This window comes from Sinohyriopsis cumingii, chromosome 10 (assembly GCF_028554795.1).
Source record: "Sinohyriopsis cumingii isolate HCF-2022 chromosome 10, ASM2855479v2, whole genome shotgun sequence".
Taxonomy (NCBI): domain Eukaryota; kingdom Metazoa; phylum Mollusca; class Bivalvia; order Unionida; family Unionidae; genus Sinohyriopsis; species Sinohyriopsis cumingii.
Window position 1 is genome coordinate 47,047,671 of NC_142970.1, and position 103,635 is coordinate 47,151,305.

General features: G+C 36.0%; 1 protein-coding gene across 3 annotated transcripts; it reads right to left on the minus strand.

Moving 5' to 3' along the window:
• Positions 1 to 2,810: 2,810 nt before the first annotated feature.
• LOC149789990 (uncharacterized) lies at positions 2,811 to 87,553 on the minus strand. 3 transcript variants are annotated; one of them, XM_089972079.1, is made up of 29 exons: positions 87,449 to 87,553; positions 78,936 to 79,010; positions 77,968 to 78,095; positions 77,250 to 77,376; positions 75,307 to 75,441; positions 72,334 to 72,495; positions 68,221 to 68,379; positions 64,539 to 64,597; positions 58,174 to 58,253; positions 54,618 to 54,732; positions 53,747 to 53,812; positions 51,088 to 51,227; positions 50,635 to 50,726; positions 48,453 to 48,657; positions 48,005 to 48,165; positions 46,788 to 46,939; positions 43,451 to 43,644; positions 38,066 to 38,398; positions 28,710 to 31,361; positions 27,132 to 27,220; positions 21,829 to 22,098; positions 20,154 to 20,385; positions 18,763 to 18,827; positions 13,146 to 13,283; positions 11,904 to 12,032; positions 7,320 to 7,372; positions 6,439 to 6,543; positions 5,229 to 5,428; positions 2,811 to 4,791 (listed from the first exon to the last, which is right to left on the minus strand). In XM_089972079.1, the coding sequence occupies exons 1-29, from the start codon at positions 87,533 to 87,535 to the stop codon at positions 4,145 to 4,147; spliced, it is 7,050 nt and encodes a 2,349-aa protein (XP_089828205.1). In that variant the 5' UTR covers positions 87,536 to 87,553; the 3' UTR covers positions 2,811 to 4,144. The 3 variants fall into 3 exon arrangements, with proteins under 3 accessions (XP_089828205.1, XP_089828204.1, XP_089828203.1); XM_089972078.1 differs by having other exon boundaries at positions 27,132 to 27,217; positions 28,710 to 31,535; XM_089972077.1 differs by having other exon boundaries at positions 28,710 to 31,535.
• Between the last annotated feature and the right edge of the window lie 16,082 nt (positions 87,554 to 103,635).

The following is a 103,635-nucleotide window of genomic DNA, read 5'->3' on the forward strand; positions in this document are numbered from 1 at the left end:
TCTTAAATCCTAAGGCATCTTTGCCTTACTGAGCTCTTAAATCCTAATGCATCTTTGCCTTACTGAGCTCTTAAATCCGAAGGCATCTTTGCCTTATTGAGCTCTTAAATCCTAAGGCCTCTTCCATAACTAAGTGCTGCCCCTTGTCAAACTTTGTTTATGACAGCTACGACCAAAAGTTATTATGCAAAACAGTTTTTCTTCTTTAAGTCACATTGTCATTGACCCTCAACCTCCAAAATCAATAGGCTTCTTTCTTGCCCAAAGTGTATTCCATCCAATAACCTTTGATGAAGCTAAATGTTAAAGAAACATTTTTATATAGCAGAATCCACTTTTCAATTTTCATTCACAGTGACTTTCACTTTTTGACCACCAAAACCAATATAATTATACCTTATTCCAAGTGCATACCATCCACAAAGTTTGCTTAAGGTCTGTCATGTAGAACTGTTACTATAGTATACTGAAACCACGGTTTTCTCTTTCCAATTATGACCTTGATCTTTGACCTTGAAATTGCCAGAAATTTTCATAACCCCAAACTATTTACAAAGATCAGTAATAGCAAATGGCGGAGAACTCCAGTTACTATGGTTAAACAAGATCGGATATACCGTATTTACCATATATGTTGGGACACCGTATTTGTTGGGATACCATAAATTAATTTTAAAAGTAATTTTTTTGTGCACTGTATGTTCTGGGGCACACTGTTTTTATTTTAGTCGTAAGTCAAAAATTACATGTCGGAAAATGCACTCCAACTGAAATTTTATTTAAAAAAATATAAAACTGTGTACTTGTGATAAAACTCTTTAATCCACTGCAGCAGCATCTCATCAACACAACCCTTCTCCTGCACATGTACGATCTATTCTTTTGGATCATGAACATTTTTTTAGCTTTCTCATAACGTGAAAAATTGTTAGAGGCAACACATAACCTGAAGCGGAAACTGCAAGGACAAAAGTTAGATTTTTTCAAATCTGCACTAATCTTACTAATTCTCACACTTCTGACCGCCGTCTTATCATCAGTCCATCCAGGAATGTGATCAAAGTACACTAGAGTTTCATCCATGTTAATGATCATATTATTGGCGAAATGATCTGTTTCTTTTCTGGCCTTCATGAATTCATCATGTGATTTTATTTTCTCCAAATCTGGGTGATGCTGGGTCATCAATTTTCGCACACAAAGCACTATATTGTATCACTTTAAAAACTGTTATTGTTTCACTTTATTTTTAAAATTTTTGTGAATAATGGTGAAAAGGAAATAAAGTTAGCTTCCATATCTCCGCCGTCTTTGTATATTCAAAACTAAAAAATAAATAAATCGGCACACTTAAAAGAATCCATAGACAGCCTCCAAGATCAACTTGCTTTGCAATAAAATAACCTTTGTATTGATAGCCTTTAAAAAAAATCTGGCTTCCGGGTTTAATATCAGCTTGCTTTGTAATAAAAATAACCTTTGTGGGTCTTTGATGTCCTGTCGGTAAGTTCAAAGAAGAAGTTTACTGCTGGCTGCCAGTTGTGTTTATTTACCACCAGGGCTTCTATGTGCTTGGCATCTGTAGCAATAATTAATACAAAGGTGCACTGATGTCTGCGGGTAAATAGTAATGATACTTTTGTAATCCGAAGCTGGCGAAAAGATTGTCACTTACACTGAAGTGAATGTATTTTCAAATAATGAATTTTATTTGCAAGATACTGTCATACACTAGACCTGGATATAATTCAATCTTGTCTATTTTGCACCTAACACCATGCCATGTGTGAATGGCAGTTGTCTTCTATATATCAGTTGATTATTTTCCTCTCGTTTGCAAAATCATTTGCTTCTCTTCTGGCTTGCATGAATTGATCACATGATTTTATTTTCTCCAAATATTCTGGGTGACGCTGGGTCATCAACATCTGTGCACAAAACTCTATGTTGTGTCACTTTAAAATTTGTTCCATTGTTTCAATTTAATTTCAAAATTCTCGTGAATACAGGTGAAAAGGAACCCAAATTTGCTTCCATAACTCAGCCATCTTTGTATATTCAAAAAAAAAAAATCTGCTCACTTCACAGAATCCATAGTCAGCTTCCTATGTTGGCTTGCTTTGCAATATAATAACCTTTGTATTGATATCCTTTACAAAAAAAGTAACCAAAGTTGGCTTCTGAGATCGGCTTGCTTTGTAATAAAAACAACCTTTCATCTTTGATGTCCTGTCGGTAGGTTCAAAGAAGGAGTTAACTGCTTGCTGCCAGTCATGTTTATTATTCACCACCAGGGCTTCTATGTACTTGGCATCTGTGGTTACAATTAATACAAAGGAGCATTGATGTCTGCGGGTAAACAGTAAGGATAATTTTGTAACCCAAGCTGGTGAAAAGATTGTCACTTGCACACAAGTGAATGTATTTTCAAATGAGTTGCGAGATATTGTCATACAGTAGACCTGGATATAATTCAATCTTGATTATTTTGCACCCAACACCGTGTCATGCGTGAAGGCGTGTTCAAGATATCGGTTGACTATTTCCCTCTTGTTTGCAGTTTTGTTGGCTCCAGTTTTCAGTCGGATAACATGTGTTTGAACATGTTATCTGACTGAAAATTGGAGCCAACCACACACAATCGTTTCTCAATGTTCATGTCAATGAACAACGTGGTGTGTTGTTAAAAATAACTGTTAATTGATACACATTACAGTATGGAAGCTTATGCTACTTATACGGATTTCATGGATACATTTTATTCTTTAATGATCATGTTGAAAAAAGAAATAAATGATAACGACACAAGATTAGTTTCTTTCTTTATTATCAATTAAGTGTTTTATTTATCTATTATATTGCAACATTCAGTGGGGGGGGGCAAGCACAAATGCAATGTTTCTTAAGTCGTGGGACATATGATCAAAGTGAGAAAATGTTTCACCATAAGTTCTGGGACAGGAAATTTTTGTTTTATTTTATCGTGTCCCAACATATCTGGTAAATACGGTAGATAGATGTACAAATGGATGGCTGGAAAGATGGACAGGCTTTAAAATAATACACTCCGAAAAATGTCTGTATATTGTTATGTGATTTTTGGACATATATAAATACAGGCTACAAATAAAATCCCAATTATAAATTTGTGTATAAATTTCCCAGCGAACAACAAACTGCACAGCATGGATGCTTTACTCAATTACATTCTAAATCAGCAAGGTTAAAAAAACAACACAACAACGAAATGCGAACACTTAACATATATTTGCGGACTGTAAAGTATGATTTTGTTAAGTACACTTAGGTTTTTTTATTTATCAAGCATCAATCTAGTTACAATACTTCATTCAAAGTACATCAGGATTAAAACTGCCAAACCATTCATAACAGTGTACTCAAAACTGTGTGAACTTGTTTCATTTAACCTCTAGAAATACCTCATTTCTAAACAGTGTACCTTACTTGAACAAAAGTGGGCCATGTTCTGCATATGACCTTTGTCATAAACGCTTATGGAACATTACAGCTTGTAGGGATTCATTAACTTTTTAATTATACAACCAACATGTCCCTTTTGTTTGATCTTTCAACAGGATATTTACCTGAGCCAAGTCCACAGAATTAGGTATACCAGCATGTATGCTGGATTTAAGTGAGATAATTCTGCAATATGATGCAAACAGAACATATGCACTGCCACTCCTACTTTTCAAATAGATTTGCTCCTATGAATATCAATGAAAGATCAAACTGAAGGGTCATATCTCTCAACTTTTAATGAGAATAAGCTGCACTCAGAAACAAGCACCTGAGCCAAACCAAGAATAATGCTTCAATTAGACGGCTGATACGAATAAATAAGAAAGTGTTATAAATTTGATTGAAAGACAACATTTAATATACACACTAAATTTCATTTGTGTTTTGTTCAAAGGCAGTTTTAAAAAAATGAGTTTGAAATTCAAAATGAATCTGAAATTAAAGCTTGATTGACTGTCAAAGAAGACACCTAAGCAGTTCGAATCTGGGTGTGTGATACAGAAATACGGATTGAACAGCTGTTATCAAACACCAGATCAAGCATTTAAGATTAAACAGGTACATAATAAATAAATTGATATCACAACAATAGAAATTAATTTCATTTCTTATGAAGTGACCACAAAGGGTCAAGGGAACTTAAGGGATCAGTGGGGTTACTTTCCCCAAGTGATGATTTACTACCATAGAAACTGGCTTTTGTAACCTTCTTTTTCCCAGGCTCACTGGTTCCGAGTGTAAATGTGCTAGGATTTTGTAGATCTGCAAGCGTCTTTGATATGGTCGTTTGAGAAATGTCGGATACTTGTAAAGGAGCCCAATCCTGTGGCTGTGAACCTGTGCTAGATACTGAAGCATTTGATCCCGTTCTACTGTGACCTTTTGAACTACCAATATCACTAAGCATATCCATTCCGTTCTTGTTGTCCTGGTTACTGATGCTAATGGCACACTTTTCCTGCACATGTTTTGGGCTCTGAACAACATCTGGTAAGTGAGGAAAAGTCTTCTCCAACTCACTGTTATCACTTTTTATATTCACTAAGTCATCTTGGGAAGAACACTTTTCTTCCAAAGTTTTTGAACTTTCCATTTTACTGGTTATTCCTAGATTAGCAACTTTGGCCTGTAGAGCATGTAGGCTCACTGATCCCAAGACAATATCATCTGTAGGTGTCCAAAGACTAGGCTTTTCACCAGGTCCAGGAATCTTGTCACCAAAGGATGCCTTATGTACAAATATGCCCTCTGTTGTAAAGGAAACAAAAGACATGAACATTTTGAGGAACATCATACATTTTGTATGAAAAAAACCAACAGATTTTCAATCTACTCATGCAGGTTCAATTAAAAATGTATACAAATTAAATCATTTACATAACTATAATATTTCCTCCATAAATGTCATTGGAAAGGATCATCCTTTTAACTCTTCATGTTATTAGAAATATTTTACTCAATAAAAAACAATTTCAAATATGCTTAGCAAACAGGCATAGCTTTTTGTCATCATAATAAAACAAATGTCTACATAGGAGCTTAAATTGTTTTGTTACTTCATTTAAGAAGAAAAATATCATTCCCGATTCACCATCTTTTACTTCTGCAACAAGCAACCATGACCCAGAACTATCCTTTACTGCTTGATTGTCATCTTTTACATCAAAGAGAAAAGATCAACTCACGTTTTCCCAACAAATCTTGTGCATAATAAAGAACAGTTTCATAGCAGTATCTAATCTGGTCCCTCTTCAAGATGCAGTTGCGCCGCCGCTGAAGAATTTTTGTTGCCACTTCCTGGAGGTTAAATATGCCATTCCCATGAACGATCTCAAGTATTCCCACGTATATCAGCATGAAGGTCCCAGTTCTTCCACTGCCATTGCTACAAAATGTACAGCACAGCAAAAGATTGCAATATTCCTTGATGAGGATAGTGAGAGAGATGTAAGAAAACTGAGAATTCTTTGCGGGCTAGATTAAACAGAATCAACAAGAAGAACGTAACTTGCGAGATGGTGGCAAATGTGTTTCTTTTTTTATAATCTTAACCAAATACTAATATACTTCTAAATAAAATTGAATACTGTTAAGTAATTACAATCTGCACAGACCCAGAGCTACCATTAGCCACTGCAGTTTGTTATGATTTCTCAGTAGAACAACACAGACCTTGATGTGCCATTGTATTGTGAAGGCATATCAGGGTCTGTATTGTTTGCAGCTGGACTTGTAAGTTAGTATATATGGTAGTTTTAGTCTTTTTGTTTATCTTGTAACTGAAAAATAATTAAGAATCATAAAATATATTGAGAAAAGTATTGAAGGAATATGCTTCACTATAAACCATTTTCTACTAAAATTATTCCATACTGTTTACTGTGAAACTATATAAAATAATCATTTCCTCTCTGGATCAGCATGTCTTGTGTCCCTCAACATGCTACAGACAGAACGCCATAGGCTTTGATGTATAAAATTCATCACCAAAACACTAGTTATGTGGACCAAGATTTCTTTGCTTGCAAAACATGCTATGCCATACCCTCATTGTACAGTATATCCTCTTTATAAAGGAATCATAGTGGTGTAATAATAAGGGAGTCAAATACTGAGGGATGTCCCATCAAGTTGTATCATAACAGTGCATAAAAGACAAACAAGTGAATCCTTTCTTGTCGAGTATGCCTTTAATTTATCAACAACAGTGGCTGTGATATACTAAGGGGCTTCATAGTGAGGGAACACTATATGCGACTTAAAATAACAAAATAATTCAAAACAAAATCTGAATGCTGATGCTGCCAGGGGAGTTGCAACAAGCCTCAAATTTGTCAGGATCAGCTACATTTTGGACAAATGTTAACTGATTACTCAAGACTGGTCTCCCCCTACCTGCAGTGAACTAGGACTGGCTTCATCAAGCTGCGCTGTTGACGGTAGAAAGTGTGAACCTCTGTGATGAACTGTGGTAAGAGGCTGATTTTGCTAGGGGATCCACTGTAAATATAAAACAAGGTTGATATACATTGCAATGACAAAGTTATCCAAGCACTGATTTTTTTGTTTGGATAGCACACTAAATTTATACAAATATTTGAAATAAAAACAAAGACTGTGATGAGAGATAGTTCATACTGTTTGTGAGAATTTTTTTTCTCCAAATATGATGAACTTACTAAATTTATTATAATGAAACCTATTTTTAAAAACAATGTCTTGTGGGAAATTTGTTACAACCTGGATTTTCAAAGTGTGTTGAGGCAAGGAATCACTCGATTTCCTTCTGTAGATAACAAGCATGTTCCAGGAACTGACTTGTAAGGGGAGTTTACTTTTGCAGCAGATGGGGATATAATACATGAGGTAAAGCACATTTGTGAAGGAAGACATTAAATCAAGTTGTTGTGTGGAATGAAAGTGGGTGGGTAGCTATAACTCCACTAAAAAATAATTCAGAACACTGATTATCAAAGTCAGTATAGGGGTTTCACCAATTACAAACTCCACTCCAAATCTGAATGATAACCAACACTAATAAAGGAGTTACTGGATGGAAACTAAAGTGGAATGGATGGAAGGATGGGGGAATGCAAAGACAAAGGATTAAAGGATAGATGGGGGGTACAGATTGAATAGCCCAAAATAATATCTCGTATTTTCTATGAAAAGTACAAGGCAAAAAGTCACTTAAGGAACTATTTTGAAAAACATAGCAATATTATCCCAAGGTTTTATGTAACTGATTGCAAATTTTGTTGTTAAAACAAATTTACCTTACTGGCCAACCATTGAATAGAAGATGAACAATGGTTCTTCCAACTTTGGTCTGCAAAATAAAACATGTAAGGAACTTGGTTAGAATTCTTAGCATACCTTACCTGACTTGTATGAAAATTATAGGAATTAAACTTTCCACCAATCCAGTAACAAAATATAGGTGAGAAATGCACTTACTAAAAATAAATGAAATTAGATATGCAAGCCATAAAAATTATAAAGATGAGGTTGTTATTTAGGATTTTACTGAATTAAGAAACTGAATTTTATAAGTGACTCATTGTGGGCAGGTATCAACCAGCTGATAGTCAAATAATGAAACTTTGTATGATGGAAGCAACACTCCCTCATTATAACACTATCAATGGGAATCAGAGTATCCCACCTTATAGTGAGACTGCCTTATAAAAATACATAATTTTACTACTACTAAATGAAATGGGATCCAAGACCATACTAGCCTTATAACAGAAACTGTTGTAATAAAAGGCTCAATAGTGAGGGAATGCAATACTGTGTTAAAACAAAAGGCTTTATAGTGAGGAAGTGCAATGTGTTAAAACAAAGGGGTTTATAGTGAGGCAATGAAATAATGTGTTAAAGCAAAGGGGCTTATAGTAAGATAATGCTCTAAATTTGTTAAAACATACAGCTTTATAGTGAAGGAATGCTATGTGTTAAAAGAAAGGGCTTTATAGTGAGATGATGCTATTACATGTTTAAATAAAGGGCCTGAGAGAGACAGAGAGAGAGACAGCTGTACTGTGAATTGATTTAATGTCACGGAAAAATTGTCAAGGTTCTACATAAAATTCCGATTTAAATGTTACTTAAGTTTACTGACTGGTGAAGAGGTGTTCCCACAGCAGGATCAATGTTCATTTGAACTTGAGCTGAAACCATGCAATAAAGAAAAATGGGTACCCTACATTAGTAATTTCAATGACTCTGAGTACCATTTGGAAGTGGTCTTTCTGTTAACATATTATATATATATATATATATATATATATATATATATATATATATGCATATATTATTTGTAATGTATGAAAAGTGGCCTCTACACACACACACAACTGACTCACACATTTTACTTTGGTCTGGTATCATAAATTATCTTTTTAAACACAAATTGGGTATGATTTTTAGTCTGCCCCTTATCCTGATCATTTTGGATTTTGGATGCTCTGCTGAATGGTCAGGAGGAAATCCTTTGCTGATGCTAATGGAGTAGGGTCAGGAAACCAGCTCGGGAAAAAGATGAGCAAGTGCCATGGATGGATGGACAGAAGCCAGTTCATTTTATCATAATAATGCTCTTTATTATCAGTGTGATAATATCATATATTAAGACTTGTTTGCCATAGTGTAGCATAACACATGTCAACATCATAGAGTAATGTCATATATTAAGACTTGTTTGCCAAACTGTGGCATAACACCTGGTAACATCATGGAGTAATGTCATATATTAATACTTGTTTGCCACACTGTAGAATAACACCAAGCAGCATCATGTAGTAATGTCATATGGAGTAATCCCATATATTAATACTTGTTTGCCACACTGTGGCATAACACTTGGCAACATCATGGAGTAATGTCATATATTAATAATTGTTTGTCATACTGTAGAATAACACATAGCAAAATCATGGAGTAATGTCATATGGAGTAATGTCATATAATAAGACTTGTTTGCCACACTGTGGCATAACACCTTGCAATATCATGGAATAATGTCATATAATAAGACTTGTTTGGTACACTGTGGCAAAACACCTGGCAAAATCATGGAGTAATGTAATATATTAAGACTTGGCTGCCCACTGTGGCATAACACCTTGCAATATCATGGAATAATGTCATATAATAAGACTTGTTTGGTACACTGTGGCAAAACACCTGGCAAAATCATGGAGTAATGTAATATATTAAGACTTGGCTGCCCACTGTGGCATAACACCTGGCAATATCATGGAATAAAGCAAATGTATTTACAGTATATACAATGAACAGTCTAATATTCATTTGATATAAAAATTATAAAATTCATTGCACAATACAAAATGAAACCAGCACTTACTACAAGCAGCTAATGGTTCATTTCATAATACACATCCATATTATAACAGCTCATGGCTCATTGTACAATAGACCTTCACTACCAGCAGCTCATGGCTCACTGTACAATAGACCTTCACTACCAGCAGCTCATGGCTCACTGTACAATAGACCACTACCAGCAGCTCATGGCTCACTGTACAATAGACCTTCACTACCTGCAGCTCATGGCTCACTGTACAATAGACCTTCACTACCAGTAGCTCATTGCTCATTGTACAATAGACCTTCACTACCAGCAGCTCATTGCTCATTGTACAATAGACCTTCACTACCAGCAGCTCATGGCTCACTGTACAATAGACCTTCACTACCAGCAGCTCATTGCTCATTGTACAATAGACCTTCACTACCAGCAGCTCATGGCTCACTGTGCAATAGACCTTCACTACCAGCAGCTCATGGCTCACTGTAAAATAGACCACTACCAGCAGCTCATGGCTCACTGTACAATAGACCTTTACTACCTGCAGCTCATGGCTCACTATACAATAGACCACTACCAGCAGCTCATGGCTCACTGTACAATAGACCTTCACTACCAGCAGCTCATGGCTCATTGTACAACAGACCTTCACTACCAGCAGCTCATGGCTCATTGTACAATAAACCATCACTACCAGCAGCTCATGGCTCATTGTACAATGGACCTTCACTACCAGCAGCTCATGGCTCACTGTACAATAGACCACTACCAGCAGCTCATGGCTCACTGTACAATAGACCTTCACTACCAGCAGCTCATGGCTCACTGTACAATAGACCACTACCAGCACCTCATGGCTCACTGTACAATAGACCTTCACCACCAGCAGCTCATGGCTCACTGTACAATAGACCACTACCAGCACCTCATGGCTCACTGTACAATAGACCTTCACTACCAGCAGCTCATGGCTCACTATACAATAGACCACTACCAGCAGCTCATGGCTCACTGTACAATAGACCTTCACTACCATCAGCTCATGGCTCACTGTACAATAGACCTTCACTACCAGCAGCTCATGGCTCATTGTACAATAAACCATCACTACCAGCAGCTCATTGTACAATGGACCTTCACTACCAGCAGCTCATGGCTCATTGTACAACAGACCTTCACTTAATATTATTCAACTTGTTTCATAAATTTCATATCAAATGAAAACTTCTGTTTTTTATCTAAGTGAAACATATTTAATGAAAATGTGGGGGGAAGACCATTCACCCACATCAACGGTGTCGATAGTAGAGTTTTATCAAACGTCACAATGCATGTACTCTGCAGCTACTTCCATATGATAATGTGGTACATTCAGGTTTTTCCTGTACTAATATAATTGGTACAGTGTATTCATTATCTCAGCATGTAAACAATAAACAAAATTATTTTAGTTTCTCTTTCATAAAACAGACAGGTGCAGACTGATGTTCCTGATGATAGTACAAAGAATAAGTAATATCAGCATGGGGAAATCAGTTGATTAATTCACTAATATTTAATACCAAGGAACTCATTAACTATTTAGCATAACTGCTATGCAATCATGCACAATCCTCTCTGAATGTGTTTGCAATTTACATTCCCAACTCCAAATTTCTGTTCAATTACATGGTGATCACTTCAAATGATAAGCTAGATCTCACAGACAATTCTCAAACATGTGACAGAGAAATCTAACCATATTCTTCCTATCTCAGTCTGGTTATCTCAGACATGGCGTATCAGTCATGGTATCCTTGTGCTATTGTTGTCTTCTGCTTGGCCTGATGGAGTTCTTTTCCAATCAAGCAAACACCCCCACTTTGGGAAATTTACCAAAATAGTTTTATCATTATTTACAATATAATTTTTTTTATATAACATCCATCTATTAAATGTGATAATAACTCAATACTATCAAATGCTTCATGTTGCTATTTTTTCGCTCATGCATAAAAATGTTGTATTTTGGATGGAACGGTCATGCCACAGCCCTCGTTAACATATTTGTACTAATGCGGCATATGTAAAAAAATGTGCATGTGGCTTTATACTTTCTTTTTGCAATACTTACAATGCAGAATAATTAATACTGATAATTTATACCTGTTTGTGGGTGTGGGTGTATAAGCGAAACAAATAGTTGGATTCTAAAGAAATGATTATTCTGATTTTCATCCAAAAAAATTATAAGACAGAATGACTACAGATAGATGAGAAGAAATAATAGTGCATGAATAATGTACGTGTTGGATGTAATAAACTGTATTGCAAAAATGAAGAGTTCTTTTAACTTTAAAGAAAAATACCGAGCGAGAAAAATAATCTGCATTGGGGATTGCACCAAAACAAGGAAATCCCAGTCACGGTGTTACACTGACTGGGATTTCCTTGTCTCGGTGCATGCCTCAGCATAGATTCTATTCTATTATTCTACGCTAAATATATTTAGTTACTGTGGTTCCAACACTTGGTTCCAATAGTTTACCTCAGTGTGTGTGAGATATATGATCCTCTCTGTCCAGGACTGCTTGTCTTTTACACTCTGCAGAGCAAGAGTGAATGGGCCATACTCAACATTGAATCCTTTTTGTTGTGGCCAGTAAACTGGAAACTTCTGAAAGACAGAAAAGTACATGGTAGCCTGATACTGTTGCACAAAATTGTTTTGAAAGGAAATCAAAGAACAGAAGTTAATATTTGTCGTTTCTAATAAAAGGGTGACTTCCAAATATTTTTGCCAAGTTTGAAACAAACTAGCTTAGTCACTCTAGACAAAAATCAAGAATGGGTTTTCTATGTTGTTGTAATTGAAGTAACACCATTGTTAAGGAGAATATTCTTAAAAGAAGTTTGACAGAGGGTATTAAAAGAACTGGAAGGTTTGGTCCAGCAAATTGTATGTTACAATAGACGATAAAGCATGAATGGGTTCTTTATTCAAACAACTGATTTACACGAACTGGAATATCTGCTGAATAGTGTGATTTTATTTTAGATTATTCTTTACTCTGTGCATTATTTTCATTGCATTAAATAAAGAATAAAAACTGAAATATAATGAACAGCTCATTCAGAGACTACTGAAAGTAGTGCATTGAGAATCAATTATGCAGCAAATAGTACCATGTGGTAAATGATTGAGAAGCAGGTAACAGCACCATGTGGTAAATGACTAAGAATTTTCTTCTTCAATTATCAACAGAATGGTAAATTACCGACAGGTCAGTTTTCAACTGAGCCCTTTCACATTCTTACTTCCCTTTACCACTACTGTCCCCATCTTATGAGATGACATTAGTTTTGTTGAAAGAATGAACAAACAAATGACTGGATGACTAAGCAAATGAATGCATGAAAAATTAATGCTCTTATAAATGCGAAATTAACTTGCAAATGAATAGGGAAAGGAACATAGGTGTAAGCAGGTCATGAGAAATGAAATACGTAGCCCACAACTTTGCAATCAAAATGTAATTATTGCTGGTGAAATAAACAAAAAAAATGACATGCAAAACTCTTTTCCTCTTTGTCTTATAAATTTTATCTGACATACAAAACAGTTTCATTGAATGAAACAAAATCTAATATCCTTTCACTGTTAACTGATGCTGATGAAACTGCTGATGTCACCCCAAATTTTTAAGGCCAGTCTGTAAAGTAGCAATGATAAACCAACATGATTTCTCCAACATGATCTTCAGTAACTAAATCAAGAGTTCAACATTACCTTCCCAGTTTCATTTTCACTGGTAAGCATGACAATAACCTCAATCCCCTGTTCATACACCATGGCCCAAAAATCTTGCATTGTCACAAGTAGCGGGGCCTGGGTAGCGATGAATTTAGGACAGCATGGTGACAAATCCTGAAATTATAACAATGAAGAAATAATATGTAAAGTGAGAGCTGAAGATAAAAATGATATGTATTTCTAAAGGACAAAATTATTTACCACCCTTTCGTAAGTTAAGCACATATATTACCTCTATTTAATGGACATCTGTCTATCAAGGACAAATATTTTGGGCTTCTTATGCACAGGTTTTATGGTAACTGTATTTTAAAACATTTCTGCATGCATAGTAAGGCAAAGCCACTCATCATGACCATCCTGAAATTAGGTGAATCTCTAAAAATGGCTATATGGACTCTTTCCCTATTTGTTTTAGTATATAGTAGACTTCTCCCATGAAATATGACCATTCCTTATCCCATACTACTTTTCTTAAGTTGAATCAGTCTTGATGAACATATGCCCTTTGAAACAGGTGCTCTCTATAATGAGGTGAATTGTATTAGAAATAAGAAAATGTTCATAAGTGTGGTTCTTTTTTATAAGCAGGGACATTACATGGAGGTATGTACTAAGACAGGGTTCATTGTATTTATTATTTATTTATCAGCAACATTAAGGATGCCTGTTATGAAATTGAAGCATTTAATTTTTTGAATTTTTTAGGGATATTTTTACATTGCAAACCATCAAAATAATCAAAAAAGCTTAAAATGTGCAGACTGAATTGCATTTTCTTGTGCTAATCTTAGTTGAAAATCTATCCCCAAGTAAGGGACATTACATAGAAGAGTAGTGGAAAAAGTGCTAATTGTACTCTGTCACTAACTGTATCCTGTCACTAACTGTACCATGTCACCAACTGTTACTCTGTCACTAACTGTACTGTGTCACTAACTGTAAACTGTTACTAAACTGTACCCTGTCACCAACTGTACTGTCACTAACTGTACTGTTACCAACTGTACCCTGTCTTCAACTGTATACTGTCACTAACAAATGTGTCAAATTAGCACAAACTGAATACATATCCTCTTATCAAACACACTAAGAATGTGTATGTTTGTGAGTTTCATCAGGAAGTGATATGCAGACCTGCCAACCCTCACAAGACCATATCAGTAAGGCACACCATTACCAGACCTGCCAACCCTCACAAGACCATATCAGTAAGGCACATCATTACCAGACCTGCCAACCCTCACAAGCCCATCTCAGTAAGGCACATCATTACCAGACCTTCCAACCCTAACAAGACCTTCCCTGTAAGGCAGTTGATTTTTTCCATATGTTTGCTAGTTTTTAGGAAGGTGTAACAAATATAACAGTACATAATAGAGTGCTACTGTCAAGCTGGAAAACTTACATTTAAAAGTCCAGAAGAGTGATTCAAACATGTACCCACAGTAAAGATTGTGTTCAATTCAAAAGGTTGTAAAGTTTATTTTAACCTCCATTAACCCCAGTACAGTATCACAAACTTCAGTTCCAAACAAAACACAGCTCAACGGCTTCTTGATATCTTTTAATTTGACATAACCCATTTTATAAAAAAAGTGGTGGCGACAGCAATAATTATTCCCGCCATGTAACATACTCAAATCAACACATGATGTCCACTAAATGTAATTGTTGCAATTCCTGCTCCCCCCCCACTGAATATGAATATTCTTAATATTCTTATGTATAATTAAAACTTTTAAAGATATTTATTGGCTCTTTTTTTCCTGACCGCTCACTTGTTGGAAACCATTTAAAGAAAAAAAAAACAAAAAAACAATAGCTTGATCCTGTAGATGTTTTGAATCACAAAATATGTGCAGTTTAAAGCATCTGAGGTAATCTGGTACATTTAGTCTGGTTCCCTGTCCAATTCCATTAAATCTATATGAAACCTGGACAGTATCCCAATTTTTACTGCAAGCAAACATATTTCTGTAATTTGTGCTTTTATTCCATAAGTCCATATTTTAAGGGTAATTTCCATAAGACTTATGGCAAAATTGAAAGGGTTGGCCGGTCTACAATTACTGTGATACCATTTGTTTTCCATAATAGACAGTCTGTGTTATGAATATACAATTAGTGTGATATCAATTGTTTTCCATAATAGACAGCCTGTGTGATGAATATACAATTAGTGTGATATCAATTGTTTTCCATAATAGACAGTCTGTGTTATGAATATACAATCAATGTGATACCATTTGTTTTCCATAATAGACAGCCTGTGTGATGAATATACATTTAGTGTGATACCATTTGTTTTCCGTAATAGACAGCCTGTGTTATGAATATACAATCAATGTGATACCATTTGTTTTCCATAACAGACAGCCTGTGTGATGAATATACAATTAGTGTGATACCATTTGTTTTCCGTAATAGACAGCCTGTGTTATGAATATACAATCATTGTGATACCATTTGTTTTCCATAATAGACAGCCTGTGTGATGAATATACAATTAGTGTGATATCAATTGTTTTTCGTAACAGATATCATGTGTGATCAATAAATAGTTACTGTGGTACTGTTTGTATTCCATAACAGACATCCTGTGTAGACAACATGCAGCAAAAGTGTATTTAATATTTGTTCATGGTTCCCCCACTCTTTGAAACAAAATATTCCAAGTCTTTACTTGGTTTACCCCTAGATGAAATTAATTAAAGGTTCACACATGACCTTTACTGAAAGCAATCAACAACAAATTGAATTCAAAACCATTTTTTAAATAACAGACTCTCCCATTACTGATAAGACCATGCTCTAAACCGCAGGATGTATATCCAGAAACAAGTATAATTATTGAAATTAATATAAATTCTCATGTGACTCACTGAAATTATTAAAAAAATTAAAACTTTACTCCACTTAACCAAATATGTTGTTATGATCAAACGTTTTTTGGAATGTGTAAATCTTGCCAAAAATCCTAACAGGATTTATATACCTTTTAAAAAAGATCCGCTTGCACATAGCTACTGTCTTAACACTGTAAGTGTCTAATTTCAGATGATGATACATTGTTGGTGTCTTACAATGTAAGATGTCAATAGTGATATAAACAATGGGATTCCACCCCCACCCCCTAGTACGTATATCAGGATGGATGCTTAACACTGAAGGACTACTCCAACAAGTACTCTCAGTGTAATCCAACAACGGATTGTGTATTTAATGCATTGTCAAGGACAACCAGGGTGTCCCATTCTGCACTGAAAATTGTCTCAGTAGATATAAATTTATTTTGCAAGGTCTTTGAGCAAAATGCACCACAAAGGTGAACCATGGCTGCGAGTAGTATCAAAGGTTGCTACTGGTGATGTTTATTGACAATAATGCTGTAATATCCAGTGCAAACTACCAAATATGATTACCAGAAATATATTTTCATTAACTTTACTTAACTTAAACAAAAGGAGAAATGGGGACAATACCAAAAGGGGAACTGTGGAAAATAAAACTCAATTACTTTTTTCAAAAACTTATTGAGACCACATTTCACAGACAATTCACAGAAAACTCTCACATTTTGGCACAATGTGACATTATAATGGTCTTCACACCTTCAATATAAGTAAAGCTGACTATGTATAACTAGACCATTTGACCAGTCCAATCACCTGAGTGCATGTATTAACTATATAAATATATTTAAGGCAAGCACCCAAATGATATATACAGCAATTGTACCTCAATTGACTGAAGAGTTCTGCAACCTCCAAAAATTCCAGTAAGAGCTCAAAAAATTTAACCCATGATCAGTACACTTCTGTCTGCCTATGATCATCATTTGAAAAATTAATGGACTCTTCCCTATTGGAAACAAACCTGTTCTTTCTCCAGACCCTTTCCCCAATTTTCCAGTCGCTTGGGAATCCTTGATTTTTTTAATGACTTAATAAAAGACAAACATTACAACTAAGCTACTTTACGTACAATCTCTCCCAAAGTTTAAAACACTCTGATTCAAGAAAGTGAAGTCATAATGTAATGATCATGTCATTTTGAGCTACATGAAAGCAAGCCACTCCCTTTTAGGCATGAAAACAAGCCACTCCCTTTTTGACATGAACACATGCCACTCCCTTTTAGGCATGAAAACAAGCCACTCCCTTTTTGACATGAAAACAAGCCACTCCCTTTTAGGCATGAAAACAAGCCACTCCCTTTTTGGCATGAAAACAAGCCACTCCCTTTTTGGCTGAGCCTGCATTTAATTCAACTTGAAAGTAAAAACTTTCAACACTGCTTGATATAAAAAACAAATGTTTGGATGGTCTTATGCCAAAGTGTTTGCCTTCTTAAGCTCCATCAAGGTGGGCTCAATGAATCTTACAACCAATGAATGCAGCCAATTGAGGCCATATGTATTAGGAATCATTGCCTATTTGAATACATCCATTCTACCTCCTTTCAATAGATTTGACATTTAATTTTTTATCTCACTGCCCCATCCTGTCACAGCCTGATTACATAAAATGTATTGCGAGCAGAATACCCTTTTCAGTTCAAACAGGCTGGCATATAATACATCATGTTAAATTACTAAAAGAAACTGAGCAAAACTGCATGAATGGCACAGATGAATTATGCATCTTAGAATGGAAAGACATCAAGCCTAGAACAGATTAGCTTGTGCCTCAGCTTGAGAATTTGTTTCAACCAATCACAAATAGCATTGTTTTTGATTGGCTGATTGATTAAATTCAATAACTTAAACTAAAGTTTAGGAGTCTTATGACCACCATGTTAAATGACTCGCATCTTTTTAAGGGGATTCAGAATGGAAACAATACTTCATTCATACATAAATAAGCTAATTATCCATCTATTGGAACATTTATTTTTATAAAGGCATATTGTCTAAGCATGACAATGTACCAAGACAAGAGGACCAAGTTAGCCTAAGAGTGTTCACCTTTCTGACATGCATTTCAAAATATGCTGAGCAGGTTTAGAGATGAAAAGGTTCCATTTTCTTAAATTAGCCATAACAACCATATATGATGGAAGATCAGCATCATCCACATAAAAGTTCCAAAGTTTTCATGTCTGGATGCCTTGCATCAATTCAGTTAAATTCTATCATGCAGTTTTGTTGTTGATTTTTTTTTATATTAAAAAGAAGTAATTTTAAGGTATTTTTTTACACAGGTAATGATATTGAGAGCATATTCAATGATAAATCAAAAACATTTATACAAATCTGAAAGCATTTCAGGACTGGATATTTTGGTCTAATTTGGCTAAATTTAATTTTAATTTTCTGAGGATTAGTTTACATTTTAAAGTTGTTCGATATTAAGCGATGTGGTCATATCTAAATGCAGACTTGCATTATTATTAGACACTTTAAAGGTGTTGATGCCAGAATGCTCCCTACAATTGGTCCTGTGATCCATGCGAAGCTGAAAATAACAAATGTTGACAGATGGATGATGGATAACACACCTAATAGATAAAGGGCCATAAGTTCAGATTGCTACTGGTCATGTGAGCTAATAAATCCAAACCTACAACTTTTTTTCTCTCATTAACTTACATTAATCCAGCTTGCATTGACGTAGTCATCCTTCTGTGTGGTCAAAACGACTCGTGTATCATCATCTGAAATTAGCCAACAAAAAGAGACATTACATGTTGACCTTGTGTCAAGTGCAAATTCAAGAAAAATGCATATTAATTATACAGGTATATTAAAATACTGCTATATTTCTACAATATAATCTTATAATGTGCAATTAATTTATATCCCCATGAATCAAAGATGCTTTGAAATACTGACAAAAATACAACAGACATCCTATCTAAGGGAGATAAATATGACATACATCTTTTCAGTATCTAAACTAGCATGTGTAACACATCTTTGAGATCCAGAGTAAAAAATTAAGAAGTTGTGGTAGCTGAGCGTTTAGCATGCAGGATTTATATTATCTGACAAAGAATGCAGTTTTTATTGTGTTCAGATAGGTTAAAGTGTATAGATACTTAGGCAGAAGCAAATGCTTGGCTTGTTAGCCTTCTGAAACCAGAATGTCCAGTTTTCTCTTCAACAAATGTATCATCCAAAATCATTTCCCTCTGATGAGTTACAATAGTAACATCAGGCTTGGCTAACATGGGTATGTGAGAAAGCCTGCCAGTAGCTTCTCGTGGGTCACTGGTTCTTCCCAGGGTTTTCCAGGGTTCTTCCTCCACCAGTTATACTGACCGCCATGTATAGCCTATCTTGTGCTGAAAAATGGTGGTAAACCCTACAACAACAACAACAACAACAACACCAATAGTAACAAAAACTTTCAGAGACCGGAGGTGACTAGATCCCCCAGCTGATGGAAGGGTATGTCTCCACATCCTTTCAGGCATCACTTTCTAACCATCAGTTCATCACAGCCTGCACCACCATAAAAACAGCTCAAGAAACGTATTCATAGAAAATAACTTTAGAAAACTGACCTAAATTTAACTTAATGTGTCAGATGGACTGCAGTCTATATGCCCATATCACTGTCATGATGGACTGCAGTCTATATGCCCATATCACTGTCATGATGGACTGCAGTCTATATGCCCATATCACTGTCATGATGGACTGCAGTCTATATGCCCATATCACTGTCATGATGGACTGCAGTCTATATGCCCCTATCACTGTCATGATGGACTGCAGTCTATATGCCCATGTGACTGTCATGATGGACTACAGTCTATATGCCCATATCACTGTCATGATGGACTGCAGTCCATATGTCCATATCACTGTCATGATGGACTACAGTCTATATGCCCATATCACTGTCATGATGGACTGCAGTCCATATGCCCCTATCACTGTCATGATGGACTGCAGTCCATATGCCCATATCACTGTCATGATGGACTGCAGTCCATATGCCCATATCACTGTCATGATGGAGCATAAAAACTTACATGGCATGATATCCTGGTCCCTGTTTTTCATTGGATAGCATCTTGCAATTGCCATTGGCTGTTTCCGGTTAGCTCTTTCTTGTGCATCCATCAGCTCTTTCCATACAGCATCAAGAGGGGTTGACCCTAAACAGGTAGGTTTCTCCATGTTCTCAATAAATTTGGCAAGTTTTTCCACTTCATCAACAAATCTGTTTAACTTGTCTTTCTGCTTATAGGGATCAATGGGTACCTGTTAGATATAAAATGCATTACTGAAAAAAAAATTATATCAATCCTTCTCAAAATATCACCCATGTGTCTTTCATTTCAGATCTAGACTTCAATGATTAACTGGCCAAATTAAGTCCAGACTAAAGTTCTTTTGGCAAAATACCAGTCTGTTTGATTTACCTACTCCAATATATATAACTATATTAATTAAGGAAAATAAATTCCCCATGACCAGTGCATAAAACTCACCAAAACATTCCTACAAGCCCACAAGACCAATACCCTGAAAATGCTATTGGTCCTTTTTATTAACCAAATGATACAACATTTCATGATACAAGAGAAAATTTGTCAATGAGTCAATGGTAAATACAGGTAAACATGAATATCAGCCCATAGCAAGGTTATCTACATAATGAGAAATGGAAAAGTAATGAATACAAAATAATATACCGATATATCAGATTTAGCAATTTCATAAACTTTTGCCACTGTTAATTCACCAGGACAATGCTGCTGTCTAACTAATCCAGATCCATACTTACCTCATTTAGAGGCTCGGCATCATTGTCTGATGCTGCCATTGATGACCAGTCTGAATCATAGCCCAAATGGGAATGAGGGCCTTCATCCATTGACTTGCCATTAAAGAACGGATCAGAACTTAGACTCAGCCTTCAAAGATGAAGCTATTGGATCCAAAGTACAGCTACCAATTAAATTAGGTCTGTGGAAGAAATGAGTTCCAGTAGTGGATTGCTGGTACTGGATCAAAATGCATCCACACCATCAAACAACTGCTGAACATACAACTGTATTCTGTCTTTCTCTGATTCTTCTGAACGAAGCCTGCCTTACCCATGGTGCTACTGGGTAGCAAAGACAGGATTACATCTATCAAACTTGTGAGCATTAAAATGCCTCCACATGCTGACATTGGGAACTGGATGTAGCATATCTCATCAGACATTACATAAACAGAGTTTTTAAATGGAGTCTCAACTGTCAATTGTACAACCACTATACACAACTTTTTTTCAATTCTCATCTCATCCAGCAGAATGGATTGCTATGCTCTTGCTTCACAAATGATTTTGTTATTGTTTTTAAAAAGTTTTCACATTGTTTCTATTATCTCTTTCAATATGATTTTTTAAAAAAAACCGATAAATTGACTCAATATACTTAAAAGCCCAACTGGTCTGATGGACTGTTTACTTATTTTTTGTACCAGTCCATCATGAAATTAGCTGCCATCGGACCAATGGGTCATGGCAATCTTGCACACTGCCACTAACACATGGCTCCAAATACAGAAAGGTGCAAACAGGCATTGTCACACAGTAAGGTGTATGACATTACAGTAAAGAGTTAAAACATTTCTATAATTTAAAATTTTTATATTTTACCTGCAAAATTTTGGGTTACAATATTATTATAATTCCATATTTTCATATCTTACCTGCGGAAGACTCAAATTTTTTCTTGCTTCTTCTTTTTGTTGCTCAATCTCCTGGGCAGTGAGTACTTTTGGTGCCAAAACATCTTCCATCTTAGTGCTGGATTTTTCCGAGGGACTGGAGGATAGGATCTCATCTAGTGAGGAGGCATTTGAATGTTGTTGCTCAAGCTTGGAAAGCTGTCGAGACGTGATGGCATGTTGAGGACTCATTGTGCTACTCGATGGTGTAATGCTTGGCTTTGATACTTGATCTGACTCTCTTGATGTGGTCTGTTGATAAGATATTATTCATAATAACTGCACTAAAATCTACCTCAATGGACACCTCCACATACAGGACAGCAGTAGTCTTATATTTATGATAATTTTAATTTCTGTATATCAAGAGCACCTGTCCATAAGGGACACAATTTTGTGGTCTGTGTTTTATCCCTGATAGGATTTACTGGATGTATTAAGGAATAATCACTTGTAAAATGTTAGAGCATTAACTTTTTTAAAAACCGATATTTTTACATAGCTAAGGTTTGAAGCAATCCTCCACACCCAGAATCTACTAGTTGGTGTGCACTACTTTTGGCTGAATGTCCCCAAGTAAGGGTCATTAAAAAGTGTTGAAAAAGCACATGTCATCAACTGACCTAAAATTAATTAATTGACAGTATTTAATAAATTTTCAAAACAAAGGATCAAAGACCTCTTGTATCAAATACATAAATAAAATGGACTGTCAGTGAGTGAATATTTTGGTACAATACAATTAATGAACTCATGTTGGTTTTCTGTATTGGAAAGCCTATGCAGCCCATGTACGACCCGTCATAAACGACCAAAGATTTCCAAAAGACTTGTATACTTTTTGTTGAATTTATTATTTTCTTTCAAAACACTTTCACTGTAATTACTAAAACTGGATGAATTTAACTTTTCATTATTTAATAAAAGACAGACATCACAACTGCATCAAATTAAAAATGCACCGTTTAAACATAGATGTCCCTTGACCTATATAATCTACCTGATACTGACAATATTCATGGTGAGATGTTGATCCCTACCAGCTGTAGAGTATGTAATTGGTATATCCAATAAAGTTATCTATCTTTCCTATAAATACTAGACATCTCTGGATCAGATTTAATAATTTCTATCATCTGATATTTAACACAATGTACATAGTGGTTGTTGTTGTTGTTGTCGGGTTTAATGCTAGGCTATACATGGCGGCCAGTATTAATGGTGGAGGAAGAACCCGGGAAAACCCCGGAACGAACCACCAACACACGAGAAGTTACTGGCAAGCTTTCTCACATACCCACATTGGCTGAATCCTAGGCTAAAACCAGCACAGACAGAGGTGAAATGGCAGTGATCTGTAATGGAGAGCGCTTTAGACCACTCGGCCACTCAGGGCCCTGTACACAGTGGTCAGATAAATTAAAATGCTTAGACACCAAGGAATCTTTATGGATATGGATATCAGGTGTTCTTTTATTCTCACTTGGAACAACTATCATTTTACATGCTGGCTGCTATGGCTGGACAGGCAACAGTTGACATGGAATAAGCATTCATTTTATTATACACATGCACTGTAATGAGCCACAACCTGCTGAATGTGACCAGTAACCATGATTATTTGGCAAAATATATGTTCCAACATTGCTGTTAATAACACTGCGTTACAAAAGATGGCACTAGAAAGCAAAATCCAAGCTGCGCTGTTTAATCACATGCACCATATGAGATACGGACTCTCAAGCATGACTGTGAGAGACTTCAGACTGCAGTCAAGAAAAACAAGTCAAGCAAGGATGCAACATTCCAATTATTTTTGTGTTTTTGTGAGTTTAACACCATTTTTTAGCACAAGATATGCTATACATGAACAACCTGGGACCCCCCAACAAAGAACCATCAAACTGCAGGAAGCTAATGGTATACTTTTTTTGCATATACACATTGGCCAAGCCAAGACCTGAACCCGTGAAGACAGGGGTGAGATGTCAGTGATCTTAAAAGGTTAGGACCTTAGAAAATTCACCTACCTGGGGCCCCTACAACTCATACCTGGGGCCCCTATAACACCTACCTGGGGCCCCTACAACATTTTTTAATAACTGTTGAGAAAGAATTTCCAGTCTATATTTACAAAGAAAGGTGCTGATATTTCTAGGTCAGCAATGATGTCAGTTTGAAAACAGGTGTCATCAATGAAAACACTTAGGCCTTTTGTACCTGCTTTTCCAAAGCACTGTATCTGTGATGCGACCTGACTGTGGCCATATTGAGGGTCAATTTCCATCATTTCATTTAGGACCAATTAGACACAAAAAGAAACTCTTCTGATAAAAATATGACATTCTATCTGGACATCAGATTAGCACCATTTTAACTTGGGACCGACCAGACTAAGAAGTCTTCTGGTGAAAATCCCCATGCTGACACGTCTTTCTATTTTGAAGGAGTAACAATAACAAGATTTTACAATATGGCTGCCATGGTGGCCATACTGAAGACTAGATGTATACCATTTCGGACAAGCATTAACAATCTTGATAAGACAAGCCATCTATGAGAAGTAGCCAGAATAAGATTTTCCTGATGGCCACTGTTGTGGCTACATTGGAGGTCAAATCAGCACCATTTTCATTTATTTACAATGAGCTTGACGTCATAAGATCTCCTTCAGTGAAAACCCCATCGTGACATGACCATTCATTCAGGAGGAGTGTAATGATAAGATTTTCAAAATGGTCACTGTGGTGCAAATATTGGATGTCTGAACGGGGACACTTCTGTTTAGGACCAACTAAACATCATATTAAGTCTTTTAGCTTTAAAAAGACCCCATGCTGATATGACCATTCATTCAGGATGAGTACTGATACTAAGATTCTCAAGATGGAAGCAGCGGCAGTCATACTGGACATGTGAGAGCCACATCATAAAAATTAAAATCTGGTTTAAAAAAAACTTATTAATAGAATTTTTGCTCAGGAGGAGTAGTGACAAGATTTTTGAAATGGATGATATGACAAACCCTATTGGACATCACAATGATGCTATTTTGTATTTAGGACTAAACATCACATGAAGTCTTTCAGTGAAGACCCCATGTTCATATTACAACCTATTAAAGAGAAGCAATCACAGGATTTTCAAGATGGCTACTGTGGCATTAGATCAGCACCATTTTCATTTAAAACCAACTAAATATATTAGAAAGTCTTCTGGTGAAACCCAAATGTCAATATGACTTTCCATTCAGATGGAGTAGTAATAGCAGGATTTTCAAGATGATCACCAAAGCAGTCATTCTGGTCTTCCAGTTAGCACCATCTTCATTCAGAACCAACCAGCATTGTTTTAGTGAAAGCCCCATGCTGATACAACCAGCATTGTTTTAGTGAAAGCCCCATGCTGAAACAACCAACATTTGTTTTAGTGAAAACCCCATGCTGATACAACCAGCCATTCTGAAGAAACAGCAGTAACAAGATTTTATAGATGGCTGCTGTGGTGGGATATTTTAGGCATTAGATCAGAGCCATTTTCATTTAGGATCAACTGGACATCCTAACAGGTCTTCCACTGAAAACCCCATGCTGATATGACTATCCATTCAGGACAAGTAGCAATAACAAGACTAAAGACAAGTGCAATGGTCGCCATATTGAATGTCTGAGCAGCACCATTTTAATTCTGGACCAAACAGACCACTGGATGAATGTGCAAATAAAGCTTGATCATAATCCTCCAAGTAGTTTAGGAGTCGTACGAATAACAAAAATGTGTGATGTATGGACTGATGGATGGACTGATGATGGATGAAAAGACCATCCCATAAGCTCTTCTGGTCTGAGTAGAACTATACAAAAATTTTCAGCTTACATATGCGGTAAGAAAACTAAAAAAAATTCCACTCAGCTGAAGGCAAGGCACAAGTAAACTGGGTATGTGTGCAAGGCCACAAGAAAAGAGCATGCTTCCATGCTCAAGCGGTAGTAGCAATTACAATCTGACATCAACCTGGGTAAACAGATTACCATTTAGCATTTTGTTGTCAAAGCAGATAGCACACATCCTTGTTAGGGTCAGGCAGTGAATATACCCCTAATGTATTATGGTAGGGCAGCATATGATAAATATTTTTTACCTAGAATTACAGAGAGTGTATGAAAAATTGCATGCATAAATGCAAAGAGGTATTCAAATGTAAATGGACTGTCAAAGCATTACCTGTGAGCATTTTTGTGAAAACCTAATTAGAACACGACGTCTTCTTACCTACAACCTACAGAAGTGTCTAATGCATAGTCACAATCAATTAAAAGCAGACCAGCTTTGAATTAAGATGCTAATTACATCTTCTGTATCAAATTAAATGGTCAGCTGATAAAAACCATTAAAAGACATGCAATCAGAGCTGCATCAGAGCTAGTGATCATTTAACCAAATCACAATCCTACATGAAACAGAGCTAGTGACAATGTAACCAAATCAACTGACTAATCAATCATTAATCTGTTGTTTCTTGAAATAACTATCTATTGTTCTTGAAAAAGAAGAACCTAGTGTTGTTCTGAATCAACAATAACACTAGAATTTATCCACATTTACATGCATAAAGTAGTGATTTAATACAGAATACTTTGCTGACACTCATGTGATGCAAGTTGAAACCTCTGGATTAACATCATTAATGACCATTCATATATTGATCACTTTGGAGGTAAATATAATTTGTTAGGAAAAGTGAACTTAGCAAATAAGTTTCTTAGAAAAAGGATGTTTATTGAAGAATTGTACCCAACAGGATTATAAAACAAGTATTCAATAATTTAACACCCCCCTTTCATCTTACTGTCAATGTCCATTCTTTTGTTAATTCTTCAGAGGTACCTCAGGAATTTGCATCCTCACTTGTGCTGCTGTCTCTGTTTCTGAACCCCTTGTGCACAAGTTTGAGAGGGAGAGGTGTGTTAATATAAAATAGTTTTATCCCTATTCTAACACAACCTGAACAAGTTATTGATGCTAACCATGATGAAAAAAAAAATGGCATAAACGTTTTTGGACTGTATATTGTCGATAGTGAAACTGGAATCTGGATGTTTCAACCAATAATTAAGTGCATTACATTAGGAGATGAGAATTCACATTACTACATGACACCAGCAAATTAGATAAGGTACAGATGATGGAGATAGATGACATAAAAGAGATATATCTGTAGATGCTAATAAATACACATACACATAGACAGTCATGCAAAGAGAAAGAGAATCTGTTTCAAATACCTGTTGCTGTGGTTTGTGTACGGGACTGGGTTCTGGTGATTTTGACACCTGAATTGGCTGTAGAGGGCTTGACAACTTTGGTTCCCCTGTTAAATAACATACAAATTATGAGGTTCAAGTAAGACAAGAGGTCCAGGTGGGCCTCATATTACTCATCATGACTCGGTTACTGTAGCTGACAATGCAACCTGACATTCTTTTAGCTTTAAAACAAAAGGCATAAACTTAAAAGGAATCTTCATATCTTCTTCGTGCAATCTGAATGGGTGAGGCCGATCACAACATATTCAACAGTAACAATCTACAAAGATTTTGTGCCAAGTCAGTGAAGACCTTAGCAATATAAGAAATACAGTAAATGCCTAAAAAGCTAAAGCAATCTGATGCAATACTTCTCAAAAGTTTGCCTCAAACTGTGATCTAACATTATTTCCTTCTGATTCTTTTAGACAATGTGTAAATTGTTTTAGTGGCAAGAGGGGAAAATATGATGCACTCATTTTTAAGTTTCAACATTTAACACATCATTAATATGCATATATGTCAGCCCATACAGTTTTCAAATTTAACATGTGGAAACATTTTTTCTGAAAAGAGATGATGATCAGAGTCTATATTTTCAAAATGATCTAAATCTAGAGTGAAAACACTGTCAGTAAATCTGATTTATAGAAATACTGCCTTTAGAGTGAAAACACAGTCAGTCAATTTGATTTATAGAAATACTGCCTTTAGAGTGAAAACACTGTCAATCTGATTTATTGAAATACTGCCTTTAGAGTGAAAAAACTGTCAGTCAATCTGATTTAAAGAAATACTGCCTTTAGAGTGAAAACAGTCAGCCAATGTGATTTACAGAAATACTGTCTTTAGAGTGATAACACTGTCAGTCGATCTGATTTATAAAAATACTGCCTTTCGAGTGAAAACAGTCAGCCAATCTGATTTATAGAAAAACTGCCTTTAGAGTGAAAACACTGCCAGCCAATCTGATTTAAAGAAATACTGCCTTTAGAGTGAAAACACAGTCAGCCAATGTGATTTATAGAAATACTGCTTTTAGAGTGAAAACATGGTCAGCCTATCTGATTTAAAGAAATACTGCCTTTAGAGTGAAAACAATGTTAATCTGATTTATAGAAATACTGCATATAGAGTGAAAACACAGTCAGCCAATCTCATTCAAGGAAATGCAGTCTCTAGAGTGAAAACAAGGTCAGCCAATCTGAGGCCACATCAGTGAATTATTCTGCATAGATGTTACTCTTAACAATTTCCTAGAGATCTTGCTGATCTAGGCACAAATACCAAGGTTAATCAAAATCACATCATAAATATACAGATTCAAAAGTGCTAACAAGCTTGACCATTCTGATGCAAGATGGTCTCATATCTTTATCTCTGCAGTTTTTCCAATAGCATCTATTTGATATGAATGACACTATATGCAAGTACTGTGTTTATTTTTTGATGAATAAAGAACCTTAATTAAAGGCCACTAATCTTGCTCTATATACTTTATCTGCTTGTTTGTTTTCTTTCTTTAAAAACTGGAAGGCTGAAATAAGTTTTACCAACCTTGAGATGAAGTCTGGTCAAAACTCTGCTGAGCTACTGGCTGTGGCTGTTGGGCTACAACTTGGTGTTGGTGTTGAATCTTTTGACTTAGATGACCCATCAGTTGCTGTGGCAATGGTTGTCCTGACATCTGCATTGAAAATTGGCCCTGATTGGGCATTTGCTGTCCAAGTGATGCCTGACCCTGCTGAGCAGTATGGGATCCAGGTACTGAATATAGAGTTTCTGGTTGTCTTGGAAACTGGCTCTGGCTTTGAGCCAATTGTGATGGCACTGGTTGTTGACTTATCTTTGGTATTTGCTGACTATCTGCTGGACTTGAATAACTACCAGGAACTCTGGCACTTACAGGTTGCTGAACTCCTGGAGTTTGTTGACCTTGACTGGTCATTTGTCCTTGTCCTTGATAAGATCCACTCTGAGGAGGGCATGACTGGGCCTGAAATTGCTGTGATGGTTGCTGAGGTCTGACTTGAACTGTTTGAGTGACCTGATGCTGTCCTTGTGCATACTGTAGTGCTGGAGGCTGTTGCTGAGGCTGACTTTGTTCAATGAAGCCTTGACTTTGGCCTGAGTAGCTGCTGACATGCTGTGGCTTATTCATGGCAACTGGCCCAGGAGTCTGCTGTGCAACATTAGCTAGCATCCCCTGTTTTTGAAACTGAGGCTGTTGAATAGATGGCTGTTGCAACTGTTGCTGCTGGGGCATAAACTGTTGCTGATAAGCCAACTGTTGTTGTTGCTGTTGATATCCACCGCCTGCCTGTGGCGTTTGAACTTGAGATGCTGAAAAAGGTCCTTGAAAATGATGCGTCATTGGCTTTTGTCCAGGATTGGGTTGCCTAGGTGCTGGCTCCTGATTAGGGTTGCTGTAGGCTGGCTGGCCTGCAATCTGAACTCCCTGGGAGGGCCTCACTGGTTGTTGAGCTCCTAAGTAACTAGACTGACCAAAGGCATCTGTTGATGAGCCATGGGGCAAACTATATGAAGCTGAAACAGAGGCAATGCTTGGGGAGCCCATACTCTGTCCATATTGACTTCCAGTATCATGTGAACCTGTACTCTGTGATGCAAGCCGAATGGGAACTGGTTGTACTTGATAACTGGAAGTAGGTTGTGTTGGGTAAGTTGTCAAAGGCTGTGTCTGATAATCAGAAACTGGCTGTGCTTGATAAGTGGATGCTGGTTGTTCCTGATAACTAGGTACAGAATGAGAATGATAAATCGATACTGGATGTGTCTCAAAACTTGAAACTGAACGCCCCTGATGACTCGACACAGGTTGCATTTGACCACTGAACAATGCATGTGATGGACTACCATGTGCTGAAAGCATCTGATTCAATGGATGTCTCTGATAACTTGAAACTGGTGTCATCTGTGGACTGTATGGTTGGTCTTGGTTGTATGCTAAGTTCTGGCTGGCTAATTGTGAACCTTGCCCCTGACCCAAGGAAGAGGAATACTGATGCGAAATCTGGAACTGCTGACCCTGATACTGGGGCTGCTGACCTTGACCTTGTCCTTGAGGTTGAGGTGAATGCTGTTGCAGAATGAACTGAGGCTGCTGGGCTTGGGATAAAGGAAGCTGGGTGCTTCCCTGGAATTGAGGTCCTTGTAGCTGACCACTCTGTTGTGGCAACTGACCAGAAAAATGACCTTCTGAGAGATGACCATGATCACGTCTGTCCATGCCAGGAGAAATGACAGGTGCACTAACAGTGGAAACTGTATTGGTAATATCTTGTCTAGGCTGGTTATAATTGTATGGGATTGGTGGATTATTGACCGCAGACTGGCCTCCTGCTGTTGTACTGTATGGCTGATACTGGCTGGAAGACACTGTTGAGAACTGAGGCATCTGGGGTTGACTTACTGACCCCTGACCTGTATAATCTCCCTGATACTGAGAATATGCTTGGTGAGACTGAGAGGATGGTGTCTGGTACTGAGTTTGGGTGACTTGTGGTGGCTGTGACATTGAAACTGGAAGTTGCTGACTCTGAATCAGATTTGGCCTCTGAGGTACAAAAGATTGCAGGACTTGCTGTGGTTGTCCTTGAGTTGGACCCAGCAACTGCTGTGATTGTCCAGCAAACTGTTGGCTGGATGGCTGATGTGTCTGACTAGAATACTGCTGAGGAAAATTTGACTGTTGTGGTCTCTGTTGACCAGCACCATCATGTTGTGTTATGTATTGAGTTGGAACATATTGTTGTTGGTATAGCTGTTGTGGATGACCTTTAAACTGTCCTTGAGCCACTCCTTGATCTTCACCTTGTCCCTGTTGCTGGACAATCCCACCCTGTAGTATTTGTTGCTGGGCTTGATACATCTGCTGCTGGCCTGAAGCTGGAAGGTGCTGATGCATCTGCATATTTTGCTGTGGCCGTTGGTTTGGTAATTGCTGATTCTGTGGCAGCTGTTTTGGTAATTGTTGATTCTGTGGTTGCATAAATAATGGTGGAGTCTGTGCTGTGGATGGCATGACATTAGACTGAGGCACTTGACCCTCTCTTGACTGGGGAGGTAACTGCCTAGTGTCCGGGCTGGGGGAATGTGAAGATTGTGGTTGACCTATCCCAGGGTACTGTCTCTTGTCTAAACCAAGCTGTTGTTGCCCATTACTGGACATTGCATTACTGGATGGGACTGAAGGAGAAGAATACTGAGTGAGACCTTTTGACTCAATAATTGGCAGTGGACCAGAGAACCCACAGGGAGCTCCTGGGTCCTGGGGACCTTGATATAGAGAGGATTGTCTAGGGTGTGTTTGTTCTATAGAACTAAATGGCATCCCTGCATACATCTGACTGCCTGCATCCCCTGTAAATAAGTGATAGCAGTCTTGAGTATAACATTTATTATCAAGCCAGAAAATGATAGTGAGGATAAAATTTACTGGATGAATCTAATGTGTACACTAAGATGTGCTACAGATCATAGATAAATGCATTCTGAAGAAACTTGACAGCACAAATGAAGAAAAAAAACCCACAAATGGAATGAAATGCAAACAAATTTCATGATTGAGTCTGAAAATTAATTATTTTCAGGCTGCTGCTAAATTTTCAGTCAAATGCCATTTCAAAGGATAACCGAGATAACATTCTTTATAATGACAGCAATTTTCACTACTTAAAAGTAGCGAGAGTGTTTTTGTTGAGGCAGAAAAAAGAAAATTCCACTGATGACATCATTAACAGACCTGCCGACCCTAACTGGATCTTCTCAGTAAGGCACATCATTACCAGATCAACCAACCCTAACAAGAACCATCTCAGTAAGGCACATCATTACGAGACTTGCCAACCCTAGCATGACCATCTCAATAAGGCACATCATTACCAGACCTGACAACCCTAACAGGACCTCAGTAAGACACATCATTACCAGACCTACCAACACTAACAAGACCATCTCAGTAAGGCACATCATTACCAGACTTGCCAACCCTAGCATGACCATCTCAATAAGGCAATCATTACCAGACTTGCCAACCCTAGCATGACCATCTCAATAAGGCACATCATTACCAGATCTGCCAACCCTAACTGGACCTCAGTAAGGCACATCATTACCAGACCTGCCAACCCTAACAGGACCTCAGTAAGGCACATCATTACCAGACCTGCCAACACTAACAAGACCATCTCAGTAAGGCACATCATTACCAGACCTGCCAACCCTAACAAGACAATCTCAGTAAAGCACATCATTACCAGACCTTCCAACCCTAACAAGACCATATCAGTAAAGCACATCCTTACCAGACCTGCCAACACTAACAAGACCATCTCAATAAGGCACATCATCACCAGACCTGCCAAACCTAGCAAGACCATCTCAGTAAGGCAGTCAAGATTTTTCCACAACTCACAGCAATTTCCCAAAATGTATAATAAAACATTATATATGGATACTGTCAAGTTGGGAAAAAAGCATGTGTGTGTGTATAATTTGGATTTTTAATGTAGCTTTAAAAATAATTCAGTCATATTGCTATAATGTCTGCAGTGTGGCAATTTATAGTGTTATCTAGCACTGGGGCATCATACTGCCTATATGTAGCATGATGTCCCACCCAGTCACATTATCCTGACATCAAGACAACCAGTCCTAACACTAACCTCTTAATGCTGAGCACCCAGCGAGGCAGCTGACAGTACCATTTTAATAAGTCTTTGGTATGACTTGGCTGGGGTTCAAACCTGTAATCTCTTGCATCTGAGGTTATTGCTCTAACCACTAGGCCACGGGAGTAGGGTGTGTGTGTGTGATTTGGATTTTTAATGTAGCTTTAAAAATAATTCAGTCATATTGCTACAATGTCTGAAGTGTGGCAGTTTATAGTGATGTCTAACACTTGGGCATCATGCCACAGACATGTAGCATCATGTCCTACCCAGTAACACTATCCTGACACCAGACCAACCAGTCCTAACACCAACCTCTTAATGCTGAGCGCCAAGTGACTGCTGACTCAACCAGGGTTTGAACCCGTGACCTCCCGCATCCAAGGCAGATGCTCTAACCATTTAGGCCATGAAAACATGCACCAAAAACGTTCAAAAGCATAACTGAAGACTGATGCAAGAGTTGCCAAACATTATATTCAAGTAAAAAGTTTGTAAACTAAACAGAATGTAATTATCTCCAGTAGGTTTCACAAACTTTCATATAGCGACAGTAATGAACTTTCCTGCCACAAAACATAGTTACTCAAATCAACACACAATGCCCAATAAACATAATTACTGCCCTTCCTGCTATTTTTGGGCAAGAATCAGGAATATTCCCATTTATTCTTCACTGTTATTTAAAAAAATTTGTCCATCATAGCATTTTTTGGGTGCCATTTTTTGAAAATTTATAATCAACAGCTTGACCATGTGTACATTTTGCATGAAAAATATGTAATCCTGTAAAGTTATTCTGGTTCAAAGACCAACTCCACTGATTCTAAAATGAAACCTGGATCTGAATAAAAAATGGACAAGTATGTGTATTTTACAACAAATTGCATTTTCATAACTTTTGCTACTATTCTTTAAGTCTGTATTTTAAGGGCCAGTTCCATTAGACTTTTGATCAAATGGAACAGGTTGGCAGGTCTGTATTATCAGTGACCGTATCTCTACAATTTTTATCTGAATCAAACAAAATAAATAAAACCTGCCGACATATACTCTTAGACTACAACTATGTTTTTATATCTTTGTTTTTATATTTCTTGTAGTCAAAGTTATATTTTTTTAAATCATAAATTCATTGACATCCTTTTGTATTTTTATGTATTTGCCTTTTTATTAATGCCCCCTTTTAATAAAATATGAATGAAATAGTTATCTGCCCTTAACATTATCAAAAACAGGAAATCATAATTTGGTAAATGCATTTTCATTTCATTCCAAATGAAAGAAACTGATGAATGGAATCAATATACACAAAATCAGAATGCATTTCTGAAACCATATATAAAAAATGATAAGCTACACAATGACAAGCTGATGCCTGAAACGCACATGTAAGCTGAATGCAAACGGAACACCAATAAAATGAATTCCAAATGCATTCAAAATGCAAATGAAGTGAGATTTAGTCAAATTTCACATTTTTGGATTGTAATTACTTTATTAACTGACAAAGGACATTTATTTTCATACAAACAACTATTTGTTATGCATTTCCATTTTTTAGAATAAAGATGAATATGTAATGAGATACCAAACATTCCGGATTTTGTGGAATTGTTACAACTTTCCAAAGAAAATTTAGCATTCGAAATTAAATTACAAAATTTTACAAAGCTGTCATTTTATGACTCAAAGTTCTAAACAAGAAGTTTCTATATCTGCATGCTGGAACTTATCAAGTGTCAATAATTGCACCACTTCTTCCTCTTTTCCTTAAAATTATGTATATGTTACAGGGTTCCAGAACTGGTCTGAATGACAGGACAGTTCGAGCATTTTCAAACATTTTCAAAGAAGCAGTGAGCTAAGTGTTGGCAGGTCACAATCTATTCACTTACATAAATCTGCATACAAAGTTGCATGCATTTGTGGTCATTATTCTGACAAATCTATACAAAGAGATGCATGCATCTGTGGCCATCACTTCAACAAATCTACATGTAAAGTTGCATCCATCTGTGACCAAAAATATTCTAGTATGGGCAGGACACAATGTATTCTCTCTGATAAATCCGCACACAAAGTTGCATGCATCTGTGGCCATCACTCCCACAAATCTACACATGAAGTTGCATGCATCTGTGACCAAAAATATTCTAGTATGGGCAGAACACAATGTATTCATTCTGACAAAACTGCACACAAAGTTGCATGCACCTTTGGCCATTATTCCAACAAGTCTGCACATAAAAAGTTGCAAGCATCTGTGGCCTTCATTCCAACAAATCTACAAAGTTGCATTCATCTGTGGCCATAGGTCTGACAAATCTACACACAAAGATGCATGCATCTGTGGCCATTGCTCTGACAAATTTAAACATAAAGTTGTATGCATCTGTGACTAAATATATTCTAGTATGGGCAGAACACAATGTATTCATTCTGATAAAACTGCACACAAAGTTGCATGCATCTGTGGCCATCACCCTGACAAGTCTACACACAAAGCTGCAAGCGTCTGTGGCCATCAGCCTGACAAGTCTACACACAAAGTTGCATGCGTCTGTGGCCATCACCCTGTCAAGTCTGCACACCAAGTTGCATGCATCTGTAGCCATCACCCTGACAAGTCTACACACAAAGTTGCATGTGTCTGTGGCCATCACTCTGACAAGTCTACACACAAAGTTGCATGCGTCTGTGGCCATCACCCTGACAAGTCTACACACAAAGTTGCATGTGTCTGTGGCCATCACTCTGACAAGTCTACACACAAAGTTGCATGCGTCTGTGGCCATCACCCTGACAAGTCTACACACAAAGTTGCATACGTCTGTGGCCATCACCCTGACAAGTCTACACACAAAGAGGCATGTATCTGTGGCCATAACTCTGACAAATCGACATGTAGCATCTGTGACCAAAAATATTTAAGTATGGGCTGGACACAAAGTATTCACTCCAACAAATCTACAAAGATGAATGCACCTGAGCGAACAATATTCAAGAAACATAAATGCTGGACTTAAATGAAATCAGTGAAGCATGCAGTTTCAGGTTAAACTTACTGTTTTGGTGGAATAGTTCTGTATTCCTCATAACACATGACTCTGGTCCCGGCAGTGTCTGTGAAACTGGCCAACTTAAACAATGCTTGATTGACAAATGGACAAAAGGTATACTCCAGTCTCTTTTAATGTAGGGCATACCAAATACTAAAGTATCCAAAATTTTCATGGGTAATTTTCGTGGGTTTTGTTGTTGTCCTGAACCATGACTTTTAAGACCAAATGATAAATTAACCAAATGTTGATGATCACACCAACCCACCACATTTTCTTACTGTGTTTCATTCATAGGTATTAGCAAAGCTACTTATGTTTAATAAATCAGTGTCACAAAAAATAATAGCATGTTTGTTTTACTTAAATCTATTTTTTTAAAAACAATTATAAAGCATTTTATGTTGTTCCAATGCAAGTGTAATGATAAAGCATCCATTAGTTGTAATTTCCACTCACTGCCTTAAATCAAGATGTGAAGACTTAGAAACAAAAAAAAAAAAAAAAACCACTAGCAAAATTAAATTTAATATTTAAAACGTTCCTTCGTTTGAGTACAAATGTTGTTGGAAGATTTTAATCCTTATGAAAGCATTTAATTTTATCCATGCATTTTTAATCCAAAAGAAGAACTGCTTGAAGCATTATTATAAATGAAACACGATGTGTATACACTAATTACAGCAGAGTATTGAAGCTCACACTTCACTGATTTTAGGACAAAGCCACTGTATCAACATCATGTCAATCAAGTTGCATGGCATACAAAAATGCTTGTCAGGTAAATAATCCCTAAACTGCAGCATTAAACAAGTCCAGCTGTCTCAGAGTCAGTAATAATCAGGTCCAATCTTTCACTCATTGTCACATGAGAGTGTGTGTGTGTGTGTGTTGGATTTTTAATGTAGCTTGATGTCTGCAGTGTGGCAGTTTATAGTGATGTCTAGCACTAGGGCATCATGCCGCAGACATGTATCATGATGTCCCACCCAGCCACATTATCCTGGCACCAGGCCGACCAGTCCTAACACTAACCTCTTAATGCTGAGCATCTAGCAAGGCAGCTGTTAGTATCATTTTTAGAAGTCTTGGTATGACTCGGTTGGAGTTTGAACACATGACCTCTCGCATCCGAGGTGGACGCTTTAACCACTAGGCCACCAGAACAGTCCATTGTCACATGAGGTGCAGTTATTCATTCAGTGCAAACCTCTTGATTGATTAAATCTGGTTGCATGAGTACTAATACAGTGCTTTCAGATGCCCTCACGACCTGTTTAGCATACCAGTTGAGGAAGTGTGATTTTAATTCTTCTTTGTTCTCTTTCTTTGTTGTAAAGTCTAGTGGTTGAAGTTGGTCTGTATAAGAGGCAGGCACAAACAAAGGAGTGATTCCACCAATCTTCAATTTAAACATCTCTCACACTGGTGGGGTCAGCATACATGATGCTTGCCATTTAGACAAAATCATCATGTAATTGTCCTTGACAGGTGTTTTATTTGTGCTCATAGAGGTGAGAGTATCGTTTTAATGATTCTAGCTGCATCGGCTTCCACTTACATTACACGGATCAAACATGGTGTAAGTATTGAGCCTGCCAGGTCTTTGCTTTGTGTTCATACATGTGGTTGTATTGTTTTAAACATTCAAGTGATTGCTGTTTGCAGTGGCACATTTTTATTATTTTGTATTCTTTGTTTTGGGTATTTGTAGAGGTTAAACCACAAAATTAAATACATACTGATGTGCAAACTTTCACAGCCAAAAACCATGAAAATTGAGTCCCATGAGAATAAATACTACAGTACCAAAATTGCTTAAACAGCATCAAAATACAAATCAGGTTTGCATATCCAAATTTCATTTGCTTGCGGTAAATGATTTCTTCGTAATTATGATAAGAAGTGTGCTTTTATTTATAATAATAAAGCCATTTATCTTTCAAATGAAATGAAAGTCTAATCCCATCACCTGTGCCTAAATAGAAACATCCCCATCAAATATCATTTACCTGTGTTAAGAGTTATTGTTGCAGGAAGCTAGTCAGGTGCATATCATGGACAGCACTGCATCAAGATGCTTCCACATAACAGTGCAAAAGGGATTTAAAAAAAGAAAGAAAAAAAACACCTAAGAAAAGAGCTCTGAACATCTTACCTGACAAATCTGGGGGTAAGGAATTTCCTCTTCTACTAGAGAGTAAAGGAGTTCCTGGGTGGCTTCCTGACATTGTGGGTAAGTGTATGGGGGAGCCAGTAACGCTACCTGGGAGGGAACCCCCAAGCTCTGGGAGGTATCCTTGCATCTTAGGGTCCACTGCATTATCTTTTTTGCCAAATGTCCTTGGTTTCATAAAGGGAAGATAATCTTTAAGTTTGGGTCCATCAAATACTGGCATTGACACTGGTGATGAGGGTGGCATTATTGTGTCGACCTGATCCTGCACTTCACTGCTGGGTTTTGGTGCTGAGGGTCTAGACGGAGGTGGGGCTGAAACAAGAAACAAATTATTTGTTACAGTCAAATGTCCTTTATATTGTCGAGACTCCCACAGGCTACATATATTTATCCATGTACAGCATTTTCTTTTTCCTTACATCAATATACATTTTAAATAAATAATAATTTGCAGTGTGGGTAGATTTTCGAACAAATTCATTCAATTAAAGTGCAATATTATGTGATAGCAAGTATCTAAAAATCTGGATACTTTAAGTAGGAACCTTTAAGTAGCCATCTATAAGAAACAGCATTTAAGTGACAGCATTTGACTGACAACCCTTAAGTAACAATCTTTAAGTGACAACCTTTAAGTGACAACCTTTAAGTAACAATCTTTAAGTGACAACCTTTAAGTGACAACCTTTAAGCAACAACCTTTAAGTAACAATCTTTAAGTAACAATCTTTAAGTGACAACCTTCAAGTAACAACCTTTAAGTAACAACCTTTAAGTAACAATCATTAAGTGACAACCTTTAAGTAACAATCTTTAAGTAACAACCTTTAAGTGACAACCTTTAAGTAACAATCTTTAAGTAACAACCTTTAAATAATTGTGAAAGGATAGTAATTTATCAATTTCTGTACCTTCAAATGATGACCTTACAACAGGTGCACATTTGGGGGGTGGGATTGAGGTGCAAAATACTTGCACTGCAAGTCACATTTGCCTGACTTGTCAGGTGGGTTAAGTTCACTTGGTCATGTATATTTTCCAGTAAAACAAATGACAACATAAACAAGAACCCACCTTGTCTATTTGTTTATTCAGTCTGAGTCATAAGCAATAGTTGTGGAAATTACAGTGCGTATATTGGCACATTCAATTTTGTTTCACACAGCTGGCATTACAATTACTGACAGAATACCGTCAACTTTTAAGCCCCAAATGAACATAACATGTATCAAGTTACATTCTGATTCACTAAAAGCTGTGCTACTTGATACTTTTACAATGTTTTATCACACACTACACTGGTGCAAATCAGAAAGGGCAATAACTTACAAAAATTGCACATATGAAGTGTTTTGTTGATAGGCACATTTTCAGGTGATGACCATAATAATTACCAAGTTTCATTTCAATCCCTCAACATGTGCAGGACATGCTGCATTCACAAGATTGTTTCACAGATCAAACAATGGACAGATGAATGGATGGAGGGACATGTGGTTTGCCAAACATTCCTGTCTTTATGGGGAGGAAAAAAACTGTTATGCATTTTTTTTTATATATAAAGAAACATCAATACAGAATATTGTGTGCATCACTGTTAGTACTATATCCTTATAAATAAAAGTATTAAACTCAATATTCTGAAAGAGTTCTGTATAGACAGTTTTCTAAAACCTCAGCACTGTTTGGTTTGCCTGGGTATTAGTGTGTTTAATGCTATGGTGGTACACTGTGCCAGCGCAGTAGTGGTTAGAGCATCTACATCAGATGCAGGAGGTCACAGATTTGAACCCCTGCTGAATCATAACAAAGACTTATAAAAATAGTAATAGCAGCTGTTTTGCTAGGCACTCAGCATTAAAATGTCATTGTAAGAACTGGTTGGCCTGGTGTCAGAATAATGTGACTGGCTGGGACATGATGCTACATGTCTGCGGCGTGATGCCCCAGTGCTAGACATCACTATAAACTGCCACAATGCAGACATCAGAGCAATATGACTGAAACATTGTTGAAGCTATGTTAAAAATCCAAATCACATACACACATACATGGTAGCCAGTATGTTTGGTGGAAGAAGAACCTGGGAAGAACCAATAAGCTACTGGGAAGCTTTCTCACATACATTGGCTGAGCCAAGACTCGAATCTATGTGGACATAGGTGAGATGTCAGTGCTCTGTAATGGCGAGCGCCTTGGACAATTCAGCCACTTAGGGCCCTACCTCAACATAGAAGGTTACCCTTTATTCCTGATGGTACACATGGGACATTCATGGCTTTCTGAGGTGGAAACTATCAGAGAAGACCAAAGAAGACCATAGAATTTGTTGGATAACCCACTAACCAGAAGCTGACAAGTGGCTTACTTGAAAGAAACTAGTGACCCAGCTAAAATTCAGTAGCCAAACAATGTGCAATTATTATCCTTTTGTATTGTATGCTTTAGAAAGTAAATATAGAACAATTCAGGATATCACACAATAGCCAATTGGGCTACCTGTCTCCAATAAGTAGCAGCCAAGACTCAGCATTCCAGTAGCCCCTTGACTCTGGGCACAAAATTTTAAACCTGTCTTCAAGGTCACCTCTACTGAGCTATCACCTGACCTAACAGCATTCTGATTGCCCATGTGCTCTAGATACCTGACCTGAATAGCATTCTTGTAGCCCCTGGGCTGTGCAAATACAATTTGTCAGACCCTGCTTACAAGTACCTGCATATAGACAATATTAAACAGAGGCTGACTGGATAATCTTACTTTGAAAACCATGTCAATTTAGAGTTGTGGGAATGAGCTGACAAGAAACAACTCCTTGGTAGACATATGTAAGTTGCAATGTATACTTGATTAATTTATATTTGATTTAATTGTTTGTAAGTTTTAAAATCTTTTTTTTTATTTTTTTATTTCATTATGTCAAAATAATGCAGTTCTGTTTACTAGGAACTCAATACTTTTTCCAGAAAATAGTTTGACCTTGACTGTTCATTTTTGTAAACACATAAAGCTGACCTAGTTCCAGACCTTAATTAAAAATTATTAAGTTAGTCACGTGAACAAGTATTTTTTCATTTATTGTGGGAATAATAAGGCGGAGATCAAGGCTGTGTTGGTTATGTGACCCTTAACTTGCAAATAGTTTTTAGTGAAGTAAACAACTTTATTTCTCAGAGTAAAATGATTGGTTTTTATCAAGGTCATACTGGGGCTATGTGGTTTTTTTATATGTAAACATAATCATGTGATCCTCTATTTTGCAATTAGGCATTTCTGAAATTGTGTATTACTTAGTTTTAACAGTGATGCTTAGAGAGAGAGAGAGAGATCAGTCAAGCTTCTAAACACTGGGATGTAAAGTGTTTCTTTTGCTGTGTCATTTTGGGAATTACATTTTAATGTTTATTTGAATTATTTGGATTCTAAAGGATTAATTTGTTTCTTTGAAAATATTTTTGGTGCTCATACAGAATTCTTGAACAAAGACATTTCTTAAAAATTTTATTCAGATTTCCTACACTAAATTATTGTTTGTGAATAACACAGTATTGTATACATTCTAACACCATAAAGGATACAGTATACATCATCGCCTTCCATCTTGCATTCTTCACTGGGACTCAAACTTGAATTCATTAGAACATTTCAATATTAAGACTTCAAAAATTTTATTAGTGGATTATTCTTGGATTATTTTTGGATTTCATTCTTAAAACCGAAGTTCTTATTTTTTTCATTTTTACAGTATTTTTCCAGGGAAATAAATAATTCGTAAAATTTTCAAAAGCTTGTTATTTTCACTCTTTCTTGTGTTACTGTTTATTCGAGCCTAAACATGTAACATAAGAAAGTACAGGCAAGCCTGCCTGAAAATTCACCTCTATTAAGCAATCACCTGCCCTAAACAGCAAATCCCTTATGATGCCAAAAAAAAAAAACTTTAGAAAGAAAGGAACAACTTGTCCTTAAAGACCACTTTTCTACATCCAAGATGTGGCTGCATAACACTGTTTGTTGAACAATTCTGACATGAAAAAAGTCTAACACTGGAAACAAAGTCATTGTAACCCAATTTTAATGTGTATCACCAGTTCACAAGAAGCTACTGCACATCCAAAATTCAACTTGGTTGAAACAGGTTAAACAGATTGGAAAATATAACCCAAATGTAATTTTTAAGCAAAGGTGAATACAACTGTAAAGAAAGTCACCATGAAGCAGTTTTGTCTCATGATATACAACATCATCGTAAAAATATTTGGTCTCAATAATTTTGTAATTAAACATGAATTGCATTGCAGACAGGCAGGTAAGGTGAATCCTGTATACTGCAAACATCCCTAAGCTGGAATGTAATCTGCATGTTACATATACTGTAACAAGAGGCCCAAGAGTGCCAGAGACTGCACACATGTCTGGCAGTGCTGCACAGCCAAATGCAAAATAATTTGACCATGAACTCTGAATCATTAGAATGCTTTCTGAAGAAATGTTTGTGTATGTCATGAAAACAATTGTTTCAACTTTCTCTATTTTCTGTATCTGTCAAAGCTGTTAAAATTCCGTTCAGCAGAATTTGTGAATTTATTAAAGATTTACTTTTTGTTTTTGTGTGCAATAGTAGCAATATTTGAAGATGGATAGCTATTACTTGTAAAAATATGAAAGCCTTTCATGTCTTGGTGCATTCTTTCACATTTGTTAAAATTCTTTGCAGCATCAGACATATGCAGAAGGTTCTTCTGTTCTTTGTGATGGTGGTCATATTTTATGGTGGATCCTAATTGTTTCTAAAAAAATTAAAATGCAAGGCAGGATGGTTTTATTTAACCACATCTGGTTGAACTCTGTTTAGTGGTCTTTGACAATTAGTATTTTAAAGGTTTGTCCATTTTTAGAAATTGCAGTCATATCTGATGGTGGATCATAATCACTTGTATAAACTTCAAAGTCCTTCATATCTGGATGATTTGCGTCAAATTTTGTCAAATTCTGTTTTTGAAATGACACTGAAAGGTTCTTCCATTTTATTCACGGCCATCAGCATTGTTTTGTACTTGAAACTTGAAAGACCTTTCTTCCAGAATGCTTTCGATTAAATCTGGTCCAATTCCATTAAGCATTTTTTGAGAAAAAACTGTTAATTGTTTTTCTATTTTTTGTAATGGCAGTCATATTTTATCGCAGATCAGCAGGACTTGTAAAAACCTGAAAGTACTTTACGCCAGGATGCCATCTGTGAAGTTTGGCTGAAAAGCAGTTGAAAAAGATGGACAGTTTATTCATGATGGAGACCAAATGATAACCAAAGGAACCAATGCAAAAACACTTAAAGCCATTTGAGCTAAATCCTAAAGACTTGCCTTTGGGTTGGTGCCGTGCCATGACTTGGTCTCTCTCTTCCTGCTGTACTTTACAGACCCTCTGACATCTCTCCAAAAGGCGAGTAATATTATTCTCTAGCTTTCTGTAAAACTCCAGTCCTTTTTGGGACTTGGCAAGTAAATCTTCATATACATCATAGGAAAGGATCAGGTCCTTTATCATGGCCTCACGTCTGTAAATGGAGAAAAGTATATATAAAAAAGTGCATTACAAAGTCTTGGATATCACATTTACTCTCTAAAAGTGTCACCAGGAAAAAAGATCCAAACCTGACTTTCAGACTGGTCTTATTATTAATCTATTCTGTGATTTAAAATTCAGCATGTCCTGTATAATATCAATAACACACAAACACAAACACACAGACAAACACACACACACACACACACACATATATATCAGAATTGCAAAAATGCTAAACATTACTACTTGTCCACAGAGTACACAAAAACAATGGACATGTCGTGAACATCTGGGCTGATTTTTTGTTTTGTGTGACACTGTACCACTTTCCCTCTGGAAGCCATCTAACATAACTTTGGTCAGGATAAAAAATATCCCTGGATCTTTTGAATGTGTGTATTATTGTTTCAATTGGTTTTAGGGACCCAAAGTGGCTGAGTACAGATCAATCACACATCTCAGTCATGTCCTTGCAAGTTAAAGTCTTGGATCGACCAAAACTGGGTGAGAAACCTTGCCAGTAGCTTCCTGTAGTTCAATGGTTTCTCCCGATTTTTTCCTCCAACAAATAGACTGGTTCAAATGTGGAGATTATCATGTGATAAAAAATATTGTTAATCCTGGGTATGTGAGAAACCTTGCCAGTAGCTTCATGTAGTTCAGTGGTTCTTCCCCAGCCCTTCTTCCAGCAAATAAACCGATTAAAATGTGGAGATTATCACACTATGAGAAATGGCACTAATCATACAAAACCAAACCAAACACAACTAGTTAAATTCCCCCTCCCCACTGTATCTCTCTGGGTACTATACAGACATGGTTTGGTACTTTATAACACAGCAACACAAGAAGGTAATCTAGCTTTGTGGCAAAGAAGGTAAATTAGCTCTGTGGAAATTGGAATTAAGTGCCTTACCAAAGACCTTGACAAAGGGATTCAACTCAGGGTGATCCGATGGCAGGATTTGAACCTGCACCCTTTCATTCACATCTGGCATATTAAACACTGTGCCACCCGTCTGTCTCCACTGGCTGCCTCTTAAGACACATGAGAGGGAGAATAAGGTCTATTATACATCCCTATGCCTGCAGTGGGATGCAGACATACTGAACACAGATGCATCAACAGTAACCTTGGCTATCGCCATTTTTAAGAGGCTCATAAAACATTTTTGCTCACATTTAGATAACAAAACAGTAAATCACATTATCTGTAGCATTATCCAACTGGATATCAATCTTTCACTTAATGCTGAATTTAAAAATGAATAAAACCCTCAGGTCATGGTACTGGCAGAATGCAATAAAGATGAATTATATACTTTGGTGATTCATTATAATACAACTAAGTAGAACCCACTTCCTTAAACTATATATCTTAGGAAGATACTGTAAATTCACTTTCTTGCAGAGGGCAAATATGTGTTAGGTTCCTCTTAACTTCAGACCAAGATTTTCATGACACAACACAATGCAATCTGCCTTTAATGAAAATAGACAACTGGGGTAGGTGTAATAATTTATGAAAATTAAATAATTAAGAATAATTACTTGTGAAACATTCTCATGTTGAACTTTATAAAATAAATCGACATTTTTATATAACTAAGGGTCCAAGCAATTCAGAATCAACAAAACATGTAAAGGTTGGTATGCATTTTCTTGTGATACTCTTACCTATCACCAGGTGTGCTGATATGTGCTTGAGAGTACAAAACCAGGACTTAATGCTGAATTGAATTTCTTAGAAATTGCTAGCTCTGCATGACAATTTGACTTTTGCCGAGTGGTCTAAAGTGCTCCTCATTACGGATCACTGCCACCTCACCTCTGTCTGCATGGATTCGAGTCTAGGATTCAGCCAATGTGGGTATGTGAGAAAGCTTGCCAGTAGCTTCTCGTGGGTCAGTGGTTCTTCCTCCACCATTAATACTGGCCGCCATGCATAGCCTATCGTGTGCTGAAAAATGTCGTTAAACCCCACAACAAGAACAACAATTTAATTTTTTTAACTTAGTAAGTAAATTATGGAAAAAACGATATCATTTTTTGAATTATAAAAATAAATTATAATCCAATAGTGTTTTTACACTTTTTAAAAAAGTTTTTGATATTTTCAAATTTCACAAGAGCACTTTCAGAAAATTGTAAGAGATCATGACTTTTCTTATAATAATAAAAACTAACTTCAACCCAGGTGTATCTTAGCTTTTTCTACACTGCAAGAGTTGATGAACAAACAATTTTGACCTGTATCATCCCCTCTACCTGCAGTGTCCCAAAACCTTGGAGTGGAACCTAGAAATCATATAAAGGGTTACGAAACAATGTTCATACCAAATTGCATTAGAATATGTTCCATGATTCTTGAGTCGTGCCAGTGATAAGCACTATCCTATGTAAAGATATAATGCTATCTGTCAAGGGCCATAACACTATTTCAAATGGAATTGATGAGACAAGATATTACAAATTAGGCTCCTGTAGTCAATGTCTGATATGCTGGATGATTTCTGAGCCATGCTGATTACAAGGGTCTGTTGTAGAGGAGATTTAAAATTGATGGATAAGGGGCAATAACTTGAAAAGAAGCAATGTTGATAAGGTACATATAGGACATCAACTAATGTACAAGTGTTGCATAGCTTGGTGGTTACAAGAAGTGCGAATCAACTGACAGGTAGACAGACAGCGAGACTGATGTACAGAAGGATCATTGGAAAAGGTGATTATTATAGATTTCTCACATCTCTATGCGGCACCTAATTAACAACAAGCTGGCCATGGCCTGCATATCAAGATCTCAAACGCTGAAATAAAATATAGCTCTTAGTGACCTTATTTTGGTGGAAAATTGTTGCACCCACAAAGTTAAAATGACATCAGTTTCCACGCCTCTGTATTCAAGAAACTGACCATATATAAAAAAACAACTCATCAAAATTAGGATGTGGATAGATGGATGTACAATATGCACTATATCCATGTTCTGTCAAGGTAGGGAAGACAAAAAACAATATCGTGTCCAAGAAATTGATGAATCCAGTTTCTAACCCCAGTCTTTAATTTTGAAACATTCTTTCTCACAGTTATAAAAAAAAAAAAAAGACTTTTTAAGTACATGTATATTACCTTGCAACAGTTTCTCCAGAGCTGCGCCGAATGTTGGCATATTTGGCATTTGCATCCGTCAGGGCTCGTAGAATGTTATCCTGGGCAGAAAGGTTCTGATGGATATAAGTTGTAGTCTGTTCATGCTTCTTCAAATGCTCTTGAAACAAAACCTGAAGCAAAATGTTGCAAAGACAACCCCATTATTATGTGAATGATAGAAATAATTTATATTTGTTCCTTCATTTTTAAAGTTAAAGACACTAAGAGTTGCCTTTACAATGTGTCATACCTCTGTGATATAACCCTTTACATCATAATCCTTGCCACTGAAGTACAGCTCAGTACTGCTTTAGTACAGCACAGTAAATACGTCTCTTGCTTCCTTGTTTAATGTGTTATTAACAGAAAAGCATGCCACTAGCTGGCATTATTCCAGTATGTTTATCTTGGAAAAGCAGCACAGATATATGCACAGGTTTTAATTTCATTATTTCAGAGCTTATTGTCTTTTTGCAAAGATGGTGGCAGTCATGTGCACTTTGGGGGAAATTTCATCTGTCTTTTCACTGATTAGCTATTAGGGAATCATCCAATACATGTGCTTTGAAGGCATGAAAACTTTCCGAAAGCCTGTTTTACAAGAGGAGATATTCCCATCGGGTAGTGGTAAACAACGACCATGCAAATGAAAAATTGTTTATTATTTTCAATGATAAATAACACCTTCTGTACAGTAAATATTAATACAGTTGCTTTTCTTCACAGCTGATAGACACTGCCATCTGCTTGTGCTTTACGCATATCATTGCTTAAATTGTACAATGGCAAAATCCAAGGTTAAACCATATGGCACTTCCTATTGTACCAAAGATGGGTCCAGACCAATGTTTTAAGTTTATTTTGTGGAATAAGTCCTGTGAAAAATATCTGATAATATTATTATTTTTGGTATTATAACTTTAACATAAGCATCTCATAAAGTAATTTATTTTCATCCTTAAAAATAAAAGGTATAAAAGATTTCAACTACAGCTACCAGAGATTTTTGTTTAACCAGATGCTTAGGTGTAAACAATAACCAAGGATGGTCTCCAATGTTTGTGTATGTGTGTGTGTGTGTAAAACACTTGCTTATCTCCCTTAGGAAGTAACCTATAATTACCCCACTGTCAAAATTTACCACTAATGGCTTCAACAAATAATTTATACCAGAAAGTTTGTGAAACCTCTTTTACCTCTCTGTTCACCCCTTCTCGAGTCACGATGGTGTTTGTGATGTCATCTTCATGAACTTGTTTACGAAACTGTTCCTCCAATGTACAACGTTGATTCTTCATCTCCTCAACCTTGGTAAGCAGCCTCTGTAATTCCTTTATAATGGCCTCATCCTCATTGGCTATGGGGAAAAAACACATGGGAAATGTTAGGTTTCTCTTGAAAACTTCATTTACTGTGTATCACTTCATTACAAAAACATCTTTGTAGGAAGTAAATTATATGGATTTTAATGTTAGGAAGTAAGAAAAAAAATAAAGCATAATAATAGGAATTAATTTAAAATATTACTTTCTGGTTTAGATTACTTAATTTAATGTTCTGCACAATGTTTAAATAATTTATTTTGGGACTAGCCATATTTTTCATTGCTAACATACATGAAAAAGTGTCTGAATTCTAACTTACATTTTTCTTTGTCCAGTGATGGCAGTGCTTTCTGAAGATCATCCAGAGGCCCAGAAAGGAGTCGTAGGTTATTTATGTGTGCATTCATTGCCTTGTGGAGATCATTATTTGACTGACTCCCCTTCTTGTGCCCCTCTTCAAACATGCCACATTCTTTCTCAATCTCGGATAGAACCAAATTTCGGGTACGCTTCCCAAACATTTTCTACAAAAGATAATAGGCAGTGCAGATCATCTATTATAAAACATAGATTTAGTGGAAAAATTCAAACATTCACTTGAAAGAAGGGGCAGTTTAACTAAGTAAACAAAATTAGGACAGACATATTTTATTTGTCATTTTCACACATTTGGTCATTCTTTAAATAAAAAAAGGTCTCACAATCAGGTGCTTTAGAATATACATTACTTAAATGCAATAATGAAAAGAGTGGGCTCAATGGGTTCCCTCTACTACGCTACTGTACAAACAGTTTAAACAGCGTCAAAACTGATTACCTGAAATCATTAGCAAAAAAAACATTGCTGACACTGATCTACCTGGTCAACTTACAACGGCAGGTTAAGGTCAACACTGTCTGCCATTTTGGGTGTTACAGTGTTGCTTCAAGAAATTTTCAAAAGAAGGCAATCCTTCTCTTTCACTGCTGCTTCATTAAAATTATCCAGCAAAATTTCTTTTCATATTTTGCAAGAACTTGCATGTTCCTCCAGATTCAGCATGTGTCAATGCAGCTGGATAGCATTTACGAGATGGGGCAACTGTAAAATATTTCCCTATTTCATTTCCTCCTAGATAATGAGCTTCTAGGCAAAAAATACATAACAACAGGAGATAGATCTTGTAATGTTTGGAATGAAAATAAAGTGGAGAATGTTAGAGGACTCATGGTACCAATTCAGTTCCCATAGTAAACCTATGCAAACACGATACTAAAAATTCATTAACTTCAACTTTCTGAGTGTTCTTGATCAAAGGATATTTATCAGTAAAGATGTATCTGAGATGACAGCTACTGTGAAGAGAAAAGGATATGAGCAGCAGCATTTTCTGGATCTACATGTGTCTGAAACATAATCTTTCAATTCCACACCAAAGATTCCAGTGTTAATTTCAGTAACGAGTGTTCCAAATTCAGGACTGTTAAAGGATCAAAATTCCATCAATAAAACAATGTTTCTATACAAAAAAATCAGTTACAACTAGGATAAGTACTCAAAAGATCCTTTTTACTAAAATTTATCTTTCCTGGCCAGGCAAAACCATGCATTCTCTATTCTTTCATCACCATTTCCAAACTGGTTCGGGGCCCTGAAAGGCCGAGTGGTCTAAAGCGCTCTCCGTTACGGATCACTGCCATCTCACCTCTGTCTGCACTGGTTCGAGTCTTGGATTCAGCCAATGTGGGTATGTGAGAAAGCTTGCCAGTAGCTTCTCGTGGGTCGGTGGTTCCTTCCGGGGTTCTCCCGGGTTCTTCCTCCACCATTAATACTGGCCGCCATGTATAGCCTATCGTGTGCTGAAAAATGGCATATTTTATTTGTCATTTTCACACAGTGCCAATATTGACCCCATGACCAAAATCATACCAACATATAACAACATAGGCTAAAAGAAAACAACTTGAAGCTAAGTTTAATTTCCTTTTCAAAACACTATTATTTAACAAGTTTTGATAATTACCACTGAACTGCAGCTCAGTATAAAACACTGTTCTCACAACTCTCACTATAACCTGGTTTGGTACATAATGCTAGTGGAAGTTTTAAACCCTAACAACCACATTACAATGACGGACAACTGCTCCAAGTAACATGACTCTCAGCAAATATACTTAAGAAACTGATCACAAAACTTTAACACTGAGTTTAATTTAGGTGGTGGATGGATGCATGGACTGATATATGAATGCAAAATGAGACTGGTATGATAAACTTCTACCAATGTGGGCTAGATAATAAAGTATGAAATGAGGTTTATAATTTCTAATATTATGTAGAAGATGGAATATAACTCAAAAGGTGCATATCATAATTACAGGAAAACCCGAAAAACCAGACCTTTTACAGGACTGATTCATGGGACAGGACCATCCAATAAAATAAATTAAAATATTTCTGAAAGAAAACATTTCCTTTTTCTGTATATTTATAAGAAGTCATCAAATTTATAAAGACAAACCTGAAATTCAGTCTCTTTCTCCTCCTCTTCTGCCAACATTTGTTTTATCTCTTTAATTCCTAGATCAACTTCAGTTGCTACATTAGACACAGCTGGAAAAAAAACATTTATTCTGGTTATAACATACTTCTGCACTTAAATTAAAATGATAAGTATATCATTAAATGATACATTTGGATGTTTAATTTATCCATTACATGTACAATTAAATAAGATAATGATTCAATCCCATTTGTACATAAGTGAAAAACAGCACATTTGTCATCCACCAATCGAATAACAGAACTGGGCACAGAGTACCTACAACAGCCATCCCAATATCCTAGTCTCACAATGTACATGATTTTTGTAGAGAATATGTTCTACTTTTATGAATTGGCTAGATCAAAATTTTTAAAACAGGTGACAGATGATCTTAAGAGTTAAGAAATGTCCATTTTGAATGTCACTGACCTCCCATGGCATCAATTAGGTCTTTAATAGCATTGGGTCTAACACTAATTGCTGCACACTTCTCCAGGAGTTGCTGGGGCAATCGCTCTGGTTCAGGGTTCAGTTTAGAGCTATCCAACTGGAGAGAAGAGAGATAGCGTCTGAAAAAGAGAATAATAAAAATGATTTCATGTACTGTTTAGATTCTGAAATCCCACCAAAGTGGTCAGAATGAAAGATTCCCTGCTTACAAATTCCATCCACATTGCAGTCATCTTTATTAGGTATAGATATGACAATCATTATTCTCTCACCTCAAATCAAGAAAAAGGGGTGAAAATCAACAAATGGCTGATAACCAATATTGCTGTAGCTTTAACAAACAAAAATCATGCATTGTACACATTCATTCTACAATCCAGTACAACTTTTTTTCATTTATATGGTGAGAAAAATATGAAAAGTCAATGACTTCATAGGAAAATGACATAGCATGGTTCCAACACGACTGATTCAAATGTGAAAAACATACTACACATATAACTGATTCATACTACCACCAAAACTTACTTACAGAGGATCATGCATTTGTGCTCACTGGTGGTGTTCTACAATTCTGTTGTTTGCTTAAGGTTACATTTTTAAAGAAAGGAATTTTCAAGTATTTCCTCACTGGTTATTCTGAATATTTAAAAAAAAAACTTGTATATGTTAGGTATTGTTAAAAGAACTTTTAATTCCCTTTATCTTGGTGTATTATTGATGGGTGTAATTTGGGTAACAGAGTATACAGATTGGCCTTACTTCAGATGTGCATGTATCAAAAAACTGCTATCTCCGCTTGGTCATTTTCAACTCATGGTCTTTAAAGGTAAATTGTAAAAACAAAATTAGCTAAATAATTTTTTTTTATTACTTCTTATATATTTTGTAATTTATTCATTGCACTTTCAGATCCTGGTATTGTATAGTCTGGCAAAATTAGTTTTTCCCTACTTTAATAACGGCTAAATATTCTGTACCTCAGACTATTTCAGGCTGATTTTTCTAACAATGTCCTGGCAGCCATCAGGGGCCTAATAAGGTTCAACTCTTGCCTTTGTAGTGCCGTATCTCATACATGCTGGAGAATGAAGACCCTGCTTGCCATTCAAATGATTCCACTATTTTTCAAAATGGAAACACTGCAAGTCTGAATGCGAGTTTTGTTAAAATAGCTCAAATTTAATGAGCAGAAATCTTCATGATCTTCTGATATATCTTACAGAGTCATGTGTCCAGTGATTAGGGATAATGTCATGCTTTTCAGCTTAACAATCAGGAAAAGTCTTTTGAAGCATACAAAGTAATTCTCTGTGTAAATCAAATATTGCAGATTTGCCTCTCTTGATAGATTAATTGAAGAGAGAGGGTGAATAAAATTACTTTCTGACTGCCTGAGGATGGCAACATGTCCACTTAATTGAAACCACATTGCATAAATATTGAACTGTGGAGATAATCTGGATGTAATATTTAGACATGCAGCTCTCCCACCATGCAATATGAAGCTATAGCTATAAGATATCAGTTACAGAAATGCCCAAGACTGGGAAACAAACAAACTGAGGTGAATTGTTCTACATCAAGAACCAGGTGAGGTTCCGTCTGGGAAACATCATGACTAGTCAAACTTTGACGACTGGTTGTAAAGATTCTTGTTGGTACCAACATCTTCTTTCCCATGATGTCTGAAATGATATTTCTTGACAGTAAAAGGGCTAGCTTCTCCTAACAAAAAATGATAAGAAGAAGCAAGCCAAGGCAAAAAGGATGCGAGTTAGTGGTCCTGACACAAGTCAATAAATTGCACCATTTCCCCATGTATACCTTCAAAGTTGGAGGGCCTTACAGTTGTTGAGATCCTCTCCATGTCCAAACTGCTACTCATGCAAGGTTCTCTGGACAAGAGACAGGCATGAAGAACGGCCTTTTCCAGTCATGGATGAAATACCAGCAACTTCAGTTGCTTGTGTTACCACAATCTGGGAATGTCAGTTATACAACCCAGCCTATCATTCACCTGGGACTTTTGCAAAAGAGCAAATGGAATGTTTCAACAATTCTGGCACCTCACCTTCTGAATTAGCTTTAGAATCATGATCATGGGGGGGAAGGCATTAGCCCACATCCCCTACTAGCTGACTGACTGGGCATGAATGGCCCAGATCTCAAATGGAGAGATGGAAGGTCGGCAATTTGTGGTTCCACCTTGTCACAATGATGTCGATCACTTTGTCAGAAAGAGGTCCCACATTTGTTGTAGTGACCTGAAAATCTAACTAGGTCATCAACATATGAATGAAAAGTGGAGACATGAATTATAATAAAATGGAAACATTTTGTCATCTGAATATGAAGCAGACGTGAATACTTTTCACAAATAATACTGAAGCAATAATCAAAATATAACATGTTAGTAATACACACGTCTTGATATTGACTTGTGTCATAGATCAAGAACTCATTTGTTCCCTGCTTGTCACTCATCTGCTAAACAAAATTTATCATCTCTCTCTCTCTCTCTCTCTCTCTCTCTCTCTCTCTATATATATATATATATATATATATATATATATATAATTCATCTGATGAAATTTAAAAATACATCAATAAGAAAACAAAGAAACTGTAAACTTACGTGAGGTGCTCATTTTTCTCTTCTATTTCTGCTAAAGTTTTTCTCAAAAGCTTTGCCTTTTCCTCACTGAAATCAACATGACATTACATAAAAACCATAAAAGGTCAATTAAAATTATTTTAACAAATATTCTAAAAGACTGCAGTTATGAAAAAAGTTATGCTAACTGTGCATCTCAAAGTCTTCCAGAGAAATAATAAAAAAGGAATTGTTTAAAAAAAGTTTTCGATATACTGGTCCACTGGTATGGAACAACATTCCCAGTGACATAAGGCAGGCTCCTAGCATTTCATCTTTTCACAATCAATGTCTTAAATGGATGAAATCTTTAGAAAATTGAACAGTTCTAGTACAAAAAATACCATCTGCTTTTCTGTAATTTTACATCATTTTCATAGCTGAATATTTCAATGCAGGATTATATTTTATATTTTATATATGTTTATGTTTTCACTGATGCCTGTGAATGTGTTCCAGGCTTGATACTTTGAATTTTAAAATTACTTAATTATTTAGTGTCAAGCCAGACTCTTCACATCATGTTGTATATACTGTATATATTGTACATAACAGATAGAAGGCCTCAAGGTAGATTAGTTCTGTAACTAACTGAGTTACCTTCTCTAAATAAAGTCTTTATTATTATTATTATTATTATTATTTGCATCTGTTTTAATGTTATTGAATAAAAGATCAAGAAAATTACTTAAATATACCTGCACAGTATATGTAAAGCAACGTTTCTATAACTTTCATATCAAAAAAGTTAATTATGAAAGCCATCATTTTTGTTTTACACATGTAATGTAGTGATGGAGAATCTTTCTTCTCTTTGTGTGTCATCAGAAGAACAATGCAAAGTTTTATTAACCTGTACAGTGATGCAGCCTCATGAGCTGACATGGGCACCAGTTTTTGGAAGATGTCTGGCCCTGAAATCTCTGGGTCATTCGGGTTAAAAGGAATCCCTTTCACAAGTGATGCCCCTAAATGAAAGAAAAATAATACAACTTTACAATTTTTTCCAATCTTTTTAAATATCTATTATTTCCAATGCTTATTACCTTAAGATAAAAAAACTACAAGCCTTTCAAGTGACATATGCTCTACTGGTGAAATGAATATATAGAAACTCGTGAGAATACCATCTAATCCCTCCATTCATAAAATTCTTATTTGTGAAAATAAGTGCTAATGAAATCATCTAAACTATTCTTTATAAATTCAAACATACCAAATTTGGTAAAGAATATGTACTTTTTTGTGAGAGGGGGAGAGCTAATAAATTCTATGTAATACTTACTTGCTATTATTGCAATGCTATCTCTTTTCGCGGTACTAGTCCCTCCTCCAATTAGTAAGTGAAGGTTTAGAACAAAAAATGACATAATCCCAGTCTGATTCCTTAGCTATTTTCATCATTTTGAATATTAGAATATAGCCCTTCTCTGACATAGACTAAGACAGAAGGACATTAGAACAAGAAGGAGAAGGGAATGCAATAAAAATAGCAGGGATGCATTACATAATTAAAATAAGTTTACTCACCAACCCCACACCCATGGGGAAAATTTTATATATATATATATATATATATATATATATATATATATATATATATATATATATATATATATATATATATGCTATTATTACATTGCTGAAACTGCCAGGCAGGCTAAGGGTCTAAAGAGTGAAATAGAGTGCAAGATGACTTAACTTGTTGGGTTGACGTTGATACATCTGGACCTAATGTACAGACATCATCACTCTAGTGTGAGGCTGACTGGAAGGTAGAGCAGAAGGTGGAGTGAGACTGCCAAAAGGTGGCGTTCATGACATTTGGGTAAGAAAACAATTAAAAAGGGCCCCAAGACATAGCAATAACTCTAACCTCATTGGCTCTGATTTTCATGAAAGACATCTTCCCAGTGTGAGATTGATAATCACTTTTTATAAAACAATCCACCTGAAAATAGTGGCTATCAAAATATCAGAGGTACCCTGGAGAAAAAAGATAAAATTGTCCATTCCTTTTCCCCTTTAATCAAACAGAAATGCTGGAGTAGCCAAGCACCAAATGAACACAGGGATATGTACTGTCAACCCAATTCATTTTCCTACATGGGAAATCAAAACATGGCTTACTAGGTCTCTGCCAGTCTTGTTGTTGTTGTTGTTGTTGTAGGGTTTAACGCCATTTTTCAGCACATGATAGGCTATACATGGCGGCCAGTATTAATGGTGGAGGAAGAACCTGGGAAATCCTTGGAAAGAACCACCGACCCTCGAGAAGCTACTGGCCAGTCTTGAAAATTAGCAATACAGATAGAGATACAGGAAAATTACTGGGGCAAAACTGTCAATTAAAAAGTGGATAATTATGTGATTGGTGGCAATTATGCCAAAATGCCCCTAGAATTCTGAAAATTCTTGGGCATCCAAAGTCACCTGATTTCCACATCAAGTCCAAGAAAAAAAAAGAATGATGTTCTAAATGATGGAAATGTTTAAGTAATCAGACTTGGATTGTGTTGTTTTTGCTCAAGACTTCCAATTACCAGTTTGATGGTGAAATATTCACCACAGACTATGACCTAATGTTAAAATGCAAGACAGCACAGCAATAACAGCAAGTAATTATTACTACTATTAAAACTTTCTTTAACAAGCAAGTTATTTTGTTCACATAACAAGTGCAGCAAAATATCTTTGTCAAAGCTTTTAAATTTAGAACTGATGTCATGGACACAGCTCAGTTTTACTTACATACTAGGATTTGCTAAAATCTATGATACTCTTCTGAACTGCTTTATCACAGCACACTGTAGATCAAATACACAAATTATGACAACTGAACTGGCACTAATTTAAGGTATTCTGCAGATAAATCCACAACTGGGTTTGATAAAATCCATTTATATTTATTTGTGTTGTCATATTCACAACCCATTAAAGATAAAACAAACCAAGACAAGACCTCTGTCCATGAAATCAGGCTTTGACAAAGAAAGATCACTGATGCAGCCCCGCCTAAAAAAGAGACGAATGTCAAAATCTGTGTTCATGTGTACATGTTAATGCATTATGACTATTAACCTCAATATTAGAAGGGTTGTTAGCCCACAAATACTTAGAATAATGCTTTTTTAGTACCAACCTCATACATTTTACCTTTATTACAGGAATTAAAGACTATATCATCATTTTCAACCTTATGGGAATCATGTCCCTTGGCATCTGATACTAGGGTAACCCCTCCCCACTTGAAGAGCACTACATCTGCCACTTACCAAAACGAATTTCGCAAAAAAAGGCGGATACACCAATTTGTTCATGAAGATATCATGAAGATATCAGATAACAATATTTTCAAGATGGCTGCCATCATGGCCATATTAAAAGTCAGAGGGATACTATTTTCATTTAGTAGTTTAGAAGGCATAGTGATGACATAGCTTTGATTGCAGATAACAGATGCTTGATGCTGGATGGACAATGAGGGCCATTGCATAAGCTCTTCTGGTTTTCACTAAGTAAAGCTATGAAATATGCAGTACACTATATCAACAAGAATTAAACTAAATGACAAGACATTACAGACAGCTGGATAACACATTTCTTTGTTGTACAATTTTAAGTTGGAAATTATAATAAATATATCCTTAAATTTTCAAATTTAACTATAGTAAAATAGTAAGATTGAGATGAACTTTAAAACAAATTCAAATCCAATGACAGCTCTTTTAAGATTTCCATCACTGACCTTTGTAAAACTTATGACCTTTAACCTCAGTTTTAGAAGGAATGTTACCCCAAAAATACTCAGACTAAGGATTATTAGCACTGACATCATATGTTTTACCTTTATTACAGGAATTAAAGCATCTGTCATCATTTTCAACCTTGTGGAAATTATATCCTATGGTATCTGATATCATCCCCCCCCAACTCCCTTTGAAGACCACTACATTTACAACTGAATGAGGGGCCCCGAGTGGCCGAGTGGTCTAAAGCGCTCTTCGTTACGGATCACTGCCATCTCACCTCTGTCTGCGGCGGTTCGAGTCTAAGATTCAGCCAATGTGGGCATGTGAGAAAGCCTGTAAGTAGCTTCTCGTGGATCGGTGGTTCTTTCCGGGGTTTTCCGGGTTCTTCCTCCACCATTACTACTGGCCGCCATGTATAGCCTATCGTGCTGAAAAATGGCGTTAAACCCCACAACAACAACAACAACTGAATGATTAGAATATTACTTCCTCATAAAGTTGTCCATGATAGTCATGAAGCATTACTACCTTACAGCAAGACTGTCTTAATTGTATTTCCACTTAATAAAATCTGATCTATGACCATGCACACTTTGTGATCAAGTTATAATAAGCCACCTGGGAGTGCTGTATCTCTGACTTTATTCGGGTGTTTACCTTTGACCTCTGGTAGGGAATCCAAAGCAGGTATCTTATCATGGTAAACAAAGTCATTATCTTTCTTGGCAGCATCATACCTGTCAAAATACAACAAAGGTTACAAAATACATTTGCGAAAACAGACTTAATGATGTTCGTAGGTGAAATGTTGAAAGCATTAAATTTTCACACAGTAAGGGGTATAATCAATCCCAAACCATAAAAAAGTATGGATTGATATGCATTTTCTAACACTACTCTTAGTTAAATATGAGCCCCAAGCATGGGTCATTACATAAAAAAGTTTTGAAAATAGTGTTCCCTTCACCAAATGTCTATATTATTGTATAATGAGTATTCAACTTGAGTACCACAAACAGTAGAGTGCACCTCATTACTAATTCCCTATAAGTGACCCTGACCTACCTTGATTATTGTATGGCACGGTGTGGACATGAGTAAAGTTTCATGAAAATATCTGTTGCGGTTAAAAAGCGACAACTTGGAGAGTCTGCATCAAATGAAGCAGCGAGCAACACTAAAATTTATCAATGGAGCGAGTGACTGATATTATCCCAACTCAAGTACTTTGTACACTTCAAGAACTTGGTCTTGCAGTAGCCATAAGATGGAATATAACAGCACAGGCAAAATGCACAACGTTGCTCTTAATATGGGAAAACGACACAGAAGTTAAGAAAAGGCCCAGGAGTCGTAATAGGCGTCAGCAGAAACAGGTGGAGGAACAGCATACCCAGTTATCATGCCACTCCAGTCCTACGACTCACCAACTGACCAAACCCCAGCAGCCTACCTCTCCTACAAATGCAACAAAAGGGGCCAGGATAGAGAAAAAGGCTGCCCAAACAACAACAGACCACATTCCGGAAGAAACATCACAACATCAGGTTGAGAAAATTGAACTAACAAAGCAATTGCTTCAATACTTCTCAGCACATTAGAGGCACAAAAGCAAGCACTTTCCTGTGAAGAAGAAACTTCCACTTCCAATTTAGCAGTGGGTATCTCCCTCTTGCGGTGAAGAGGATGAAGGAGCTAGGATGTAGAACAAGAAATGGGAAGTGGGGGAGGAGACTGACCCAAGTGAAACACAATACCAGGAGATGGGGCTGGGACCAGCGATGGACAACATAAAAAAGGCAGGACATTATATCAATGCAATAAAATATCTCGCCTGGCGTTCCCTGGATATATTCAAACCCCAACTGGCACAATGGCACTATGGGGTTAGAATTCTCTCCCAATTTTGTCAAGAGGCCTACACAAACTACACAGTCCAGCAGCTTGTGGAAGCAGCCTACTACATTTCTTCACTTCACAGTTACCACTTCCCCGAACTTAGAGGAAAGAAGGACTGCGAATAAATGAAAAGAAGCAGAATACCAACAGGGAACGTTTGCTTAAAAAGCCCTTCTAAGGGCTTCCAATATTGCCTCTTATCTAGGGAACCATTTTGGCTTGGTATCCCATTTTGATAAAACTAATATCTACACAAAATTGATCCTTTGGACTGCCACATCAAAACTTAAAACTTTTACGACCTAATAGTGACCAAACTTTTCATATGTTGCTTAGACATACTAGTTAAATAGGAATAATTAGGGCATTTATTATGTACACTATGTACTAGAATTATATAAATTTGTTAAGAGGTAGGAAGATTTTTAGACTTGTTGGATTTGATCTAATTGCACAGGTTGCTTACACATTATTGGAATTTTTTATCGTCCATTAGTATCAACTGGACTAGATTTAAAATAAGTATGGGTTGGCTTTTCTGGGAGGACACAATATCTATGGCCGGCTTGCCGAGTTCCTTGCTTCTCCTGCCTCTCTCGGACATTCGTACATGGACGGAGATGTAGAACAATTTCCACCCATCCTAAGCTTGGTGTCCCAATGTGACATCCTAGTGGCGACCAATAACTACTGGCATCACATACAACTTTATCTGACACCCTTCCTCAGTTGTGGCAGACTGAACATCATCATTTAACATGAGTGTGTGTTGGGTTGATTCCCACTCATCACAGCCCTTCATTCAGGTCGTTAGAGACTAAATAGTCATATGATCTGATGGCACAATCAAAGTGTTCGGTGAACACATAAATGCTGGGGGATGAGGTACTAATTCCTTCCCCCTGGATTAATTAAACAGCCAGCCATGCCGACATAAAACACGATACATGCACATTAGTGCGAAAATCACATAAACTCAAAGAGTCAGTCAGTCAGACAACTTGGATAAGGAAACAGGTCTCTTGACTTATTTTATCTTTTGTTTTGTTGTGATTCTGGCAATGATCAAATGCAAATCAATGAATAAGCAAAATACTGACAAAGAAAAACAAATAGCAGGCTAAAGTTTCATTAAAGTATCTTCTGTGGTTCAAATGTTATACATGTACATGGATCAAGGTCACAGATTTATCATTTCCTTTGGCATGACCATGACCTGGAAACTGAAAGTGTGGCTACTGGTATGTAAACCACTGCCTAGGTATGATATATAATTGGTTCAAGTTTCATAGAAATATCTAAAGATTTTGAAAACTTATTCTCCAAATAACGATGCAAACACAAGTTACATTTTCCAACACTGTTACCATAACATCACGGTAGTGGGTGCAGCTCTGGCATGCAACACACCATTCATACAAGATATGATAATGGTTCCAAAGCGATAATATGAAATGAATGCAAGTATAATAATTAAGTTTTCCCTTCCCATAAACCTTCTTCCTGCAGGCATGGCTATGGTACATGCCACCGTGTCTACTCACAAAGAATACTTTGGCAAAAAATTATCAAAATCTCTCCAATCAAGACAAAATTATAGCCCGACAAGCAAAAGTTACTAGATGGATGGACAATGCCATGATATAATACCATCCATTTTAAGGCAGGAATAAGATGTTGTTGTTGTTTTGGGGTTTAATGCCATTTTTCAGCACATGATAGGCTATGCATGGCAGATAGTATTAATGGTGGAGGAAGAACCCGGGAAGAACCGCAGACTCATGGGAAGCTACTGGCAAGCTTTCTCACATACCCACATTGGCTGAATCCTAGACTTGAACCCACGTAGACAGAGGTGGGATGGCAGTGATCCGTAATGGAGAGTGCTTTAGATAACTCAACCACTCAGGTTGAACACAACAGCATATGATTAAGAAGTTAAACAAATTTGCACTGGTTGAAGATCACTGATTCTTCTTATCAGATACTATGAGAAAAGTGTATGCTGTTGTGTTCATTTCACCAATATGATATAATTATTGACATCGTAATGTGATCCTAACAAAAAAGATCGAAAATATGATATAAATATTGACATCATACTGTGATCCTGACAAAGAAAGATCATTGATATAAATATTGACCTCATAGTGTGATCCTGACAAAGAAAGATCACTGATATAAATATTGACCTCATACTATGATTCTGACAAAGAAAGATCACTGACATAAATATTGACCTCATACTGTGATCCTGACAAAGATCACTGATATAAATATTGACCTCATACTGTGATCCTGACAAAAAATATCACTGATATAAATATTGACCTCATACTATGATTCTGACAAAGAAAGATCACTGATATCAATATTGACCTCATACTGTGATCCTGACAAAAATATCACTGATATAAATATTGACCTCATACCATGATCCCGATAAAGAGAGATCACCAAGATGACATAATCATTAACCTCATACTGTGATCCTAATATAGAAACAGAGCTGCCAACCCTCCAGACTTGCAATTAGTGAAAAGTGGGATAACAATTAGTGAATTTCGAATGCTATTAGTGAAAAATTATATCATGACACTAACTCCATCCACTTCAATGGTTAGTACTACATTATATGAAAATCACAAAATAAAACAAAAACATATTATTTACAATGATTACATGTATATTTGCAGCCTAATTTACTGATATACACAAACTTCACGCTATTTGTCATGATACAATGCTGTGCCAGTCTTGAACTTCCTCAATCAAGCCATGGTAAATTTGTTTTCAAGACAGTTCAGGCTTCTTGTTAATCTTAGTGACAAAAATTGTTGCAAATTTTCAGCACCTAAGTTTGTTTTATTTTTCCTCACAATAGGGAACAATCTTTCACTGTCACTGTTGCTGATCTCCAACTGAGAAAGACAGGTTACGTTCAACAAGAAAGCTCACAAGCAATACTTAAGTATTGGTAGCATGCGGGACTTGAGTAGGTGGCTTAAAGTACTCCAAAATTGAAATATGCTGTGGGTGCTATAGCAGTGTGCTGCTTCACGTTGTTCTGCCACATGCCCACAGGGGCTCGTATCACTGCTTTCAATTTATCTGTCATATATGTACTATATAATAATATTTCTACATGGTACATGTATGACAGGTAAATTGTAAGCATTAATTCCAGCCCTTGTACACACTCCCAACTGTAAAATTCGTGGCACACTACTATGCAAAAAGCATAATGAACATTGATGTTTGATGGCTGAATGCTAGGCCAAATTTTGGTGTACTCCAATCCATACTCCACTTTTTGTGTATTAATCCATCAGATGAAACGTCAAACGGTGAACGATTAGTGGTGTCAGCGCATGCACGGAAGACTGTCAACTCAAGCAAATTATGATATATGCTAATCTTTCAATCTAAAAAGTTCCAACACTCAAAAAAGCCATCGTCATGTAGTTTCCTAACCATTTCCAATGCTAAAATTTGTGGCACACTGTGTGCAAAAAGCATGATGTATATCGGTATTTCATGGCAAAATGCACAGCAAATTTTTGGTATATTCCAAACTAAACTTCACATTTTGTGCAATACATTTCTTTTTCCTTGGTGGTGAAGACACTTTAAAGATGTGATGCCAAACAGTAATTCAAATCGGTGTTGGTGGAGCATGCACAGAGAAAAACTTCAGTTAGGCCCCGGTTTCTTTCAAAAGAATTTGTAAAACTACTCTTATACACAATGATTAAAATACGCTAAAATGCTTGCTACCTGGCCAACTGTACCAATCGGCTATAGTTCTACTAATATTGCGACTAGCAGTACCGGACCGTTTTGGCAACAGCTGACATCATGACTAGCACTTAACGAGAAAATTTAAACTAACTGAGAATTGGGGAATTCATGATTTTTTTGCATGCGGCATGAACCTGTGAATCACTGTAGGACAAGGGAAGGAAGCTATGTAGAATGCTTGCATGGCCAATCTACAACAGATTGGAAACCATGATTCATGGGGTCCTGAGTGGCGAAATGGTCTAAAGCACTCACTGTTCTGGATCCCTGCCATCTCACCTCTGTCTGTGTGGGTTTGAGTCTCAGACTCGGCTAATGTGGGTATGAGAAAGCCTGCCAGTAGCTTCTTGTGGGTCGGTGGTTCTTCCCGGGGTTTTCCAGGGTTCTTCCTCCACCAGTTATACTGGCCACCATGTATAGCCTATCTTGTGCTGAAAAATGGCATTAAACACAACAACAACAACCATGATTCATTTTCTAATGTATCAAGAACGTTTTGCTTATAATAAGATTTCTTTCACAGAACTGTTCCTGTGATTATTAAAATTATATCCAGTTACCAGTATATCACCTTAAATCTAATTCTTAATTTATAGCTGTATAACACGTTGTTTACAAGGGATGTCATACTGATGATGCAATATTCATGAAGTCACTTTGAACTGCACAATAAACATTGACTTTACACAAGTGTTGACTTTACACAAGTGGACATTCTCTTATATGCCAACTCTTTATTCAACTATAGTCTTTACACACCCCTTTCCATGGATCTGTTTGTACCCTCTTAACATGACAGTGTTAGAGACACTCCAGCTACAATTAGGTTCAAATGAATGAATGAATAAATGAATGAATGAATGAAATGACTAACTTTCGTGCATTTTTTTATATCACTTAGGCTTTTCATATTTAAAATTGGTACAAACTGGGATAGGCAAGTACTGTAAGAATAAATGTGCTTTGATTGCTATTGCAATTATTTTCAACACAGATGATCAGATTTACATAAACTGAAACTTGCTAGAAAATAGGGTAACATTTAATTAAACATATTCCACAAGATATGCACATTAATTATCCAATTAATACTTATACTGGTATTAAACAACTCATAAAAAAATGTGAAAAAATCCAAATTATCTACAAGTCTCATATCAACCCATCAGTCTTGATAATTAATATTCTGTTGTACTGATAAATAATGATGATCATGATGAAAATAATAATAACAATATTAAAAAAATAACCATGTAATACAAAGCAGGACAAGCCATCACAGACACATGTTTAACACCATAAATTTTTTCAGGTTAACTTACTTTCCAACCACTACATCATTTGTGAATCGGAGAGTTTCCTGAAAATCTGAAGATTCGCTCTGGAAAGAAAGTTGACAGAAAAATATAAACTAATAAAAGACAATCTGACTGATTTAGAGACAGTGGATTTCAACAGTAGCCTATTTTTAATAGAAGATGAGTACTGAGTTTGCAGAGAAAAACTTTGTTTCCATTTCTTAGGTGAAACCAAGTGGTTACCTAAATGTTTAACTTATATAGTGGCTCTTCATGACTTCAACAGGTGGTGGGTGAATAGAAATAAAAAAAAAAAGAAAGTACAATTTTTGAAACAAAAAAGATATATCTGGTCACCACTTGAAACAAGTTTGGAAATGCATGCAAGCACATGTGTATTCTTTCTGGGTAGATGATTCAGTACACTGTAAAAATGTTATTTACCTATTATTTTCAGTTCATACTTATGGCTTTGTGTATGATGACAACTGTTCAACTAAGAAGATGTGTACAATCATGTATGCAAATCTTTATGCATTTTCCACATACAAGAATTCTTCAGAATGCTATGTATTGCCTGCAATACAATGGCAAAACTCAAAAACCTTTCAAGTATGCTAGAGCAAGAAAAGTAGGCCACTGTGATCAACTTCTTCCTGCTGTAAGCAGCAGCCTCCAAGATGAATATGCCCAATAACTTTCAAGATTCTGAGAAAATGAACTAAATGCAATAATTTAGTGCTTTTACTTAAACATGAGATATAGGTAAATTAAATGTGACCTAATTTTGTCTGTGGTGAGTAGTACCCTCCAAGACAAATACCACCACCAAGTTTCATGACTGTAAAAACAAGTGTCTGAGAAAATGAACTAATTGAAAAAAAATGCTCATAATCAACTAAGTGTAAAAAGTAGGTCACAGTGGTATATTTTAACCATAGGTCATAAATACCTTCCAGGAAGAATAAATCCATCTTGTATTATGGCCATCAATACAAGTATCTGTGAAACTGATCTAAATGCAAATACTTAATGCATTCTATGGAGCATGAAAAGTTGGTCACTGCAACCTATTTATACACACAGTGAGTAGTATCCTCCAAGATAAATAAACCTATCAAGTTTTCTGACAGTATATACAAAGGTACCAATAAAACTTAGCTACATGCAAAACTGAACAACTGATGCTTATGATAACACCATTAGAGAAGTGCTACCTATATATTGCATATGATTTGCTTATGATAACACCATTAGAGAAGTGCTACCTATATATTGCATATGATTTGCTTATGATAAAACCATCAGAAAAGTGTTACATATTTGACAATATACACACACATGCATTAATAAGTGGACACACCTCTCTTGCTCAAAACTCGTATAAAAGTTATCCATGGTGCAACTGTCTCAATACCTGCATGCTTTCAGAGAAGGAAGCAGGTGCTAAAATCTACAGAGAATATCAGGATTTTTTAAAATTCTAACATGCATGCCTAATGTATTGATGTTGGTGTGAGTATTACATCAAATACATCAGACACAAACTATTTTCAACAAGTATGTATTCATGACTCTAGAATCCAACATTCAATTCACGAATAAAGCACAAATGATACTGATTTGTCCAGTATTCTTTATAAGGAAGGAATTTAATTTAGAAGGGGGAAGGGGTTTATATGCAAATATTATCAATTAATATATCCCTGGAAATATGTTTTAACATTTGTACAAGTTTAATGACAAATATTCAATGAATGAATATAAAACTTAGTGATGATATTCATCATCACGTGTCTTGACAATATCACTGTCATATCCATTAGAACTAAATGTGTTTTGACAATAGCACAATGTCATATCCATTAGAACTAAATGTGTTTTGACAATAGCACTATGTTATATCATTAGTGATCACATTTTCTGACAATAGTGCTGTCATATCCATTAATGATCAAATGTTTTGACAATAGTACTGTCATATCCATTAGTGATCACGTGTTTTGACAATAGGACTGTCATATCCATTACTGATCATGCATTTTGACAATAGCACTATGTCATATCCATTAGTGATCATGTGTTTTCAAAACAGCACTATGTCATATCCATCAGAAATACATTTAGACCAGCCAAAGTAACACATAATAATGCAAACTGCATGTCCACCATTACAGAACCAATGCAATCACAGTAGATAACATGCTTTTAGAAGATAATCAATGAAACTGTTTTACTGATCAATTGCAAAAAGTTGCTTAATACTTATATGATCTGACAAAGCCTTCTTAATATAAGTGAACATTTTCTGGAGTCATCATGCTCCGGACAAATTGCGTGTAATTGTAGTGCACTCTCATTTTTAAAGAGTGCTTCCCTAAATTTAGCAAGGATTCAGGTAATTGCAAAGCCTGGAGAAAACACTGGAATCAGCCACAGAATGTGAAGGTACTGTATTTTTATTAGAATCCATCCAGAATGTCACCATACGGTACTACAAAATATATTCTAAAATGAAACTAAGATTTACCAGCCACCTTAGAAACTTACAAAGAGCTTTACTTAACTATACTTCATTCATTAAAGTGACTGTCAGCATGGCATTAAGCACTGTCATCATTTCAGACACACCATCAATCAGTTCAAATTCATATTTTTGTCCAAAGAAGTACTAAAAATGAATTCAAATTGAAAAATATTTAATGACTGCATGGTTTTGTGCTAGCCAGCCATCTATTATAGATTCCATAGTTAGCGTTTCAAACAGACATCTGCAGTCAGGCAAGTTTCTGCTCCACTGCATTCGACATCTTAAATAGAATCAAAACCAGTATATTTTTGAAAGCTTGCATTTTTAATCAAGAATACAATGACAGCTCAATGCTGAAAGAGTATTCATCATCCATTGTAATACAAACAGATGAGTCAGACACAATATGCATTACAGTCCTGGGAAAGGGATATTACAGTCTTGGGTTAAGAGACATTACAGTCTTGGAAAAGGGACATTACAGTCCTGGGAAAGGGACATTACAATCTTGGGAAAGGGACAAAAATTTAGTTTTCTTTAAAGGGTCAGAACATAAAAAGATAGACTGTAGTAACGATGCTCTCTCAATTCAGGAAGATAAAATGTATGTTTCACTCAAGTAAAGACGGTGTACTTATAATGCTGAAATAAACCTCCCAAATTTTCTAATTAAATGTTGTCAATGGCTCATAAAACCTGGAAATGGACCCACCAAGCTATGCTAACAACATTATAATATGGGTCCAGACTGTACTGGTTAAATCCAGATGAATAATCCTTAATGCCACCTTGACTGTCTGCTTCTGGGTTAATAATCATGAACGCTACCTCTTACTGTGTGATTCTAGGTTAATAATGCTTAATCCCACTCCTGAATGTGCATTTCCAGGTTAATAATGCCTAATCCCACTCCTGAATGTGCATTTCCAGGTTAATAATGCTTAATCCCACTCCTGAATGTGCATTTCCAGGTTAATAATTCTTAATGCTACCCCTGTGTGTTTCCAGGTTAATAATCTGTAATGCCACTGCTGACGAAGTACTTCCAGGTTAACAGTCCCTAATGCCATTCCCAACTGTGTGCTTCTGGGCTAATAAGCGTATTGCCACTAATGACTGCTTCTGACTTTGATTCTAAATGCCACCCATGATGGTGTACTTGCATACACAAATTACCTTTGCCATTTTCATGCACTCTTCAAGCTTTTGTTTGGCTAGAGTGAAGTAAGCAAGACACAGTCCCCATTTCTGCTGATCTTCTGCATCACGACCCATATAGTAATTTGTGATGCAAGTGTAAAATAAGACCTTGATGTCCAAAGTTTTCTTACAGTCCTACAACAGAAAGAAGGGCAAATTTGTTAATAGATTAGAAAAAAAAGTAGACAGGGAATATAGTCATATAATAAAGACAAACAAATTGCTCAAATACTATTAAATTTCAAAACGTTATGCTACTGTATCCACACATACACACACACACAATTCTCATTAGCATAAACAGATAAACATTTTCTAAAATCAACATGTATTCCCAAACACAAATGAATATTCTGATGCTGCAGTGCACTGCCAGCCATTTTTACAAATGTGTGTAACATACTGATATAATCCTGTGGTTGAAGTTTCCTTGCTAATGAGCAGAAGTTAGTGGTGGCAAGATTTTCAAAATGGTTACTGTGTAGATGTACTGGACGTTTTATCAGCACCATTCTTTTCTTTCAGGACCAACTAGACATCATAAGAAGACGTATTGTGAAAATTCCATATTGTACATCCATTCAGATGCAGCAATAAGATATTCATGACGGCCAATCTTAAATCAGATTGGCCCCATTTTCACAGAGGTCCAATTAGACATTATAAGAAGTCTTCTGGCGAAAATCCCATGTCAATATGATTTTCCATTTTGGAGGAGTAGCAATTAGATTTTCAAGAAGGCCAACATGGTAGCCATACTGGATGCAGATGTCAAAATAAGTTCTTTTTACTAAAAACCCATGTTGATATGACCTTTCATGAAGAGTAGAGATAAAAGATTGACAAGATGGTTGCTAATGGCAGCCATATTGGATGCACATGTGGTAGCATCTTCACTGAGGACCAGCTGGATCATGGAATGAATAAGTTTAATGGCAATCCTTTAAGCAGCTTAGAAGGAGAAGCAAATTTACACTAACAGACGCATGGACAACATACATTAAATGATGTACAAAAAACAATCCAATACGCTCTTCTGGTCTATTACCAGTAGAGCTAAAAGTTCACAATTACAAAGTACAATAATGTAGCATTATGTTGTTGATGTTGTTGTTGTTGTTGTGGGGTTTAACGCCATTTTTCAGCATAAGATAGGCTATACATGGTGGCCAGTATTAATGGTGGAGGAAGAACCTTGGAAAGAACCACCGACCCACGAGAAGCTACTGGCAAGCTTTCTCACATACCCACACTGGCTGAGTCCAAGACTCGAACCGGCGCAGACAGAGGTGAGATGGCAGTGATCCATAATGGACAGCGCTTAGACCACTCGACTAGCATTATGTCTTTAGGTAATTTGATCAATTACATGGCTAAGTATCAAGCACTAAATTTGACTTGAAGTCATTAACACACTGACTGCAAAATCAAAAGAAAAGCAGCACCTGGCTCAGGTTAAAGGCTTCCAAGCACTTGTTTCTGGAATAAGTGAGTTGCTACAGTTAATCATACCTCTCCTTGTTACATTTCCACAAAGAAATAATATATAATAATTGCAGTTGTATCAGTTGATAAATGTTGGGAAGATTTCCACTGGTCAGATTTCCACTGGTCAGAACATAACCATGTGATCAGACCAAACTAATATAACACCGAATGGGAAGGCATACACACTGCATGCCTTTAAAATGAAATAAAAACGGTGGGTTTATATTTTATTTTCAAAATTTAATAAATTGATTTGATTGAATTAAATAACAAATCTGTATAATTTTTCTGAAGATAAATAATTCATTCTTTGATTAGATTTGAGAAAACATATGGGAAACTCAAGATCTGTCAATAATAACATTGGGGCTATGTTACACAGTACTTTCACTTCAGCTCATTAGAAATGAATTTAAAACAACAGGCAAATAGATATAGGGATTGGGATGGGGAGTCAAAGATTTGCATTATAACGACTGGAATCACAGTCCTACAATGTAAGACGCTGACCGTGACAGTTATGATGTGAGGGGGTTGGGATACAAATTCCACTACTCCCCCATTGTAAATGTCATGGACGATGTCTTGCACTGTTTGACTATTGAACCCCCATCACTATAACCATTATCAATAGTCTTAATTTCATTTTTAATTGGTCCCTGTAGGTAGCCTAAACTGTTAATGAACACAAAAATAAATTTTAAGAAATGAAAATTGGTCACTCTTGTGTCCAGACAATAATGATTTAGCCAAGTCACATGAGAGCATCAAATCCATGAGTCATTCGTGTGTCAAACAACACAACAAATCCTCTGCTTGGTATATTAAACTTCTACTCATATCACATACGCCAATTTAGATAAAATATTAAGACCACGCTGTGGAATGTTCAAAACCTTGGATTGCCTATAATTGGTAGAATGTTTTTTTCATGCTGACACAGATAATACATTGCAGATGGAGAATCTCCTGTTTTATAAATAGCTATGTAGCAGCAACCATCAACAAGAATTCATACGTTTAAATAAGGCTCTAAAACTGATAGAAATATCTTAAAAAAATAAAATAAGAGTAACAAATTAATAAAATTATAAAGAATTGCAATTACAAGAGCTTAATGTTGTTTTTCTGAGGTTATCATGGGATAAACTGTCCACTGCCAACTCACAACTTATACAATGCCATTCAGGCTTTATTTGCTGTGTGATTCAGTAACTGACATTTTAAACCACGATAAACACAGAAAAAGTAACACTAAACTCTAAAATAAAAGAGAAAGTCTGTAACTAGATATTCATATGCACAACTAGTCCTCTATTTCCAAATTTCATTCATGTTCCAAGTGACAAATTTCAGTCATCTAAGACTCGTTTTAATGTGAAGAAATTTTCCTTTTAGCAAGATATCACAACTTAGGCCTCTGAGACATACAGAACAGAATGTCCAAATAATCTAAAATTTCTCATTTGGTCAGATGGTTGCATAACATTAAAAGTCAAGCAAATAGTTAAGGTGTAGGGGGCACATTCCATTTTAGTCAAACCTTCAGTAACATGGCACTTATAAAAGGGAAAATTGCTAATTGGCTGTAAGAACTGAAAGGTTTTAGTATGTCATTGCCATGATTAAATTCTGACCAATCAGATACTATCTCCACAATTATGTGATTTATGAATCTGTACTATATGAATACACCACTCCCTTGATAACTCGTGCAATGATGTGTACTGTGTGAAATGTGGTGGAAATCAGAATAGACACTTAAAATATATCTTCAGAATAACCAATAGCTACCTCTGTCTTGTGAAAAGTAATTACATACTTGCAGAAATATCTCCTGGTTTGGCAAACAATGTATGGATAAAGCTGCAACCCTGAAAATACTTGAGCCCTGGGGCAAGTGTAACACTGTCTATTCAGATGAAAATATCACAAAAATTGACATTCAATGACTCTTAACTTCAGACAGATCTAACTCATACAGATGTGATAGCTTTTTGACAGGGAAAATTACTCCATATTAATTAGTGGCTACATTACCCAATGGTATCACAATAAGTAAACCCATAATATTCATTCCAATCATACAAAAAATATTTTCAAATTTTTTATTCATTTTTGGCATTAAGCTTGCATCAGGAACCAATGGATAAAAACACAGTGCCTCGTTTTCAACATGTTCTTGACATCACAAGACAGCAAATGAAACAAATGGTAACTGACATAGGCTAGATGTTAGGCAATATTGAACTCCAGTGCTTCTTAATACAGTGGACACAGATATATTCTTCATGTGCGAATCTGTACATATGCTGCCCAGGAAATAAGTTTTACTTGGCCGAGTGAATTTTTTTCTAATCAGGAAAAGATTAAGAGTAACAATGTTATCTTTATACCTTTTTTTTTTTTTACCTCATCAAACACAAACACTATCATATATCTGAATAATAAACTATCCTGTCGATAAGATCTGACAAAGGGCATTAGAGGCTTATAAGGCACCTAGTGCCCAAATGCTGCAGATCAGATATGATTACATTAGAACTATAAGGTTTCAGGTTTCTTGTAATAAACAGAGTTTTACATCACAGATGAATCTACCTTGTATCTCTTTGAGCTCAAAAGGTCCTGTGAATGACAAACTTCTAGGTGCTTGATTGTGGTTCTGTAAAATTCCACTATCTGAGCTGCAACCTTAGCTGTGATGGTGCTCTTTCGACTGTCTGTCATCGACTTCTCGAGAATGCATTCCTGGGCTTGTGCCTGTAATGCAAAAATAACACAATATCTAATGGGAGTGAATGCATACAGCTATCATTTAAAATAAACAACTATAATTCTAAAAGATGGGCTTGAAAAAAATTCCAGAGAACAAGAGGCCCAAGTGGTTCTAATATCACTCATCATAATCTTATGTACACCTGAAAAGCCTTTATTGCTAAACACTTTCTACAAAATCAGGTCAATATTTAAGTGGATTCTGATAAGTGGTCAAAAGATGTTCTTAGTAACAGCAGCCATATATTATTGCAGATAAGTGTTATTTATACAAATATGAAAATTCTTCATGTCAGGATGCGCTCTGCTAAATTAGGTTCAAACTGGTCTGTTGGCTTTTGTTAATTTAAAATGTTGCCATATGATAAGCTCACTTTACTAAATGGTCTAATGAGCAAAAAATGCAAATTTTCGTTAAAGGTTATGACAGTGGAAAATGTATGCATTGAACTCCATAACATGGATTCTCCCACCAATGTTGAAGTCAAACAGACGAGTCTTCATAATTAACAGAAAACAATGAAAAATGAATTTGACCAAGGTCTTTTTAAATGTAAAGCCCTATACCAAATATGGCTTTAATTAACTAAGTATTTCAAAACTTATAATGAAAAAATAATTATTGATGGAAATAACGTGATGAATTGGGATGGTTTGGTTTTGGTGTTTTAAAGTTTTATCATGTCTGGGCAAGTTGATGGAAGATACCAGGGTAGCTTATCCTAGCTTGTCCAATGGTGGAAGTCAAATTTACAACTTCTTGTTATGAGTCCAAAACCCTAACCACTAAGTCACCACAGGATGTGACAGACAAAGGCAACACCATATCCTCCTTATATAGTTGATCGATGGGGGGGGGGGGGGAGGGCATTAAAAAAAAAATCACACTAACTAAATTGGTGCAAAAATGAACATAGAATACATGTACAGAGTCACCAATGGATTCTCTTTCTTGGACACTGACATCCAAGAATTTAAACCTTTTCTACTTTTTGAGTTTAAAATCATATCTAGTACATTTGGCAATAGGTCATATTCACACAAAAATAACTAATTTTTGAATGGCTCGGTTAGATTTAATACGATGGCACTAATGATTGCCAAAAATTATCATGCATCAAATGATTTTTATGAAAAGCAATTTACAACTTTCCCCCAATAACTTAAGGGCAATAAGGTCTATAAACACTGTAGAATATCTGTCAGTGGTCTGTATGTTACCTTGTCATTTGAATATTACACTTCTTTTTTTGGTCTTGTTTCTGACTCCAAGCAAAGCAATTTAGTTACAGAAATTTAAAAACTTTTTCAGGCAGCAATACAAATAATTATTTTTGGCCACCTGAAGACAGAGAAAATATGACAAAAATGAATTAAATGTCTATGGTGTGTAAAATTAACATGAAGTTAGGATGATCTACATCCAAGTGATACAGTGATATTGGTATCTTTCATGAACTCTAATTAGTTAGAGACAGTCATTATTTTAATTATCCTGCGTTATCATGCGGAAGGACCATACAGTTGTTCAAATAAAGCCAGCTTTGCTGCACAGTAAGTACCTAATTAGTGTCTTATTAAAGAATGCAAGGGAGTCACTATCAGTCATATCTGAATATAATGGGGCATATTACATCTATCATTCAAATTAAAACAAAAACTTAATATTAAAACAAGTTTCACTTCATAAAAGTTCTTTAATAGGTATTTATTTCATACAGCATTGCCATAAGTTGGCATTTTGTTCCAAATATGATTTCTTATCAGCCGTTTCATGCACTGTGAAACAATGTTGTGTGCCTGACCCTTGGGATCTGACCCTGGGTGACATAATACATATGCTCAATGGAGACAAGGCTTATTATTCCTAAAATTGATAAAAACCAAGGAAAGTTTCTGATTTTCTGATGGACTGAAATAGTGCTAAAGCATCCTATTTGACAGCATGATAAATGATCCATGAAAATTCTACTCAGTTGTAGATTAACGAGATTAACTCAACGCTGCCCATCATGGTTCAAATATCTTCTGCATCCAATGACAATTTCAAAATTACACACTGCTAATTTTGTTAAGGATAAAAAAGCAATACATCCAGCTTTCATTTACTTTTTATTCCAATTAACCATGGAGTAGCCTATTTTTTCACTTTCACTCAGAAGGAATCAACACCTGCTTCTGCATTATAAACATAAGAGTTATCCAGATTTGGCTACTGACAATTTCAGGGCTTGTGCTGTTTACTTTTTGCTTTCTGCTGTTTTGTTTTTAAGTCATTAACACCTCCTAGTATAACATATTTGCAAGGCTGTACAAATGATGAAAGTAACTAAATTTCTTAACAAGGGAACATGTATATATGCATGATTTCGCAGCAAGAGATTGCCTTTTGTCAAACCCATGTTTTATTTAACTAAGAAAAAGACTTATATTTAGACTATTCTTGGGTGTGAACAGAGTTTTGGATGGAGAGACCTGCACCTGTGACACCCAAAGTGACTGCTCTTTTGTGCTCTTACCAAGGCAGGTGGGCTCTACAAAATATCAGTTGTTGTAAGTTTCCAATATGCTAATGTGGGGGATTGTAAAAAAATAAAATAATGCAAGTTAATTAGGGCTAACAACCATTACTGAATAGTGACCAATCTGGACCAGAAAGAAATTCCAGTTCCATGCTTGTGGAACACTAATCAAACTTAATTAGTTTAAAAGGCAAACTGTGATTGAAATTTTCTGAGTATTCATTAAAAGAACATGAACAATACAAGAATAACAAAAAATATGCGAAACCCATACCAGCATGAGTTGAATGTGGAATGTCAAAATTTCATGACACATGTCTGTGCTCATGGCTGAGGAACTGAAATGATCCCGCAAACATTCAAAGGCCCAAGACGCACACTGAAAATGTGTACACGAAACCTTCATGCCCTGAAAATGTAAATATAATAATAAAATTGAATTTCAAAGGTGATGCATTAACTCTATGGCAAAAAATATACTTACCCTTTGAGGCAATAATGTTTCATGCACATCTCTAAATATCCAGCAGAAATACTGCTGAGTTGCATAAATACAAAATAAACAAGATGAATTCTGGTTAAAAAAAAAAGAAATTTCAACATACAAAATATTTATTCACATCTGTACCGACTAAAAATCTAGGCAAAAGCTATAAAAAAGATCATTACATGCAGTATGGAATGAGATGTGACTATGAGCTAAATTCTCAAAATTCATCTTTTCTTGACAATTTTTTCCAGAAATTCCCCAAAAAATGCAGTGGAGAAAAATGTAAAATCTTAGTGTCCAGTATATATCTAGTCAACAAAGTTTTAATAAACTTTTAAAACCAGTGCAAAGAATGAATTAAAAAAGTTCATTTAATGGCAATTTTCAAAAAATATCCATCAAAACAGATTTGAGCAGAAAAAAACAAAACCTTATTGTGTGTCAACACCAATCAAATATCTAGTCTGCAAAGTTTAACAATTTTTTCAAACAGTTTGGGAGGAGAAGCAATGATCAGTACTTTAGTTTCTATAAGTTTTTTCTAAAAAAATCCACAGAGAAAAAATGGAAAAACCTGATTGCACATCAGCTGCATATATAATTTATAAAGCTTCATTAAAATATTCCAACAGTATGGTAGAAGTGATGACAAGCTTTGTCACTGACAGACAGATGCATGTTGGTAAGGACAATATTCACACTAACTGCTAGAGTATGGAGTGTGTGTGTGTTTGTGATTTGGATTTTTAATGTAGCTTTTTAAAAAGTTCAGTCATATTGCTACGATGTCTGCAGTGTGGCAGTTTATAGTGATGTGATGTGATTTGGATTTTTAACGTAGCTTTAACAATTTTTCAGTCATATCGCTACGATGTCTGCAATGTGGCAGTTTATAGTGATGTCTAGCACTGGGGCATCATGCCGCAGACATGTAGCATGATGTCCCACCCAGTCACATTATCCTGACACCGGGCCGACCAGTCCTAACACTAACCTCTTAATGCTGAGTGCCAAGCGAGGCAGCTGTTAGTACCGTTTTTGTAAGTCTTTGGTATGACTCAGCTGGGGATCGAACCCACGACCTCCCGCATCCGAGGCGGACGCTCTAACCACTAGGCCACCGGAACGGTCAGTTTATTGTGATGTCTAGCACTGGGGCATCATGCTGCAAACATGTAGCATCATGTTCTACTCATTCACATTATCCTGACACCAGGTCGACCAGTCCTAACACTAACTTCTTAATGTTAAGCGCCTAGCAAAGCAGCTGTAAGTACCAGTTTTATGATTCTCTGATATGATTAAATCGGAGTTCAAACCCACGATCTCCCGTATCAGAGGCAGACACTCTAACCACTAGGCCACCGGAGTGGTACACTGAAGTATGGAAATGATTAACTTGCTTTCTATATTGAAACTCAAATGAAAAATTTGCTAATTTTTAATTTAATGTACAATTTTACTCAATCTAAACATAAATGGCTACATGAAAAGTTATTTTTCTTAATACCACAGAATATTCTAAGCATGATGGGGTTTAAGCTTCATCAGAAAGTTTCACAAAATTTGAAATAATTGTTTTTAGATATGGCCCAAACAGAATGAACCCCTTGTGAAAAATAAAAATTCAAAATTTTTTACATTTGCTGCTAGTATGTGAATACCATTTGAATATTTTATTTTCTTTCTTCACATATTTATTTCAAATTTACTGCAAATGGACTCACATCTGCACTTTGTCTTGTATCCATTGCACCCAAAACAGAGTGGAGGGCCCCTATGTTGTACAGAATGCTTGCTTGTTCAAACTTGATGTCTGCCAGAGTTACCTCCCTTCCTGTGTAAACGTCCTCCCTGGAAAAAGAAATTGTATTCTCATTTAAATCCTGTATCTTGAGGAGTTTACTTCTGTCTTTGTCTTTGTTTTGGATGCTTTTTTTTATACACCTAAACTTGCATGGCAATATCTGGCAAGAACTGTGTTATACTGCTGTTAAACCAAATGTTTGGATGGAAGAATAGACAGACAGACACGTACATACATACACCTTTCTCTTGGATAATACTATACACATAATGAACTTGCACACAATCTTTAACATTGGCTTAAAAAAATTCCAGTGGCAATACAAACTTCACCATAGCTACTCATATTTAAAACATTACTTTCAATTTCAATTGGCACCATATATCCATTATTACACTGGTGTGTATTTAAACTCTACCACATACATATATATTTCTTGCAAAAAAAGCAATTATTATATACTCTTTTCGTCTCTCCGTCAATTTTACATTGTCAGAATCATGCAGTATTTTATGACACAGATCACCTGAAAAGGTAAGACAATGAAAGCAAGTACTATGTTCAATATGTGGAATGAGTATAGTTAATATAAATCATAAAAACAGTAAATCTAAACATGAAAATGTTCATATGATTACCATGTAAAAGGAATAGCCGCCTCTCCCCCCTCTGTCAATGGGAACCTTCCTTGCAGAAACTGAAGCTGGGCAAAATACTTTTTTAAAGTACTGCATCCCATAAAGTCATGTGAAATGTGAACAGCAGTCTGAAATGAACAAGTTTGACATCTGAATTAAAATATAATTAATTAAATGCAGACACAAAGGAAATTTACTGGTATGCATTATTAAGTGGTTCATAATATTAACAGGATAATACACTCGATGAATTGTTCTGGAAAGATGCTCTGGATTGGTCAGTTTCTTATCATTCTTTATCAACCACACAGGAATGCGGATAATTTAAAATGGAGATTATATGGACATCCTTGGAACATATTCTGTTCACTTTGAGCACATTCCAAGTAAAACTGTCTTTATGAAATGAAAGACTGCACATGTGTTAATGATGTCATGTTAAAGGGTGCTATGCATGATATCTGATTAAATACTATGGATTTTGTTAATTGAAGAATTGCAGGAATATGACATAAAATCAAACTGTGCTTCCAATCCTCAAACAACGTAAAATAAATAACTCGAAATAAAATTTTCAATCACATTTGATTTATTTAAGCAAAATCTCTCAAATTCAATGACTTTCAATGACCTAGGCAAAAAAAATTACTTTCATGACCATAAATTAAGGTGTTAATTTTTCGATGTGTTTCAATGACCTTTAATGACAATGTGGACCCTGTTGAACATCTGATATTAAGCCAAACATTTGTTTATGCCCACCAGCAACAGACACAAGTAAGCTTAGTTCTTCATAATTAGGGATTCCAATAAAGAGTACATCAGACATCAAAAGGAATAACAAAGACACAAAATATGAAATTAAACCCATGGACTCGTCTAAAACATTCCATAGTTTTTAATTAATGTCCCTGCTTATTCTTTGCAAAGCAATAGGACAAAAAGCAAGCCCATCTTAGTCAACTTGCCTGTCTAAGTTGCTCTAATTCACTGCATGCCTTGTTAAAATGAGCGGGATCTTCTCCATAGTGGTCTTGTATGTACTGCAAAAATGAAAAACAGAAAATTAATTTAAACAGACTAATACTACAGCAGGAGTCGGCAACCTACGGCACACGTGCCACAAGGTGACATGTCAAACGGTTTTGTGGCATGCAAAGGGCAGCCAAAAATCTTGATTTTAACAGTGTCACTCTCTTACTGGTGGCATGCTATGTAAAATAAGTTGAAAACCTCAGTACTACAGAGTTGTCTCCAAGGGTGGAGTACGTGTTCTACTCAAATATACATGTACCTAAACAAAATTTTTTATTCTCTACCTATATTTTAAGATCACTACTATGTAGTTATAAAATGTTAGTTCTGTTTTATCTTCTACATATATTTCTCTATTTTGTCTTTCCCTTTTCACCTTTGTTAAATCTATTTTAATTTGGAGCAGGTATGTGCTCTGCCAGTTTAGAAACTGGGGGTCATTCTGGAGTTTCACATGTCAAACAAGGTTAAATCTGCTGGCACTTACCAACCCCCAAAATTAAAATCTTGTGGAACTCTTAAGCCCCTAAGCTGGACTTGCAAGTTTTTATGTGCTGCTTCCAAAGTCAGGTGTTGCATGCCAGACAGTTTCAGAGAGGTTGACATTGCAGTTCAGGTTGAAAATTTGGGGTCTTCAGGGACATACAGTATGGAAAATCAGGATCTTTTGCGGCAGGCAATATAAAAAAAGGCATCATCATTGCATAATATTTCCAAGCAGTCTTTTTATCAGTTATCCCATAAAAACTGTCTGTTGTACAACTTTCTGATCAATTAAATTCAAACCTTATGTCACTGAGTTAAATGGTGTTGTCCACCAAATACTAACAGCAACAGGACATCATTCCAACAAGTTCTTAAATATCATTATATCAATTTGTCTTTGTTAGGTCTATCCATTAGATCGCCAAATAAACACTGTAACAAGGTAAAATTCAAAGTTCACTATGTCTAGTTTTCAGGTTGTTCAAGTGTCAGACAATACAGATGTGTGCTTAATTCAAAGGTGACTAGGTCTACTTTACATATTTCCTGTGCTGGACAATCCAGAAGAGTCATAGGATAAGCTTGTTTGGCCAGTGTGTTTTCCCAATTGTTTAAGAACTCCATACCCAAAACTCACAAGATAAAAGTGGTAAGAAAGCTTGCCTTCTTGACTTACCAAAAGCCAAAAATAATAATAATGAATGACCCATTGCCAGTACTAAATTAATAGACAATAAATTAGTCCCTTATGCCATTTGGCTTGTCATGGTGTGTCAGTAAACGATATATTTAAAATAATATATGCAAAGCCAAGGCCCAAATTAAAAAAAATAAAGATACTAGCAACAACAACAAATCTTTATTACTCTGAAACATATCTGGGGACCAGATAAAAAAATAAAACTTCACAATTCAGCTTTACTGGAGATGCACGTTATTTGGGTGTTACATTTTTTCAAGATAGTAAGTCAGCTTGCTGTCAATTATTATAATTTTTAAAAACAGTAGAATGAAATAAAATAATGTTGCTGGGTGAAATTCTATATTTAAGTTTTCTGAGAGAAAGGAAGATTTTTTTTAATTTTATTAATAAAAATTAATTTGAGAGGACACCAGTTAACTGTGAAAGCAATTATACTGGCTGCCATGTATAGCCTATCTTGTGCTAAAAAATGGCATTAAACCCTACAACAACAATGGAACGATAACATACAAACACTAAAGCAATAACAAATTAAGAACCATAACTGACACATTTTCTGGTACATTTAATAATCAGATATATCAATATTATCTCATCCATCACAACTTTTTATATGTCTTTTGAATGTTTTTATAAAAGGAAATAAACAAATATATGTTTGCCACATAATATTAGGGAAAAAATATCTGACAAATGCCAGTGAAGTTTTAGGATTTCAGATATACCGGTAATATTTTATGGTGTCTTCCTGTCCATCAGATTCATACAAAAGCTTGTTAACATGTTTATATGAGTTTACATCATTATTGTTCACAGTAATGTTAATCCAGTACAATTAACCCTTTGCATAAGCTGTTAACTAGTTATAAACTTTCCAAATGGAAATTTGGGAATTTTAAAAAAAAATATCCATCAAGCTAATTGTGACTGATTTGATTCTTTATACTTGCCATATTCTTTTAGCTAAAGTCAGCCAACAGAAACAAGTCTTTAGCTAAAGTTAGCCAACAGAAACAAGTCTTTTAGCTTAAGTTAACCAACAGAAACAAGTCTTTCAGCAAAGGTTAGCCAACAGAAACAACAGTCTTTTAGCTAAAGTTAGCCAACAGGAAAAACATTCTTTTAGCTAAAGTTAGCCAACAGAAACAACAGTCATATGCTCTACAGCAAGTCCCCATTTCTTCAACAGACCAATGAGAAAGCACCATAACAGATTACAGGGATTCAGTCTAACAAGTCAAACAGTAAAGATATTGCTACCATATGCTGGTGTATTGACAAATGACACGCCTTCACAAATCTTGTCTTTTGAAGGGTTCACCTTGTGGGGCAATGAAAATGATTATATAAAGACAATGAGTAGCCAATATATGTGGATGAGTGTAAACTCTTAATGACAGCAATCATCTCAACTTGGGAATAACAGTGAGATAAATCAGGCCTCCTGGAGCAGATACACAGTGGGACAATTTAATGATCAAATGATTATTCCTGCAAAAAGTATAGAATTCCATTTTCATTTTTAACACGATCACTTCTGAATCATGATCTTCTGTTGCCAACTGGCTTTCACGTTGGGAAATATGGCTGTCATTAATTTGGAGCTGTTCCAATCTTTCAGGCACAGGGTTCTTCTGCCCCTGATATATAAAGTATAAGCCATCATCTTCTGCCAACAAAAAACAGTCTCTAAAGAGATGTGGCTTTTCACACAAGGTTTGTGGAAGACAAACAGTTTTCAGGGTTGAAATTCAACTGGATAAAGAAGGAAACATACATGCAAATATTGCAAACACATTTTAATCTTTATTCAAAGTTTTTGTTAAACTACTTTACTCATTTCATACCAGAATAAGCTGATAAAATTGTTGTTGTTCTGAGGTTTAAAGCCATTTCTCAGCATGAGATAGGATATACATGGCAACCAACATAACTGGTGGAGAAGAACCTGGGTTAAAACCCAGAAAGAACCACAGACCCACGGGAAGCTACTGGCAAGCTTTCTTGCACACTTGCACTGCCCAAGTTTGAGACTTGAACCAAGCAGACAGAGGCGAGATGGCAGTGATCTGTAAAGGCAAGTGCTTTAAACTACTCAGCCACCTGGTGAAGATTTCCAATCGACAAACCTAGTTTAACAGTAAACGAGACTGAACTTGAACTCTTGCTACATAACAAGTCTGTTTCTTGAATGTTCTAAACTCAAAAAGCTATGTCAACATCTTATTTACAACTTACAATCATGGACAAAAGTTAGCTATATTAACATGGGGGGCCTCGAGTGACCGAGTGGTCTAAAGCACTCTCCGTTACAGATCACTGCTATCTCACCTCTCTCTGCGTGGGTTCAAGTCTCGGATTCGACCAACATGGGTATGTGAGAAAGCTTGCCAGTAGGTTTTCCCGGGTTCTTCTTCCACCATTAATACTGGCCACCATGTATAGCCTATCGTGTGCTGAAAAATGGTGTAAAACCCTTAAAAAAAAACAACATTAACATGCCGTTTCCGAACGATCATTATATTAAGGTAAGATTATCATGGACAAAGGTTAAGAACACAATAGTGCCATACATCACAACTTGACTTTGTTGTTGTTTATAACAAGTGTCCTTAGCAGTCATTTTTTAAATTTAAAAAAAAAATCAGTAATCAGTAGTGTTAGTCTCTTTTTCAATGCAGGTTATTCAAAGCAGTCTCATTTAAAACAACTGACCAACATCTGTTTGTTGACCACTCACTTCATGGCAATATTTCTATGGCATATCATCAATATGCACATGCAAACAACCCAAACATGGATTGGGTATGACACCGCTGCCCCTAACAGTTATATCATGTATCTTTATATCAATAACCTTTATGCCAGGGCACTGATAAAACCGTTACTTGTCGGTGGATTTTTGAGGATTGATCCAGCACAAGCTTACCTACAAAAACATGTACATGATTAAAACAGCAGCAGCAACCACTGAAGCTTCTCTGAAGTTGATCTAGAATACTCTGAACAACTTAACCAAGCTCATAACGATTATCTTCTGACACCAGAAGCTTTTTGTTGGTGCCTGGTGGGTCTCTGCCCCCTTATCAGTGCAGAATCATGAATTAATCCAGATGTAATGTTACTGAATGCACCAAACTTGTTCCAAGTCTTAGGACAAAATGCAATTACATATTACACATATGAAATCTACAGCTGTACTTGCAACTAGGAATGCATGTAAAAAAGATACACTGAGTGGAATTTGATAGTGTGCTTAGATTGCCAGGTATATACAAATAAAGAGCAGTGTCATTTTAGAACAATTGACACTTTGCCTGCAGACACTCATTTTTACCAATGATCAGCAGTGTTTATCTCAGGTAATGAGGTCATTCACAGCTGTCTCAATGTGCATATTTTGCCTAAGACTAGTAGTCACTGCCTGCATTCTGTAACTGAATGTACAAGATAATGCATTTTTAATATAAAACTGATTTGTGCACATTGATTGTGATCATAAATGACAGATGACTTATAGCAGATGTCAGCCAAGACAGGTTTTATTGTATATAAACACCAGGGATTGTGCTGTGCTTCACCAGTGTTGCAAATTGCGATTTATTTCCTTATTGGCGACAAAATATACCATCTGGCAATATTTTTGACAACAACATTTTTGGCTGATATAAAATGTATATAGAGTCTTTGGTTTTGAGTTGTGAAATTCAAAGACACCACAACATGAAGCTGCAAACCTGGATATCAAATTGCAGTGGAATCTACTGTTACACAAACAAATCCTTTGTTCATATTGAAAACCACCCTAACAGAGCATTGTTATATCATAATCCGCTTTTGCTGAAGTATGGTCTTAGTACTACTGTATGCCGTAAAATAACCAAAATAGTCATGCTACCTGACGAGCTACAATCGAACACCTCTGAAATCGGGGATGGAAATGACTATAATCCAGTGATGACGAAATTATTTTTTTCCTTTTGAAAAATGTACCAGAAAAAAATAGTTTTGCTGAAACTTCAAAGAAAACTGATTACCTTTGATCACTGCTCATTCTGTATATATACTAAGCAAAAGAAAATACAATCCTGTCTCTGTCAATGTTTTACAATTATTTGATTTTGCCACAGCAAGAACAAACGGGCATTTGTTTGGTCCTTCATAGAGCGCCTAGCACCTTCAATAACACACAAACCTTCATCAAAGCAAGCCGAAAACCTTTGATCAAAGAAAGTTGACAACTAACTTAAATAAAAGCATTGTTTCATTTTTCATAGTGATTGGATCACATTTATTGTGCCATGAAAGTTTACTGTTTGAACTAAAAAAAGTTCATGCTTCTGATCGCTACCAATGGCGGTTTAAAACCCCAATTAAAGTTCCAATAATTTGAAACCATAGATATCTGGCCGTCAAGTTAAACGAAGGAGGGACATCTTTGCAAAACTGATATACTTTTAATTTTTTCATATTTTTTCATTTCCTTCTGAATAGCCTTATCCCCTTTGTTGCCTCGGCATTATGGTTACGTAGTTGTCTCTGGCTGACCAAAATCTAAGATAATTTAAGGACATGTACATGTATCATGTAAACAACTATACTGCCATGTGCTACCATGATAATAAAAATCGGAGTGAACTGTTTCGGGAAATGTGTTTGTTGACAATGGGATATCGATCAAACAAGGACTACTGTTTTTTATATTACATTTTAGTTGTGTTGTCAAACAGGATTTGACTGATACGTAAATTTTCTAACATATGATCAAATACTCGAATTCATTGATTTTTCATATGCATTTGTATTATTTAACATGCTGTGGAGTGTATTACACAAATGTAAGTTGTCAATATACAAGTGTATTTCATACAAGTTACCTTCATTTGATAAAAATTTCCATTTTCTGTCCTCTACGTAAATCCTAGTCACTGATGCCTGGTTATCGTTTAAAAATTTCACTTGTATGCAAAATTTCAATTTATTTTCAGCCACTACCCCCAGCCTTATGTATCAAAACATCTGCTCATGTCGACAATATTACCTTGGTCCCGAGGATGTCGAGATAAACGGAGAGTACTGTATTATGAAAATGGCAACATTTTTTGAAAATTGGTGACAAAATATGGAGGTTGATAATTTTTGGTGTGACAACCTTTTTAAAGCCAGAGCCATCCCTGAAACATACAAATCTTGATCTTCATCCATCAAATAGATAATGTCAAACTCGTGAATGTCATATAAACAAATTGAAATTCATCTGTTCAATGATAATTTCTCACAGAAACTGGTTCGACAAGTTAAATGGCAGTCAAGATCTCAAGATTTGAGAAATGGTAGTAAAATTCTTTTGGTTTTGACAAACTAACAATGAAATCTCTATTTTTTATCAAATTTAATTGTAATTTTTTAATATTAATATAGTACCAGTTGTTTTCTTCTTTATGACTAAAATATTTAATTGCAAACAAGTCAGCTATATAATGCACATCAGAAAAAATGATTTTGGCACAGTTAGTGTAATCAATTATATTAAATCAAAGGATATGCTGATAATAAGGCATTTCATTGCCTTGCAGTTTTACAACATTAACAATGATTTTATAATGTTTTACATCAATCTTTTCATATGAGATGGTCTAGATAGTATGTAGAACAAATTTCTGAGATATCCTATTCTACAAAATGTACAAGCACACAACACATCTTTCAGCCATGAACCCAGAATTATGAGAATGGCCGTGACTGAATTTATTCTTTATTTTAAAAATAATTACTGTTGTAAAACAAATTCTCTTCCACAAATCATCTTGACAAAGCAATATCGGTTACTGTTTGGGTGAATAAGTTGTGTCCCATCCACCTGAATACATTTTCCCATAATGGATTATGAAAATGTATATTTGCAACTCTCACAAATCAGATTCATTTACAAACTCATATCAGTGAGTTCATTCATCACTAGGCGCTGTACAAAAAAAATCACACTAAAAAGTTATGATCAACGTTAACATTTTGATCATTTTGTGACTGAGGATTGCTGTGAAGTAAAATGACCAGAACTTGGTGAGAGTGTAAACATAAAGAGTGACAAATCTGATGACCCATAATTTAACCCTATTAGAATGTTGTAATAACATCTCACCCAAGCCTCACAAGCTACCACTTCCAAATTATGTTAATGACAAACATAAATGTTATAGTTCACCTGGCAGTGTGTAATTACTTCTTTCGTAAGTCATTTAAAATAAAATGATCACAGTGCAATTTCTTTAAACATGACTGGGTACAATGCTCCTAAAACCTTACTATGTAAGAAATCAATCCTAATATTTTTCTTTTTGGGGTTGAGGTCTTACTACCACAATAATGGAACTGTGAAGCATTTTCTGATGTGGACTAACATCATAACCAAAATCAAATTTTCTGTCGGACTACCCCCATGCCAATCTAAATCTTAGTGGGGTTCCAATTCTGTTCAGGGCTATCTGCCAGAAGATCTCATTAAAAAAAAAACCAAACAACAAAGACCTCTTACAGCATTGTTTTTCTTTCAGGGGGCAAGTGATCCTTCAGAAGTCATTTGTCCATGACCTGTGTCAAATGAACAAACATTTTTTGCAACAGAAGCAAAGGTGCTCCTATTTTATTCTGATCTATCTGCCCAAAAGGGGCCAATTTCATTCATTATTAAAACAAATCTTAAGCACAAAGTTATTTTATTTATGAGGCAAGACATTTGCCTTTTTGCATAATAAACAATTTTTTGGTTTAGCTGAACCAAATGGAGTACATTTTCCCAGTTGTAATCAAAGTCAAATGAAAACTTTCATTTATTACAGAAATACCTTCAAGTGCATATGAAATCTTATTTGTACGCCACTTTAAAAAAAAGATCTCATGTGTGTGTACACAAAAGCACTACGCAAACGTGAACTCTACAAGGGAATACTAAGAAATGAATCCCGATGATTCATACTCGCGTGATTCGTTGCAAAAGGAGGTTTTTGGATCTGAAAATATGACGTCCAAAAGAAAATGTGGAACTACCATTGTAAATGGCATGCGAACATTTTCTTTTGAAATCTTCTGGGACAAGATGGCATCATGACGGAGTAAATTTTGACAGCTCCTGCAAAGGCTTGAAACGAGCAGGGGTGGGGAAGTATTTGGAAGGTAACAAATTAATTACAAATGCAAATGACTATCAGTTTAAAACATTCCAATAATTAAAAGCAAAAGTTACAATAATCTGTAAACCTGTTTAAGAGTCGGTCCAAAATCTACATATTCTATGCTATTTTTCATTTCTAGCGAAAGCATCGGCATTCTCGGCACAGCCTCCATCTTGTATGTTGACGTATTACGCACTTCCGCTATAAGATCAACACTAATAAAACGCAATTCTTCTAAACCAGTCTGATTTAAATCAGATCTCCACAGTCCTTAACGTTGGACTCCTTCTAAACGTACGATAAAATGTAAAGTTATTTGCTTGTTTCAAACTGAAATAATGGGACAAATTATTTAAGGAAATAATACTTTCAGAAAAGCAAAAGTTTAACTTCGGAAAAGGCTCCCTGTCGAGATTGTAAAATAATTTTTAAAATATATATTGTGGCATCATGATGTCATGTTGCTTGCATCCGTTTCAAACGAGTACACAATATCGTCGCATCTCGTGATGGTCGATTGACATAAACAATGATATAAATTGGCGTGAGTTAGTAAAATCTATATATTCCATAAATAAAAGTAACGCATTGCTTTCAAAAAGGTACGAAAGTAACGTGTTTTATTATATGCTAATTGTTATCTCCGCTAACTTTACATTGTCAGAATAGTTCAGTATTTTACGATATTGTACTCGCGCCTCACTTCATATTGAACTCACGTGAATAAAGGAACTACTTTCTATTGTAAACAAACAATGAACGCAGATGCCAGCACTTTTAATCTATTTTATTTGTCTGTGGATGAAGTAAACCAATTACATGAACGAAGGCAGATGTTTCGTGGACTGCAACATATGAGCTACTTTGCCACATTCCGCGTTAAATTTTCTGATACAGTGTTTCGGATTTAAGGTAATTAAAGACGCCAAATAGGGTAATTACAAATAACACGCAAGTGACAGGACATGCACTGTCTTCTTTAGCTGGTGATACGAATTGCAAAAAATATATTTAGTTTTACATCCTGAATTTCCTCAAAATGTACTTTCTTAGTTATGCAAATCTGAATTACATGAGCCATGTGATGGGTTCTCAAGCTTGATTACACATTTCGAAATTGTACTGTAATTTCGACTATATTCCAAGTGGAATTGCATCCTCCTTACTGCACTCAAAATAAAATAAACATTATATTCCATAGCGTCTTTTTGATAATTGCAATTGAAAGACTTCATAACTTTCCCACATTATGGTTTCAAACATTCAATGACAGAACAGAAACACACTTGCAGATGTCAACACGCTGCTCCGTCGCCGCTGAAATCCGACGTATTTCATGTAGAATTGGCACAGATAAATCCAGTTCATAATAGTCCATAATAACGAAATTTCGTGGAACGAAAAAAATATCCAAATCTATTCATTCCAGATCAAATGGAAAAGTTGTTGTAATGCGCATTCATTCACAATATGAATTTCAATTTTAAGTAGACCAAAACGCCATTTTCTTTCGAAAGTTATGTCTAGCGCGCGACTAAGTTCAAATTTTTTTCTGGATGGAGTCATGTGCGTTTTAATAATCTTGTTGTGTAATGATGAATCTGCACTTGTGTATTTAGTTTGGAATACGGTATACATTAAGTTACTTTGTTTCTTGTAGTGTATTTTTGTTTATATAATTAAGCCTTAGGTAGAATAAGAAAATGAGCATACAATAAAATGGTTACTGCATTTGTATGGGAAAATATTAACTCGTTTTGTCGGATGGATATACTTCACTCCCAAGATCCCAATTTTCCCATACAAATCCATTAACCAATAAGTATTTAACTATCAACATATTTCCGTTTAGATCATGGACACTTGCGGTTGTAAACCATTTAATCGATATGCTTGGAACCCAGAATTTCACACTCAAAATATCAAAATGGAATACACTACATAAATGGCGGCGGCATTCAACACTTCTTGGAAAATATTTAATATTAAATACCTTGGTTACAATATATATATATATATATATATATATATATATATATATATATATATATATATATATATATATATATATATATATATATATATATATATATATATATATATATGAAACTGTACAAAGCGCACCTCTCTCTCTCTCTCATCCTTCGGTTAGTTTGACTTAACACTCACCGTCATTCATAAGTCCAGATACATCATGGGATGACACAAACGAAAATGCTCTACACTCGTCATTTCATAGATTTTAGCCTATATCTTGCAATGATGGTCCAGAGAGAGAGTCGATTTTTAAAATTAAATGCTTCAGAGTATGTGTACCACGTAACCCAAAAAATTACCGTATAATTGATCAACACTAGATAAATCTCAAGGAAAGTGCATGTATATCCTTACGACGAACCATATTCTTGTAGGTTACTTGGTGTCATTTCTATGTCAAGGTTTTAGTCCAGCCAAAATTCCTTTTTTTTTCTCTCACTCCAGATTTCTGCGTAGTTCGTCCGTTATGCATGAGAAGGGAAGGGGGTAACATAAAGCAGCAAGGATTGTGATGAAACTTTGTACATATTAAATTCATTTAGAAAACGGGGATAATTAATACTTTTTATCGTTATTTTCATGCGTCACTAATGATTAATGTGTGGAAATTGGTCACACACACATATATACGTATTATTTGTTAAACCTTTCAGCATTATTAGATAGAACATACACACTTTGGTTAACAGCAGTAAGGAACAACAATATCAATAGCGACAATAAAGTAAAATTGTCAAAAATTCGCCGGTTCGAGTCTCGGATTCAGCCAATGTGGGTATGTGAGAAGGCTTGCCAGTATCTTCTCGTGGGTCGGTGGTTCTTTACAGGATTTTTCAGGGTTCTTCCTCCACCATTAATACTAGCAGCCATGTATAGCCTATCGTGTGCTGAAAAATGGCGTTAAACCCAACAACAACAACAAAAACAACCACCGACAAGCATTATTACCTTAAGTATAAACAGAATATCAAACTGTACTTTTCAATAATCTCGACAAGTGTTCTATATATTTATGCTAGAAATGATTTGAAGGAAATGGAATTTTCTGTTCCCTATTATTCGTAACTTGCTGACTTGTACAAATTTACGTTTTGTTTCATAATTAATTTTTTTATTGTAAAATTTTTTGAACTGAATTGCATTGAAATGTATGTATGTATGTATGTATGTATGTATGTATGATTTTGATTTTTAACGGAGCTTTTAAAATTTTTCAGTCATATCGCTACGATGTCTGCAGTGTGACAGTTTATAGTGATGTCTAGCACTGGGGCAGCATACCGCAGATATGTAGCATGATGTCCCACCCAGTCACATCCTGACACCAGGCCGACCAGTCCTAACACTAACCTCTTAACGCTGAGCGCCATTTTTGTAAGTCATTGGTTCGACCCGGCCGGGGATCGAACGCACGACCTGCCGCATCCGAGGCGGACGCTCTAACCACTAGGCCACCGGAGCGGTCGTATGCATGTATGTATGTATGTATGTATGTATGTACGCACGCACGCACGCCGCACGCACGCACGCACGCACGCACGCACGTACGTACGTATGTATGTATGTATGTATGTATGTATGTATGTATGTATGTATGTATGTATATGTATGTATGTTTGTTTTTCAACAGTCTATTGGTATCGAAAGGAATGAAGGTAACCTTTGGATCGTTTATTGCTTTGGACATTTGAAAACGAATTCAGGTGAATATGATAGCCTGTAGATTACCAGAATACACCACATGCACATGCTAGGGATAAGGGACGTGCACAATTTGGAGGCCAGAACGAGGTTCTGTCGCATTGGCGGCCATTCAATTTCTCCCGCCCCAACCCCCACCCCAATAACCCATGTTAGTTCATACTGTTATGTATATTTAATTTGAATTGTGTTTTTGGCTTTTGTGCATGAGTCGATGTTATGTATATTGTATGACTGGCCATGATTAGTAATTGGATTTAAGCCTACCTGAGAAAAATCTTGTAATTTTGTAAACAATATCTTGCATATGTATTACTTCTCTATGATCATAGATTAAATATTCAAATCATTATTAATGAAAATAAATATTTTTACTTGTAATTGAGTTTAGAACAGCAGTTTTCACTGGGAAATTCCTGATCCTGTTGACAACTTAGAATGTATCTTTTTTTAAACCATAGATATATTGATTAAAACCAAATTGTGGTAAGTCTCAGTAAAATCCAAAATTTCTCAAATTATTAAAATAAAATATAAAAAGAGTTTTGTGTCTCCTGAAAAATTGCAAAAATTATATTCGATGATTTATAAATGCAACAATAAATGTGCCTTTTGAAATATATATTTATTTTAAATTATCGACTACAATGAAAAAAAAATCTTATACAAGAATATGTTACTTATTGAAGTCATGTGATGCCTATCAGGTAATGACATTGGTCTCCTAACGAAAAGACACTTCGAAAAATGTATCCTTCATCAATTGTAGACCAGGTTTTAAAAGCTTTGGTTGGTATACCTTCGTGTGTAGAATGGAACCAAGATCCACATACCGAAAACCAAGTCTTAAAGTCTTCGATTGGTGTAACTTCACATTTAGAATGGAACCAATATTCACATATCTAAGACCAAGTCTTAAAGTCTTTGCTTGGTATTTCTTCACATATAGAATGGAACCAAGATCCACGTACCTGAATGATGATGATGATGAAGATGATGATGATGATTATCGAGCGCTCCGGTGGCCTAGTGGTTCGAGCGTCCGACTGGGATGCGGGGGGTCGCTGATTCAAATCCCGACCGAGTCATACCAAAGACTTATAAAATGGTACTAATAGCTGCCTCTCTTGGCTCTCAGTACTAAGTGGTTAGTGTTAGGACTGGTCGGCCTGCTGTTAGGGTAATGTGACTGGGTGGGACATGATGCTACGTGTCTGCGGCATGACGCCCCAGTGCTAGACAGCGCTATAAAATGCCACACTGCAGGCATCGTAGCAGTATGACTGACAAATCCAAATCACACACACACACACACACACACACACACACACACACATTATTAGTATCTTCTGAGGGTAATATGTTTGACTTTTAATCAGTCAATCTTACACTTAGTGCGTAATAATAAAATATGAAAACTTTAAATTTACAAATATAACTATACGTACTAGTTTCTGTCTCATATAATAATGCAATATACCTACCCAAATAAACAGGTTCACCGAGAGAGGGAGGGGACAGAGGAGGAGTATTTTCCCAGGGGTCAGGCGATTTCTAAAGGGACGTCTTCAACTCATTTATAAACAATAAATTAATCGTTGCAGTAAATATTAACATTTCTTCCTTGCAAGAGTCTACGTTATGGTAAATTACTACAGGTTTTATATGCAAAACTGTACACAGGTTTTTATATGCAAAGAATTAAACTAATTTTGACGCTCGTGACTGTTGCACGGGGTCCTGGAATGTTTCACCTCATACGAACATAAAATATAACCTTACTGCACGAGGAACAGCAGCGTGAAATCTGCATGTGTACAATTTGCAGAGAAAAAAAAACATTAACAGGTTTATAAACATGTTTATTTTTTATAATGATAATTGATTGGTAATATATAAATCCTTGTTTTTATTGGACACTCCATTGTTGTCTGTATTTTTAATTCATCTCATTTACAATCGCATTTGAATCTCATGATTTGCGCAGTATAACTTCGCACCAATGGAGAGAGAGAGAGAGTGAGAGAGAGAGAGAGGCAGGCTCAGGATCTCACCAGTTTCAGAGTGATGACACAATAGCAAGTCTCTGTCCTCAGGGTTTGTACTGGAAATTTGTTTGATTTCATCGCATATCATTTGTTTTCATTTTTGACTCTGAGAAAAAGTCCACAACCTAAAGGTCATGACCCACTGTCTGTTTTGGATATGGTGGTATATCTAGTTCTGTCTCATGTCCGTCAGAACATCTATGGTTGTTGACTGAGGATCCCAACATTTTCCAAGTTGTGACGCACGGGAAGCTTTCCCACAGGGACCATCACTGGGCAAGACCAGAGGAAGTAACCCCAAAAGCCCTGACATTGAATATGACACAAACCAACTTTTATATTTACACCTACAATGCTACAAACCAACTTTTATATTTACACCTACAATGCTTCAAGTGTTTAGATTTTTAAAAAAATATATTAACCATCCCTTTGACACATCTGTGTAGATCTAACAACTACCCCTCCCCAGTCATATTTCAAAGTTCCACGTCTGTGTCTTTAATATTGTAGGAGATACATTACACTACCAGTGGCGTGACATACAAACAGACAGACAGGAGGACATAATCCCCACCTTTCTAAAAGATGCAATGAGGAAAAAAGTCACTTATTTTTCTCTCACTTAAACATCATGATTGGCTATAATAATTATGAAAAGGTTTTAAACACTATCAAACCTTTCAGTCAAATCTCTGATTGGGTGACAAAGCACACATTTTATGAGACAGCTTTTCATGAAATGATTAGCAAAAACAAACGTATATACATTTGTATATGAATATATACTATAGATATAACTAAAAGTTATTCACATTACTATATCAGCAAGACATTTGTTTAAAAAAAAATCAATGCTAAATGCTTTTTGATAACCAAGACAAACAACAAAAGCTCTAGCTAAAACATTTTTTCCTTGTACCCATTAATATGATGCGCCAAGTTTTTTTCTCTTCAATTTTTTCATAACATACCATTTCCATTCAATCATCATGACTTTAGAAGGAATGGTTGTGAGGTACATGATAATAGCAAATGGGAGCAGATAAACAACATATGTATATTGCAGTTTATTATTATTATTATTATTATTATTATTATTAATACCTCCAGCTTTAAAATTGGAAAAGAGAAAGCTTTTCAAGTTTGTGTTCTTTTGTATGACATGCTCTGCAGCTGATTTCATGGTATGTGTGATAGGCGAGTTACTCGGATTGCTAGGTATTCAAAGTGTACAAGTTTTGACAAACAAGATCATTTTATTTCTTCCATTCGTATGATAATTTTAAGGTACTAAATCCATAAGTGATATATCCAGATCTTATTCGATATATATATATATATATATATATATATATATATATATATATATATATATATATATATATATATATATATATATATATATATATGTATATATGGTAAGTAAGACTTATGCTGAAATGTATGTACCTGTGTATTGAATATTGTTCATATTTGTATGTTTCCCAGTATAGTCACACATAGTCATTCATGTTAAATATGTACGAATGAGTGTGCGACGATACCTGGTTATGTGCATGGTCTTCTATTTTTTTTTTAACATAGCCGATTACAAAAACTGAGGACCACATGGCAGATGGGTCAGCCATGACCAAATTTGTTATCCTCGTAAGAGATAGTTTATTATTATTATTATTATTATTATTATCACACGCTAGTTTCATACAAAACATCAACTTCCTCTTTTCAACAACACAAATTGAAAAGAAAATTTTATTTCTTCCCTTCATATGAAATTTTAAGATAATGAATTATAATCTAAATTATGATATTGGACGGCAGTACTGTGTTTCATGCAAATAATAATACAAAACGTCACTTTCTTACTTTCAAAAACACACATTTAAATGTTTCTTTTGTAAACAGAAAATAAACCCATTATTTGGAAACACTGTAGGTAAAGTTACACATTTGATCTTCAGTGCTAGAGTAGCTGTGACCTGGGAGTCACCAAATACGCTAATGTGTGTGTGTGTGTGTGTGTGTGTGTGATTTAGATTTTTAACGTAGCTTTAACAATTTTTCAGTCAAATCGCTACGATGTCTGACATGTGGCAGTTTATAGTGATGTCTAGCACTGGGGCATCATGCCGCAGACATGTAGCATGATGTCTCACCCAGTCACTTTATCTTGACACCAGGCCGACCAGTCCTAACACTAACCTCTTAATGCAGAGCGCCAAGTGAGGCAGCCGTTTGTACCATTTTTATAAGTCTTTGGTATAACCCGGCCGAAGATCGAACCCACGACCTCCTGCATCCGAGGCAACCATTTTTAAGGCTAACTCAGAGTAATGAAAACAAAATTGTAGATTTAGTTTCTGTGAGAATTTATACAAACAAGGGTCCGTGTCACTTTTGCTCAAGCCCAGTTCGTAAGTCGAGTATAAACTAAGGTATTAGTACAAGACATGGTTGCTGTCTAAACATTGCTGCAGGCTAGATTTAATCTCCTACGCTAGGTTACCGTGACCAGAGAGAAAATTCAACATCTTGAATCGGCACAGCTTAGCGCAACTTCCCACCTAGGTGTTACAGCTTGGTCCTAGATCAGAGGAACCGCATGAGAACGGGGCGTGTTCTAAATCCGTCCCCACATGGACAGACAGCGAAAAGGACATTGTCCGCTAAGTTTGATTGGATCGAATTAAAGCGATATCCAATCGGAATTGAGATAGAGGGTGTGATAACAATTTCGATCCGAATTATAACTTCTAACTAGCAAGCAAAAGTTTAGTTTTGCCTAGGGAGATTGATGAGCAATATAGTGTTACTAAGGGAGAGCCACACGTAATTTGGCGGTAAAACTTTGAGAGGAGATTGTAAGGAAAGACAAGTCTTCGTAAAGGTCAGTAAGCTACTTGCTTGATTTTTGCAGAATATTATGGCATTGTAATTGTAACTATGTGTAGTATTTATACTTAATTACTATGATCGTTTAGTACATATAATTACCTTTATAGTGTTCATATAAAGGCTTATTTGAGTATTATGTAGAGAATTATTTATATTTAGATTGTTAGCTTGTGGTCAGAATTATTTGTCATTCGCTAATAGGTTACTTAGTAGTAAACTAGTGCACTTATTTATGTGATATGTTAGAATTTACACATGCTTGATTTGTGAATTTGGATAATGGTTGAAGTGTGTAAGATTAGTTAATAAGGATGCATGGATATTTGAATATTTGTGTACTTTGTATGAGTTGTAATGTAAAGAAATGCGTCTGATTGGTGTGATGTTGTTTACACTAATGGGATTAGGAATATGCACTGATGTGACGCAATTTATTGATGTATGTATGAGAAGTAATTGATACCGATGTTTTTTTTTTGTACCATACAAGAACGTATGAGTATTTCGATGTGAATGAATGCGTGACCACGGAAATTTAATAATCGTTGTCTGATGATAGGTTGGGTGTAGTGTGAGATGAGAGGGTAAAGGAAAATATTGTAGCGTCCTTGTGTTTTGACAGGAAGCATTTTGGGGGACAGAAATTCCGGTTCAGTTAAGTCCCGAGTCTCTAAGAGGGAGATGGAAATGAGACTAGCAGAGCAGTCGGAGTCGACAAGTCTAGTTGGTGAAGAGTCGAGGAGGAGGAGGGAAAGGAGTCGAGGAGGAGAAAGTGGAGAAGGAGGAGGAGTATCGAAGATTTGGTGCAGAGAAGGAATTTGGAGAAAGTCCGGAGGAAGAGGAGAAGGAACAGGAGGAATAGGAGAGAAGAATACACAGATGAGTAGAATACAAGGACAGGTGGAAAGCTATCTCACCATACAAATCAAATGATGCAAAATGCTATTACAGGGTCAAGCGGAAGGAGAGCACGTGGGAAATTTTAATCATTTAATTATTGAATTGTCATTAAATTGTTATTTGTTGAATTTCAGTTTTTGTATATTCAATCATTTAACAGTTGGCATTGCTCACTTGGGGCCCGAAGATTTACATCTATCCTTCACTAATTTAACTTCCAACCAAAATCGAACCTGGGTGAGACTTCTATAATAATTTAAGTAAAATATTGGAAACATCCCATCCCAGACCTATCACAGTGGCGGCATAACAACCCGTCACACTACAGTGGTCGCTTCGTCCGGGATATGAATTAGACATAAATATTATCTTTTCCGACTTAAAGTATCATTTATTAGGAAGTATTAGTGAAAAGTTGTGAGATATTTTCCATCCTGTGTATTTGAATTTTATGATTTTTCAACTTGTTTATGCTATATTTTGATATTTGCATGATTGGTAGATTTCAGTTACTTGCAGTAATCGTGAAGCATATATCTGGCAAAATATCTTACCTGAGCGAAGTTAGTTATTGTCGACAAGTAAGTAATGGATTAGGAACGTGTAACATCTGTCAATTGTTTAGTAAGTCAAGACAAGGCATCACTTACTGTTAGTATCATCATAAAATGGCTACAAAAATAAACATGGTTAAAGAGTATCACACCATGGGCTCGGAAGATCTTGGGTACGAGGGAGATCGCCTAGCAGCGTCCATAGAGGAGAGAATCAAAGAATGGAAGACCGGAAAAGCAGCCGAAAGAGAACTGGAGCTGGCCAATATGGCAGCGGACAGAGAGACGGAGTTGGCCAAGATAGCAGTGGATAGAGAGACGGAGCTAGCCAAGATAGCAGTGGACAGAGAAACATAAGTGCTGGAGCTGGCCAGAATATCAGCGGACAGAGAGGCACAGACGGAGCTGGCCAGGATAGCAGCGACTGCAAAAGAAAGATAGCTCGTCCATACTCTTGAAATGGAGAAATTAAGGGTAGAAGCTAAGACCACCGATAGAGACAACTCCAGTACGAGTTCTGGAGGGAGAGTACGACCGATTATCGACCACCGAATGGTACAGATAAGTATTCTGCGGTTCAATGACAAAGAAAAGTCCATTGACGATTCCCTCGTGCAACTGGAGAAACTCGCGTGCGTTCATTAAATTCCCGAGCAATATTAAGAGATTAACCTTTCAGCCCTTTTGCAAGGCGCAACTCGCGAAGATTACCATAATTTATCCACAGACGAAGCTGACGACTACAACGCGCTCAAGAAGGCCATTCTTTGCCATTATCGGCTGACCGCCGAAACGTACCGTAAACTTTTTCGGGATTCGACAAAAAAGGCAACGGAATCCCACTCTCATTTTCACAAGGGTTATTTGAGAAGTGGATAAAGATGGCAGAAGTCGAACGATCGTATGACGGACTACGCGAGATTATACTCAAGGAGCATGTCCTGAGTACTTACCGTCGCGAGTTGACAGTATTCCTAGCGGAGAGAGAGCACCGGACTCTCGGAGAGATCTCTAGCATGGCGGAGAGATACAATAAGGCACACTCGATGAGAGGTGGTTCTGGGGGTACGGACCGACCCCGACCCACTGAGTGGCGCCATGTGTTTTAGAGCGAGATGGCTATACGTAAACGTCAGGGAGACGGGAAGGGGGAGAACACCCCTTATCGATGAACCATTTTGACGCGTCGCGAAGGATTTGATCGGACCGATAAACCCACGTCGGCACCAAGAAATCGGTATATTTCAGCGGTCGTAGATTACGCTGCTATCCGGAGGTTGTCGTGTCACGTACGGCAGTCTGAAACTGTTTGCTGCCGAGAAGAACTACTCCGTATCGAAGAGTGAATGCATAGGAATTTTGTTCGTGCTATCACGGTTCGAGTGGTACTTATACTAGCGGAAGTTCATATTGGAGACCGACCACCAATCCCTCGCCTATCTCGCGCAGGAGAAATTGTTGAATGGACGCTTGATGTGATGGTCGATGTTCTTACAGCAGTACCAGATGAAGATCAGACACGTGAAAGGAACCGAGAATATAGGCGCTTATTTCATGAGCAGGAGCGCTGGAATGGCACAGATCGCTCTATAGATGACCATATGTTGTGTGTATATTCGTGTATGGACTTAGCGTGTAGCGTCGTTACGATTTTGTTTCTTTTACTGCGTGTAGTAACGCACATTTGCATTTGGAGTAATTTTGGGGGAATAAAATCTAGTTATTTCAAAGTAATTGTGCAAAATGTGCGTGCTGAAGACTGTATACAATATAGAAGAAGCACAGCAGACATACACTGAGTAGCAATCACTCACTGCTTTCATGAACACAACTTTAAAAGGAACATTCATAATACCGTACTGTCTTAGACAAAGAAAATATTGATACGTATACATCCCTGATTGTAAAAGCCTCAGAACAACTTTTATGACTGACTCCTGAAGAAATCGGCGATGTTCTGGCAGCTAGAAGTACTACTTTGGCAGGTATGTCTTCTATGACCTTTAGGTCTACAAGAAAATGACAAAGAGAACTTGAAGAAAAAAGAAACCTGAATATAGATGGCGGGTGATAATATTAGTACTAATTTTAAAAGCATCAAATTTGTTTGTAACTTTATATATGTAACATTCTAACCCAATGGAGTTCATGGAATATTCGAAAATGAATGGGAATGTGCATATTTTAATGTGGCAAATATGGGGAACATGCTGGCTTTTGGAGATGGACACGTTAGATGGTGCTTGAAACGCTGTAGATGAAGCGCTGTAAGTTGTATTCATTGTCTTCTTAAATGTTAACGCCTTTTTACGTATCATGCTCATGTTTTGGGCCCAAGCAAAATTATACATCTGCCCAATTTGACCTTTTTCTTGCTTAAAATGACATGAAATTGCTGATGTCAGCAAGTATCCAATTGGTGGTTTGCATGCAGATCTTTGCGACTTAATTACCTGATGAAATCTCTGAATGAAAACGACATGAACTTAAAATTAGTCATCATTAAATTATGAACATATAGAAAGTATGTACTGTAGATATTGAGAAGTTGAATAAACAGGTAATGAAATTAAACCGTCTCCAGAGTTTAAGCAGATCATTAATAGAATGGGCGAGAAGTGATACAAATGTGCTCCGACTTTGTTGAGTTAGCTCCCTTTTTCTATGTTTTATTTCCATAACATATAAGCAGAGGTGGTTAGAATAATGTTGTTGTTGTTGTTGTTGTTGTGGGGTTTAACGCCATTTTTCAGCACACGATAGGCTATGCATGGCGGCCAGTATTAATGGTGGAGGAAGAACCCGAGAAAACCCCGGGAAAAACCACCGACCCACGAGAAGCTACTGGCAAGCTTTCTCACATACCCTCATTGGCCGAATCCTAGACAGAGGTTAGAATATTGTAATATGTCAGATTTGAGCTACAAGGTTAATGAGGAGATGGCTTTTGGCACGGTAAATAGGGCTTCAGACGATTGAAAATAACACAATTTTTTAAGGTTTCAATGGACAGTTTATTTTGTTGAATTTTCATCAGACTAAGATTGCAGAAAAGCTACAAATAAAAACCAACTAATGATTTTACCATACAGCATGTTGTCAGATTTTAACGAAGATAATTTTGGCTAATTCCTTGGATAACTGATAAGCAAAAGTTACTAAACAGAAGTTGTTAGCTATGCCTTGCCGCATGAATATATAAAGATAACACATTTACCACATCTTGGTAGCTTTAAAACCCGGCATCTGGCGTATATAATCAAGTAGGCGATATACATTTTACACTGCCTAATAGGTTTTTCTTGATCTAACCTAAAACTGCTATCGTATGTAGATTTTAAAATCAATCACCAAACTTACCCCAAAATAGACTGTTTATGTTTGTATCTCAAATCTGACCCCTGAAATAATATATGATTAATTTCAAGACCCCTAAATTACCAAAACTCAAAATTTGGACACCTAACCCAAAATATATGCAGGTAGGGTATACCCTAATTGAAAAGTAGAAAATACTATATCGGCAGCATCGAATCGAAATTCTCATGCATTTTACAACGTCTTTTTCTTACGGCATATATAGGCTAAGGTAAAGTTATTGAATGTATGTCAAGGCCAAGTTTACACCTTGTACATAAGACTTTTATTCATGGGGAAACACTTATGGATTTCAAAACGTTTAGAAATAAAGTTATGAGTTATGGCTGGTCCTTTGAATATATAAATATAACAGGGTTACAGCAGCTTGAAATCTTAAAATCCTGGTATATTACTCTATTGTAAAACAGGTGATATGCATTTTCCACAGCATAGTAAGCTTCCTGATCGACACTAAAACTGTAATGATAGGCATATTTTTCAACCAATGACCAAACGTAAAAGGCTAATCTAGAATACACAATTTATGTTTGCATTTCAGATCTCATACCTTAACAATATATGCTTATATTCAACACGCCTAAAAAAATTAATAAAAAAACAAAAACAACAACAACAACAACAACAAAATACCTGCAAATTTGGACACCCCACCCAAAACATATGTATGCAGCATCTATCCGAAGAGAAAAGGATTGTGTTATGTATATCTTTATTTTTTTTTATAACCTTTGGAACATGACTGTATTTATCCTGAGCAATTTTGTTCATGACTGCAAATTGCAGTGCTCAGTTATTATATAGCTAAAAGTTTGTGCATGGGTATATATTCTATTTTTAAAGATATTGAACTATAAATAGGTGTTTGCAAGTTACGTTCAACCTATTTATTGAACCTGTTGACAAGTTGGGAGGAATTTTTTATTGGTTAGTGAGGTCAGGTGGATTCTTATAATAAGATATGTCGGTCAGGTTTGTTCTTTTACGACATGCGGTATTGTGATATGTCACGTAGCGAGTAGGAAAAAAGATGAGTTTTACTACAATATGGGTGAATATAAGTGGGCAGGGCTGGAAAATTATTTCACTATGATTTCCTCTATTATTGTTTAAACACCAGTCTTCAGATGCGTTTAATGTTGTGTTTAGATATAATTTGAGAGGAAACAATTGTTTGGATTACATACTGCAGTTAAAAATTGTTCAATTAACAAAAAAAAAAATTAATTCTCGGATTATTGTGAATCTATTCAAAGGAGTTCTGCACAATGTCATTTTGATACATCAGGACTGTTGGCAGACCAGTACATTAGAGGATCTTTAATTTATTCGGAACACTCGATTATTTTTTTATACTTGTGTGTAGCTTTTATGATTATTTTGAAGTTAATTCATAATACTGTAATTTCCTTGTAAACTTTCTATTTTGTAGCTTAGAGAATTATATTATTTGTTAAGTTTTTCAAACTTGTTGGGTTTCCGTCTTTCTGCTACTTAATTTATGACCGTAGAGTCGCAACAATTGTATTATTGGCAGGATAGAATCAAATTGCTCAGAGTACTCGGCCATTTTTCTTCTTCTCACGGCATGCAAACCAAAGTAATTAATAATACTTTTTATTGCTCCATACTACAACTGTTTTAAACTTTGGAATTAATGACCCAAAAATATCAAACCGACAAGGCTTACTTAAAGATATTTAAAGATAACAAACCCTATTTGTTACTTCACATTAAACTCTCCCAAAATAGATGCAAAAGTTATCGACATCCTTCTGTTTTCTTGCGGCATCTAAGCTGACGTTGAACTATTGGAAATATATATATATATATATATATATATATATATATATATATATATATATATATATATATATATATATATATATATATATATATATATAACACACACACACACACACACACACACACACATCAGGCTTTCCACATGTTTAGAAAATCAAAACCTCTCAAAATATCAGAAACTGAAAATTTGGACACCCGACTCAAAATATATGCCGATACGGTACCCTGGAAGAGAAGATTATTGTATTTCATTGGCAGCATTAAATCAAATTTCTCAGTTTCGAAGTAGAATTACTTTGAAACAAGAGATTTTTGTCCTAAATTTAAATGTACTTCAATAACTTAAGCTATTTATCAACAAGAGGAAAGATTGTCATGATTTATTAGCAACACACACACACACACACACACACATATATATATATATATATATATATATATATATATATATATATATATATATATATATATATATATATATATATATATATATATATATATTGTGAGACATGTTTTAGTATTTTTTAATTTTAGGATATTATTGTCTCGGATTAAAACCAAAACTTTATGTTAAAGGTTGAAATTTTCAGCGCACACGTTTACAAACAGAACCTAAGGCAGCAACATGTTTTATAGCGTATCTCAAATATTCAAATCAGATTACGTGTTGAAGGCTAACTTAAACTGGTGGACTAGCATGTTTGAACGATTGACTATGCTTCGTAGATAGTGGCAAAAAGCTGAAATCATCTCTTGATTTTTCAATGTACATACCAAAATACATTCGTTTGTCTTGTCTGTTTTCGTAAAAAAAATCAATTTCAGCTTAAATTACAAAATCGGGGTTCGTACCTCTGGGTAGCCGTTCTTTAATAAGGGTGGGGATATGTGGCTGGGTTTGGTTCAGAGGCGTAGCTGGGGGGGGGGCAGGGGGGTACATATGTCCCCGG

Excerpts from the sequence above, each read along its gene's own strand:
- LOC149789990 (XM_089972077.1), bottom strand. The coding sequence starts at position 87,535 with ATGGAGGCTGTGCCGAGAATGCCGATGCTTTCGCTAGAAATGAAAAAT. Across the intron at positions 79,011-87,448 it reads TTGGACCGACTCTTAAACAG|TACATACAAGACCACTATGG; the intron begins GTTTACAGATTA and ends TCATTTTTGCAG. Across the intron at positions 54,733-58,173 it reads TTCCCTACCAGAGGTCAAAG|GGGCATCACTTGTGAAAGGG; the intron begins GTAAACACCCGA and ends TCTTTCATTTAG.